Raw genomic sequence first — 131423 nt, forward strand, 5'->3', positions numbered from 1 at the left:
TTATACCATCTGACATCATCACCCACATGTTCCTGATTATACCATCTGACATCATCACCCACATGTTCCTGATCATCTGACATCATCACCCACATGTTCCTGATTATCTGACATCATCACCCACATGTTCCTGATTATACCATCTGACATCATCACCCACATGTTCCTGATTATACCATCTGACATCATCACCCACATGTTCCTGATTATATCATCTGACATCATCACCCACATGTTCCTGATTATACCATCTGACATCATCACCCACATGTTCCTTATTATACCATCTGACATCATCACCCACATGTTCCTGATTATACCATCTGACATCATCAACCACATGTTCCTGATTATCTCTGACATCATCACCCAAATGTTCCTGATTATACCATCTGACATCATCACCCACATGTTCCTGATTATACCATCTGACATCATCACCCACATGTACCTGATTATACCATCTGACATCATCACCCACATGTTCCTGGTTATACCATCTGACATCATCACCCACATGTTCCTGATTATACCATCTGACATCATCACCCACATGTTCCTGATTATACGATCTGACATCATCACCCACATGTTCCTGATTATACCATCTGACACCATCACCCACATGTTCCTGATCATCTGACATCATCACCCACATGTTCCTGATCATCTGACATCATCACCCACATGTTCCTGATTATCTGACATCATCACCCACATGTTCCTGATCATCTGACATCATCACCCACATGTTCCTGATTATACCATCTGACATCATCACCCACATGTTCCTGGTTATCTGACATCATCACCCACATGTTCCTGATTATACCATCTGACATCATCACCCACATGTTCCTGATTATACCATCTGACATCATCACCCACATGTTCCTGGTTATACCATCTGACATCATCACCCACATGTTCATGGTTATCTGACATCATCACCCACATGTTCCTGATTATACCATCTGACATCATCACCCACATGTTCCTGATTATACCATCTGACATCATCACCCACATGTTCCTGATTATACCATCTGACATCATCACCCACATGTTCCTGATTATCTGACACCATCACCCACATGTTCCTGATCATCTGACATCATCACCCACATGTTCCTGATCATCTGACATCATCACCCACATGTTCCTGATTATCTGACATCATCACCCACATGTTCCTGATCATCTGACATCATCACCCACATGTTCCTGATTATACCATCTGACATCATCACCCACATGTTCCTGATCATCTGACATCATCACCCACATGTTCCTGATTATCTGACATCATCACCCACATGTTCCTGATTATACCATCTGACATCATCACCCACATGTTCCTGGTTATCTGACATCATCACCCACATGTTCCTGATTATACCATCTGACATCATCACCCACATGTTCCTGATTATACCATCTGACATCATCACCCACATGTTCCTGATTATACCATCTGACATCATCACCCACATGTTCCTGATCATCTGACATCATCACCCACATGTTCCTGATTATCTGACATCATCACCCACATGTTCCTGATTATACCATCTGACATCATCACCCACATAATAATATAATAATATATGCCATTTAGCAGACGCTTTTATCCAAAGCGACTTACAGTCATGTGTGCATACATTCTACGTATGGGTGGTCCCGGGGATTGAACCCACTTCCCTGGCGTTACAAGCGCCATGCTCTACCAACTGAGCTACAGGACCGCTCACATGTTCCTGATTATACCATCTGACATCATCACCCACATGTTCCTGATTATATCATCTGACATCATCACCCACATGTTCCTGATTATACCATCTGACATCATCACCCACATGTTCCTTATTATACCATCTGACATCATCACCCACATGTTCCTGATTATACCATCTGACATCATCACCCACATGTTCCTGATTATACCATCTGACATCATCACCCACATGTTCCTGATTATACCATCTGACATCATCACCCACATGTTCCTGATTATACCATCTGACATCATCACCCACATGTACCAGATTATACCATCTGACATCATCACCCACATGTTCCTGATTATACCATCTGACATCATCACCCACATGTACCTGATTATACCATCTGACATCATCACCCACATGTTCCTGATTATACCATCTGACATCATCACCCACATGTTCCTGATTATACCATCTGACATAATCACCCACATGTTCCTGATCATACCATCTGCTCGACGGGAATTCAGTCTTGCCACTACCGTAAAGGCCTGAGTACTGCAGAGTTGGTTGTCCTTCTGGAAGGTTCTCCCATCTCCATAGAGGAACTCTGGAGCTCTGTCAGAGTGATCATCAGATTCACATTAAGTCTCCCCCGAATGCTCAGTTTGAACGGGTGGCCAGCTCTAGGAAGAGTCTTGGTGGTTCCAAACTTCTTCCATTTAAGAATGATGGAAAACACGGTGTTCTTGGGGCCCTTCAATGCTGCAGAATGATGGAGGCCACTGTGTTCTTGGGGACCTTCAATGCTGCAAAATGATGGAGGCCACTGTGTTCTTGGGGACCTTCAATGCTGCAGAATGATGGAGGCCACTGTGTTCTTGGAGACCTTCAATGCTGCAGAAATATGTTGGTGCTCTTCCCCAGATCTGTGCCTCAACACAAACTTCTTCCATTTAAGAATGATGGAGGCCACTGTGTTCTTGGGGACCTTCAATGCTGCAGAATGATGGAAAACACGGTGTTCTTGGGGACCTTCAATGCTGCAGAATGATGGAAAACACGGTGTTCTTGGGGACCTTCAATGCTGCAGAATGATGGAAAACACGGTGTTCTTGGGGCCCTTCAATGCTGCAGAATGATGGAGGCCACTGTGTTCTTGGGGACCTTTAATGCTGCAGAATGATGGAAAACACGGTGTTCTTGGGGACCTTCAATGCTGCAGAATGATGGAAAACACGGTGTTCTTGGGGACCTTCAATGCTGCAGAATGATGGAGGCCACTGTGTTCTTGGGGACCTTCAATGCTGCAGAATGATGGAGGCCACTGTGTTCTTGGGGACCTTCAATGCTGCAGAATGATGGAAAACACGGTGTTCTTGGGGACCTTCAATGCTGCAGAATGTTTCCGTTGGGGAGTTGCAGCGATGAGACAAGATCATAATTGCATCGCAATTGGATGTCACAAAATTGGGGAGGAAAAAGGTTTTACTTGCATGGCTTCATTTATTTCCACAATTAACAAATAATAACGTTGGCAGTTCATACGAATGATTATTTTATTTTTTTTACGAAGGATTGGTATTAAAAAAGAACATTTTTGGCAAACAATTATTATTTGTTGGCAAACAACTACTGTGATTCATCCAATACATTTCAGCATTACCCCATAGCAACAGATGTAGAATACATTCTATACTGTCTCTAACATCATTACCCCATAGCAACAGATGTAGAATACATTCTATACTGTCTCTAACATCATTACCCCATAGCAACAGATGTAGGATACATTCTATACTGTCCCTAACATCATTACCCCATAGCAACAGATGTAGGATACATTCTATACTGTCCCTAACATCATTACCCCATAGCAACAGATGTAGAATACATTCTATACTGTCCCTAACATAATTTCCCCATAGCAACAGATGTAGAATACATTCTATACTGTCCGTAACATCATTACCCCATAGCAACAGATGTAGAATACATTCTATACTGTCCCTAACATAATTTCCCCATAGCAACAGATGTAGAATACATTCTATACTGTCCCTAACATCATTACCCCATAGCAACAGATGTAGAATACATTCTATACTGTCCCTAACATCATTACCCCATAGCAACAGTTGTAGGACACACACACACTCACCACTCTTCTCCCACAAACAACGACAAGCTCAAATGTTCAACAGTTGCTCCATCCTGAGCCCATCCTGAGCCTCAACAGAAGACTTAATGTCTGAATGCATATACAGTTGTAGCCTTTTGAGAAGGTATGCAAAATTCAGCAAGAATGGGGAGATTTGATTAACCAATGTGAAGTCCTAGCTGATGGAGAACAGATACACCCCCTTCTCCAGAAACACACACAGTCACACTGGTCCCCCATTGTGACCATTTCCCACCAGGGCCACAATAATTTCCCCCCTCTCTGATTGTCAGAGTGTGACCCCCCTCCCCATAGGTTACTGCTGCCAGCACTGCCACTACCTGGAAGGGGGCAACCCACCGGAATTCACATTCCTACTGAAAAGTCTCAAACAACTGCGAAACTTCCAACTCAAACAAAAAAAAATGGGGAATAACAACTGCAAGGGGAGGTTTAACCAGCCGTCCAAGCGTTGGAAATATCAGGAGGAATTTACTAGTAACGAAGTGCATCATCCAAATCAAATCAATTTGTATTTGTCACATGTGCCGAAATAACAGGTGTAGACCTTGAAATGCTTACGTAAAAGCCCTTAACCAACAATGCTTTAATGCTTTAAGAAGTTTTAAGAAATAAAAGTGTTAATAAGTTTAAAAAATAGAAAAGTAACCAATAATTAAACGGCAGCAGTAAAATAACAAGTGAGGCTATATACAGGGTATTACGGTACAGAGTCAATGTGGAGGCTATATACAGGGTATTACGGTACAGAGTCAATGTGGAGGCTATATACAGGGTATTACGGTACAGAGTCAATGTGGAGGCTATATACAGGGTATTACGGTACAGAGTCAATGTGGAGGCTATATACAGGGTATTACGGTACAGAGTCAATGTGGAGGCTATATACAGGGTATTTCGGTACAGAGTCAATGTGGAGGCTATATACAGGGTATTACGGTACAGAGTCAATGTGGAGGCTATATACAGGGTATAACGGTACAGAGTCAATGTGGAGGCTATATACAGGGTATTACGGTACAGAGTCAATGTGGAGGCTATATACAGGGTATTAGGGTACAGAGTCAATGTGGAGGATATATACAGGGTATTACGGTACAGAGTCAATGTGGAGGCTATATACAGGGTATTACGGTACAGAGTCAATGTGGAGGCTATATACAGGGGGTACCAGTACAGAGTCAATGTGGAGGCTATATACAGGGGGTACCGGTACAGAGTCAATGTGGAGGCTATATACAGGGGGTACCGGTACAGAGTCAATGTGGAGGCTATATACAGGGGGTACCGGTACAGAGTCAATGTGGAGGCTATATACAGGGGGTACCGGTACAGAGTCAATGTGGAGGCTATATACAGGGGGTACCGGTACAGAGTCAATGTGGAGGTTATATACAGGGGGTACCGGTACAGAGTCAATGTGGAGGCTATATACAGGGGGTACTGGTACAGAGTCAATGTGGAGGCTATATACAGGGGGTACATGTTCCTGATCATCTGACATCATCACCCACATGTTCCTGATTATCTGACACCATCACCCACATGTTCCTGATCATCTGACATCATCACCCACATGTTCCTGATCATCTGACATCATCACCCACATGTTCCTGATTATCTGACATCATCACCCACATGTTCCTGATCATCTGACATCATCACCCACATGTTCCTGATTATACCATCTGACATCATCACCCACATGTTCCTGATCATCTGACATCATCACCCACATGTTCCTGATTATCTGACATCATCACCCACATGTTCCTGATTATACCATCTGACATCATCACCCACATGTTCCTGGTTATCTGACATCATCACCCACATGTTCCTGATTATACCATCTGACATCATCACCCACATGTTCCTGATTATACCATCTGACATCATCACCCACATGTTCCTGATTATACCATCTGACATCATCACCCACATGTTCCTGATTATACCATCTGACATCATCACCCACATGTTCCTGATTATCTGACATCATCACCCACATGTTCCTGATTATACCACCTGACATCATCACCCACATGTTCCTGATTATCTGACATCATCACCCACATGTTCCTGATCATCTGACATCATCACCCACATGTTCCTGATTATACCATCTGACATCATCACCCACATGTTCCTGATTATACCATCTGACATCATCAACCACATGTTCCTGGTTATCTGACATCATCACCCAAATGTTCCTGATTATACCATCTGACATCATCACCCACATGTTCCTGATTATACCATCTGACATCATCACCCACATGTACCTGATTATACCATCTGACATCATCACCCACATGTTCCTGGTTATACCATCTGACATCATCACCCACATGTTCCTGATTATACCATCTGACATCATCACCCACATGTTCCTGATTATACGATCTGACATCATCACCCACATGTTCCTGATTATACCATCTGACACCATCACCCACATGTTCCTGATCATCTGACATCATCACCCACATGTTCCTGATCATCTGACATCATCACCCACATGTTCCTGATTATCTGACATCATCACCCACATGTTCCTGATCATCTGACATCATCACCCACATGTTCCTGATTATACCATCTGACATCATCACCCACATGTTCCTGGTTATCTGACATCATCACCCACATGTTCCTGATTATACCATCTGACATCATCACCCACATGTTCCTGATTATACCATCTGACATCATCACCCACATGTTCCTGGTTATACCATCTGACATCATCACCCACATGTTCATGGTTATCTGACATCATCACCCACATGTTCCTGATTATACCATCTGACATCATCACCCACATGTTCCTGATTATACCATCTGACATCATCACCCACATGTTCCTGATTATACCATCTGACATCATCACCCACATGTTCCTGATTATCTGACACCATCACCCACATGTTCCTGATCATCTGACATCATCACCCACATGTTCCTGATCATCTGACATCATCACCCACATGTTCCTGATTATCTGACATCATCACCCACATGTTCCTGATCATCTGACATCATCACCCACATGTTCCTGATTATACCATCTGACATCATCACCCACATGTTCCTGATCATCTGACATCATCACCCACATGTTCCTGATTATCTGACATCATCACCCACATGTTCCTGATTATACCATCTGACATCATCACCCACATGTTCCTGGTTATCTGACATCATCACCCACATGTTCCTGATTATACCATCTGACATCATCACCCACATGTTCCTGATTATACCATCTGACATCATCACCCACATGTTCCTGATTATACCATCTGACATCATCACCCACATGTTCCTGATCATCTGACATCATCACCCACATGTTCCTGATTATCTGACATCATCACCCACATGTTCCTGATTATACCATCTGACATCATCACCCACATGTTCCTGATTATACCATCTGACATCATCACCCACATGTTCCTGATTATATCATCTGACATCATCACCCACATGTTCCTGATTATACCATCTGACATCATCACCCACATGTTCCTTATTATACCATCTGACATCATCACCCACATGTTCCTGATTATACCATCTGACATCATCACCCACATGTTCCTGATTATACCATCTGACATCATCACCCACATGTTCCTGATTATACCATCTGACATCATCACCCACATGTTCCTGATTATACCATCTGACATCATCACCCACATGTACCTGATTATACCATCTGACATCATCACCCACATGTTCCTGGTTATACCATCTGACATCATCACCCACATGTTCCTGATTATACCATCTGACATCATCACCCACATGTTCCTGATTATACGATCTGACATCATCACCCACATGTTCCTGATTATACCATCTGACACCATCACCCACATGTTCCTGATCATCTGACATCATCACCCACATGTTCCTGATCATCTGACATCATCACCCACATGTTCCTGATTATCTGACATCATCACCCACATGTTCCTGATCATCTGACATCATCACCCACATGTTCCTGATTATACCATCTGACATCATCACCCACATGTTCCTGGTTATCTGACATCATCACCCACATGTTCCTGATTATACCATCTGACATCATCACCCACATGTTCCTGATTATACCATCTGACATCATCACCCACATGTTCCTGGTTATACCATCTGACATCATCACCCACATGTTCATGGTTATCTGACATCATCACCCACATGTTCCTGATTATACCATCTGACATCATCACCCACATGTTCCTGATTATACCATCTGACATCATCACCCACATGTTCCTGATTATACCATCTGACATCATCACCCACATGTTCCTGATTATCTGACACCATCACCCACATGTTCCTGATCATCTGACATCATCACCCACATGTTCCTGATCATCTGACATCATCACCCACATGTTCCTGATTATCTGACATCATCACCCACATGTTCCTGATCATCTGACATCATCACCCACATGTTCCTGATTATACCATCTGACATCATCACCCACATGTTCCTGATCATCTGACATCATCACCCACATGTTCCTGATTATCTGACATCATCACCCACATGTTCCTGATTATACCATCTGACATCATCAACCACATGTTCCTGGTTATCTGACATCATCACCCACATGTTCCTGATTATACCATCTGACATCATCACCCACATGTTCCTGATTATACCATCTGACATCATCACCCACATGTTCCTGATTATACCATCTGACATCATCACCCACATGTTCCTGATCATCTGACATCATCACCCACATGTTCCTGATTATCTGACATCATCACCCACATGTTCCTGATTATACCATCTGACATCATCACCCACATGTTCCTGATTATACCATCTGACATCATCACCCACATGTTCCTGATTATATCATCTGACATCATCACCCACATGTTCCTGATTATACCATCTGACATCATCACCCACATGTTCCTTATTATACCATCTGACATCATCACCCACATGTTCCTGATTATACCATCTGACATCATCACCCACATGTTCCTGATTATACCATCTGACATCATCACCCACATGTTCCTGATTATACCATCTGACATCATCACCCACATGTTCCTGATTATACCATCTGACATCATCACCCACATGTACCAGATTATACCATCTGACATCATCACCCACATGTTCCTGATTATACGATCTGACATCATCACCCACATGTTCCTGATTATACCATCTGACACCATCACCCACATGTTCCTGATCATCTGACATCATCACCCACATGTTCCTGATCATCTGACATCATCACCCACATGTTCCTGATTATCTGACATCATCACCCACATGTTCCTGATCATCTGACATCATCACCCACATGTTCCTGATTATACCATCTGACATCATCACCCACATGTTCCTGGTTATCTGACATCATCACCCACATGTTCCTGATTATACCATCTGACATCATCACCCACATGTTCCTGATTATACCACCTGACATCATCACCCACATGTTCCTGGTTATACCATCTGACATCATCACCCACATGTTCATGGTTATCTGACATCATCACCCACATGTTCCTGATTATACCATCTGACATCATCACCCACATGTTCCTGATTATACCATCTGACATCATCACCCACATGTTCCTGATTATACCATCTGACATCATCACCCACATGTTCCTGATTATCTGACACCATCACCCACATGTTCCTGATCATCTGACATCATCACCCACATGTTCCTGATCATCTGACATCATCACCCACATGTTCCTGATTATCTGACATCATCACCCACATGTTCCTGATCATCTGACATCATCACCCACATGTTCCTGATTATACCATCTGACATCATCACCCACATGTTCCTGATCATCTGACATCATCACCCACATGTTCCTGATTATCTGACATCATCACCCACATGTTCCTGATTATACCATCTGACATCATCACCCACATGTTCCTGGTTATCTGACATCATCACCCACATGTTCCTGATTATACCATCTGACATCATCACCCACATGTTCCTGATTATACCATCTGACATCATCACCCACATGTTCCTGATTATACCATCTGACATCATCACCCACATGTTCCTGATCATCTGACATCATCACCCACATGTTCCTGATTATCTGACATCATCACCCACATGTTCCTGATTATACCATCTGACATCATCACCCACATGTTCCTGATTATACCATCTGACATCATCACCCACATGTTCCTGATTATATCATCTGACATCATCACCCACATGTTCCTGATTATACCATCTGACATCATCACCCACATGTTCCTTATTATACCATCTGACATCATCACCCACATGTTCCTGATTATACCATCTGACATCATCACCCACATGTTCCTGATTATACCATCTGACATCATCACCCACATGTTCCTGATTATACCATCTGACATCATCACCCACATGTTCCTGATTATACCATCTGACATCATCACCCACATGTACCTGATTATACCATCTGACATCATCACCCACATGTTCCTGGTTATACCATCTGACATCATCACCCACATGTTCCTGATTATACCATCTGACATCATCACCCACATGTTCCTGATTATACGATCTGACATCATCACCCACATGTTCCTGATTATACCATCTGACACCATCACCCACATGTTCCTGATCATCTGACATCATCACCCACATGTTCCTGATCATCTGACATCATCACCCACATGTTCCTGATTATCTGACATCATCACCCACATGTTCCTGATCATCTGACATCATCACCCACATGTTCCTGATTATACCATCTGACATCATCACCCACATGTTCCTGGTTATCTGACATCATCACCCACATGTTCCTGATTATACCATCTGACATCATCACCCACATGTTCCTGATTATACCATCTGACATCATCACCCACATGTTCCTGGTTATACCATCTGACATCATCACCCACATGTTCATGGTTATCTGACATCATCACCCACATGTTCCTGATTATACCATCTGACATCATCACCCACATGTTCCTGATTATACCATCTGACATCATCACCCACATGTTCCTGATTATACCATCTGACATCATCACCCACATGTTCCTGATTATCTGACACCATCACCCACATGTTCCTGATCATCTGACATCATCACCCACATGTTCCTGATCATCTGACATCATCACCCACATGTTCCTGATTATCTGACATCATCACCCACATGTTCCTGATCATCTGACATCATCACCCACATGTTCCTGATTATACCATCTGACATCATCACCCACATGTTCCTGATCATCTGACATCATCACCCACATGTTCCTGATTATCTGACATCATCACCCACATGTTCCTGATTATACCATCTGACATCATCACCCACATGTTCCTGGTTATCTGACATCATCACCCACATGTTCCTGATTATACCATCTGACATCATCACCCACATGTTCCTGATTATACCATCTGACATCATCACCCACATGTTCCTGATTATACCATCTGACATCATCACCCACATGTTCCTGATCATCTGACATCATCACCCACATGTTCCTGATTATCTGACATCATCACCCACATGTTCCTGATTATACCATCTGACATCATCACCCACATGTTCCTGATTATACCATCTGACATCATCACCCACATGTTCCTGATTATATCATCTGACATCATCACCCACATGTTCCTGATTATACCATCTGACATCATCACCCACATGTTCCTTATTATACCATCTGACATCATCACCCACATGTTCCTGATTATACCATCTGACATCATCACCCACATGTTCCTGATTATACCATCTGACATCATCACCCACATGTTCCTGATTATACCATCTGACATCATCACCCACATGTTCCTGATTATACCATCTGACATCATCACCCACATGTACCAGATTATACCATCTGACATCATCACCCACATGTTCCTGATTATACCATCTGACATCATCACCCACATGTACCTGATTATACCATCTGACATCATCACCCACATGTTCCTGATTATACCATCTGACATCATCACCCACATGTTCCTGATTATACCATCTGACATAATCACCCACATGTTCCTGGTTATACCATCTGACATCATCACCCACATGTTCCTGATTATACCATCTGACATCATCACCCACATGTTCCTGATTATACGATCTGACATCATCACCCACATGTTCCTGATTATACCATCTGACACCATCACCCACATGTTCCTGATCATCTGACATCATCACCCACATGTTCCTGATCATCTGACATCATCACCCACATGTTCCTGATTATCTGACATCATCACCCACATGTTCCTGATCATCTGACATCATCACCCACATGTTCCTGATTATACCATCTGACATCATCACCCACATGTTCCTGGTTATCTGACATCATCACCCACATGTTCCTGATTATACCATCTGACATCATCACCCACATGTTCCTGATTATACCATCTGACATCATCACCCACATGTTCCTGGTTATACCATCTGACATCATCACCCACATGTTCATGGTTATCTGACATCATCACCCACATGTTCCTGATTATACCATCTGACATCATCACCCACATGTTCCTGATTATACCATCTGACATCATCACCCACATGTTCCTGATTATACCATCTGACATCATCACCCACATGTTCCTGATTATCTGACACCATCACCCACATGTTCCTGATCATCTGACATCATCACCCACATGTTCCTGATCATCTGACATCATCACCCACATGTTCCTGATTATCTGACATCATCACCCACATGTTCCTGATCATCTGACATCATCACCCACATGTTCCTGATTATACCATCTGACATCATCACCCACATGTTCCTGATCATCTGACATCATCACCCACATGTTCCTGATTATCTGACATCATCACCCACATGTTCCTGATTATACCATCTGACATCATCACCCACATGTTCCTGGTTATCTGACATCATCACCCACATGTTCCTGATTATACCATCTGACATCATCACCCACATGTTCCTGATTATACCATCTGACATCATCACCCACATGTTCCTGATTATACCATCTGACATCATCACCCACATGTTCCTGATCATCTGACATCATCACCCACATGTTCCTGATTATCTGACATCATCACCCACATGTTCCTGATTATACCATCTGACATCATCACCCACATGTTCCTGATTATACCATCTGACATCATCACCCACATGTTCCTGATTATATCATCTGACATCATCACCCACATGTTCCTGATTATACCATCTGACATCATCACCCACATGTTCCTTATTATACCATCTGACATCATCACCCACATGTTCCTGATTATACCATCTGACATCATCACCCACATGTTCCTGATTATACCATCTGACATCATCACCCACATGTTCCTGATTATACCATCTGACATCATCACCCACATGTTCCTGATTATACCATCTGACATCATCACCCACATGTACCAGATTATACCATCTGACATCATCACCCACATGTTCCTGATTATACCATCTGACATCATCACCCACATGTACCTGATTATACCATCTGACATCATCACCCACATGTTCCTGATTATACCATCTGACATCATCACCCACATGTTCCTGATTATACCATCTGACATAATCACCCACATGTTCCTGATTATACCATCTGCTCGACGGGAATTCAGTCTTGCCACTACCGTAAAGGCCTGAGTACTGCAGAGTTGGTTGTCCTTCTGGAAGGTTCTCCCATCTCCATAGAGGAACTCTGGAGCTCTGTCAGAGTGATCATCAGATTCACATTAAGTCTCCCCGAATGCTCAGTTTGAACGGGTGGCCAGCTCTAGGAAGAGTCTTGGTGGTTCCAAACTTCTTCCATTTAAGAATGATGGAAAACACGGTGTTCTTGGGGCCCTTCAATGCTGCAGAATGATGGAGGCCACTGTGTTCTTGGGGACCTTCAATGCTGCAAAATGATGGAGGCCACTGTGTTCTTGGGGACCTTCAATGCTGCAGAATGATGGAGGCCACTGTGTTCTTGGAGACCTTCAATGCTGCAGAAATATGTTGGTGCTCTTCCCCAGATCTGTGCCTCAACACAAACTTCTTCCATTTAAGAATGATGGAGGCCACTGTGTTCTTGGGGACCTTCAATGCTGCAGAATGATGGAAAACACGGTGTTCTTGGGGACCTTCAATGCTGCAGAATGATGGAAAACACGGTGTTCTTGGGGACCTTCAATGCTGCAGAATGATGGAAAACACGGTGTTCTTGGGGCCCTTCAATGCTGCAGAATGATGGAGGCCACTGTGTTCTTGGGGACCTTTAATGCTGCAGAATGATGGAAAACACGGTGTTCTTGGGGACCTTCAATGCTGCAGAATGATGGAAAACACGGTGTTCTTGGGGACCTTCAATGCTGCAGAATGATGGAGGCCACTGTGTTCTTGGGGACCTTCAATGCTGCAGAATGATGGAGGCCACTGTGTTCTTGGGGACCTTCAATGCTGCAGAATGATGGAAAACACGGTGTTCTTGGGGACCTTCAATGCTGCAGAATGTTTCCGTTGGGGAGTTGCAGCGATGAGACAAGATCATAATTGCATCGCAATTGGATGTCACAAAATTGGGGAGGAAAAAGGTTTTACTTGCATGGCTTCATTTATTTCCACAATTAACAAATAATAACGTTGGCAGTTCATACGAATGATTATTTTATTTTTTTTACGAAGGATTGGTATTAAAAAAGAACATTTTTGGCAAACAATTATTATTTGTTGGCAAACAACTACTGTGATTCATCCAATACATTTCAGCATTACCCCATAGCAACAGATGTAGAATACATTCTATACTGTCTCTAACATCATTACCCCATAGCAACAACAGATGTAGAATACATTCTATACTGTCTCTAACATCATTACCCCATAGCAACAGATGTAGGATACATTCTATACTGTCCCTAACATCATTACCCCATAGCAACAGATGTAGGATACATTCTATACTGTCCCTAACATCATTACCCCATAGCAACAGATGTAGAATACATTCTATACTGTCCCTAACATAATTTCCCCATAGCAACAGATGTAGAATACATTCTATACTGTCCGTAACATCATTACCCCATAGCAACAGATGTAGAATACATTCTATACTGTCCCTAACATAATTTCCCCATAGCAACAGATGTAGAATACATTCTATACTGTCCCTAACATCATTACCCCATAGCAACAGATGTAGAATACATTCTATACTGTCCCTAACATCATTACCCCATAGCAACAGTTGTAGGACACACACACACTCACCACTCTTCTCCCACAAACAACGACAAGCTCAAATGTTCAACAGTTGCTCCATCCTGAGCCCATCCTGAGCCTCAACAGAAGACTTAATGTCTGAATGCATATACAGTTGTAGCCTTTTGAGAAGGTATGCAAAATTCAGCAAGAATGGGGAGATTTGATTAACCAATGTGAAGTCCTAGCTGATGGAGAACAGATACACCCCCTTCTCCAGAAACACACACAGTCACACTGGTCCCCCATTGTGACCATTTCCCACCAGGGCCACAATAATTTCCCCCTCTCTGATTGTCAGAGTGTGACCCCCTCCCCATAGGTTACTGCTGCCAGCACTGCCACTACCTGGAAGGGGCAACCCACCGGAATTCACATTCCTACTGAAAAGTCTCAAACAACTGCGAAACTTCCAACTCAAACAAAAAAAAATGGGGAATAACAACTGCAAGGGGAGGTTTAACCAGCCGTCCAAGCGTTGGAAATATCAGGAGGAATTTACTAGTAACGAAGTGCATCATCCAAATCAAATCAATTTGTATTTGTCACATGTGCCGAAATAACAGGTGTAGACCTTGAAATGCTTACGTAAAAGCCCTTAACCAACAATGCTTTAATGCTTTAAGAAGTTTTAAGAAATAAAAGTGTTAATAAGTTTAAAAAATAGAAAAGTAACCAATAATTAAACGGCAGCAGTAAAATAACAAGTGAGGCTATATACAGGGTATTACGGTACAGAGTCAATGTGGAGGCTATATACAGGGTATTACGGTACAGAGTCAATGTGGAGGCTATATACAGGGTATTACGGTACAGAGTCAATGTGGAGGCTATATACAGGGTATTACGGTACAGAGTCAATGTGGAGGCTATATACAGGGTATTACGGTACAGAGTCAATGTGGAGGCTATATACAGGGTATTTCGGTACAGAGTCAATGTGGAGGCTATATACAGGGTATTACGGTACAGAGTCAATGTGGAGGCTATATACAGGGTATAACGGTACAGAGTCAATGTGGAGGCTATATACAGGGTATTACGGTACAGAGTCAATGTGGAGGCTATATACAGGACAGGGTATAGGGTACAGAGTCAATGTGGAGGATATATACAGGGTATTACGGTACAGAGTCAATGTGGAGGCTATATACAGGGTATTACGGTACAGAGTCAATGTGGAGGCTATATACAGGGGGTACCAGTACAGAGTCAATGTGGAGGCTATATACAGGGGGTACCGGTACAGAGTCAATGTGGAGGCTATATACAGGGGGTACCGGTACAGAGTCAATGTGGAGGCTATATACAGGGGGTACCGGTACAGAGTCAATGTGGAGGCTATATACAGGGGTACCGGTACAGAGTCAATGTGGAGGCTATATACAGGGGGTACCGGTACAGAGTCAATGTGGAGGTTATATACAGGGGGTACCGGTACAGAGTCAATGTGGAGGCTATATACAGGGGGTACTGGTACAGAGTCAATGTGGAGGCTATATACAGGGGGTACCGGTTAGTCGAGGTAATATGTACTTGTAGGTAGAGTTAAAGTGACTATGCATAGAAAATAAATAAGAGAGTAGCAGTAGCGAAAAACAGTGAGATGTGGGGCAATGCAAAATGTCTGGGTAGCCCTTTGATTAGCTGTTCGGGAGTCTTATGGCTTGCTGGTCGAAGCTGTTAAGAAGCCTTTTGGACCTAGACTTGGCACTCCGGTACCGCTTGCTGTGCAGTAGTAGAGAGAACAGTCCATGACTAGGGTGGCTGGAGTCTTTGAAAATTCTTAGGGCCTTCCTCTGACACCGCTTGGTATAGAGGTCCTGGATGGCAGGAAGCTTGGCCCCAGTGATGTACTGGGCCATATGCACTACCCTCTGTAGTGCCTTGCGGTCGGAGGCCGGGCAGTTGCCATACCAGGCAGTGATGGAACTAGTCAGGATGCTCTCGATGGTGCAGTTGTAGAACCTTTTGAGGATCTGAGAACCCATGCCAAATCTTATCAGTCTCCTGAGGGGGAATAGGCTTTGTCATGCCCACTTCACTACTGTCTGGACCATAATAGTTTGTTGTTGATGTGGACACCAAGGAACTTGAAGCTCTCAACTTGCTCCACTGCAACCCCATTGATGAGAATGGGGCATGCTCAGTCTTCATGTTCTTGTTGTCCACAATCATCTCCTTTGTCTTGATCACGTTGAGGGACAGGTTGTTATCCTGGCACCACACGGCCAGGTTTCTGACCTCCTCCCTATAGGCTGTCTCATCTGGCACCACACGGCCAGGTCTCTGACCTCCTCCCTATAGGCTGTCTCATCTGGCACCACACGGCCAGGTTTCTGACCTCCTCCCTATAGGCTGTCTCATCTGGCACCACACGGCCAGGTCTCTGACCTCCTCCCTATAGGCTGTCTCATCTGGCACCACACGGCCAGGTTTCTGACCTCCTCCCTATAGGCTGTCTCATCTGGCACCACACGGCCAGGTCTCTGACCTCCTCCCTATAGGCTGTCTCATCTGGCACCACACGGCCAGGTCTCTGACCTCCTCCCTATAGGCTGTCTCATCTGGCACCACACGGCCAGGTCTCTGACCTCCTCCCTATAGGCTGTCTCATCTGGCACCACACGGCCAGGTCTCTGACCTCCTCCCTATAGGCTGTCTCATCTGGCACCACACGGCCAGGTCTCTGACCTCCTCCCTATAGGCTGTCTCATCTGGCACCACACGGCCAGGTCTCTGACCTCCTCCCTATAGGCTGTCTCATCTGGCACCACACGGCCAGGTTTCTGACCTCCTCCCTATAGGCTGTCTCATCTGGCACCACACGGCCAGGTTTCTGACCTCCTCCCTATAGGCTGTCTCATCTGGCACCACACGGCCAGGTTTCTGACCTCCTCCCTATAGGCTGTCTCATCTGGCACCACACGGCCAGGTTTCTGACCTCCTCCCTATAGGCTGTCTCATCTGGCACCACACGGCCAGGTTTCTGACCTCCTCCCTATAGGCTGTCTCATCTGGCACCACACGGCCAGGTTTCTGACCTCCTCCCTATAGGCTGTCTCATCTGGCACCACACGGCCAGGTTTCTGACCTCCTCCCTATAGGCTGTCTCATCTGGCACCACACGGCCAGGTTTCTGACCTCCTCCCTATAGGCTGTCTCATCTGGCACCACACGGCCAGGTTTCTGACCTCCTCCCTATAGGCTGTCTCATCTGGCACCACACGGCCAGGTTTCTGACCTCCTCCCTATAGGCTGTCTCATCTGGCACCACACGGCCAGGTCTCTGACCTCCTCCCTATAGGCTGTCTCATCTGGCACCACACGGCCAGGTCTCTGACCTCCTCCCTATAGGCTGTCTCATCTGGCACCACACGGCCAGGTCTCTGACCTCCTCCCTATAGGCTGTCTCATCTGGCACCACACGGCCAGGTCTCTGACCTCCTCCCTATAGGCTGTCTCATCTGGCACCACACGGCCAGGTCTCTGACCTCCTCCCTATAGGCTGTCTCATCTGGCACCACACGGCCAGGTCTCTGACCTCCTCCCTATAGGCTGTCTCATCTGGCACCACACGGCCAGGTCTCTGACCTCCTCCCTATTGGCTGTCTCATCGTTTTTGGTGCTCAGGCCTACCACTGTTTTGTTGTCGGCAAACTTGATGATGGTGTTGGAGTCGTGCCTGGCCATGCAGTCATGAGTGAACACGGAGTACAGGAGTGGACTGAGCACGCACCCCTTAGCAAAACAGTCATGTAGCTTAGCATCTGCTTCATCTGACCAATTTCTTGCTGACCGACTCACTCGTGCTTCAGTTTTTGCTTATAAGCAGGATTCAGGATGATAGAATTATGCTCAGATTTGCCAAATTGAGGGCGAGGGAGAGCTTTGTACATGTGTGGAGTAAAGGTGGTCTAGAGTTTTTTTTCCCTCTGGTTGCACCTTTAACATGCTGGTAGAAATCAGGTCAAAAGGATTTGAGTTTTCCTGCATTAAAGTCCCCGGCCACTAGGAGCGCTGCCTCTGGATGAGCGTTTTCCTGTTTGCTTATGGCCTCATTGAGTGCCAGCATTGGTTTGTGGTGGTATAGTGGCTTGCAAAAGTATTCACCCCTCTTGGCATTTTTCCTATTTTGTTGCCTTACAACCTGGAATTAAAATAGATTTTTGGGAGGTTTGTATCATTTGATTTATACAACATGCCTACCACTTTGAAGATGCAAAATATGTTTTATTGTGAAATAAACAAGAAATAAGACCCCAAAAAATGTAAACTTGAGCGTGCATAACTATTCACCCTCCCAAAGTCAGTATTCTGTAGAGCCATCTTATAAAGTATTGCAGCTGCAAGTCTCTTGGGAAATGTCTCTATAAGCTTGGTACATCTAATCACTGGGATTTTTGCTCATTATTCAAGGCAAAACTGATCCAGCTCCTTCAAGTTGGATGAGTTCCGCTGGTGTACAGCAATCTTTAAGTCATACCACAGATTCTTAATTGGACTGAGGTCTGGGCTTTTCCCAGTCCCTGCTAATGAAAAACATCCCCACAGCATGATGCTGTCCCCACCATACTTCACTGGGGATGGTTTTCTCGGGGTGATGGGAGGTGTTGGGTTTGCGCCTGACATGGCATTTTCCTTGATGGCCCAAAAGCAAAATTTTTGTCTCATCTGACCAACATTATTCCATATGTTTGGGGAGTCTCCCACATGCCTTTTGGCGAACACCAAATATGTTTGCGTGTTTTTTTCTATAAGCAATGGATTTTTTCTGGTCACACTTTTGTGAAGCCCAGCTCTGTGGAGTGTACAGCTTAAAGTGGTCCTATAGACAGATACTCCAATTTCTGCTGAGCAGCTTTGCAGCTCTTCTGTAGCTCAGTTGGTAGAGCATGGCGCTTGTAACGCCAGGGTAGTGGGTTCGATCCCCGCGACAACCCATACGTAGAATGTATGCACACATGACTGTAAGTCACTTTGGATATAAGCGTCTGCTAAATGGCATATATTATTATTATTATTATTTCAGGGTTGTCTTTGGTCTCTTTGTTGCCTCTCCGGTTAATGCCCTCCTTGCCTGGTCTGTGAGTTTTGGTCGGCAGCCCTCTCTTGGCAGGTTTGTTGTGGTGCCATATTCTTTCCATTTTTTAAATAATGGATTTAATGGTGCTCCATTGGGATTTTTTTATAACCCAACCCTGATCTGTACTTCTCCACAACTTTGTCCCTGACCTGTTTGGAGAGCTCCTTGGTCTTCATGATGCTGCTTGCTTGGTGGTGCCCCTTCCTTAGTGGTGTTGCAGACTCTGGGGCCTTTCAGAACAGCTATATATATACTGAGATCATGTGACAGATCATGTGACAATTAGATTGCACACAAGTGGACTTTATTTAAATAATTATGTGACTTCTGAAGGTAATTGGTTGCACCAGATCTATTTAGGGGCTTCATAGCAAAGGGAGTGAATACATATGTAAAGGGAGATAATACATATGTAAAGGGGGATAATACATATGTAAAGGGGGATAATACATATGTAAAGGGGATAATACATATGTAAAGGGAGATAATACATATGTAAAGGGGGATAATACATATGTAAAGGGGATAATACATATGTAAAGGGGATAATACATATGTAAAGGGTGATAATACATATGTAAAGGGGATAATACATATGTAAAGGGGGATAATACATATGTAAAGGGAGATAATACATATGTAAAGGGTGATAATACATATGTAAAGGGAGATAATACATATGTAAAGGGTGAGAATACATATGTAAAGGGTGAGAATACATATGTAAAGGGAGATAATACATATGTAAAGGGGAGATAATACATATGTAAAGGGAGATAATACATATGTAAAGGGAGATAATACATATGTAAAGGGGGATAATACATATGTAAAGGGGATAATACATATGTAAACATATGGGGATAATACATATGTAAAGGGGATAATACATATGTAAAGGGAGATAATACATATGTAAAGGGTGAGAATACATATGTAAAGGGGGATAATAATACATATGTAAAGGGTGAGAATACATATGTAAAGGGGAGAATACATATGTAAAGGGGATAATACATATGTAAAGGGGATAATACATATGTAAAGGGAGATAATACATATGTAAAGGAGATAATACATATGTAAAGGGGGATAATACATATGTAAAGGGAGATAATACATATGTAAAGGGAGATAATACATATGTAAAGGGGATAATACATATGTAATAGGGGGATAATAATACATATGTAAAGGGGATAATACATATGTAAAGGGGAGAATACATATGTAAAGGGGATAATACATATGTAAAGGGGATAATACATATGTAAAGGGTAATACATATGTAGAATACATATGTAAAGGAGATAATACATATGTAAAGGGGATAATACATATGTAAAGGGAGATAATACATATGTAAAGGGTGATAATACATATGTAAAGGGAGATAATACATATGTAAAGGGTGAGAATACATATGTAAAGGGTGAGAATACATATGTAAAGGGAGATAATACATATGTAAAGGGGGATAATACATATGTAAAGGGAGATAATACATATGTAAAGGGAGATAATACATATGTAAAGGGTGAGAATACATATGTAAAGGGTGATAATACATATGTAAAGGGAGATAATACATATGTAAAGGGTGATAATACATATGTAAAGGGTGATAATACATATGTAAAGGAGATAATACATATGTAAAGGAGATAATACATATGTAAAGGGGTAATAATACATATGTAATACATATGGGGATAATACATATGTAAAGGGGATAATACATATGGGTGATAATACATATGTAAAGGGGATAATACATATGTAAAGGGGGGATAATACATATGTAAAGGGTGATAATACATATGTAAAGGGATAATACATATGTAAAGGGAGATAATACATATGTAAAGGGGATAATACATATGTAAAGGGGATAATACATATGTAAAGGTAAAGGGAAGGGGGGATAATACATATGTAAAGGGGATAATACATATGTAAAGGGGATAATACATATGTAAAGGGGGATAATACATATGTAAAGGGGATAATACATATGTAAAGGGGATAATACATATGTAAAGGGGATAATACATATGTAAAGGGGGATAATACATATGTAAAGGGATAATACATATGTAAGATAATACATATGTAAAGGGGGATAATACATATGTAAATAATACATATGGGATAATACATATGTAAAGGGGGATAATACATATGTAAAGGGGATAATACATATGTAAAGGGGGATAATACATATGTAAAGGGGGATAATACATATGTAAAGGGGATAATACATATGTAAAGGGGATAATACATATGTAAAGGGGATAATACATATGTAATACATATGGGGATAATACATATGTAAAGGGGATAATACATATGTAAAGGGAGATAATACATATGTAAAGGGGATAATACATATGTAAAGGGAGATAATACATATGTAAAGGAGATAATACATATGTAACATATGTAAAGGGATAATACATATGTAAAGGGGAGATAATACATATGTAAAGGGGATAATACATATGTAAATACATATGGGGGATAATACATATGTAAAGGGGATAATACATATGTAAAGGGGATAATACATATGTAAACATATGGGAGATAATACATATGTAAAGGGGATATACATATGTAAAGGGGATAATACATATGTAAAGGGGATAATACATATGTAAAGGGAGATAATACATATGTAAAGGGGGATAATACATATGTAAAGGGGGGGGATAATACATATGTAAAGGGGATAATACATATGTAAAGGGGTAAAGGGGGATAATACATATGTAAAGGGGATAATACATATGTAAAGGGGATAATACATATGTAAAGGGGGATAATACATATGTAAAGGGAGATAATACATATGTAAGGGGATAATACATATGTAAAGGGGGATAATACATATGTAAAGGGTAAAGGGATAATACATATGTAAAGGGGATAATACATATGTAAAGGGAGATAATACATATGTAAAGGGAGATAATACATATGTAAAGGGAGATAATACATATGTAAAGGGGAGATAATACATATGTAAAGATAATACATATGGGGAGATAATACATATGTAAAGGGGGATAATACATATGTAAAGGGGGATAATACATATGTAAAGGGGATAATACATATGAAATACATATGTAAAGGGGATAATACATATGTAAAGGGGATAATACATATGTAAATAATACATATGGGAGATAATACATATGTAAAGGGGATAATACATATGTAAAGGGGATAATACATATGTAAAGGGGATAATACATATGTAAGGGGATAACATACATATGTAAAGGGGATAATACATATGTAAAGGGGATAATACATATGTAAAGGGGGAGATAATACATATGTAAAGGAGATAATACATATGTAAAGGGAGATAATACATATGTAAAGGGAGATAATACATATGTAAAGGGATAATACATATGTATAATACATATGTAAAGGGGATAATACATATGTAATAATACATATGTAAAGGGGAGATAATACATATGTAAAGGGGATAATACATATGTAAAGGGGATAATACATATGTAAAGGGAGATAATACATATGTAAAGGAGATAATACATATGTAAAGGGAGATAATACATATGTAAAGGGGATAATACATATGTAAAGGGGGATAATACATATGTAAAGGGTAAAGATAATACATATGTAAAGGGGATAATACATATGTAAAGGGGATAATACATATGTAAAGGGAGATAATACATATGTAAAGGGGATAATACATATGTAATACATATGTAAAGGAGATAATACATATGTAAAGGGGGATAATACATATGTAAAGGGGGATAATACATATGTAAAGGGAGATAATACATATGTAAAGGGGATAATACATATGTAAAGGGAGGAATACATATGTAAAGGGAGATAATACATATGTAAAGGGAGTTTTCTGTTTTTTATTTGTTATTTTTTCATTTCACTTCACCAATTTGGACTATTGTATATATGTCCATTACATAAAATCCAAATAAAAATCAATTTCAAATACTCTCGGCGAAGGATCCTTACAAGGCACCCGGATCTTCGTCCTCAATACCTCCGTCTCTTTCTCCTGCGAATGACGGGGATGAGGGGCTTGTCGGGCGCCTGAAGTAAATCCTTCCCATCCGACTCGATGAAGAAAGATTATTCCTTCTTCACGAGGTGAGTAATCGCTGTCCTCATATCTAGAAACTCTTTTCGGTCATAAGACACGGTGGCAGAAACATTATGTACAAAATAAGTTACAAATAATGCAAAACAACATACACAATAGCACAATATCGGGATTGTAAAATGGCTGCCATCTCCTTTGTCGCCATTCTCATTCAATGTGTTCTGGGCTCTGAAAGCAGAAACACCGACATCGCCGATGAATCAATAGACTTTTACCAGAGGAAGGAAGGAGAGCTGGAAGGCTGTGGGGCCAAAGGATAAACCACAAACCACAATCCCCACCAGAGCTGAAAAGGCATCCTATGAAGTTCAAGACCACAGTCCAAAAAGCCACATACAATGGGGAAAACCCTAATCAAGCCCGCTACAGTGGCCATGTATGGTGCTAAAATAGCCTGTGAGCTTAAACAGTCCTGCTGTATAATGACATTGTTGCTCAGTGTATTAATGACATGGCAAATCATTGACAGGTTGAAGGGAGGGAAACAACATGTTTGATGAGTCAGCTTTTATTTGACCTTTATTCATCAGATACAGTTTTGATGGACAACTTGACGAGGACATATGCTTTTTCGCGGAGATCCACAGATGATGCAATCTCTATTGCACTCCACGTTGCCCTTTCCCTCTTGGACAAAAGGAAAATCTACGTTAGAATGCTATTCATTGACTCCATTCAACACCATAGTGGCCTCAAAGCTCATCACTAAGCTAAGGACCCTGGGACTAAACACCTCCTTCTGCAACTGGATCCTGGACTTCCTGACGGTCCACCCCAAGGTGGTGATGGTAGGTATAACAACACATCTTCCATGCAGATCCTCAACACGGGGGGGCCCTCAGGGGTCCTTGCTCAGTCCACTCCTGTACTCCCTGTTCACCCATGACTGCATGGCCAGGCCCGACTCAAACACCATCAATACGTTTTCTGACGACACAACAGTGGTAGGCCTGATCACCGACAACGATGAGACAGCTTATAGGGAGGAGGTCAGAGATCTTACAGTGTGGTGCCAGGACAACGACCTCTCCCTCAACATGATCAAGACAAAGGAGATGATTGTGGACTACACACACCCCCAGCACACACCCATTCTCATCAATGGGGCTGTAGTGGAGCAGGATGAGAGCTTCAAGTTCCTTGGTGTCCACATCAACAACAAACTAGAATGGCCCAAACACATCAAGACAGTTGTGAAGAAGGCAAAACAAAGCCTATTCACCCTCAGGAAACTTAAACTTAAACGATTTGGCATGGGTCCTCTGATACTCAAAAAGTTTAACAGCTGCACCATCAAGAGAGTCCTGACTAGTTGCGTCACCGCCTGTTACGGCAACTGCTCGGCCTCCAACCGCAAGGCACTACAGAGGGTAGTGCATATGGCCCAGTACATCACTGGGGCAAAGCTTCCTGGCATCCAGGACCTCCATACCAGGCGGTGTCAGAGGAAGGCCCAAAAATTTGCCAAAGACTCCAGCCACCCTAGTCATAGACTGTGCTCTCTGCTGCAGCACGGCAAGCGGTACCGGAGCGCCAAGTCTAGGTCCAAGAGACTTCTAAACAGCTTCTGCCCCCGAGCCATAAGACTCATGAACAGCGAATCAGATGACTACCCAGACTATATGCATTGTCCCTCCCCCCTTTTTACACCACTGCTACTCTCTGTTTATTATCCATGTCACTTTACCTGTGTTCTACAGGTGTGTTCTACAGGTCTTTCTGATGGGAGGCATTAGACCATTCTCCTTGTATGACTGGTGAGGAGAGTCAGGTGTGTTCTACTGATGCTGAAAGACAAATTTCAGATTTCAGGTTAACTTGATGAGTCGTGTCATCATCTGGCGAAGCTGAGACTTTTGTTAAGACATGTAGCTTGCCAGCTAAACAATGAACCACAATCCCAATCCATAGAGTACTATCAGTACAAACCAAATGTTATAGCTAGCTAAAGTTAACCAAATAGGTTCAATGTTAGCTAGTTAGCCAGGGAGGGAGGGGCAGGGGCGGAGCTATGGAGAGTGGGCCAGGGAGGGAGGGGCAGGGGCGGAGCTATGGAGAGGGGGCCAGGGAGGGAGGGGCAGGGGCGGAGCCAGGGAGAGGGGGCCAGGGTGGGAGGGGCCAGGGGTGGGAGAGGCCAGGGAGGATAGAGAGGTGGGGTAGAAAGTTGTTGGGTAGAGAGAGGTAGAGAGATGTAGAGTTGGGGGTAGGTAGAGGTAGAGAGGTGGAGTAGAGAGAGGTAGAGCGAGAGGTGGTGTAGAGAGGTAGAGAGGTGGGTTGTGATAGAGAGGTAGAGAGAGAGAGGTGGGGCAGAGAGGTTGAAGTAGAGGAGAAGTAGAGGAGAAGTAGAGGTAGAGGTGAGGTAGAGGTAGAGGTGGGATAGAGGTAGAGAGAGGTGGGGCAGAGAGTGGTAGAGGTGAAGTAGAGGTAGAGGTGGCGCAGAGAGAGGTAGAGGTGAAGTAGAGGTAGAGGTGGGGCAGAGAGAGGTAGAGGTGGGATAGAGTTAGAGAGAGAGAGGTGGGGCAGAGAGAGGTAGAGGTGAAGTAGAGGTAGAGGTGGGGTAGATAGAGGTAGAGGTTAAGTAGAGGTAGGGTGGGGCAGAGAGAGGTAGAGGTTAAGTAGAGGTAGAGGTGGGGCAGAGAGAGGTAGAGCTGAAGTAGAGGTAGAGGTGGGGTAGAGAGAGGTAGAGGTGAAGTAGAGGAGGAGGTGGGGTAGAGAGAGGTAGAGGTTAAGTAGAGGTAGAGGTGGGGCAGAGAGAGATAGAGGTGGAGTAGAGGAGGAGGTGGGGTAGAGAGAGGTAGAGGTGAAGTAGAGGTAGAGGTGGGATAGGGGTAGAGGTAGAGGAGAGGGTGGGGTAGAGAGAGGTAGAGGTGAAGTAGAGGTAGGGTGGGATAGAGGTAGAGGTAGAGAGAGAGGTGGGGTAGAGAGAGGTAGAGGTGAAGTAGAGGTAGGGTGGGATAGAGGTAGAGGTAGAGAGAGAGGTGGGGTAGAGAGAGGTTGAGGTGAAGTAGAGGTAGAGGTGGGGTGGGATAGAGGTAGAGGTGAAGTAGAGGTAGCGGTGGGGTAGAGAGAGGTAGAGGTGAAGTAGAGGAGGAGGTGGGGTAGAGAGAGGTAGAGGTTAAGTAGAGGTAGAGGTGGGGCAGAGAGAGGTAGAGGTGAAGTAGAGGAGGAGGTGGGGTAGAGAGAGGTAGACGGGAAGTAGAGGTAGAGGTGGGGTAGAGAGAGGTAGAGGTGAAGTAGAGGTGGGGCAGAGAGAGGTAGAGGTGAAGTAGAGGTAGAGGTGGGGTAGATATAGGTAGAGGTTAAGTAGAGGTAGAGGTGGGGCAGAGAGAGGTAGAGGTTAAGTAGAGGTAGAGGTGGGGCAGAGAGAGGTAGAGCTGAAGTAGAGGTAGAGGTGGGGTAGAGAGAGGTAGAGGTGAAGTAGAGGAGGAGGTGGGGTAGAGAGAGGTAGAGGGGAAGTAGAGGTAGAGGTGGGGTAGAGAGAGGTAGAGGTGAAGTAGAGGTGGGGCAGAGAGGTAGAGGTGAAGTAGGGGTAGAGGTGGGGTAGAGAGAGGTAGAGGTGAAGTAGAGGTAGAGGTGGGATAGAGGTAGAGGTAGAGAGAGAGGTGGGGTAGAGAGAGGTAGAGGTGAAGTAGAGGTAGGGTGGGATAGAGGTAGAGGTAGAGAGAGAGGTGGGGTAGAGAGAGGTAGAGGTGAAGTAGAGGTAGAGGTGGGGTGGGATAGAGGTAGAGGTAGAGGTGGGGCAGAGAGAGGTAGAGGTGAAGTAGAGGTAGAGGTGGGGCAGAGAGAGGTAGAGGTGAAGTAGAGGTAGAGGTGGGGTAGAGGGAGGTAGAGGTGAAGTAGAGGTAGAGGTGGGGCAGAGAGAGGTAGAGGTGAAGTAGAGGTAGAGAGGTGGGGTAGAGAGGTAGAGGTAGAGAGGTGGGTAGAGAGAGGTAGGGAGGGGTATAGAGGTGGGTAGAGAGAGGTAGGGAGGGGTATAGAGGTGGAGGTAGAGAGGTGGGGTAGAGAGAAGTGGAGTTGTGGAGTAAAGAGAGGAGGGGGTAGAGGGAGGGAGAGGCAGAGAGGAGGGGGTAGAGGGAGGTAGAGGGAGGTAGAGAGAGGTAGAGAGGGGTATAGAGGTAGGGGTAGAGAGAGGTAGAGGTAGAGAGGGGTATAGAGGTAGGGGTAGAGAGAGGTAGAGGTAGAGAGAGGTAGAGTTAGAGAGATGTGTAGAGGTAGAAAGAGGTAGAGAGAGGTAGAGAGGGGTATAGAGGTAGGGGTAGAGAGAGGTAGAGGCAGAGAGATGTGTAGAGGTAGAAAGAGGTAGAGGCAGAGTGAGGTGTAGAGGCAGAGAGACGAGGGGAGGTAGAGAGAGTTAGAGTGGGCGTTTACAGCCAGTCTGTGTGGGAAGAAGGGTAATTGTCTCCTGGTGTCAAGTTTCTGCTCTTTGCCTGCTTCTCTAAATAATAGGCCCTTTTCCATTCCTCCGATCTGAGGGTGGCTGGAGTTCTTTCTAGAAGTATGTGTGGGTGTATGTGTGTGTGTGTAGCAGTTTAGCGTGGCGCTAAAGATGCTAATCAGATTCATCTTTCAGCTGCTGCTCTACCCCATCTCCACTCAGTCTCCCAGTCAGACAGCCCACTGAATGACTCAACTCTGGAGAATGTAGTTACCGCTAGGTTATTCTAACACAAGGCTAGCCTATCCCACTACTGCTACTGCTAGGTTACTGCTAACAAGGCTAGCCTATCACACTACTGCTACTGCTAGGTTACTGCTAACAAGGCTAGCCTATCACATTACTGGTACTGCTAGGTTATTGCTAACAAGGCTAGCCTATCACACTACTGCTACTGCTAGGTTACTGCTAACAAGGCTAGCCTATCACACTACTCCTACTGCTAGGTTACTGCTAACAAGGCTAGCCTATCACATTACTGGTACTGCTAGGTTATTGCTAACAAGGCTAGCCTATCACACTACTGCTACTGCTAGGTTACTGCTAACAAGGCTAGCCTATCACATTACTGCTACTGCTAGGTTACTGCTAACATGGCTAGCCTATCACAGTACCACTACTGCTATGTTACTGCTAACAAGGCTGGCCTATCACACTACTGCTACTGCTAGGTTACTGCTAACAAGGCTAGCCTATCACAGTACCACTACTGCTCTGTTACTGCTAACATGACTAGCCTATCACACTACTTACTGCTACTGCTAGGTTACTTTTATATTTATTTCACCTTTATTTAACCAGGTAGGCTAGTCGAGAACAAGTTCTTATTTTCAACTGCGACCTGGCCAAGATAAAGCAAAGCAGTGCGACACAAACAACAGAGTTACACATGGAATAAACTAACATACAGTCAATAATACAGGAGAAAAAGTCTATATACAGTGTGTGTTAATGAGGTAAGATAAGGGAGGTAAGGCAATAAATAGGCTATGGTGGCAATTTAATCACAATATACCAATTAAACACTGGAGTGATAGATGTGCAGAAGATGAATGTGCAAGTAGAGATACTGGGGTGCAAAGGAGCTAGATAAATAAATACATTATGGGGATGAGGTAGTTGGATGGACTATTTACAAATGGGCTGTGTACAGGTGCAGTGATCTGTGAGTTGCTCTGACAGCTGGTGTTTAAAGCTAGTGAGGGAAATATGAGTCTCCAGCTTCATTGATTTTTGCAGTTCGTTCCAGTCATTGGCAGCAGAGAACTGGAAGGAAAGGTGGCCAAATGAGGAATTGGCTTTGGGGGTGACCAGTGAAATATACCTGCTGAAGCGCGTGCTGCAGGTGGGTGCTGCTATGGTGACCAGTGAGCTGAGATAAGGCGGGGCTTTCCCTAGCAGGGTCTTGTAGATGACCTGGAGCCAGTGGAGTGGGTTTGACGACGACTATGAAGCGAGGGCCAGCCAACGACAGCATAGAGGTCGCAGTGGTGGGTAGTATATGGGGCTTTGGTGACAAAACAGATGGCACTGAATGACTGCATCCAATTTGTTGAGTAGAGTGTCTCCTCCTCTGAAGAGGGGGATGATCGTGGCAGCTTTCCAATCTTTAAGAATCTTAGATGATACGAAAGAGAGGAGGAACAGGCTAATAATAGGGGTTGCAACAATTTCGGCAGATAATTTTAGAAAGAGAGGGTCCAGATTGTCTAGCCCAGCTGATTTGTAGTTGTCCAGATTTTGCAGCTCTTCAAAACATCAGCTGTCTGGATTTGGGTGAAGGAAAAGCAGGGAGGGGGAGGGGGGGCTTGGGCCAGTTGCTGTGCGGGGTGCTGGGCTGTTGGCCGGGGTAGGGGTAGCCAGGTGGAAAGCATGACCAGCTGTAGAAAAATGCTTAATGAAATTCTCAATTTTAGTGGATTTATCGGTGGTGACAATGTTCCCTATCTTCAGTGCAGTGGGCAGCTGGGCGGAGGTGTTCTTATCCTCCATTGACTTTACAATGTCCCAGAACTTTTTTCAGTTTGTGCTACAGGATGCAAATTTAACCTTAACACTCCTAACTGCCTGTGTATATTGGTTCCTAACTTCCCTAAAAAGTTGCATATCATGGGGGCTATCCGGTGCTAATGGGATGTTTTTGTGCTGGTCAAGGGCAGGCAGGTCTGGAATGAACCAAGGGCTATATCTGTTCCTGGTTCTTAATTTTTTTGGTGAGGAAGGCACTTTTAAAGAATAACCAGGCATCATCTACTGACAGGATGAGGTCAATATCCTTCCAGGATACCTGGGCCAGGTCGATTAGAAAGGCCTGCTCGCTGAAGTGTTTTAGGGAGCGTTTGACAGTGATGAGGGGTGGTCGTTTGACCCCAGGACCCATTACGGATGCAGGCAATGAGGTAGTGATCGCTGAGATCATGGTTAAAAACAGCAGAGGTGTATTTGGACGGCATGTTAGTTAGGATGATATCTATGAGGGTGCCCGTGTTTAAAGATTTGGGGTTGTACCTGGTAGGATCATTGATAATTTGTGTGAGATGGAGGGCATCAAGCTTAGATTGTAGGATGGCTGGGGTGCTAAGCATTTCCCAGTTTAGGTCCCCTAGCAGCACAAGCTACTGCTAACAAGGCTAGCCTATCACACTACTGCTACTGCTAACAAGGCTAGCCTATCACAGTACTGCCACTGCTAGGTTAGTGCTATTAAGGCTAGCCTATCACAGTGCTACTACTGCTAGGTTAAGGCTAGCCTTAATAGCACATCACAGTACTGGTACTGCTAGGTTACTGCTAACAAGGCAAGCCTATCACAGTTCTGCTACTGCTAGGTTAGTGCTATTAAGGCTAGCCTATGACAGTGCTGCTACTGCTAGGTTACTGCTATTAAGGCTAGCCTATCACAATACTGCTACTGCTAGTTTAGTGCTATTAAGGCTAGCCTATGACAGTGCTGCTACTGCTAGGTTACTGCTATTAAGGCTAGCTTATCACAATACTGCTACTGCTAGTTTAGTGCTATTAAGGCTAGCCTATGACAGTGCTGCTACTGCTAGGTTACTGCTATTAAGGCTAGCCTATCACAATACTGCTACTGCTAGTTTAGTGCTATTAAGGCTAGCCTATGACAGTGCTGCTACTGCTAGGTTACTGCTATTAAGGCTAGCTTATCACACTACTGCTACTGCTAGTTTAGTGCTATTAAGGCTAGCCTATGACAGTGCTGCTACTGCTAGGTTACTGCTATTAAGGCTAGCCTAATACTTCTACTGCTAGGTTGATGGTATTACTCTGAGCAGACCAGTTGCTCCACAAGGTTATATTGTTGTGAGGGTAGCCTAGCGGTTAGAGCATTGGACTAGTAACCGGAAGGTTGCAAGTTCAAACCCCCGAGCTGAAAAGGCTCAAATCTGTCGTTCTGCCCCTGAACAGGCAGTTAAGCCATTGTTCCTAGGCCGTCATTGAAAATAAGAATTTGTTCTTAACTGACTTGCCTGGTAAAATAAAGGTAAAATAAAAACTTTCAAAAAAAGGGTTGGGTCAGGTCCAATGTAACATGTTACATCGGTCTAATGGAACAGGGAGGTTCTAAACTCTACTCTGAGTTGAGTCATAGTGGCTGTCTAATGGAACAGGGAGGTTCTAAACTCTACTCTGAGTTGAGTCATAGTGGCTGTCTAATGGAACAGGGAGGTTGTAAAGTCTACTCTGAGTTGAGTCATAGTGGCTGTCTAATGGAACAGGGAGGTTGTAAACTCTACTCTGAGTTGAGTCATAGTGGCTGTCTAATGGAACAGGGAGGTTGTAAAGTCTACTCTGAGTTGAGTCATAGTGGCTGTCTAATGGAACAGGGAGGTTGTAAACTCTACTCTGAGTTGAGTCATAGTGGCTGTCTAATGGAACAGGGAGGTTCTAAACTCTACTCTGAGTTGAGTCATAGTGGCTGTCTAATGGAACAGGGAGGTTCTAAACTCTACTCTGAGTTGAGTCATAGTGGCTGTCTAATGGAACAGGGAGGTTCTAAACTCTACTCTGAGTTGAGTCATAGTGGCTGTCCAATGGAACAGGGAGAATGTAAACTCTACTCTGAGTTGTGTTGCCATTTCACTATGTCACACTCTGTCCTGACATCACTACGTCTCCTGGCTGGATTAGACCGGACCGGCGAGGAAGAGGTGAAACACATTCAGTCACTGACTCCTCAGCATCTGGGCTGTGCAAATTAGACTGACAGACTGAAAAACAGTAATTACATAAAACTCTCTAAAGCCACAAGCAACTCAGAGCAAACTGAAGGAAACAGCACCGACATTCAACTTGTTGATGATTCCTGACTGACGGCCAGTGGGGATGCAATGTGCAAATCAAAGGAAACGGAAGAACAAAAATACAGGATACTGAGAGACTGAGTTCCCCAGAGAATAGGGTGTCATATGGGACGTACCCTTAGTTCCCCAAGGAACTGACCCCCCACCCCCTCTACTGACCCCCCACCCCCTTCACTGACCCCCCACCCACTCTACTGACCCCCCACCCCCTTCACTGACCCCCACCCCCTCTACTGACCCCCACCCCCTTCACTGACCCCCACCCCCTCTACTGACCCCCACCCCCTCTACTGACCCTCCCAGCCCCTACACTGATCCCCAGCCCCTCTACTGACCCCCCACCCCCTCTACTGACCCCCCAGCCCCTACACTGACCCCCACCCCCTCTACTGACCCCCACCTCCTACACTGACCACCCTAGCCCCTACACTGACCACCCTAGCCCCTACACTGACCACCCTAGCCCCTACACTGACCACCCTAGCCCCTCCACTGACCACCCTAGCCCCTACACTGACCACCCTAGCCCCTACATTGACCACCCCAGCCCCTCCACTGACCACCCTAGCCCCTACACTGACCACCCCAGCCCCTCCACTGACCACCCTAGCCCCTACACTGACCACCCTAGCCCCTCCACTGACCACCCTAGCCCCTACACTGACCACCCTAGCCCGTACACTGACCACCCCAGCCCCTACTCTGACCATCCTAGCCCCTACACTGACCATCCTAGCCCCTCCACTGACCACCCCAGCCCCTCCACTGAACCCCACCCCTCTACTGACCCCCCACCCCCTCACCCCCTCTACTGACCCCCCAGCCCCTCTACTGACCACCCCAGCCCCTCCACTGACCACCCTAGCCCCTGTACTGACCCCCCACCCCCTCTACAGACCCATACAGTCATGAGTGGAGGTAAACTGACTGTACTAAAGACAGGAGGCTGGTGGTATCTTAATAGAAAAGAATGGGCTCGTGGTAATGGAACAGAATAAGTGGAATAAGTGTGTTTATGTAAACACAAACAGAACACAACTAAAGAGATTTAGCTAGGCAATGTGTTTTTATGTAAACACAAACAGAACACAACTAAAGAGATTTATCTAGGTAATGTGTTTTTATGTAAACACAAACAGAACACAACTAAAGAGATTTATGTAAACATATCTCGTTTCTGATGCCCCTCTCATCCCTGAAAACATTTCACCTACTGTGTTGTATTACCATGTTGTTCAAAGCAAACTTTATCAGGAAATCATGCAGATATCTGTTGTCACCTGCTTAATTAAAAAATAAAATATGAATTTTAAACTAATTAGGCATGCATGAGCAGCAGTTCTGTCCTAAATGAATTTTCAATTTGACTAGCTATGATGCTGCGTCATGTGACGCTCATTAGAATCACTGTAGACCTAACGTTTGCGTGCCAATACAACGCTATTAAAAACAATCTTTCTATATATTTAACCTTAGCCTATAATATCACAAAGAAAAATAAAACTACCTAAATTAGAACATATAGGAATCTAATTGGTAAATAATACAATCGCGTGTCTCTCCCCCTCGCGCTACAAAAAAAAGAGTGTTTTCAATTATGCGCTCAATAAAAAAGCGTGACGTCATACAGCGGTCCAGTCCCGTCGAGTGGCTCTGAGACGCTGCAGAGGAGGACGCAAGGAAAGGAGAGAGCCACCAGAACTATGCAATCACAAAAACACACTCGTCTCTATGGACTGTAAAATGAAAATATCACACATCCTCAACTTGGATTGGAAGAAACAACACATGCGACTCTGATGACCAACACAATAACGGAATTCACTTTTTGGAGTTTGGGAGTTCACTCCGAAATAATCTTTTGGCGTTTCAAGCAACAGTTTGTGAATATCGCTGAGACAGAACGACTGTAAGTAGGAATGTATTTGTTTATCTCGAACATAAAACATTTTAATCTCCAACACGTAGCCTATAGCTATATACGAGCTATATACGAGTTGTGTCCGTTTTTCCTTCTCCCTCGCGCACCTTCAGCTGCATCTTCAGGTGTCTATGCAAACGTAGGTAGGTTGTTTTCAAAAGTCGAACTAGTATGTTACCGGCCACAATCAATTGACAACTGTTTAATGGTAGTTACCGCCTGTGTCGTGTTCCTGGTCAACGTCTATTTAATATGTCTGGATCTCACGGCAGAAAACCGTGCAGCTGAATCATAACTTGTTGCGCCTGTGCAGTGCCAGGAAAAGCTATTGCATTTTTACATTAGTTCAATATATTAATCTTTGTTTTTCCATGGACAAAAAAAACATAGATGAAATGTGGGCTTTGGAAAATGGGAATAACTGTTACCTGGGTTGATCGATTTGGGCAACTTTTTTCACTTTTTCTTTGATGAATCCTTGGTAGACTAATTATTCAGAATAAAACACCTGGGTCCTGTAATCCCCCAGAATCTATCCTGTCGTCCTGTAATCCCCCAGAATCTATCCTGTCGTCCTGTAATCCTCCAGGCTCTATGCTGTCGTCCTGTAATCCTCCAGGCTCTATGCTGTCGTCCTGTAATCCTCCAGGCTCTATGCTGTCGTCCTGTAATCCTCCAGGCTCTATGCTGTCGTCCTGTAATCCTCCAGGCTCTATGCTGTCGTCCTGTAATCCTCCAGGCTCTGTCCTGTCGTCCTGTAATCCCCCAGGCTCTGTCCTGTCGTCCTGTAATCCCCCAGGCTCTGTCCTGTCGTCCTGTAATCCCCCAGGCTCTGTCCTGTCGTCCTGTAATCCCCCAGGCTCTGTCCTGTCGTCCTGTAATCCCCCAGGCTCTGTCCTGTCGTCCTGTAATCCTCCAGGCTCTATGCTGTCGTCCTGTAATCCTCCAGGCTCTATGCTGTCGTCCTGTAATCCTCCAGGCTCTATGCTGTCCTGTCATCCTGTTATCCCCAGGCTCTCTCCTGTCGTCCTGTAATCCTCCAGGCTCTATGCTGTCCTGTCATCCTGTAATCCTCCAGGCTCTATGCTGTCCTGTCATCCTGTAATCCCCCAGGCTCTATGCTGTCCTGTCATCCTGTAATCCCCCAGGCTCTATCCTGTCCTGTAATCCTCCAGGCTCTATGCTGTCCTGTCATCCTGTAATCCTCCAGGCTCTATGCTGTCGTCCTGTAATCCTCCAGGCTCTATGCTGTCGTCCTGTAATCCTCCAGGCTCTATGCTGTCGTCCTGTAATCCTCCAGGCTCTATGCTGTCGTCCTGTAATCCTCCAGGCGCTATCCTGTCGTCCTGTAATCCTCCAGGCTCTATGCTGTCCTGTCATCCTGTAATCCCCCAGGCTCTATGCTGTCCTGTCATCCTGTAATCCCCCAGGCTCTATGCTGTCGTCCTGTAATCCTCCAGGCTCTATGCTGTCCTGTCATCCTGTTATCCCCAGGCTCTATCCTGTCGTCCTGTAATCCTCCAGGCTCTATGCTGTTGTCCTGTAATCCCCAGGCTCTATGCTGTCGTCCTGTAATCCCCAGGCTCTATGCTGTCGTCCTGTAATCCCCAGGCTCTATGCTGTTGTCCTTTAATCCTCCAGGCTCTATCCTGTCGTCCTGTAATTCTCCATGCTCTATGCTGGCCCGTCGTCCTGTAATCCTCCAGGCTCTATGTTGTCCCGTCGTCCTGTAATCCCCCAGGCTCTACACTGTCATCCTGTAATCCACCAGGCTCTATGCTGTCATCCTGTAATCCTCCAGGCTCTATGCTGTCGTCCTGTAATCCTCCAGGCTCTATGCTGCCGTCCTGTAATCCTCCAGGCTCTATGCTGTCGTCCTGTAATCCTCCAGGCTCTATCCTGTCGTCCTGTAATCCTCCAGGCTCTATCCTGTCGTCCTGTAATCCTCCAGGCTCTGCTGTCGTCCGGTAATCTTCCAGGCTATATGCTGTCGTCCGGTAATCCCCCAGGCTCTGTCCTGTCGTCCTGTAATCCTCCAGGCTCTATCCTGTCGTCCTGTAATCCTCCAGGCTCTATGCTGTCCTGTTGTCATGTAATCCTCCAGGCTCTATGCTGTCCTGTCGTCCTGTAATCCCCCAGGCTCTGTCCTGTCGTCCTGTAATCCCCCAGGCTCTGTCCTGTCGTCCTGTAATCCCCCAGGCTCTGTCCTGTCGTCCTGTAATCCCCCAGGCTCTATGCTGTCGTCCTGTAATCCTCCAGGCTCTATGCTGTCGTCCTGTAATCCTCCAGGCTCTATGCTGTCCTGTCATCCTGTAATCCTCCAGGCTCTATGCTGTCCTGTCATCCTGTAATCCTCCAGGCTCTATGCTGTCCTGTCATCCTGTAATCCCCCAGGCTCTATGCTGTCCTGTCATCCTGTAATCCCCCAGGCTCTATCCTGTCCTGTCATCCTGTAATCCTCCAGGCTCTATGCTGTCCTGTCATCCTGTAATCCTCCAGGCTCTATGCTGTCGTCCTGTAATCCTCCAGGCTCTATGCTGTTGTCCTGTAATCCTCCAGGCTCTATGCTGTCGTCCTGTAATCCTCCAGGCTCTATGCTGTCGTCCTGTAATCCTCCAGGCTCTGTCCTGTCGTCCTGTAATCCTCCAGGCTCTGTCCTGTCGTCCTGTAATCCTCCAGGCTCTATCCTGTCGTCCTGTAATCCTCCAGGCTCTATCCTGTCGTCCTGTAATCCTCCAGGCTCTATCCTGTCGTCCTGTAATCCTCCAGGCTCTATGCTGTCCTGTTGTCATCCTGTAATCCTCCAGGCTCTATGATGTCGTCCTGTAATCTCCCAGGCTCTATGCTGTCGTGTCATCCTGTAATCCCCCAGGCTCTATGCTGTCGTCCTGTAATCCTCCAGGCTCTATGCTGTCCTGTCATCCTGTTATCCCCAGTCTCTATCCTGTCGTCCTGTAATCCTCCAGGCTCTATGCTGTCCTGTCGTCCTGTAATCCTCCAGGCTCTATGCTGTCCTGTCGTCCTGTAATCCCCCAGGCTCTATGCTGTCGTCCTGTAATCCCCCAGGCTCTATGCTGTCGTCCTGTAATCCTCCAGGCTCTATGCTGTCGTCCTGTAATCCTCCAGGCTCTATGCTGTCGTCCTGTAATCCTCCAGGCTCTATGCTGTCGTCCTGTAATCCTCCAGGCTCTATGCCGTCGTCCTGTAATCCTCCAGGCTCTATGCCGTCGTCCTGTAATCCTCCAGGCTCTATGCTGTCGTCCTGTAATCCTCCAGGCTCTATGCTGTCGTCCTGTAATCCTCCAGGCTCTATGCTGTCGTCCTGTAATCCTCCAGGCTCTATGCTGTCGTCCTGTAATCCTCCAGGCTCTATGCTGTCGTCCGGTAATCCCCCAGGCTCTGTCCTGTCGTCCTGTAATCCCCCAGGCTCTGTCCTGTCGTCCTGTAATCCTCCAGGCTCTATCCTGTCGTCCTGTAATCCTCCAGGCTCTATCCTGTCGTCCTGTAATCCTCCAGGCTCTATGCTGTCCTGTTGTCATGTAATCCTCCAGGCTCTATGCTGTCGTCCTGTAATCTCCCAGGCTCTATGCTGTCCTGTCATCCTGTAATCCCCCAGGCTCTATGCTGTCGTCCTGTAATCCTCCAGGCTCTATGCTGTCCTGTCGTCCTGTAATCCCCCAGGCTCTATGCTGTCGTCCTGTAATCCCCCAGGCTCTATGCTGTCGTCCTGTAATCCCCCAGGCTCTATGCTGTCGTCCTGTAATCCTCCAGGCTCTATGCTGTCGTCCTGTAATCCTCCAGGCTCTATGCTGTCGTCCTGTAATCCTCCAGGCTCTATGCTGTCGTCCTGTAATCCTCCAGGCTCTATGCTGTCGTCCTGTAATCCTCCAGGCTCTATGCTGTCGTCCTGTAATCCTCCAGGCTCTATGCTGTCGTCCTGTAATCCTCCAGGCTCTATGCTGTCGTCCTGTAATCCTCCAGGCTCTATGCTGTCGTCCTGTAATCCTCCAGGCTCTATGCTGTCGTCCTGTAATCCTCCAGGCTCTATGCTGTCGTCCTGTAATCCTCCAGGCTCTATGCTGTCGTCCTGTAATCCTCCAGGCTCTATGCTGTCGTCCTGTAATCCTCCAGGCTCTATGCTGTCGTCCTGTAATCCTCCAGGCTCTATGCTGTCCTGTCGTCCTGTAATACTCCAGGCTCTATGCTGTCCTGTCGTCCTGTAATACTCCAGGCTCTATGCTGTCCTGTCATCCTGTAATCCTCCAGGCTCTATGCTGTCGTCCTGTAATCCTCCAGGCTCTATGCTGTCCCGTAGCTCTTACAGATTATTTCAGTCTTGTGCTTAAACATTGGCTAGGACAGATTGATAGTCATCAAACATTCCTGTTTGTTTTTGGCATGTCCCCAAAGTCTACGCCTTGGTGTCGTCTCTCTCTGGCTCTGAGAGGGCTGTGTTCAATGCTGGGTGCCGGTCTGAGGTCTCACTAACAATGGTTTGGACATTTGACAAAAGTAATCTGTTTTTTTCACTTTGTTTTGCTTTGAATCAGAACTACCTTTATTTGCCAATACATTAAGATGTACATGAATTTGATATGGTGCTGACAACGCCTTAAAATATAGAAAATATAATTTGTCAGATCCTGTCATCTAATACATGCTCGTTGAACATCACACTACTGCTAGGTTACTGCTAACAAGGCTAGCCTATCACACTACTGCTACTGCTAGGTTACTGCTAACAAGGCTAGCCTATCACACTACTGCTACTGCTAGGTTACTTTTATATTTATTTCACCTTTATTTAACCAGGTAGGCCAGTTGAGAACACCTTTATTTAAGCAGGTAGGCTAGTCGAGAACACCTTTATTTAAGCAGGTAGGCTAGTCGAGAACACCTTTATTTAACCAGGTAGGCTAGTCGAGAACACCTTTATTTAACCAGGTAGGCTAGTCGAGAACACCTTTATTTAACCAGGTAGGCTAGTCGAGAACACCTTTATTTAAGCAGGTAGGCTAGTCGAGAACACCTTTATTTAAGCAGGTAGGCTAGTCGAACACCTTTATTTAACCAGGTAGGCTAGTCGAGAACACCTTTATTTAACCAGGTAGGCTAGTCGAGAACACCTTTATTTAAGCAGGTAGGCTAGTCGAGAACACCTTTATTTAACCAGGTAGGCTAGTCGAGAACACCTTTATTTAACCAGGTAGGCTAGTCGAGAACACCGTTATTTAACCAGGTAGGCTAGTTGAGAACACCTTTATTTAACCAGGTAGGCTAGTTGAGAACAAGTTCTCATTTGCAATTGCGACTTGGCCAAGATAAAGCATAGCAGTGTGAACAGATAACACAGAGTTACACATGGAGTAAACAATTAACAAGTCAATAACACAGTAGAAAAAGGGGGAGTCTATATACAATGTGTGCAAAAGGCATGAGGTAGGCGAATAATTACAATTTTGCAGATTAGCACTGGAGTGATAAATGATCAGATGGTCATGTACAGGTAGAGATATTGGTGTGCAAAAGAGCAGAAAAGTAAATAAATAAAAACAGTATAAAAACAGTATGGGAATGAGGTAGGTGAAAATGGGTGGGCTATTTACCAATAGACTATGTACAGCAGCAGCGATAGGTTAGCTGCTCAGATAGCTGATGTTTGAAGTTGGTGAGGGAGATAAAAGTCTCCAACTTCAGCGATTTTTGCAATTCGTTCCAGTCACAGGCAGCAGAGTACTGGAACGAAAGGCGGCCAAATGAGGTGTTGGCTTTAGGGATGATCAGTGAGATACACCTGCTGGAGCGCGTGCTACGGATGGGTGTTGCCATCGTGACCAGTGAACTGAGATAAGGCGGAGCTTTACCTAGCATGGACTTGTAGATGACCTGGAGCCAGTGGGTCTGGCGACGAATATGTAGCGAGGGCCAGCCGACTAGAGCATACAAGTCGCAGTGGTGGGTAGTATAAGGTGCTTTAGTGACAAAACGGATGGCACTGTGATAAACTGCATCCAGTTTGCTGAGTAGAGTGTTGGAAGCAATTTTGTAGATGACATCGCCGAAGTCGAGGATCGGTAGGATAGTCAGTTTTACTAGGGTAAGCTTGGCGGCGTGAGTGAAGGAGGCTTTGTTGCGGAATAGAAAGCCGACTCTTGATTTGATTTTCGATTGGAGATGTTTGATATGAGTCTGGAAGGAGAGTTTGCAGTCGATCCAGACACCTAGGTACTTATAGATGTCCACATATTCAAGGTCGGAACCATCCAGGGTGGTGATGCTAGTCGGGCATGCGGGTGCAGGCAGCGATCGGTTGAAAAGCATGCATTTTGTTTTACTAGCGTTTAAGAGCAGTTGGAGGCCACGGAAGGAGTGTTGTATGGCATTGAAGCTCGTTTGGAGGTTAGATAGCACAGTGTCCAATGAAGGGCCGAAAGTATATAGTATGGTGTCGTCTGCGTAGAGGTGGATCAGGGAATCGCCCGCAGCAAGAGCAACATCATTGATATATACAGAGAAAAGAGTCGGCCTGAGAATTGAACCCTGTGGCACCCCCATAGAGACTGCCAGAGGACCGGACAGCATGCCCTCCGATTTGACACACTGAACTCTGTCTGCAAAGTAATTGGTGAACCAGGCAAGGCAGTCATCCGAAAAACCGAGGCTACTGAGTCTGCCGATAAGAATATGGTGATTGACAGAGTCGAAGGCCTTGGCAAGGTCGATGAAGACGCCTGCACAGTACTGTCTTTTATCGATGACGGTTATGATATCGTTTAATACCTTGAGTGTGGCTGAGGTGCACCCGTGACCGGCTCGGAAACCAGATTGCACAGCGGAGCAGGTACGGTGGGATTCGAGATGGTCGTGACCTGTTTGTTGACTTGGCTTTCGAAGACCTTAGATAGGCAGGGCAGGATGGATATAGGTCTGTAACAGTTTGGGTCCAGGGTGTCTCCCCCTTTGAAGAGGGGGATGACTGCAGCAGCTTTCCAATCCTTGGGGATCTCAGACGATATGAAAGAGAGGTTGAACAGGCTGGTAATAGGGGTTGCGACAATGGCGGCGGATAGTTTCAGAAATAGAGGGTCCAGATTGTCAAGCCCAGCTGATTTGTACGGGTCCAGGTTTTGCAGCTCTTTCAGAACATCTGCTATCTGGATTTGGGTAAAGGAGAACCTGGAGAGGCTTGGGCGAGGAGCTGCGGGGGGGGTGGAGCTGTTGGCTGAGGTTGGAGTAGCCAGGCGGAAGGCATGGCCAGCCGTTGAGAAATGATTATTGAAGTTTTCAATAATCATGGATTTATCGGTGACCGTGTTACCTAGCCTCAGTGCAGTGGGCAGCTGGGAGGAGGTGCTCTTGTTCTCCATGGACTTCACAGTGTCCCAGAACTTTTTGGAGTTGGAGCTACAGGATGCAAACTTCTGCCTGAAGTAGCTGGCCTTAGCTTTCCTGACTGACTGCGTGTATTGGTTCCTGACTTCCCTGAACAGTTGCATATCGCGGGGACTGTTCGATGCTATTGCAGTCCTCCACAGGATGTTTTTGTGCTGGTCGAGGGCAGTCAGGTCTGGAGTGAACCAAGGGCTGTATCTGTTCTTAGTTCTGCATTTTTTGAATGGAGCATGCTTATCTAAAATGGTGAGGAAGTTACTCTTAAAGAATGACCAGGCATCCTCAACTGACGGGATGAGGTCAATGTCCTTCCAGGATACCCGGGCCAGGTCGATTAGAAAGGCCTGCTCACAGTAGTGTTTTAGGGAGCGTTTGACAGTGATGAGGGGTGGTCGTTTGACTGCGGCACCGTAGCGGATACAGGCAATGAGGCAGTGATCGCTGAGATCCTGGTTGAAGACAGCGGAGGTGTATTTGGAGGGCCAGTTGGTCAGGATGACGTCTATGAGGGTACCCTTGTTTACGGAGTTAGGGTTGTACCTGGTGGGTTCCTTGATGATTTGTTTGAGATTGAGGGCATCTAGCTTAGATTGTAGGACTGCTGGGGTGTTAAGCATATCCCAGTTTAGGTCGCCTAACAGAACAAACTCTGAAGCTAGATGGGGGGCGATCAATTCACAAATGGTGTCCAGGGCACAGCTGGGAGCTGAGGGGGGTCGGTAGCAGGCGGCAACAGTGAGAGACTTATTTCTGGAGAGGGTAATTTTCAAAATTAGTAGTTCGAAATGTTTGGGTATGGACCTGGAAAGTATGACATTACTTTGCAGGCTACCTCTGCAGTAGACTGCATCTCCTCCCCCTTTGGCAGTTCTATCTTGACAGAAGATGTTATAGTTGGGAATGGAAATCTCTGAATTTTTGGTGGCCTTCCTGAGCCAGGATTCAGACACGGCAAGGACATCAGGGTTAGCAGAGTGTGTTAAAGCAGTGAGTAAAACAAACTTAGGGAGGAGGCTTCTGATGTTGACATGCATGAAACCAATGCTTTTTCGATCACAGATGTCAAGAAATGAGGGTGCCTGGGGACATGCAGGGCCTGGGTTTACCTCCACATCACCCGCGGAGCAGAGAAGGAGTAGTATGAGGGTGTGGCTGAAGGCTATCAAAACTGGTCGCCTAGAGCGTTGGGGACAGAGAATAAGAGGAGCAGGTTTCTGGGCATGGTAGAATATATTCAGGGCATAATGCGCAGACAGGGGTATGGTGGGGTGCGGGTACAGCGGAGGTAAGCCCAGGCACTTGGTGATGATGAGAGAGGTTGTATCTCTGGACATGCTGGTTGTAATGGGTGAGGTCACCGCATGTGTGGGAGGTGGGACGAAGGAGGTAACAGGGGTATGAAGAGTGGAACTAGGGGCTCCATTGTGAACTAAAACATCTCATTCTAAAATCATGGGCATTAATATGGACTTGCCCCCATCCCCCCCCTTTGCTGCTATAACAGCCTCCACTCTTCTGGGAAGGCGTTCCACTAGATGTTGGAACATTGCTGCTATAACAGCCTCCACTCTTCTGGGAAGCCTTTCCACTTGATGTTGGAACATTGCTGCTATAACAGACTCCACTCTTCTGGGAATGCGTTCCACTAGATGTTGGAACATTGCTGCTATAACAGCCTCCACACTTCTGGGAAGCCTTTCCACTTGATGTTGGAACATTGCTGCTATAACAGCCTCCACAAGCTTCTGATGGGAACATTGGCTTTCCACTCTTCTGGGAAGATGATGTGGAACATTGCTGCTATAACAGCCTCCACTCTTCTGGGAAGCCTTTCCACTTGATGTTTGAACATTGCTGCTATAACAGCCTCCACTCTTCTGGGAAGGCTTTCCACTAGATGATGGAACATTGCTGCTATAACAGCCTCCACTCTTCTGGGAAGGCTTTCCACTAGATGTAGGAACATTGCTGCGGGTCCAAGAGCTTTAGTGAGGTGGGGTACTGATGTTGAGTGATTAGGCCTGGCTCGCATTTCAATTCATCCCAAAGGTGTTGGATGGGGTTAAGGTTAGGGCTCTGTGCAATCCAGTCAAGTTTTTCCTCTTCGATCTCGACAAACAATTTCTGTTAGGACCTCGTTTTCCTGCACGGGGGAATTGTTGCCACACATTTGGAAGCACAGAATCGTCTAGAATGTCATTGTATGCTGTAGCATTTAAGATTTCCCTTCACTGGAACTAAGCACGAACCATGAAAAACAGCCCCAGGCCATTATTCCTCATCCACCAAACTTTACAGTTGGCACTACGCATAGTCTTCTCCTGCCATCCACCAAACCCAGATTTGTCCGTCGGACTGCCAGATGATGAAGCGTGATTCATCACTCCAGAGAACGTGTTTCCACTGCTCCAGATTCCAATGGCGGTGAGTTTTACACCTCCCCAGCTGTCTCGTGCGTGGCAGAACAGTTTTTAGGACAAACCGTTCCAGATGATTTTGTGTGAAGACTGTTTTTCGTGATGTCTCATGGTCTGTGCAGACACCGCTCTGTCATCTTTCACAGCAGATGCGAAAGTGCGTTACAGGCAGATGTGGTACACAGGCAGATGTGGTACACAGGCAGATGTGGTATACAGGCAGATGTGGTACACAGGCAGATGTGGTACACAGGCAGATGTGGTACACAGGCAGATGTGGTACACAGGCAGATGTGGTACACAGGCAGATGTGGTACACAGGCAGATGTGGTACACAGGCAGATGTGGTACACAGGCAGATGTGGTACACAGGCAGATGTGGTACACAGGCAGATGTGGTACACAGGCAGATGTGGTACACAGGCAGATGTGGTACAGATGTGGTACAGGCAGATGTGGTACACAGGCAGATGTGGTACACAGGCAGATGTGGTACAGGCAGATGTGGTACACAGGCAGATGTGGTACAGGCAGATGTGGTACACAGGCAGATGTGGTACACAGGCAGATGTGGTGTGGTACACAGGCAGATGTGGTACACAGGCAGATGTGGTACACAGGCAAATGATGTGGTACACAGGCAGATGTGGTACACAGGCAAATGTGGTACACAGGCAAATGTGGTACACAGGCAAATGTGGTACACAGGCAAATGTGGTACACAGGCAGATGTGGTAGATTGAGACATTTGTTTAGTATTATGCTATTTAGATTTACGTGGGGGCGTAGACATCGACCATAGCAGGTTAAGTGTTCAAATTTGCCTTCTGAAAATGTATCTGTAATCAGCTTTATAGCCGCTAGTCGAAAACACTGCATGGGTTTCACCATGTTAACACAGTGGACATCATAGTAAGAAGGCCCTGGTATGGGGTTTCACCACTTTAACACAGTGGGCATCATAGTAAGAAGGCCCTGGTATGGGGTTTCACCACTTTAACACAGTGGGCATCATAGTAAGAAGGCCCTGGTATGGGGTTTCACCACTTTAACACAGTGGGCATCATAGTAAGAAGGCCTTGGTATGGGTTTCACCACTTTAACACAGTGGGCATCATAGTAAGAAGACCTTGGTATGGGGTTTCACCACGTTAACACAGTGGGCATCATAGATGGCCCTAAGACCACTTTAGGCCCTGGTATGGGTTTCACCACTTTAACACAGTGGGCATCATATAAGAAGACCCTGGTATGGGTTTCACATAGTAAGAAGACCCTGGTATGGGTTTCACCATGTTAACACAGTGGGCATCATAGTAAGAAGACCTTGGTATGGGGTTTCACCACGTTAACACAGTGGGCATCATAGTAAGAAGGCCCTGGTATGGGGTTTCACCACTTTAACACAGTGGGCATCATAGTAAGAAGACCTTGGTATGGGTTTCACCATGTTAACACAGTGGGCATCATAGTAAGAAGACCCTGGTATGGGTTTCACCATTTAACACAGTGGGCATCATAGTAAGAAGGCCCTGGTATGGGTTTCACCACTTTAACACAGTGGGCATCATAGTAAGATGACCCTGGTATGGGGTTTCACCATGTTAACACAGTGGGCATCAGTATCACAGGGACGTGAGGCAGGAAGTAGATTAAAGGCACCTCAGTGGTTTTCTAAATGGCATGCCCTTTTATAGGGGTGTGGTCTAAAGTATTGTGCTATATAGGGCTCTGGTCTAAAGTAGTGTACTATATAGGGCTCTGGTCTATAATAGTGCACTATATATGGAATAGTTGCTCTGGTCTAAAGTAGTGCACTATATAGGGAATAGGCCCTGGTCTATAGTAGTGCACTATATAGGGAATAGGCCCTGGTCTAAAGTAGTGCACTATAGGGAATAGGGTGTAATTTGGGGCTGTCCCTGTGTTTTTGTGAATGTGACAAATGATGAGTGGTGATAGTGATTGTTGGTGCTGTCAAACCAACCAGATGGGAAGAGCCTGCACCGGCCGGTAGGTCAGACGGAATGCAGGTCAGTCACAGGAGAGACCTGCGTCCTGTCCCAGCCTCAACCCCAGCCCCTTCCTAAGCTCTCCCAGGGATGGCTTCATGTTCATTGGGCAAGTAATCATGTAATACCCCTCACTGTCTGGTGTATTATATACCCACGTCGGTCACACTCCGTGCCCAACTCGGAGGGAGAATAACACGTGGTTACTCTTTTTTTAAATTTTTTTTATTTTACCTTTATTTAACTAGGCAAGTCAGTTAAAAACAAATTCTTATTTTCAATGACTGCCTAGGAACAGTGGGTTAACTGCCTGTTCAGGGGCAGAACGACAGATTTGTACCTTGTCAGCTCGGGGATTTGAACTTGCAACCTTTCGGTTACTAGTCCAACGCTCTAACCACTGCCGCCCTCTGTAGTAGAGGTCAACCGATTAATCGGAATGGCCGATTTTCAAGTTTTCATAACAATGGGAAATCGGTATTTTTGGGCGCCAACTTTTATTTATTTATTTTTACACCTTGGTTATAGTAGTGGTAGTGACTGGTGGTAGTGACTGGTTATAGTAGTGGTAGTGACTGGTTATAGTAGTGGTAGTGACTGGTTATAGTAGTGGTAGTGACTGGTTATAGTAGTGGTAGTGACTGGTTATAGTAGTGGTAGTGACTGGTTATAGTAGTGGTAGTGACTGGTTATAGTAGTGGTAGTGACTGGTTATAGTAGTGGTAGTGACTGGTGGTAGTGACTGGTTATAGTAGTGGTAGTGTCTACAGTAGTAATGGTAGTGACTGGTTATAGTAGTGGTAGTGACTGGTTATAGTAGTGGTCGTGACTGGTTATAGTAGTGGTCGTGACTGGTTATAGTAGTGGTCGTGACTGGTTATAGTAGTGGTCGTGACTGGTTATAGTAGTGGTCGTGACTGGTTATAGTAGTGGTCGTGACTGGTTATAGTAGTGGTCGTGTCTACAGTAGTAGTGGTCGTGACTACAGTAGTAATGGTAGATATAGTAGTGGTAGTGACTGGTTATAGTTATAGTAGTGGTAGTGTCTACAGTAGTAGTGGTCGTGACTGGTTATAGTAGTGGTAGTGACTGGTTATAGTAGTGGTAGTGACTGGTTATAGTAGTGGTAGTGGTAGTGACTGGTTATAGTAGTGGTAGTGGTCGTGACTGGTTATAGTAGTGGTCGTGACTGGTTATAGTAGTGGTAGTGGTCGTGACTGGTTATAGTAGTGGTCGTGACTACAGTAGTAATGGTAGATATAGTAGTGGTAGTGACTGGTTATAGTTATAGTAGTGGTAGTGACTGGTTATAGTTATAGTAGTGGTAGTGACTGGTTATAGTTATAGTAGTGGTAGTGACTGGTTATAGTTATAGTAGTGGTCGTGACTGGTTATAGTAGTGGTCGTGACTGGTTATAGTAGTGGTCGTGTCTACAGTAGTAGTGGTCGTGACTACAGTAGTAATGGTAGATATAGTAGTGGTAGTGACTGGTTATAGTTATAGTAGTGGTAGTGTCTACAGTAGTAGTGGTCGTGACTGGTTATAGTAGTGGTCGTGACTGGTTATAGTAGTGGTCGTGACTGGTTATAGTAGTGGTAGTGACTGGTTATAGTAGTGGTAGTGACTGGTTATAGTAGTGGTAGTGACTGGTTATAGTAGTGGTAGTGACTGGTTATAGTAGTGGTAGTGACTGGTTATAGTAGTGGTAGTGACTGGTTATAGTAGTGGTAGTGGTCGTGACTGGTTATAGTAGTGGTCGTGACTACAGTAGTAATGGTAGTGACTGGTTATAGTAGTGGTCGTGACTGGTTATAGTAGTGGTAGTGGTCGTGACTGGTTATAGTAGTGGTCGTGACTACAGTAGTAATGGTAGATATAGTAGTGGTAGTGACTGGTTATAGTTATAGTAGTGGTAGTGACTGGTTATAGTTATAGTAGTGGTCGTGACTGGTTATAGTAGTGGTCGTGACTGGTTATAGTAGTGGTCGTGACTGGTTATAGTAGTGGTCGTGACTGGTTATAGTAGTGGTCGTGACTGGTTATAGTAGTGGTCGTGACTGGTTATAGTAGTGGTCGTGACTGGTTATAGTAGTGGTCGTGACTGGTTATAGTAGTGGTCGTGACTGGTTATAGTAGTGGTAGTGTCTACAGTAGTAGTGGTAGTGACTGGTTATAGTAGTGGTCGTGACTACAGTAGTAATGGTAGATATAGTAGTGGTAGTGACTGGTTATAGTTATAGTAGTGGTAGTGACTGGTTATAGTTATAGTAGTGGTAGTGACTGGTTATAGTAGTGGTAGTGGTCGTGACTGGTTATAGTAGTGGTCGTGACTGGTTATAGTAGTGGTCGTGACTGGTTATAGTAGTGGTCGTGACTGGTTATAGTAGTGGTCGTGACTGGTTATAGTAGTGGTCGTGACTGGTTATAGTAGTGGTCGTGACTGGTTATAGTAGTGGTCGTGACTGGTTATAGTAGTGGTCGTGACTGGTTATAGTAGTGGTCGTGACTGGTTATAGTAGTGGTCGTGACTGGTTATAGTAGTGGTCGTGACTGGTTATAGTAGTGGTCGTGACTGGTTATAGTTATAGTAGTGGTCGTGACTGGTTATAGTTATAGTAGTGGCCGTGACTGGTTATAGTTATAGTAGTGGCCGTGACTGGTTATAGTAGTGGTAGTGACTGGTTATAGTAGTGGTAGTGACTGGTTATAGTAGTGGTCGTGACTGGTTATAGTAGTGGTCGTGACTGGTTATAGTAGTGGTCGTGACTGGTTATAGTAGTGGTCGTGACTGGTTATAGTAGTGGTTACTGGTTATAGTAGTGGTCGTGACTGGTTATAGTAGTGGTCGTGACTGGTTATAGTAGTGGTCGTGACTGGTTATAGTAGTGGTCGTGACTGGTTATAGTAGTGGTCGTGACTGGTTATAGTAGTGGTAGTGACTGGTTATAGTAGTGGTAGTGACTGGTTATAGTAGTGGTAGTGACTGGTTATAGTAGTGGTCGTGACTGGTTATAGTAGTGGTAGTGGTAGTGACTGGTTATAGTAGTGGTGGTGACTGGTTATAGTAGTGGTCGTGACTGGTTATAGTAGTGGTCGTGACTGGTTATAGTAGTGGTCGTGACTGGTTATAGTAGTGGTCGTGACTGGTTATAGTAGTGGTAGTGACTGGTTATAGTAGTGGTCGTGACTGGTTATAGTAGTGGTCGTGACTGGTTATAGTAGTGGTCGTGACTGGTTATAGTAGTGGTCGTGACTGGTTATAGTAGTGGTCGTGACTGGTTATAGTAGTGGTCGTGACTGGTTATAGTAGTGGTCGTGACTGGTTATAGTAGTGGTCGTGACTGGTTATAGTAGTGGTCGTGACTGGTTATGGTTATAGTAGTGGTCGTGACTGGTTATAGTAGTGGTAGTGTCTACAGTAGTAGTGGTCGTGACTGGTTATAGTAGTGGTCGTGACTACAGTAGTAATGGTAGATATAGTAGTGGTAGTGACTGGTTATAGTTATAGTAGTGGTGGTGACTGGTTATAGTAGTGGTCGTGACTGGTTATAGTAGTGGTCGTGACTGGTTATAGTAGTGGTAGTGACTGGTTATAGTAGTGGTCGTGACTGGTTATAGTAGTGGTCGTGACTGGTTATAGTAGTGGTCGTGACTGGTTATAGTAGTGGTCGTGACTGGTTATAGTAGTGGTCGTGACTGGTTATAGTAGTGGTCGTGACTGGTTATAGTAGTGGTCGTGACTGGTTATAGTAGTGGTCGTGACTGGTTATAGTAGTGGTCGTGACTGGTTATAGTAGTGGTCGTGACTGGTTATGGTTATAGTAGTGGTCGTGACTGGTTATAGTAGTGGTAGTGTCTACAGTAGTAGTGGTCGTGACTGGTTATAGTAGTGGTCGTGACTACAGTAGTAATGGTAGATATAGTAGTGGTAGTGACTGGTTATAGTTATAGTAGTGGTGGTGACTGGTTATAGTAGTGGTAGTGTCTACAGTAGTAGTGGTAGTGTCTACAGTAGTAGTGGTAGTGTCTACAGTAGTAGTGGTCGTGACTGGTTATAGTAGTGGTCGTGACTACAGTAGTAATGGTAGATATAGTAGTGGTAGTGGTTATAGTGGTTATAGTGGTGGTGACTGGTTATAGTTATAGTGGTGGTGACTGGTTATAGTTATAGTAGTGGTCGTGACTGGTTATAGTAGTGGTCGTGACTGGTTATAGTAGTGGTCGTGACTGGTTATAGTAGTGGTCGTGACTGGTTATAGTAGTGGTCGTGACTGGTTATAGTAGTGGTCGTGACTGGTTATAGTAGTGGTCGTGACTGGTTATAGTAGTGGTCGTGACTGGTTATAGTAGTGGTCGTGACTGGTTATAGTAGTGGTCGTGACTGGTTATAGTAGTGGTCGTGACTGGTTATAGTAGTGGTAGTGTCTACAGTAGTAGTGGTAGATATAGTAGTGGTAGTGACTGGTTATAGTAGTGGTAGTGGTAGTGACTGGTTATAGTAGTGGTCGTGACTGGTTATAGTAGTGGTAGTGTCTACAGTAGTAATGGTAGATATAGTAGTGGTAGTGACTGGTTATAGTTATAGTAGTGGTAGTGACTGGTTATAGTTATAGTAGTGGTAGTGACTGGTTATAGTTATAGTAGTGGTAGTGACTGGTTATAGTAGTGGTAGTGACTACAGTAGTAATGGTAGATATAGTAGTGGTAGTGACTGGTTATAGTAGTGGTAGTGGTAGTGACTGGTTATAGTATTGGTAGTGACTGGTGGTAGTGACTGGTTATAGTTATAGTAGTGGTAGTGACTGGTTATAGTAGTGGTAGTGACTGGTTACAAGACCATGGTGCTTGCCTACGGAGCTGTGAGGGGAACGGCACCTCAGTACCTCCAGGCTCTGATCAGGCCCTACACCCAAACAAGGGCACTGCGTTCATCCACCTCTGGCCTGCTCGCCTCCCTACCACTGAGGAAGTACAGCTCCCTCTCAGCCCAGTCAAAACTGTTTGCTGCTCTGGCCCCCCAATGGTGGAACAAACTCCCTCACGACGCCAGGACAGCGGAGTCAATCACCACCTTCCGGAGACACCTGAAACCCCACCTCTTTAAGGAATACCTAGGATAGGATAAGTATTCCCTCTCACCCCCCCCTTTAAGATTTAGATGCACTTTTGTAAAGTGACTGTTCCACTGGATGTCATAAGGTGAATGCACCAATTTGTAAGTCGCTCTGGATAAGAGCGTCTGCTAAATGACTTAAATGTAATGTAAATGTAAATGGTTATAGTAGTGGTAGTGACTGGTTATAGTAGTGGTAGTGACTGGTTATAGTAGTGGTAGTGACTGGTGGTAGTGACTGGTTATAGTAGTGGTAGTGTCTACAGTAGTAATGGTAGTGACTGGTTATAGTAGTGGTCGTGACTGGTTATAGTAGTGGTAGTGACTGGTTATAGTAGTGGTGGTGACTGGTTATAGTAGTGGTGGTGACTGGTTATAGTAGTGGTGGTGACTGGTTATAGTAGTGGTAGTGACTGGTTATAGTAGTGGTAGTGACTGGTTATAGTAGTGGTAGTGACTGGTTATAGTAGTGGTAGTGACTGGTTATAGTAGTGGTAGTGACTGGTTATAGTAGTGGTAGTGACTGGTTATAGTAGTGGTAGTGACTGGTGGTAGTGACTGGTTATAGTAGTGGTAGTGAATTATGTCATGGCTTTAGAAGCTTCTGATAGGTGTACATGTGGATGTATTTCAAGGCCTACCTTCAAACTCGGTGCATCTTTGCTTGACATCATGGGAAAATCAAAATAAATAATCCAAGACCTCAGAAATCATTTGTAGAATTCAAAAAGTCTGGTTCATCCTTGGGAGCAATTTCCCAAACGCCTGAAGGTACCACGTTCATCTGTACAAACAATAGTACGTGAGTATAAACACCATGGGACCACGCAGCCGTCATTCCACTCAGGAAGGAGACGTGTTCTGTCTCCTCGATATGAACGTACTTTGTTGCGAAAAGTGCAAATCAATCCCAGAACAACAGTAAAGAACCTTGTGAAGATGCTGGAGGAAACAGGTACAAACGTATCTATATCCACAGTAAAACGAGTCCTAGATCGACATAACCTGAAAGGCCGCTCAGCAAGGAAGAAGCCACTGCTCAAAAAACGCCATAAAAAAGCCAGACTACGGTTTGCAACTGCACATGGGGACAAAGATTGTACTTTTTGGAGAAATGTCCTCTGGTCTGATGAAACAAAAATAGAACTGTTTAGCCATAATGACCATCGTTATGTTTGGAGGAAAAAGGGGGAGGCTTGCAAGCCGAAGAACATCATCCTAACCGTGAAGCATGGGGGTGGCAGCATCATGTTGTGGGGGTGCTGGTGCACTTCACAAAATAGATGGCATCATGAGGAGGGGGAAATGATGTGGATATATTGAAGCAACATCTCAAGACATCAGTCAGGAAGTTAAAGCTTGGTCGCAAATGGGTCTTCCAAATGGACAATGACCCCAAGCATACTTACAAAGTTGTGGCAAAATGGCTTCAGGACAACAATGTCAAGGTATTGGAGTGACCATCAAAGCTCTGACCACAATCCTATAGAAAATTTGTGTGCAGAACTGAAAAAGCACGTGCGAGCCAGAAGGCCTACAAACCTGACTCAGTTACACCAGCTCTGTCAGGAGGAATGGGCCAAAATTCACCCAACATATTGTGGTTAGCTCGTGGAAGGCTACCCAAAACATTTGACCCAAGTTAAACAGTTTTAAAGGCAATGCTACCAAATATGAATTGAGTGTAAGTAAACTTCTGACCCACTGGGAATGTGATGAAAGAAATAAAATCTGAAATAAATAATTCTCTCTACTATTATTCTGACATGTCACATTCTTAAAATAATGTGGTGATCCTAACTGACCTAAAACAGGGAATTTTTACTAGGATTAAATGTCAGGAATTGTGAAACTGAGTTTAAATGTATTTGGCTCAGGTGTATGTAACCTTCCAACAACTGTACCTTCTTTAGGCACTGTAGGTAAGTCAAAAGGAGATTTTGCTCATGAGGTGTTTGTGACAAAACAGACATTGTGACACAGTGTGACTAACAGATATCTCACTAGGTTGTATTACCACCCAGCAGTATTGAAAATGGGACTTTTCCGTCTTTTCTGAGTTTTCCTGCTTCAAAACTCAACAGAGGAACTCAGTCAGCAAAGCAATGCACTGGTTGAGTTAAACACAGGCTCTCTCACACACACACACACACACACACACACACACACACACACACACACACACACACACACATAGTGTATGTCCAGTGTATTCAGGCCAGAGCTCTAGAGTTGAATTGGCTGATTCTCTTCTCCCCCAACACCCTGGCAGGAAGTAATGGGCCTCTGGGCTGTGCCTTGAGCACGTGCACGTTTGTGAAAAAGCCTGGAGCCTCAGCGTGAGTCTTGTAATGGAATCCTTATCATTTAAGCAATGTGGATGTGTGTGGTCATCTTGTATGTTCACATTCCTTACAGTGTCTCTATAGCGTGCAGCGTGACACAACAATTCTTGAACTATACTGAAAAAATATATAAACTAACCCTGTTTTGACCCCAGGAAGAGTAGCTACTTTGGCAGCAGCTAATGTGGATCCTAATTAATAGTAAATAGACAAAAATTTGAATGCAACATGTAAAGTGTTAGTCCCTTGTTTCATGAGCTGAAATAAAAGATCCCAGAAATGTTCCATAGGCACAAAAAAACATATTTCTCTCAAATATGATGCATAAAATTGGTTTACATCCTTGTTAGTGAGCATTTCTCCTTTGCCAAGATAATCCATCCACCTGACAGGTGTGGCCTTACCAATAAGCTGATTAAACAGCACAATCATTACACAGATGCACCTTGTGCTGGGGGACACTAAAAGTCCACTCTAAAATGTGCAGTTTTGTCACACAACACAATGCCACAGATGTCTCAAGTTTTGAGGGAGCGTACAATTGGTATTCTGACTGCAGGAACGTCCACCAGAGCTGTTGCCAGATAATTTAACATTAAATTATCTACCATAAGCCACCTCCAACATTATTTTAGAGAATTTGGTAGTATGTCCAACTGGCCACACTACTGCAGACCACAAGTAACCACGGCAGCCCAGGACCTCCACATCTTCCTCCTTCACCTGCATGGTTAAGACCAGTCACCCGGACAGGAAACTGTTTTACACAATCTAATAATTTCTACACAAACTGTCAGAAACAGGCTCAGGGAAGCTCATTTTGTTCAGTATAGTCCTAAGCTATGTCAGGGGTTTGGTGGGGGTCTGTATAAGTTAGGGGTTGGGGGGGGGGGTCCTGTCTAAATACTATAAACTGTGGAATTCATGGGCTGTGCCTGAAATGGAGGACTTTGGGGGTTGGGTGTGTTAGCACAACTTAGTGTTATATCTGTCAGTATGTAAAACATTTCCATCTGTTCTGCTTTTATGAGTACGGCCTGACGCTATTTCAGATCCCCCTTCTTAACAGCTGTTTTATAAAATAATGATGTAAAATCTTCCAACCTTCTGCATGGCTCTTACTCAACACCGAAACAGCTGTGGTGGAAGTTATTAACAATCTGCTGTTGACTGCAGATTCTGGATCTCCCAGCATCCTCTTTTTGTTTGTTTATTTCTTGAGCGGATGGTCGGGGGGGCAGGAACATAATTACAAATCATTTGTAGACTGCAAATTGACCGCAAGAAGCCCAAACAAGTATGTTTGACTAAAACACAATCATTAGAAAATAACATTTCTATACGATCACGTGTCTCTATTACGCGTTGGAAAATATTTCTTAATTAAAATCACTTGGAGCTGATTTACTGTCGTTTTTACAGTCTATTGACCATCAATAACAAATAAATAAAACATTTGCTCAACTTTTGGGGGGATAAATAAAACGGCCCGTGGGCCACCAGTTGCGGAACCCTGCCATAGAAAACACCATCCTCCTGCGGCGTCTCGGAGAGCACATCCCCCTGCGGCGTCTCGGAGAGCACATCCCCCTGCGGCGTCTCGGAGAGCACATCCCCCTGCGGCGTCTCGGAGACCACATCCCCCTGCGGCGTCTCGGAGAGCACATCCCCCTCCCCATCCCCCTGCGGCGTCTCGGAGAGCACATCCCCTGCGGCGTCTCGGAGAGCACATCCCCCTGCTGCGTCTCGTCTCCCCCTGCGGCGTCTCGGAGAGCACATCCCCCTGCGGCGTCTCGGAGAGCACATCCCCCTGCGGCGTCTCGGAGAGCACATCCCCCTGCGGCGTCTCGGAGAGCACATCCCCCTGCGGCGTCTCGGAGAGCACACGGCTGTCTCTGGAACAATTGGTTCTCCTATCTCTCCAATGGGAAGCAATACATCATTGGAGAGTCCAGATCGGAAGAGTCTGCAGTCACATGCAATGTCCCACCATGATGTCCCACCATGATGTCCCACCGGGCTATGTTTGTGTCCGTCATTTACAAGCTCCCTCTCGGCCAAATCCTCAGATTCCGTAACATCAACTTCCACGGCTGTTAAGCTACGCTGACGATACCCAGGTATATATTACCATCTCAGCACTCAGCTGCCTCTCAGCTGCCTAGATGACGTCATCGTATGGATGAAATTACCTCCTCCAGCTGCAAGACTTGAGGCGATGCTTATTTGAGACACCCAAGCAGGTCAGCAGTGCTGGAAACATCTGCCCTACAATTGTTGGTCAAGACATCCATCTGTTCCCGGTCAGATCCAACCTGAGAGTCAAGTTTGATCCTTTTCTGTCCTTTTTAATGCTCATATTGAACATGTCTGCTAAAGATAATGTTTCCATCTGTGAAACTTATCCACGCCTTCATCTTCTCCCGGGTTGACTACGGCAGTACTCTGTTCGGAGGGAGGGAGGGGGTGGCTACCAGACAAATGACTTCAGAGGCTACATCTTCTCCAGAGTCCTGACCAGGAAGTCAGCCCACATCAACCCCATCCTTTCTGAACTCCAGTGAATACCAGTCAACTATGGGATTAACTTTTAAAAGCCTCAAAGTGTTGAAAGCCTTGAATGTATTGACTCTCATTTCTATCAATGAGCCACCTCACACTCCACTGCTTGTCTTACTGAATACTCAATAAATTAGCAGGAACACTTAAGAGCAGTCCCCATTTTTTTGGTGTGTGTGTGTGTGTGTTTAAAAGTGTTTCTTTCATCCACACGTCTGTCATTAATCAGGATACATCCCAAATTGCACCCTATTCCCTACTAGTGCTTTTTACCAGATACTATAGGGTGCAATTTGGGACTCTGTCTTGAGGGAGCATTGTGTGCGAGCGTTGCAAAATAAATTTACGTAAGCATGTTATTCAATCAATTCATCCTAACTGCTCACGCAATCCTGCAGGTGAAGAAGCTGAATGTGTTCCCATGGTTACACGTGGTCTGCGGTTGTGAGGCCGTTTGGACGAACTGACAAATTCTCTAAAATGACATTGGAGGCGGTTTATGGTACAAAAATACTCTTCCTGGGGTCCACACATGGGACCAACACTTTACATTTCAATAAACTTCTCATTTACAACTTCGACCTGGCCAAGATGAAGCAAAGCAGTGCGACACAAACAACAGAGTTACACATGGAGTAAACAAACATAGTCAATAAGCATAGAAAAGTCTATATGCAGTGTGTGCAGATGGAGTAAGGAGGTAAGGCAATAAATAGGCCAATAGTAGTGAAGTAAATGAACACTGGAGTGACAGATGAGCGGCTGGTGATGTGCAAGTAGAAATACTGGTGTGCAAAAGAGCAAAAAAGTCAAACAATATGGGGATAAAGTAGGTGGATTGGGTGGGCTATTTACAGATGGGCTGTGTAAAGCTGCAGCGATCGGTAAGCTGCTCAGATAGCTGATGCTTAAACTGAGTGAGGGAGATGGAGACTCCATCTTCAGCGATTTTTGAAATTCATTCCAGGCATTGGCAACATAGAGAACTGGAAGGAAAGGCGGCCAAAGGAAGTGTTGGCTTTGGGGATGAATATTGAGATATACCTGCTGGAGCACATGCTACGGGTGGGTGTTATGGTGACCAGTGAGCTGAGATAAGGCGGAGCTTACCTAGCAAAGACTTATAGATGACCTGGAGTCAGTGGGTCTGGCGACGAATAAGTAGCGAGGGCCAGCCGACAAGAGCATACAGGTCGCAGTGGTGGGTGGTAATGGGGCTTTGGTGACAAAATGGATGGCACTGTGATACACATCCAATTTGCTGAGTAGAGTGTTGGAGGCCATTTTGAAAATTACCGAGGATCGGTAGGATAGTCAGTTTTTTTACAAGGGTGTGTTTGGCGGCGTGAGTGAAGGTTGCTTTGCTGTGAAATAGGAAGCTGATTTCTAATTTTGGATTGGAGATGTTTTAATGAGTCAGGAAGGAGAGTTTACAGTCTAACCAGACACCTAGGTACTTGAAGTTGTCCACATATTCTAAGTCAGAACCGTTCAAAGTAGTGATACTAGTTGTGTGTGTGGTGAGGGCAGCAAACGGTTGAAAAGCATGCATTTGGTTTTTCTAGCGTTTTTAAGAGCAGTTGGAGGCCACGAAAGGAGTGTTGTATGGCATTGAAGCTTGTTTGGAGGTTAGTTAACAGTGTCCATAGAAGGGCCAGATGTATACAGAAGTGTGTTGTCTGCGTAGAGGTGGATCAGGGAACCACCAGCAGCAAGAGCGACATCATTGATATATACATAGAAAATAGTCCGCCTGAGAATTGAACCCTGTGGTACCCCATAGAGACTGCCAGAGGGCCGGTGAACAGGCCTTTCCAATTTGAAATCTATCTGAGATGTAGTTGGTGAACCAGACAAGGCAGTCATTTGAGAATCCAAGGCTGTTGAATTTGCCTATAAGATTACGGTGATTGACAGTCGAAAGCCTTGGCCAGGTCGACGAAGACTGCTGCGCAGTACTGTCTTTTATTGATGGTGGTTGTTATGATATTGTTTAATACCTTGAGCGTGGCCGAGGTGCTCCCGTGACCAGCTCGGAAACTGGATTGCACTGCGGAGAAGGTACGGTGGGATTCGAAATGGTTTGGTCGAAATCTGTTTAACTTGGCTTTCGAAGACTTTAGAAAGGAAGGGCAGGATGGATATAGGTCTGTAACAGTTTGGGTCTAGATTGTCACCTCCTTTGAAGAGGGGAATGACCGCGGCAGCTTTCCAATCTTTAGGAATCTCGGATGATATGAGAGGTTGAACAGACTAGTGATGGGGTTGCAACAATGGTGGCGGATAATTTTAGATGGAGAGGGTCCAGATTTTGTAGCCCAGCTAAATGGAGGTTTTGTAGCTCTTTCAGAACATTTGCTATCTGGATTTGGGTGAAGGAGAAGCTGGGGAGGCTTGGGCAAGTAGCTGCGTGGGGTGTGGCGCTTGTTGGCCAAGGTTGGGGTAGCCAGGAGGAAAGCATGGCCAGCTGTAGAGATGCTTGTTGAAATTCTTGATTATCGTGGATTTATCGGTGGTGGTAGTGTTTCCTAGCCTCAGTGCAGTGGGCAGCTGGGAGGAGGTGCTCTTATTCTCCATGGACTTTAGTGTCCCAGAACTTTTTTGAGTTAGAGCTGGAGATTTCTGTTAGGAAAGCAAAGGCTCGCTTTTAGAAACTGACTGTGTGTATTGGTTCCTTACTTCCCTGAAAAGTTGCATATTGCGGGGGCTATTCGATGCTAATGCAGTACGCCACAGGATGTTTTTGTGCTGGTCGAGGGCAGTCCGGTCTGGAGTGAACCAAGGGCTATATCTGTTCTTAGTTCTACATTTTTTGAACGGGGCATGCTTATTTAAGATGGTGAGGAAATTACTTTGAAAGAACAACCAGGCATCCTCTACTGACAGGATGAGGTCAATATCCTTCCAGGATACCTGGGCCAGATCGATTAGAAAGGCCTGCTCGCAGAAGCTCCCTATAACACGTTTGACAGTGATGAGGGGTGGTCATTTGACTGCTGACCCATTACAGATGCAGGCAATGAGGCAGTGATTGCTGAGATCCTGATTGAAAACTGCAGAGGTGTATTTAGAGGGCAAGTTGGTCAGGATAATATCTATGAGGGTGCCCATGTTTACAGATTTAGGGTTGTACCTGGTGGGTTCCTTGATCATTTGTGTGCGATTGAGGGCATCCAGCATAGATTGTAGGATGGCCGCGGTGTTAATAAGCATATCCCAGTTTAGGTCACCTAACAGTACAAACTCTGAAGATAAATGGGGGGCGATCAACTCACATATGATGGTGTCCAGGGCACAACTGGGGGCCGAGGGGGTCTATAACAAACGGCAACAGTGACTTATTTCTGGAGAGATTCATTTTTAAAACCAGAAGCTCGAACTGTTTGGGGACAGACCTGGAAAGTATGACAGAACTTTGCAAAGTTCTATCTCTGCAGTAGATTGCAACTCTTCCCCCTTTGGCAGTTCTATCGTGATGGAAAATGTTGTAGTTGGGTATGGAAATCTCAGAATTGTTGGTGGCCTTCCTAAGCCAGGATTCAGACATGGCTAGGACATCAGGGTTGGTGGAGTGTGCTAAAGCAGTGAGTATAACAGACTTTGGGAGGAGACTTCTGATGTTAACATCGCAAAACCAAGGCTTTTACGGTTACAGAAGTCAACAAAAAGTAGAGTGCCTGGGTACACACAGGGCCTGGGTTAACCTCTACATCACCTGAGGAACAGAGTATGATGAGGGTATGGCTAAAGACTATCAAAACTGGTCGTCTAGGGCGTTAGGGGCAGAGAAATAAAGGAGCCGATTTCTGGGCTTGGTAGAATAGATTCATGGCATAATGTACAGACGGGTATAAATTTACTAAGACTTCAGTATTTTTTCACGTGGGACCCCATGGCGAAATGAATAGAATTGCAGGACATTATAATTGCTTTTTTTAATCTTATGTTATAAAATTGCAAAGTTCTCTCTGCCCTCCGGAATTGCAGAAAACTTCCAGAAAACATTTTCCTTACGGCAAAATGTGTAGATTTGCAGGAAATTAAATGATCTTTCCACCGTGAAGATGTGGGCGACTAAAATGTTTTGTCGTGAGATGGGGGGCTAGGCCCTAGCCTTTTGCCCCCCCCCCCCTGTCTGTGAACCTTTTGATGGGACTGTGTTGAAGTGAAGGGAGGACAAAATGCTTCTATGCTTAACTGTGTGCAGACAGTCCACTCTCTCTCTCCATCAATGGGATAAAGAGACCAGGCGGTGTGCATCTCAAATGGCACTCCATTCCCTATATAATGCACTACTTCTCACCAGAAAAACATGGGCCATTTGGGACACGTCCATTTGTCTTCTCTTGTAGACAGGACCACCCTGGAGCACCCTGTGTCTAGTACTGATGAGGTCACAGCCTGCCTATTATCCTGTCGCTCCCAGAAGAGATAGAACAAAGGAACTCTTATCTGGTCGGGGATACAATTAAACACAGCCATTCCATCAGAATCAATGGAGGCGTTCCCAAATGGCTTTCTCTTCTGTATTTAGTGCACTACTTTAGACTGTCACTGGTACTAGAGTGCCATTTGGGACACAATACTTCCATCTGCCCAGCAGAAGGTAATACATGGATAATACATATGACTGGAGGAGGAGGTATGGCTGTATTACATATGACTGGAGGAGGAGAGGAGGTATGGCTGTATTACATATGACTGGAGGGAGAGGAGGAGGTATGGCTGTATTACATATGACTGGAGAGGAGAGGAGAGGAGAGGAGAGGAGGTATGGCTGTATTACATATGACTGGAGAGGAGAGGAGAGGAGGTATGGCTGTATTACATATGACTGGAGAGGATGAGGAGGTATGGCTGTAGACTGGAGAGGAGGTATGGCTGTTACATATGACTGGAGAGGAGAGGAGGTATGGCTGTATTACATATGACTGGAGAGGAGAGGAGAGGAGAGGAGGTATGGCTGTATTACATATGACTGGAGAGGAGAGGAGAGGAGGTATGGCTGTATTACATATGACTGGAGAGGAGAGGAGAGGAGGTATGGCTGTATTACATATGACTGGAGAGGAGAGGAGAGGAGGTATGGCTGTATTACAAATGACTGGAGAGGAGAGGAGGTATGGCTGTATTACATATGACTGGAGAGGAGAGGAGAGGAGAGGAGGTATGGCTTTATTATATATGACTGGAGAGGAGAGGAGAGGAGAGGAGAGGAGAGGAGAGGAGGTATGGCTGTATTACATATGACTGGAGAGGAGGAGAGGAGGTATGGCTGTATTACATATGACTGGAGAGGAGAGGAGGTATGGCTGTATTACATATGACTGGAGAGGAGAGGAGAGGAGGTATGGCTGTATTATATATGACTGGAGAGGAGAGGAGGTATGGCTGTATTACATATGACTGGAGAGGAGAGGAGAGTATGGCAGTATTACATATGACTGGAGAGGATTGGCTGTAATCCTTTCAGTACCAGTCTAAAGTTTGACAACTACTCATTCAATGGTTTTTCTTTTCTTTAATTGGACTATTTCCTACATTGCAGAATAACAGTGAAAACAAACTATTTAGTAACACATGGAATCATGTAATAACCAAAAGAGTGTTAATCAAATCAAAATATAGTTGAGATTTTTCAAAGTAGCCACCCTTTGCTTTGATGACAGCTTCACACACTCTTGGCATTCTCTCAACCAGTGTCACCATTCTCTCAACCAGCGTCACCATTCTCTCAACCAGCGTCACCATTCTCTCAACCAGCGTCACCATTCTCTCAACCAGCGTCACCATTCTCTCAACAAACTTAATGAAGAATGCTTTTCCAATGTTCTTGAAGGAGTTCCCAGATATGCTGAGCACTTGTTGGCTGCTTTTCCTTCACTCTGCGGTCCAACTGATCTCAAAACATCTCAGTTGGGTTGAGGTCGGGTGATTGTGGAGGCCAGGTCTTCTGATGCAGCACTCCATCACTCTCCTTCTTGGTCAAACAGCCCTTACACAGTCTAGAGGTGTGTTGGGTCATTGTCCTGTTGAAAAACAAATGATAGTCCCACTAAGCCCAAACCAGATGGGACGGCATATCGCTGCAGAATGCTGTGGTAGCCATGCTGGTTAAGTGTGCCTTCTAATTCTAAATTAATCACTGACCGTATCACCAGCAAAGCACCCCCACAACATCACACCTCCTCCTCACAACACATTCTGAGATCATCTGTTCACCTACTCTGCATCTCAAAGACAGGGCGGTTGGAATAAAAAATCTCACATTTGGACTCATCAGACTAAAGGACAGATTTCCACCTGTCTAATGTCCATTGCACCCGTTTCTTGGCCCAAGCAAGTCTCTTCTTATTGGTGTCCTTTTAATAGTGGTTTCTTTGCAGAAATTCAACCATGAAGGCCTGACTCTCACAATCTCTGAACAGTTGATGTTGAGATGTCTGTTACTTTAACTCTGTGGCCCATTTAATTGGGCTGCAATTTCTGAGGCTAATGAACTTATCCTCTGCAGCAGAGGTAACTCTGGGTCTTCCTTTCCTGTGGCGGTCCTCATGAGAGCCAGTTTCATCATAGCGCTTGATGGTTTTTGTGACTGCACTTGAAGAAACGTTGTTGAAAATGTTCATTGACTGACCTTCATGTCTTAAAGTAATAATGGACTTTTGTTGGTCTTTGCATATTTGAGCTGTTTTTGCCATAATATGGACTTTTACCAAATAGGGCTATCTTCTGTATACCATCTCTACTTTGTCCCAACACAACTGATTGGCTCAAACACATTAAGAAGGAAATTCCACAAATTCACGTTTAACAAGGCACATCTGTTAATTTAAACACATTCCAGGTGACTACCTCATGAAGCTGGTTGAGAGAATGCCATGATTGTGCAAAGCTGTCATCAAGGCAAAGGGTGGCTATTTGTGGAATCTAAAATAAAACATTTTGATTAGTTTAACACTTTTGGTTACTATGTGTTTCATAGTTTTGATGTCTTCACTATTTTTCTACAATGTAGAAAGTAGTAAAAATAAAGAAAAACCCCTTGAATGAGTAGGTTTGTCCAAACGTTTGACCGGTACTATATCAAACAAACAGTGCATTCAGAAATGATTCAGACCCCCTGACTTTTTCAGCATTTTGTTACTTTACAGCTTTTCTAAAATGGATTAAATAAATAAAAATCTTCATCAATTTACACAATATCCCATAATGACAAAGTAAAAACAGGTTTTAGAAATTTTTGCAAATGTATTGAAAATGACAAACAAATACCTTATTTACAAAAGCATTCAGACCCTTTGCTGCGAGACTCAAAATTGAGCTCCGGTGCATCTTATGTCCATTGATTGTCCTTGAGATGTTTCTACAACTTGATTGGAGTCCACCTGTGGTAAATTCAATTAGTAGGATATGATTTGTGAAGATGCACACCTGTCTAGATAAAGTCCCGAAGTTGACAAAGCATGTCAGCAAAAAAAAACAAGTAACAAGTAAAAACAATTTAATGAGGTAAAATGAATTGTCCGTAGCCCTCCAAGACCGTATTGTGTCGAGGCACACATCTGGGTGAGGGTACCAAAATATTTCTGCAGCATTGAAGTTCCCCGAGAACACAATGGTCTCCATTGTTAAATGGAAGATGTTCGGAATTATCAAGTCGCTTCCTTAGAGCTGGCCGCCCAGACAAGATGAGCAATCAGGGGAGAAGGTCCTTGGTCAGAGAGTTGGCTGCATAATTCCATATGAGTTATTTCATAGATTTGATGTGTTAACTATTATTCTGCAATGTAGTAAATGGTAAAAAATTAAGAAAAGCCCTTGAATGAGTAGGTGTCCCAAACGTTTGACTGGTACTGTACTCAGACCACTCTCTTTACCCTCAGACCACTCTCTTTACCCTCAGACCACTCTCTTTACCCTCAGACCCCTCTCTTTACCCTCAGACCCCTCTCTTTACCCTCAGACCACTCTCTTTACCCTCAGACCACTCTCTTTACCCTCAGACCCCTCTCTTTACCCTCAGACCCCTCTCTTTACCCTCAGACCACTCTCTTTACCCTCAGACCACTCTCTTTACCCTCAGACCACTCTCTTTACCCTCAGACCACTCTCTTTACCCTCAGACCACTCTCTTTACCCTCAGACCACTCTCTTTACCCTCAGACCACTCTCTTTACCCTCAGACCACTCTCTTTACCCTCAGACCACTCAGACCACTCTCTTTACCCTCAGACCACTCTCTTTACCCTCAGACCACTCTCTTTACCCTCAGACCACTCTCTTTACCCTCAGACCACTCTCTTTACCCTCAGACCACTCTCTTTACCCTCAGACCACTCTCTTTACCCTCAGACCACTCTCTTTACCCTCAGACCACTCTCTTTACCCTCAGACCACTCTCTTTACCCTCAGACCACTCTCTTTACCCTCAGACCACTCTCTTTACCCTCAGACCACTCACCCTCAGACCACTCTCTTTTACCCAGACCACTCAGACCCCACTCTCTTTACCCTCAGACCACTCTCTTTACCCTCAGACCACTCTCTTTACCCTCAGACCACTCTCTTTACCCTCAGACCACTCTCTTTACCCTCAGACCACTCTCTTTACCCTCAGACCTTTACCCTCAGACCACTCAGACCACTCTTTTACCCTCAGACTCAGACCACTCTCTTTACCCTCAGACCACTCTCTTTACCCTCAGACCACTCTCTTTACCCTCAGACCACTCTCTTTACCCTCAGACCACTCTCTTTACCCTCAGACCACTCTCTTTACCCTCAGACCACTCAGACCACTCTCTTTACCCTCAGACCACTCTCTTTACCCTCAGACCACTCTCTTTACCCTCAGACCACTCTCTTTACCCTCAGACCACTCTCTTTACCCTCAGACCACTCAGACCACTCTCTTTACCCTCAGACCACTCTCTTTACCCTCAGACCACTCTGACCACTCTCTTTACCCTCAGACCACTCTGACCACTCTCTTTACCCTCAGACCACTCTGACCACTCTCTTTACCCTCAGACCACTCAGACCACTCTCTTTACCCTCAGACCACTCTCTTTACCCTCAGACCAGACTCTCTTTTACCCTCAGCCACCACTCTCTTTACCCTCAGACCACCAGACCACTCTCTTTACCCTCAGACCACTCTCTTTACCCTCAGACCACTCTCTTTACCCTCAGACCACTCTCTTTACCCTCAGCCACTCTCTTTACCCTCAGACCACTCTCTTTACCCTCAGACCACTCTCTTTACCCTCAGACCACTCTCTTTACCCTCAGTCACTCAGACCACTCTCTTTACCCTCAGACCACTCAGACCACTCTCTTTACCCTCAGACCACTCAGACCCTCAGACCACTCTCTTTACCCTCAGACCACTCTCTTTACCCTCAGACCACTCAGACCACTCTCTTTACCCTCAGACCACTCAGACCACTCTCTTTACCCTCAGACCCCTCTCTTTACCCTCAGACCACTCTCTTTACCCTCAGACCACTCTCTTTACCCTCAGACCACTCTCTTTACCCTCAGACCACTCTCTTTACCCTCAGACCACTCAGACCACTCTCTTTACCCTCAGACCACTCTCTTTACCCTCAGACCACTCTCTTTACCCTCAGACCACTCTCTTTACCCTCAGACCACTCTCTTTACCCTCAGACCACTCTCTTTACCCTCAGACCACTCTCTTTACTCAGACCACTCAGACCACTCTCTTTACCCAGACCACTCAGACCACTCTCTTTCACCCTCAGACCACTCTCTTTACCCTCAGACCACTCTCTTTACCCTCAGACCACTCTCTTTACCCTCAGACCACTCTCTTTACCCTCAGACCACTCTCTTTACCCTCAGACCACTCTCTTTACCCTCAGACCACTCTCTTTACCCTCAGACCACTCTCTTTACCCTCAGACCACTCTCTTTACCCTCAGACCACTCTCTTTACCCTCAGACCACTCTCTTTACCCTCAGACCACTCTCTTTACCCTCAGACCACTCTCTTTACCCTCAGACCCAGACTCTCTTTACCCTCAGACCACTCTCTTTTACCCTCAGACCACTCACCCTCAGACCACTCTCTTTACCCTCAGACCACCCTCAGACCCTCTTTTACTTTACCCTCAGTCACTCAGACCACTCTCTTTACCCTCAGACCACTCTCTTTACCCTCAGACCACTCTCTTTACCCTCAGACCACTCTCTTTACCCTCAGACCACTCAGACCACTCAGACCACTCAGACCACTCAGACCACTCAGCCACTCAGACCACTCAGCCCTCAGACCACTCAGACCACTCTCTTTACCCTCAGACCACTCTCTTTACCCTCAGACCACTCTCTTTACCCTCAGACCACTCTCTTTACCCTCAGACCACTCTCTTTACCCTCAGACCACTACCCTCAGACCACTCTCTTTACCCTCAGACCCTCTCTTTACCCTCAGACCCCTCTCTTTTTACCCTCAGACCACTCTCTTTACCCTCAGACCACTCTCTTTACCCTCAGACCACTCTCTTTACCCTCAGTCACTCAGACCACTCTCTTTACCCTCAGACCACTCAGACCACTCAGAAAACTCAGACCCCTCTCTTTACCCTCAGACCCCTCTCTTTACCCTCAGACCCCTCGGACCACTCTCTTTACCCTCAGACCACTCTCTTTACCCTCAGACCACTCTCTTTACCCTCAGACCACTCTCTTTACCCTCAGACCACTCTCTTTACCCTCAGACCACTCAGACCCTCTTTACCCTCAGACCACTCAGACCACTCAGACCACTCAGACCACTCAGACCACTCAGAAAACTCAGACCCCTCTCTTTACCCTCAGACCCCTCTCTTTACCCTCAGACCACTCTCTTTACCCTCAGACCACTCTCTTTACCCTCAGACCACTCTCTTTACCCTCAGACCACTCTCTTTACCCTCAGACCACTCTCTTTACCCCCAGACCACTCTCTTTACCCCCAGACCACTCTCTTTACCCTCAGACCACTCTCTTTACCCTCAGACCACTCTCTTTACCCTCAGACCCCTCTCTTTTTACCCTCAGACCCTCTCTTTACCCTTTTTTACCCTCAGACCCCTCTCTTTACCTCAGACCACCCTCAGACCCCTCTCTTTTACCCTCAGACCCCTCTCTTTACCCTCAGACCACTCTCTTTACCCTCAGACCACCTCAGACCACTCTCTTTACCCTCAGACCCCTCTCTTTACCCTCAGACCACTCTCTTTACCCTCAGACCACTCTCTTTACCCTCAGACCCCTCTCTTTTACCCCCAGACCACTCTCTTTACCCTCAGACCACTCTCTTTACCCTCAGACCCCTCTTTACCCTCAGACCCCTCTTTTACCCTCAGACCCCTCAGACCACTCTCTTTACCCTCAGACCACCTCAGACCACTCTCTTTACCCTCAGACCACTCTCTTTACCCTCAGACCCCTCTCTTTACCCTCAGACCCATCTCTTTACCCACAGACCACTCTCTTTACCCCAGACCACTCTCTTTACCCTCAGGCCACTCTCTTTACCCTCAGGCCACTCTCTTTACCCCCAGACCACTCTCTTTACCCTCAGACCCTCTCTTTACCCTCAGACCCCTCTCTTTACCCTCAGACCCCTCTCTTTACCCTCAGACCCCTCTCTTTACACCCAGGCCACTCTCTTTACCCTCAGCACCTCAGACCACTCTCTTTACCCTCAGACCCCTCTCTTTACCCTCAGACCCCTCTCTTTACCCTCAGACCACTCTCTTTACCCTCAGACCCCTCTCTTTACACCCAGGCCACTCTCTTTACACCCAGGCCACTCTCTTTACCCTCAGACCCCTCTCTTTACCCTCAGACCCCTCTCTTTACCCACAGCCCCTCAGACCACTCTCTTTACCCTCAGCACCTCAGACCACTCTCTTTACCCTCAGACCACTCTCTTTACCCTCAGACCCATCTCTTTACCCACAGACCCCTCTCTTTACCCTCAGACCACTCTCTTTACCCTCAGCCCCTCAGACCACTCTCTTTACCCTCAGACCCCTCTCTTTACCCTCAGACCCATCTCTTTACCCACAGACCCCTCTCTTTACCCTCAGACCACTCTCTTTACCCTCAGCCCCTCAGACCCCTCTCTTTACCCTCAGACCCATCTCTTTACCCACAGACCCCTCTCTTTACCCTCAGGCCACTCTTTTTACCCTCAGCCCCTCAGACCCTCTCTTTACCCTCAGACCCATCTCTTTACCCTCAGACCCCTCTCTTTACCCTCAGACCACTCTCTTTACCCTCAGCCCCTCAGACCCCTCTCTTTACACTCAGACCACTCTCTTTACCCACAGACCCCTCTCTTTACCCTCAGGCCACTCTCTTTACCCTCAGCCCCTCAGACCCCTCTCTTTACCCTCAGACCCATCTCTTTACCCACAGACCCCTCTCTTTACCCTCAGGCCACTCTCTTTACCCTCAGGCCACTCTCTTTACCCTCAGGCCACTCTCTTTACCCTCAGGCCACTCTCTTTACCCTCAGGCCACTCTCTTGACCCTCAGCCCCTCAGACCACTCTCTTTACCCTCAGCCCCTCAGACCACTCTCTTTACCCTCAGCCCCTCAGACCACTCTCTTTACCCTCAGACCACTCTCTTTACCCTCAGACCACTCTCTTGACCCTCAGCCCCTCAGACCACTCTCTTGACCCTCAGCCCCTCAGACCACTCTCTTTACCCTCAGCCCCTCAGACCACTCTCTTTACCCTCAGCCCCTCAGACCCCTCTCTTTACACTCAGACCACTCTCTTTACCCACAGACCCCTCTCTTTACCCTCAGGCCACTCTCTTTACCCTCAGCCCCTCAGACCCCTCTCTTTACCCTCAGACCCATCTCTTTACCCACAGACCCCTCTCTTTACCCTCAGGCCACTCTCTTTACCCTCAGACCACTCTCTTTACCCTCAGCCACTCTCTTTACCCTCAGGCCACTCTCTTTACCCTCAGACCACTCTCTTTACCCTCAGCCCCTCAGACCCCTCTCTTTACCCTCAGGCCACTCTCTTTACCCTCAGGCCACTCTCTTTACCCTCAGGCCACTCTCTTTACCCTCAGGCCACTCTCTTTACCCTCAGGCCACTCTCTTTACCCTCAGGCCACTCAGACCACCTGTTTGGTTTCCATGTGCCCTATATATTTTTCAATTGTGCTGTGATGTTTTACATTTTTGTCAAAGATCAAAACCTTTACGAGTGTTTTTATAATTATTATATATATTTACTATCCGTTTCTTTCAGCCAATCCTCAGTCATTTTTGTCAGTGCTGAGCATGATGAGCCCTTTATTATTATACTATAAGCATTTTCTTTTGTAAATTAACTTTATTTAATCAAATACATTTTTTCCCAAAAGTTTACTAAGCACTGGTAACAGGCTGATTGATCGGCTGTTTGAAATATTAAAGGGTGATCTGCTATTCTTGGGTAGCTGAATGACCTTTGACTGCCTCCAGGTCTGAGGGCACACACAGTTTTCTAGGCCTAAATTGAAGATGTAGAAAACAAGTCTCAATGTATTCCTCTACCAATCTCAGTAATATACCATCCGAAAAGCCTTTTGACCATCTTGAATGGCCTTTTCTATTAACTTTGGAAGCGTTCAACTTTACATCCTAAATAATAAATGTAATAAAAATATTTATACAAATGTCCCGAAGCAAAAATATATATAGATTATCTGATGAAAGGAGCATAAGACGGGCTAGCAGAAATAATTTGACCCAACCCAAACGTTTACAGGTAAACAATCAAATAAAATGATTTACTCCTGATATACCTGACCAATACTGAAAACTCGATGTCCCCCTTGCTAGAAATATTTTCAGAATATTCTAAAATCTCTCAATTAAAAAATGTATGTGGAAAAAACAGAAATGATGGCAATAGGAAAAATGAAAAGAATAACTCACCATCTACAGCAATCCTTTAAATGGACCACAAAAATACTTAGAAGGCTTAAGGAAGGACCAAACCTGTTTTTTTCAATTTTTCCTAAAATGACACTCAAATCTAACTGCCTGTAGCTCAGGACCAGAAGGATATGCATATTCCTGATACCATTTAAAATGAAACACTTTGAAGTTTGTGGAAATGTGAAATTAATGTAGGAGAATATAATACATTAGCTCTGGTAAAAGATAATATAAAAATGTGTTCTATTTGTTTTTTTTGTTCCAAAGGACCATACATCGAGATTGGATTTTAGGTGTAATGTAAATGTTGTCCACAAGATGGCAGCATTGTGTGTGCAATGTTTCAGACTGATCCAGTGAAGAATTACATCACTACACAATATTTTGCATCAATTTTGCACAAATGTGCTGAATTGGTAAATTTATACAAATTTATAAATTTATACATTCTCAACTACATAGACTAACTATAGAAAACTTACAAACATGCTATGGTAATACATTTTAGTTTAGTTTACACATTCCCAGGAATGTCATACACTATGGATCATTAGCTTCCCTACAGAAAAGACACTAACCTTCACACATCTAGATGGCCGGGTGGGGTGGGTGTGGTGCCAGAGACAGCAGGGGTTCAAGCTGTAAAACCCAGTTCCTGCATTTTGAGTGTAAAAATAGACTTTTATCAAACAAAACTATGGAGCATTTTATCTCTGGGACCTTCAGGATGACAAATTAGAGCAAGATTACTGAATGTATCAAACCACTTGCTGTGATTTGTTATTTTTGCACTATCCTCAAACAATAGCTAGTTATTTTGTTTTTTTCTGTGAAATCTACTGTAAGGTGGACACTGCAGTTAGATTAACAAGAATTTAAGCTTTCTACCCATATAAGATATGTCAATGTCCCGGAAAGATGGCTGTTGTTTACAATCTCATTCTAGTCTCATTATCTCATATTAAGCAACAACTGTCCTGGTTGAGGGACACCAATCCCGTAGAGGTTAATAAGTGACAAATGTATAAAGATAACTTTATTCCATTTTACTCAACAATATGAAAGCAGATCTAATTAAATGGAACATTCTTCCCATAAATCTTAAAGGTAGAATAAACCTCTTGAACGGCATGGCAAGTTTTTAGATTTATTCTTGATAATACCGAAGACGTTTCTTTAAATAAAAAAAGTATACTCGGTCATAAGACTTTTTTTATATGGGCGAATCAAACTCATCGAATAAATAGGAACGTTTTATGTCTTCCAGAGTCTGTGGGTTTTAACCTTCTGGATTTGGAATTGAATCAACTCACCACCCAGGGACTTGTAACATCTAGTTAAATCACTAAAGAGGAACAACGGGTACATATTAAAGATGCACATGCTCATCCCCAGAATATGTTGTCTATTTTGAAAGGATAAAGCTGAGAACATTAACAAGTTCACTACAATATGGAGGAAAATGAAACCAATATCGCTCCCTACGAACACAACCCTATGGAATGATCCTTGGATAGATTTTCACAATTCACTGATACGTTGACCCACATGGAAGACTAAAGGCGTAGAAACCGTAAATGACTTGTTAACAGGAAATGCATATATTTCCATGACCGAATTAAAAATCAATTTTGGACTGACTAATGTGCTTTTCAGAAAGTATTCACACCCCTTGACTTTTTCCACATTGTGTTGTTACAGTCTGAATTTAAAATGGATTATATTGAGTTTTTTTGGTCACTGGCCTACATACAATACCCCATAATGTCAAAGTGGAATTATGTTTGTCAAAGTTTTACAAATTAATAAAAATTGAAAAGCTGAAATGTCTTGAGTCAATAAGTATTGAACCCCTTTTGTTATGGCAAGCCAAAATAAGTTCAGGGGTAAAAAATCTGCTTAACAAGTCACATACTAAGTTGCAAGGACTCTGTGTGTAATTATTGTGTTTAACATTCATTTTGAATGACTACTTGATCTCTGTAACCCACACATACTGTACCCCACAATTATCAACCACAAATACCAGGGAGGCTTCCCAATGCCTTGCAAAGAAGGTCACCTGTTGGTAGATGGGTAAAAAAAAGACATTGAATATCCCTTTGAGGTGAACGTATTAATAACACTTTGGGGGAATTGATACAATATCCAGTCACTACAAAGATTCAGGCGTCCTTCCTAACTCAGTTGCCGGAGAGGAAGGAAACCATTCAGGGATTTCACCATGAGGCCAATGGCGACTTTAAAACAGGTACAGTTTATTGGCTGTGAGGAGAAAACTGAGGATGGATCAAAAACATTGCAGTTACTCCACAATACTAACCTAATTGATAGAGTGAAAGGAAGGAAGCCTGTACAGGATAAAAAATATATTTCAAAACATGCATCCTGCGCTAAAGTAATACTGCAAAAAATGTGGGAAAGCAATTCACTTTTGTCATGCATACAAAGTGTTATGTTTAGGGCAATTCCAATACAACACGTTACTGAGTACCACTCCATATTTTCAAGCATAGTGCTGCCTGCATCATGTTATGGGTATGCTTGTAGTCATTAAGGACTGGGGAGTTTTTCAGGATAAAAAATTAACTGAATGGCGCTAAGCACATATTAAAATCCCAGAGGAAAACCTGGTTCAGTCTGCTTTCCACCAGACATGGAGAGATTAATTCACCTTTCAACAGGATAATAACCTAAAACACAAGGCCAAATCTACACTAGAGTTGCTTACCCACCTTGCAGCAAAATATTTTATTGCCCCCCCCCTCTTGACGGTGGCGAAAAATTACAATAGAGAAAATGTTGCAGTTTTAAAGGCCCAGTGCAGTCAAAAATGTGATTTTCTTTGTTTTATATACAGTGCATTCAGACAGTATTTAGACCCCTTTCCCAAATGTATTAAAAGTAAAAACATGAATACCTTATTTACATAAGTATTCAGACCCTTTGCTATGACATATACCATGCTAATATGATATCTGAGTGCCAGGTCAGGGCCCCTCCAGTTGTTATTTGTCCTAGATTACTACTAGCACCTGTCTCCCTAACAACCTACTGTGTCTCTCTAACCCCTTTCTCCTCTCCTCCAGACCCTAACAACCTACTGTGACTCCCTCGGATCCACTGTGACTCCCTCGGACCCACTGTGACTCCCTCGGACCCACTGTGACTCCCTCGGACCCACTGTGACTCCCTCGGACCCACTGTGACTCCCTCGGACCCACTGTGACTCCCTCGGACCCACTGTGACTCCCTCGGACCCACTGTGACTCCCTCGGACCCACTGTGACTCCCTCGGACCCACTGTGACTCCCTCTGACCCCTGTCTCCTCTCCTCCAGATCCCCTAGCCAGCCTTCAAGATGGAGGAGGAACAGTGCTTCTACAATGAGTCCATTGCCTTCTTCTACAACCACAGTGGAAAGTACCTGGCTACAGAGTGGAATACCGTCAGCAAGCTGGTGATGGGGCTGGGTATCACAGTATGCATCTTCATCATGCTGGCTAACTTGCTGGTCATGGTGGCTATATACGTCAACCGCCGCTTCCACTTCCCTATTTACTACCTGATGGCCAACCTGGCGGCCGCGGACTTCTTTGCCGGCCTGGCGTACTTCTACCTGATGTTCAACACGGGCCCGAACACGCGGCGCCTCACGGTCTCCACGTGGCTGCTCCGACAGGGTCTCATCGACACGTCCCTCACGGCGTCCGTTTGTAACCTCCTCGCCATCGCCATCGAGCGCCACATCACCGTTTTCCGCATGCAGCTGCACACGCGCATGTCCAACCGGCGTGTGGTGGTGGTGATTGTAGTCATCTGGACCTTGTCTATCGTCATGGGAGCCATCCCGTCGGTAGGGTGGAACTGTATCTGTGACATCGGCACGTGTTCTAGCATGGCTCCGCTCTACTGTAACTCCTACCTGGTGTTCTGGGCCGTATTCAACCTGGTCACCTTCCTGGTCATGGTGGTGCTGTACGCTCACATCTTTATGTACGTGAGACAGAGGACCATGAGGATGAGCAGACACAGCTCTGGGCCACGCAGGAACAGAGACACCATGATGAGTCTGCTGAAGACTGTCGTCATCGTATTGGGTAAGAACCTCCACTACCCTCACACCAGAAACTATATGTTAGATACTAGTACTGCGTAGGACCATGTAGGAACTGAGACATCATGATGAGCCTGCTGAAGACTGTCAGGATTGTACTGGGTAAGACCTTACCCTTGACATCCCATAATAACATAACACAGTATCCCTGTAAACTGAGGAACCTGGAGTAAGGATTAGGGATGTTGTCATGACCGTATTACCGCCATACTGGAAGTCGTCAGTCACGACCGCAGTAAAATTCTACGTGACTGTTGAGCCCAGGTAATCCCCTCTATTGTTCCTCCATCGGGTCCTAATGGCCTGGTACTCAGGGCTCTATTGTCCCTCCATCAGGTCCTAATGGCCTGGTACTCAGACTCTATGGCCTGGTACTCAGGGCTCTATTGTCCCTCCATCAGGTCCTAATGGCCTGGTACTCCATCAGGTCCTAATGGCCTGGTCCCTCCCCTCCATCAGGTCCTAATGGCCTGGTACTCGGGCTCTATTGTCCCTCCATCAGGTCCTAATGGCCTGGTACTCAGGGCTCTATTGCCTGGTACTCAGGGCTCTATTGCCCCTCCATCAGGTCCTAATGGCCTGGTACTCAGGGCTCTATTGTCCCTCCATCAGGTCCTAATGGCCTGGTACTCAGGGCTCTATTGCCCCTCCATCAGGTCCTAATGGCCTGGTACTCAGGGCTCTATTGCCCCTCCATCAGGTCCTAATGGCCTGGTACTCAGGGCTCTATTGTCCCTCCATCAGGTCCTAATGGCCTGGTACTCAGGGCTCTATGGCCTGGTACTCAGGGCTCTATTGTCCCTCCATCAGGTCCTAATGGCCTGGTACTCAGGGCTCTATGGCCTGGTACTCAGGGCTCTACTGTCCCTCCATCAGCTCCTAATGGCCTGGTACTCAGGGCTCTATGGCCTGGTACTCGGGCTCTATTGCCTGGTACTCAGGGCTCTATTGTCCCTCCATCAGGTCCTAATGGCCTGGTACTCAGGGCTCTATTGTCCCTCCATCAGGTCCTAATGGCCTGGTACTCAGGGCTCTATTGTCCCTCTTTCAGGTCCTAATGGCCTGGTACTCAGGGCTCTATTGTCCCTCTTTCAGGTCCTAATGGCCTGGTACTCAGGGCTCTACTGTCCCTCCATCAGGTTGTAATGGCCTGGTACTCAGGGCTCTACTGTCCCTCCATCAGGTTCTAATGGCCTGGTACTCAGTTTTTTTGGGCCCTCTAACCTAATCTGGAAAGCAATGAAATCGAAAATCGCAAACACTTATTATCAAAACATTATTGTGCTTTTAAAAGTCACCTCGCTTTGATCAATTTGAAGGAAGAAGGGCAATAGCGGGTTGATTTGTAAAACATGGTCGTTGGATGGATGTTGTTTCAAAGCCTAACACAAAGAAATGGACAGCGCTTTCTAAGGTGATGATTAATTCAAAACACCAATATTAGGGCTTATGTATAAGCCTATAAATGAGCCCACCCCCCCCCTCCAAAAATGAATTAAAATAATGATTGTGCCTTTATACAATACATAGCCTACTGCGTATCACACGTGGCAGATAAGCATTAACTACAACAAAAATAATGATTTAAAATATTTTTGTTTCATAATTGGTCTAGCCTAAATTAAACAAATTCAGATTTAGCTTACAATTTATAGCGCATTTTTTATTTAATTTTGTATAACCTAGTGAGAGGGCGTTGTTTCATATTTTCATATATAATTGGGTGACACATTTACCTCTAGCTCCAGAATCTCTCCACCATGTGTTTCCATCTCCTCCTCCCCTCTTCTTTATTCCTTTCTCCAGAACATCTCTCCACCATGTGTTTCCATCTCCTCCTCTCCTCTTCTTTATTCCTTTCTCCAGAACATCTCTCCACCATGTGTTTCATATCCTCCTCCCCTCTTCTTCATTCCTTCCTCCAGAACATCCCTCCACCATGTGTTTCCATCTCCTCCTCTCCTCTTCTTTATTCCTTTCTCCAGAACATCTCTCCACCATGTGTTCCATATCCTCCTCCCCTCTTCTTCATTCCTTTCTCCAGAACATCTCTCTACCATGTTTCCATCGCCTCCTCTTCTTCATTCCTTCCTCCAGAACATCTCTCCACCATGCGTTTCCATCTCCTCCTCTTCTTCATTCCTTCCTCCAGAACATCTCTCCCTCCACCATGTGTTTCCATCTCCTCCTCTCCTCTTCTTCATTCCTTCCTCCAGAACATCCCTCCACCATGTGTTTCCATCTCCTCCTCTCCTCTTCTTCATTCCTTCCTCCAGAACATCTCTCCACCATGTGTTTCCATCTCCTCCTCTTCTTCATTCCTTCCTCCAGAACATCTCTCCACCATGTGTTTCCATCTCCTCCTCTTCTTCATTCCTTCCTCCAGAACATCTCTCTACCATGCGTTTCCATCTCCTCCTCCCCTCTTCTTCATTCCTTCCTCCAGAACATCCCTCCACCATGTGTTTCCATCTCCTCCTCTCCTCTTCTTCATTCCTTCCTCCAGAACATCTCTCTACCATGCGTTTCCATCTCCTCCTCCCCTCTTCTTCATTCCTTCCTCCAGAACATCCCTCCACCATGTGTTTCCATCTCCTCCTCTCCTCTTCTTCATTCCTTCCTCCAGAACATCTCTCCACCATGTGTTTCCATCTCCTCCTCTTCTTCATTCCTTCCTCCAGAACATCTCTCCCTCCACCATGTGTTTCCATCTCCTCCTCCCCTCTTCTTCATTCCTTTCTCCAGAACATCTCTCTACCATGTTTCCATCGCCTCCTCTTCTTCATTCCTTCCTCCAGAACATCTCTCCACCATGCGTTTCCATCTCCTCCTCTTCTTCATTCCTTCCTCCAGAACATCTCTCCCTCCACCATGTGTTTCCATCTCCTCCTCTTCTTCATTCCTTCCTCCAGAACATCCCTCCACCATGTGTTTCCATCTCCTCCTCTCCTCTTCTTCATTCCTTCCTCCAGAACATCTCTCCACCATGTGTTTCCATCTCCTCCTCTTCTTCATTCCTTCCTCCAGAACATCTCTCCACCATGTGTTTCCATCTCCTCCTCTCCTCTTCTTCATTCCTTCCTCCAGAACATCTCTCCACCATGTGTTTCCATCTCCTCCTCCCCTCTTCTTCATTCCTTTCTCCAGAACACAGAGAAGGGCTGTCAACAGTTTCATGAAATATGTGTCCTTGTGAAAACATGTTACTATTGATGTTCCCGAACAGATTTCACTTGGTTTCCCACATTAATCACTGGGTAGCTGCATGAACAGGGTTGGTGAGCCCATGGAATCCAGAGTACTGGGTAGCTGCAGGAACAGGGTAGGAGAGCCCATGGTATACAGAGTACTGGGTAGCTGCAGGAACAGGGTTGGAGAGCCCATGGTATACAGAGTACTGGGTAGCTGCAGGAACAGGGTTGGAGAGCCCATGGTATACAGAGTACTGGGTAGCTGCAGGAACAGGGTTGGTGAGCCCATGGTATACAGAGTACTGTGTAGCTGCAGGAACAGGGTTGGAGAGCCCATGGTATACAGAGTACTGGGTAGCTGCATGAACAGGGTAGGATAGCCCATGGTATACAGAGTTCTGGGTAGCTGCATGAACAGGGTAGGATAGCCCATGGTATACAGAGTACTGGGTAGCTGCATGAACAGGGTAGGAGGAGCCCATGGCATCCAGAGTTTAGGTGGAATATCACCTGTTGCACAACAAAATAACCAGACTGGCCTACCCAGCATGAGGGAAACAAGGGGTTCTCCATTCCACTATACATACAGACAACATGCATTTCCCCCTGCGCCTGTTCCTGCCAATTTTGATAATGGGCCATTCTAAATTTAAACTGGGCAGAATAATTTGTTCTTAACGGACGTGCCTAGTTAAATAAAGGTTAAATAAATAACGTTTAATAAACAAGAGCTACGGACAACAAACACACTTGCAGTTTATCGATGGCAATTTGAATGCACAGAGATACCATAAAGAGATCCTGAGGCCCATTGTCGTTCCATTTATTCGCTGTCATCACTTCATGTGATGGGGTGGCAGGGTAGCCTAGTGGTTAGAGCATAGAGGCGGCAGGGTAGCCTAGTGGTTAGAGCGTTGGACTAGTAACCGGAAGGTTGCAAGTTCAAACCCCCGAGCTGACAAGGTACAAATCTGTCGTTCTGCCCCTGAACAGGCAGTTAACCCACTGTTCCTAGGCCGTCATTGAAAATAATAATTTGTTCTTAACTGACTTGCCTAGTTAAATAAAGGTAAAAATGTTTCAGCATGATAACGCACGGCCCCATGTTCGCAAGGATCTGGACACAATTCCTGGAAGCTGAAAATGTCCTGGTTCTTCCATGTCACCCATTGAGCATGTTTGGGATGCTCTGGATCAACGTGAATGACAGCTTTTTCCAGTTCCCGCCAATATCCAGTAATTTCACACTGTGGGACAACATTCCACAGGCCACAATCTGATCAACTCTATGTGAAGGAGATGTGTCACACTGCATGAGGCAAACGGTGGTCACACCAGATACTGACTGGTTTTCTGAGCCACGCCCCCCTACCTTTTCTTTAAGGTAACTGTGACCAAACGATGCATATCTGTATTCCCAGTCATGTGAAATCCATAGATTAGGGCCTAATTTATTTATTTCAATTGACTGATTTCCTCATATGAATTGTAACTCAGTAAAACCGTTGAAGTTGTTGCGTTTACATTGCGTTTTAGTCAGGTCCTAGCAAAGAGAGATGGACTCTTAAGCTTCCTGCTCAGTGGTTAATGTGTCAGGGTTGGAGTTGAACAATACAACTGATTGTCCGGGACAACTGCAGTGCCTGACACCATAGCAGCCCTGCTGCCAGACATGTCCCGGTGTCTGCAAAGCACGGCATAACGTCACATTGTTGAAGCACCAGAACCAGTCTTTACAGTAGTACAGGTCATAGGTCATAGCAAAAGCCAAGCCATGAACCCCAGTACGGTGGAGGAGGCTAGTGGTTTGTCAGACTTACCATTCCAGCATTATCTCAGTCCCTTTCTCATCGGACTGAAGACCATTTAAAGTCAAGCACATCCAATTGTTTTTTTTTCTGTCAGATCGCAATCAACTAACACTACAATTTGTTTTCTAAAATGACAGAGCTCTAAGTTAGATAAATTGACCACCAGGTGATAGTGATATCTATTGTATTTTGTAGAATGAGTTGTGAGGTTCTCAGTATCACAATATATCATGACTCAAAGCTATTGTTTGCTTCAGCTGCCTACCATTTACTAATGATGTGTATATTTCTGAGGAAGCACGGTGGGTGGATTTGGAAGTTCTCTCTCTTCAGCTGAAGTGAGTTTAGTTTAATAGTTGGAGGGAAACTTAACATATTTCCAAGTAACACATCTGGAAAGCAGATGAGGGCAGATTACAGCTTTCTGCTTAAAATATGTCCTGATTTCTCCTGGGAACATCTATCAGAGAAAAGAGCAGGATGCCCAACTAGCACCAACCCATCTGCCCATAAACACACCCCACATGATAACCTGTTCTGGGAATAGTGCACTACGTTTGACTAGGACTCTGAAGTGTAATACAAAGGTACGAAGATATAATACCCAGGAACATCCACATTCACCTGTCACTTCTTATTGGCTAAGGAAGACCAGTATCACTGTGATGAAGACCCACTCAGGTGTGAAACAAACAAGAGTTTTATTAGTACCAGGTGTGTTTCCCAGCAGCTCCTAAAGATGACAGAGATGGAGCTATGGGACCTGGGCTGGCTGACACGGACACTCACTAACACTCACTCACTCGCACTAACACTCACTCACTAGCACTAACACTCACTCACTCACACTAACACTCACTCACTCACACTAACACTCACTCACTCACACTAACACTCACTCACTCACACTAACACTCAATCACTCACACTAACACTCACTCACTCACACTAACACTCACTCACTCACACTAACACTCACTCACTCACACTAACACTCACTCACTCACTAACACTCACTCACTCACACTAACACTCACTCACTCACACTCACTCACTCACACTAACACTCACCACACTCACCACACGAACACTCACTCACACGAACACTCACTCACTCACTCACTCACTCACCACCACTCACTCAACACTCACTCACTCACTCACTCACTCACTCACACTCACTCACTCACTCACTCACACTCACTCACTCACACTAACACTCACTCACTCACACTAACACTCACTCTCACTCACTCACTCACTCACTCACTCACTCACTCACTCACTCACTCACTCACTCACACACTCACACTAACACTCACTCACACTAACACACACTCACACTAACACTCACTCACACTAACACTCACTCACTCACACTAACACTCACTCACTCACTCACACAAACACTCACTCACAACACTCACACCACCACCACACTCACTCACACTAACACTCACTCACTCACACTAACACTCACTCACTCACACTAACACTCAGTCACTCACACTAACACTCAGTCACTCACACTAACACTCAGTCACACTAACACTCACTCACTCACACTAACACTCACTCACGAACACTAACACTCACTCACTCACACTAACACTCACTCACTCACACTAACACTCACTCACTCACACTAACACTCACTCACTCACACTAACACTCACTCACTCACACTAACACTCACTCACTCACACTAACACTCACACACTCACACTAACACTCACTCACTCACACTAACACTCACACACTCACACTAACACTCACTCACTCACACTAACACTCACTCACACTAACACTCACTCACACTAACACTCACACACTCACACTAACACTCACTCACTCACACTAACACTCACTCACACTAACACTCACACACTCACACTAACACTAACACTCACTCACTCACACTAACACTCACTCACTCACACGAACACTCACTCACTCACACGAACACTCACTCACTCACACGAACACTCACTCACTCACTCGAACACTCACTCACTCACTCGAACACTCACTCACTCACTCGAACACTCACTCACTCACTCGAACACTCACTCACTCACTCACTCACTCGAACACTCACTCACTCACTCACTCTCACTCGAACACTCAGTCACTCACTCACTCGAACACTCAGTCACTCACTCACTCGAACACTCAGTCACTCACTCACTCGAACACTCAGTCACTCACACGAACACTCACTCACTCACACGAACACTCACTCACTCACACGAACACTCACTCACTCACTCACTCACTCACACGAACACTCACTCACTCACACGAACACTCACTCACTCACACGAACACTCACTCACTCACACGAACACTCACTCACTCACTCACTCGAACACTCACTCACTCACTCACTCACTCGAACACTCACTCACTCACTCGAACACTCACTCACTCGAACACTCACTCGAACACTCAGTCACTCACTCACTCGAACACTCAGTCACTCACTCACTCGAACACTCAGTCACTCACTCACTCGAACACTCAGTCACTCACTCGAACACTCAGTCACTCACTCACTCGAACACTCAGTCACTCACTCACTCGAACACTCAGTCACTCACTCACTCGAACACTCAGTCACTCACTCACTCGAACACTCACTCGAACACTCAGTCACTCACTCACTCGAACACTCACTCGAACACTCAGTCACTCACTCACTCGAACACTCAGTCACTCACTCACTCGAACACTCAGTCACTCACTCACTCACTCGAACACTCACTCACTCACTCACTCACTCGAACACTCACTCACTCACTCACTCACTCGAACACTCACTCACTCACTCACTCACTCAACACTCACTCACTCAACACTCACTCACTCGAACACTCACTCACCCGAACACTCACTCACTCGAACACTCACTCACTCGAACACTCACTCACTCGAACACTCACTCACTCGAACACTCACTCACTCGAACACTCACTCACTCAACACTCACTCACTCGAACACTCACTCACTCACTCACTCACTCGAACACTCACTCACTCACTCACTCGAACACTCACTCACTCACTCGAACACTCACTCACCACTCACTCGAACACTCACTCACTCACTCACTCGAACACTCACTCACTCACTCGAACACTCTCACTCACTCACTCGAACACTCACTCACTCACCACTCACCACCACCACTCACTCGAACACTCACTCACTCACTCGAACACTCAGTCACTCACTCGAACACTCAGTCACTCACTCGAACACTCAGTCACTCACTCACTCGAACACTCACTCACTCACTCGAACACTCACTCACTCACACGAACACTCACTCACTCACACGAACACTCACTCACTCACACGAACACTCACTCACTCACACGAACACTCACTCACTCACACGAACACTCACTCACTCACACGAACACTCACTCACTCACACGAACACTCACTCACTCACACGAACACTCACTCACTCACTCGAACACTCACTCACTCACTCACTCACTCGAACACTCACTCACTCACCGAACACTCACTCACTCACTCACTCAACACTCAGTCACTCACTCACTCCGAACACTCAGTCACTCACTCACTCAACACTCAGTCCTCTAACACTCACTCACTCGAACACTCAGTCACTCACTCACTCAACACTCAGTCACTCACTCACTCGAACACTCAGTCACTCACTCACTCGAACACTCAGTCACTCACTCACTCAACACTCACTCACTCAACACTCACTCACTCGAACACTCACTCACTCACTCACTCGAACACTCAGTCACTCGAACACTCACTCACTCGAACACTCAGTCACTCACTCACTCGAACACTCAGTCACTCACTCACTCGAACACTCAGTCACTCACTCACTCGAACACTCACTCACTCGAACACTCACTCACTCGAACACTCACTCACTCACTCACTCGAACACTCAGTCTCACTCGAACACTCAGTCACTCACTCGAACACTCAGTCACTCACTCACTCGAACACTCACTCACTCACTCGAACACTCACTCACTCACTCACTCACTCACACGAACACTCACTCACTCACACGAACACTCACTCACTCACACACTCACTCACTCACTCACACGAACACTCACTCACTCACACGAACACTCACTCACTCACACACTCACTCACTCACACGAACACTCACTCACTCACTCGAACACTCACTCACTCACTCACTCGAACACTCACTCACTCACTCACTCACTCGAACACTCACTCACTCGAACACTCACTCACTCGAACACTCAGTCACTCACTCACTCGAACACTCAGTCACTCACTCACTCGAACACTCAGTCACTCACTCACTCGAACACTCAGTCACTCACTCACTCGAACACTCACTCGAACACTCAGTCACTCACTCACTCGAACACTCAGTCACTCACTCACTCGAACACTCAGTCACTCACTCACTCGAACACTCAGTCACTCACTCACTCGAACACTCAGTCACTCACTCACTCAGTCACTCACTCACTCAGTCACTCACTCACTCACTCACTCACTCACTCACTCACTCGAACACTCACTCACTCGAACACTCACTCACTCGAACACCACTGAACACTCACTCACTCGAACACTCACTCACTCGAACACTCACTCACTCGAACACTCACTCACTCGAACACTCACTCACCCGAACACTCACTCACTCGAACACTCACTCACTCACTCACTCGAACACTCACTCACTCACTCACTCGAACACTCACTCACTCACTCACTCGAACACTCACTCACTCACTCGAACACTCACTCACTCACTCACTGGAACACTCACTCACTCACTCACTCGAACACTCACTCACTCACTCACTCGAACACTCAGTCACTCACTCGAACACTCAGTCACTCACTCGAACACTCAGTCACTCACTCGAACACTCAGTCACTCACTCGAACACTCAGTCACTCACTCGAACACTCACTCACTCGAACACTCACTCACTCGAACACTCACTCACTCGAACACTCACTCACTCGAACACTCAGTCACTCGAACACTCACTCGAACACTCAGTCACTCGAACACTCACTCACTCACTCAGTCGAACACTCACTCACTCACTCACTCGAACACTCACTCACTCACTCGAACACTCACTCACTCACTCACTCACTCACTCGAACACTCACTCACTCACTCACTCGAACACTCAGTCACTCACTCGAACACTCAGTCACTCACTCGAACACTCACTCACTCACTCGAACACTCACTCACTCACCACTCAACACTCACTCACTCACTCGAACACTCACTCAGTCACTCACTCAACACTCACTCAGTCACTCACTCCACTCAGTCACTCACCAACACTCAGTCACTCACTCAACACTCAGTCACTCACTCGTGTTCAGTCACTCACTCAACACTCAGTCACTCACACGAACACTCAGTCACTCACTCGAACACTCAGTCACTCGAACACTCACTCACTCGAACACTCACTCACTCGAACACTCAGTCACTCGAACACTCAGTCACTCACTCACTCGAACACTCACTCACTCACTCACTCGAACACTCACTCACTCACTCACTCGAACACTCACTCACTCACTCGAACACTCACTCACTCACTCACTCACTCGAACACTCACTCACTCACTCACTCGAACACTCAGGCACTCACTCGAACACTCACTCACTCACTCACTCGAACACTCACTCACTCACTCGAACACTCAGTCACTCACTCGAACACTCACTCAGTCACTCACTCGAACACTCAGTCACTCACTCGAACACTCAGTCACTCACTCGAACACTCAGTCACTCACTCGAACACTCACTCACTCACTCACTCGAACACTCAGTCACTCACTCGAACACTCACTCACTCACTCGAACACTCACTCAGTCACTCACTCGAACACTCAGTCACTCACTCGAACACTCAGTCACTCACTCGAACACTCAGTCACTCACTCGAACACTCAGTCACTCACTCGAACACTCAGTCACACTAACACTCAGTCACTCACACTAACACTCAGTCACACTAACACTCAGTCACTCACACTAACACTCAGTCACTCACACTAACACTCAGTCACTCACACTAACACTCAGTCACTCACACTAACACTCAGTCACTCACACTAACACTCAGTCACTCACTCACACGAACACTCACTCACTCACTCACACGAACACTCACTCACTCACTCACACGAACACTCACTCACTCACTCGAACACTCACTCACTCACTCGAACACTCACTCACTCACTCACTCGAACACTCACTCACTCACTCACTCACTCACTCACTCACTCGAACACTCACTCACTCACTCGAACACTCACTCACTCACTCGAACACTCAGTCACTCACTCGAACACTCAGTCACTCACTCGAACACTCAGTCACTCACTCGAACACTCAGTCACTCACACTAACACTCAGTCACTCGAACACTCAGTCACTCACACTAACACTCAGTCACACTAACACTCACTCACTCACACGAACACTCACTCACTCACTCACTCACTCACTCACTCACTCACTCAAACACTCACTCACTCGAACACTCACTCACTCGAACACTCACTCACACACTCACTCGAACACTCACTCACTCACTCACTCACTCACTCACTCACTCACTCACTCACTCACTCGAACACTCACTCACTCACTCACTCACTCACTCACTCACTCACTCACCCACTCGAACACTCACTCACTCACTCACTCGAACACTCACTCACTCACTCACTCGAACACTCACTCACTCACTCGAACACTCACTCACTCACTCACTCGAACACTCACTCACTCACTCACTCGAACACTCACACTCACTCACTCGAACACTCACTCACTCACTCACTCGAACACTCACTCACTCACTCACTCGAACACTCACTCACTCACTCACTCGAACACTCACTCACTCACTCACTCGAACACTCACTCACTCACTCGAACACTCACTCACTCACTCTCACTCACTCACTCGAACACTCACTCACTCACTCGAACACTCACTCACTCACTCGAACACTCACTCACTCACTCGAACACTCGAACACTCACTCACTCACTCGAACACTCACTCACTCACTCGAACACTCACTCACTCACTCGAACACTCACTCACTCACTCGAACACTCACTCACTCACTCGAACACTCACTCGAACACTCGAACACTCACTCACTCACTCGAACACTCACTCACTCACTCACTCACTCGAACACTCGAACACTCACTCACTCACTCGAACACTCACTCACTCACTCGAACACTCACTCGAACACTCACTCACTCACTCGAACACTCACTCACTCACTCGAACACTCACTCAACACTCACTCACTCACCGAACACTCACTCACTCACTCACTCACTCACTCACTCACTCGGGAACACTCACTCACTCACTCACTCACTCACTCGAACACTCGTCACTCACTCACTCGAACACTCACTCACTCACTGAACACTCACTCACTCACTCGAACACTCACTCACTCACTCACTCACTCCAGAACACTCCACTCACTCACTCACTCCGAACACTCACTCACTCACTCGAACACTCACTCGAACACTCACTCACTCGAACACTCACTCACTCACTCGAACACTCACTCACTCACTCGAACACTCACTCACTCACTCGAACACTCACTCACTCACTCACTCACTCACTCGAACACTCACTCACTCACACTAACACTCACTCACTCACACTAACACTCACTCACTCACACTAACACTCACTCACTCACACTAACACTCAGTCACTCACACTAACACTCAGTCACTCACACTAACACTCAGTCACTCACACTAACACTCAGTCACTCACACTAACACTCAGTCACTCACACTAACACTCAGTCACTCACACTAACACTCAGTCACACTAACACTCACTCACTCACTCACACAAACACTCACTCACGAACACTCACTCACACAAACACTCACTCACGAACCCGAACACTCACTCACGAACACGAACACTCACGCGAACACTCACTCACTCGAACACTCACTCACTCGAACACTCACTCACTCACTCGAACACTCACTCACTCGAACACTCACTCACTCACTCGAACACTCACTCACTCACTCGAACACTCACTCACACACTCGAACACTCACTCACACACTCACTCACTCACTCACACACTCACTCACTCACTCACTCACTCGAACACTCACTCACTCACTCGAACACTCACTCACTCACTCGAACACTCACTCACTCGAACACTCACTCACTCACAACCCAGGACTGTAACCTGAATCTGATTGATTGTCCTTGTTAACGAATCTCTGTAATGACACCAAATGTAAAGTTTCAGATTACTGAATAACCCTGTCTATTTCACTGTTATATCACTCTTTCACACGCGCACACAGAAGGAGAGAAGGAGAAAGACAATAATACTGTTCTAGATTCAGACAAACTGCCTTTGAAACAATGAGTTGTGTGTTTCTGCCCTGTGAATTCAGAACAAACGACCAGAGCCCTGGTCATAGGGCTCTGGTCAAGGGTAGTGCTCTATGTAGGAATTGGGTGCCATTTGGGGCACAGACACTAGCCAAGCCCTCCCATCTCTGGCCTGCCTGCCTTGAACCATGGGCCAAGCCCTCCCATCTCTTGCCTGCCTGCCTTAAACCATGGGCCATGTCCTCCCATCTCTGGCCTGCCTGCCTTAAACCATGGGCCAAGCCCTCCCATCTCTGGCCTGCCTGCCTTAAACCATGGGCCAAGCCCTCCCATCTCTGGCCTGCCTGCCTTGAACCTTGGGCCATGTCCTCCCATCGTGAACCATGGGCCATGTCCTCCCATCGTGAACCATGGGCCATGTCCTCCCATCGTGAACCATGGGCCATGTCCTCCCATCGTGAACCATGGGCCATGTCCTCCCATCGTGAACCATGGGCCATGTCCTCCCATCGTGAACCACGATGGGAGGACGGTCGATTCGACAGCTGTATACATTCTCCTGAGCACAACTCGTCCGCTTCATTCTGTCTTTCCATGTCTACACTTCTGCAGTCTGCCTAGTTCTGCAAAGCTGTGGATCCAACAACGTTGGTCAGTTATTTTTTTTATCCCAATAGCTGTTTCCTTAACGTCAGCTATTCTTCCGGGCTCCAACATATACATTACAAACATTGAACAAGTAGACGTTACAGAGAAAATACCTTGCATGTAATACTAAATCATATAAAATGTTAAGTGTATCTGTCCAGACATACGATCGATAGCGTTAGATGTTATTTTGTTGTTTTCTTGAAGGTGGATTTACTTTTAACCTTATTTTGTAAAGCATTCAATTTAGTGATGGCCTTGTATTAAAGTGGAGATTTGGTCTGAGGGGTGTCAGATTACCTGAACTTGCCTGTCTGGTTTGGTGGTTATGTTTATTGCTAGTAGACATTAATTGGTCTGAAATATATATATATATTTTTTTACATTCTTAAAAAAAATCAAGACTGGACACTAATTTGCTTTCATCAGGAAACCATGAGCAGTTCAGATGCATTGAGTTGAAGTTTTAGTGGAAGCCATGAGAGATTAAGATTCATTGGGTTGATGTTTATTCATATAGAGCGAGGAAGAGCTAGTCTGGCAGCCATGTTTTGAGAGTTGGAGCTTTTTCAGGTATTTGTTTTGCTGCAGATGATCATATGACTGGACACTACTCTAGGTGTGACAGAACCAGAGTTTGAATCACCTGATGCAGAGTGCTGGATGTTAGATAGTCAGAAGATTTTCTTGTTATGGAAATGTCCTTAGCAATTTGAATTACAACGTTATCTATATGTTCAGACCAGAATAGAGCTGCATTGGATGGGGCGGGGCGTTCAGTAGATTGGTCTTTTTAACTTGTTTTACAGCCAACCCATCCTTCGAAAAGTTTAATTGATGGTCACCAGTAAGCATATATCTTGGACCAAATACAATACATTTTGTTTTAGAAAAATATTCCATCACCAATGTGTTCAAATTAACCCACTCAGACACTGTTTTTAGTTCTCTGCTCAGTACATCTGTTAGTTCATTACATGTTGATGCAGCACTATACATTGTAGAGTCATCAGCATACTTAACCACTCTTGCTTCGTTCATTACTGAGGGTAAACCATTAGTAAAGATGGAGTAGAGGAGTGGTCCTAGGCAACTGCCTTGAGGAACACCATAAGATAAAGAGAATAGAGGATTGGTCCTAGGCAGCTGCCTTGAGGAACACAACACGCTAAAGATGGAGTATTTGTATTTTGTATTTATTATGGATCCCCATTTAGTTCCTGCCAAGGCAGCAGCAACTCTTCCTGGGGTTTATTATGTATCCCCATTAGTTCCTTCCAAGGCAGCAGCTACTCTTCCTGGGGTTTATTATGTAACACCATTTAGTTCCTGCCAAGGCAGCAGCTACTCTTCCTGGGGTTTATTATGTAGCCCCATTTAGTTCCTGCCAAGGCAGCAGCTACTCTTCCTGGGGTCCAAACAATTAAGGCACTTCACACACAACAAAAAGTAAAACAGTACAGTATATAGCATTATTACATCACTACATATCTACAATACAACATGTATAATACCACCAATGATACAATGCATGCGTGTCTGTTCCTGTCTCTCTTCACAGTCCCTGATGTTCCATAAGGTGTATTTTTAAGTTTTAAATCTGATTCTACTGCTTGCATCAGTTACCTGATGTGGAATAGAGTTCTATGTAGGCATGTGATACTGTGCGCCTCCCAGAGTCTGGTCTTGACTTGGGGATTGTGAAGAGACCTTTGGTGGCATGTCTTGTAGGGTAGGGATGCACCCATATGACATTTTTGGCTAATACCGATATCCCATATTTTCCATGCCCAAAAGATACCGATACCGATATTTGTCATTTTTGCGGCCTTTTAAGCATTCTAGTCGAGTTAAATAGTTAACACACACACATGGGCGCAGCGCTCTATGGCACTTCATCTCAGTGCAAGAGGCATCACTACAATCCCCGGTTTGAATCCAGGCTTTATCACATCCGGCTGTGATTGGGAGTCCCATAGGGCGGCGCACAATTTGCCCAGCATCGTCCGGGTTTGGCCGGGCTAAGCCGTCATTGTAAATAGGAATTTGACTTGCCTAGTTAAATTAAGGTTACACACACACGCCACACCACACTGACCAAAAATGTATTTTGTTGGCATTTACGTATGTCCCCATTACCAGAAAAACATCATCACAACCTGTTTCTTTCACTTACTTGCTGTTTTGTTGTTCATTTGGTCAGGATTTCATCATACATGTCAAGCAGTGAAGTTTCAGCTCTGTCTGTCCATGGCCTCTCTTCCTCGGTGCTCACTGTCACTGTGTCTGTTTCCATCTTGTCTAGCCATGTCTGTCCGTGGCCTCTCTTCCTCGGTGCTCACTGTCACTGTGGCTGTTTCCATCTTGTCCAGCCATGTCTGTCCGTGGCCTCTCTTCCTCGGTGCTCACTGTCACTGTGTCTGTTTCCATCTTGTCCAGCCATGTCTGTCCGTGGCCTCTCTTCCTCGGTGCTCACTGTCACTGTGTCTGTTTCCATCTTGTCCAGCCATGTCTGTCCGTGGCCTCTCTTCCTCGGTGCTCACTGTCACTGTGTCTGTTTCCATCTTGTCCAGCCATGTCTGTCCGTGGCCTCTCTTCCTCGGTGCTCACTGTCACTGCTCTGTCTGTCCGTGGTCTCTCTTCCTCGGTGCTCACTGTCACTGCTCTGTCTGTCCGTGGCCTCTCTTCCTCGGTGCTCACTGTCACTGTGTCCGTTTCCATCTTGTCCAGCCATGTCTGTCCCTGTCCTCTTCCTCGGTGCTCACTGTCACTGTGTCCGTTTCCATCTTGTCCAGCTCTGTCTGTCCGTGGCCTCTCTTCCTCGGTGCTCACTGTCACTGTGTCCGTTTCCATCTTGTCCAGCCATGTCTGTCCGTGGCCTCTCTTCCTCGGTGCTCACTGTCACTGTGTCCGTTTCCATCTTGTCCAGCCATGTCTGTCCCCTGTCCTCTTCCTCCATCTTGTAGCCACTGTCTGTCACTGTGTCCGTTTCCATCTTGTCCAGCTCTGTCTATCCGTGGCCTCTCTTCCTCGTGCCACTGTCACTGTCCGTTTCCATCTTGTCCAGCTCTGTCTATCTGTCACTGTCCGTTTCCATCTTGTCCAGCTCTGTCTGTCCGTGGCCTCTCTTCCTCGGTGCTCACTGTCACTGTGTCCGTTTCCATCTTGTCCAGCCATGTCTGTCCCTGTCCTCTTCCTCGGTACACACTGTCACTGTGTCCGTTTCCATCTTGTCCAGCCATGTCTGTCCCTGTCCTCTTCCTCGGTACACACTGTCACTGTGTCCGTTTCCATCTTGTCCAGCCATGTCTGTCCCTGTCCTCTTCCTCGGTACACACTGTCACTGTGTCCGTTTCCATCTTGTCCAGCCATGTCTGTCCCTGTCCTCTTCCTCGGTACACACTGTCACTGTGTCTGTTTCCATCTTGTCCAGCTCTGTCTGTAACATTTCACATAAACCCTGTTTCTTGTCTGCATCAAGGTACCGGTCCTTGTACCTAGCATCGATCATGGTGGAGACACAGTAAAGAGGCTCAGAGAGAATGCCACCTTTGTAACTCACAGCAGTGAAACTCACAGCAGTGAAACTCACAGCAGTGAAACTCACAGCAGTGAAGCTCACAGCAGTGAAGCTCACAGCAGTGACGCTCACAGCAGTGACGCTCACAGCAGTGACGCTCACAGCAGTGACGCTCACAGCAGTGAAGCTAATAGCAGTGAAGCTAATAGCAGTGAAGCTAATAGCAGTGAAGTTAATAGCAAGTAGCTTGTGGATGTACATTCCAAAAGTACTGTGTAACTCCGGTAGGGCAACATCTGAAAAATAGTGTGTACCGGGGCTCGACCAGTCGGCGAAAGCCAATATCATCCACGACAGAGGACGGTTGATCGTCACGGGCAATGAAATCTATTATCTTGGCGTTAATTGTCTCGCTGAAATGTTCTTACTCTTTCAAATGACTGCTCGACTTGTTTAGTTGTTGGAAGTGTGCGCTTAGTGTTTTTCTGCTTTTGTTCTGAGTAGCGGTGTATTTTTCAAGGCATCATTACGTCATCTACTTACGTTATACAGGTATGTAGGTCATCTACCTACGTTATACAGGTATGTAGGTCATCTACCTACGTTATACAGGTATGTAGGTCATCTACCTACGTTATACAGGTATGCAGGTCATCTACCTACGTTATACAGGTATGCAGGTCATCTACCTACGTTATATAGGTATGTAGGTCATCTACCTACGTTATACAGGTATGTAGGTCATCTACCTACGTTATACAGGTATGTAGGTCATCTACCTACGTTATACAGGTATGTAGGTCATCTACCTACGTTATACAGGTATGTAGGTCATCTACCTACGTTATACAGGTATGTAGGTCATCTACCTACGTTATACAGGTATGTAGGTCATCTACCTACGTTATACAGGTATGTAGGTCATCTACCTACGTTATACAGGTATGTAGGTCATCTACCTACGTTATACAGGTATGTAGGTCATCTACCTACGTTATACAGGTATGCAGGTCATCTACCTACGTTATACAGGTATGCAGGTCATCTACCTACGTTATACAGGTATGCAGGTCATCTACCTACGTTATACAGGTATGTAGGTCATCTACCTACGTTATATAGGTATGTAGGTCATCTACCTACGTTATATAGGTATGTAGGTCATCTACCTACGTTATACAGGTATGTAGGTCATCTACCTACGTTATATAGGTATGTAGGTCATCTACCTACGTTATATAGGTATGTAGGTCATCTACCTACGTTATACAGGTATGTAGGTCATCTACCTACGTTATACAGGTATGCACATCAGCTTTGCACATCGCCATTAAACTAGACATCGGGCCAATGTTGACATTTTCAGCCTATATCGTCCAATTCCGATACGTTCGCCAATATATCGTTCATCCCTACTTGTGGGATATGCATGGGTGTCCAAGCTGTGTGCTTGTAGTTTAAACACCTCTTCTGGATAGGACCCTATATACATAATTTCAAAAGGATTTTCTGATGAACAATTAGCCTTTTTAAAATGATTAACTTGGATTAGCTAACACAACGTGCCGTTGGAACACAGAAGTGATGGATGCTGAGAATTGGCCTCTATACACCTATGAAGATATTCTATTAAAAATCAGTTGTCTCCAGCTACAATAGTCATTTACAACATTAACAATGTCTACACAGTATTTCTTATCAATTTGATTAATTTTAATGGTAAGAAATGTGCTTTTCTTTCAAAAACAAGGACATTTCTAAGTGACCCCAAGTGTGTGTGTGTGTGTGTGTGTCTTTGCCATCATTAAAGGTGAAGACTTGTTATTTTATCAAATCAATTCTCTGTAATTATTATTACGTGATTAAACTAATCATGTAGATGTAATTAACTAGGAAGTCGGGGCACCAAGGAAAATCTTCAGATTACAAAGTTATAATTTTAATATCTGATCAATTAATGAGTTATTCTTCACCTCAAGTCAGTCTCATTTCAAACGCCGTATAATTCTTGATTATCTGCATGAACCCAGCCTAAACTATGAATCATCACCAATTGGCTTAATCATTTATCTACTAACTAACTAATCAAACAGTAGATATTGGTAACAATGATAGGGAAGATTCCCAAGTGGGCCGATATGACGGCTTGGTGGTTTATAATGATGGCTGACCTTCATGGGCTGATTTGTTGTGTAACTTGATATAGAATAATGAAACAACGTTGGTTACCTTTTGGAGTGAAGATTGTACAGAAACTGACCGGGTTAAGCAATGTTTTCCTGGACTGTGTTAGGGTATAACAACTGATTTTATCAAACAAAACTATGCTACATTTTATCTCTGAGACTCTCAGGATGACAAATCAGAGCCAGATTACTGAATGTAAGTACATTGTTTACCGTCAGATGTGAATGTATCAAACCAGTTGCCTTTAAGTGTTTTGTTGTGTCCTCAACCAATAGCTGTTTGTTTTGCTGTGACAGCTACAGTAGATTGGACCCTGCAGATTAACACACATTTTTAAAGCTTCTGATGATATAATGTCTATGTCCCGGAAAGTTGGCTATTGTTTACAATGCCGTTCTAGTCACATTATTGAGCAAAAACTGTCCCGATTTTGAGACGGTGATCTTGCAGAAGTTAAACTGGACACCTTGGTGCATTCAGCATGTCAATACTTCTTACAAAAACAAGTAGAAATGAAGTCAACCTCCTCCTCCACTTTGAGACATTATTAACGCTAGCTCTCAGTGTTCATTTAAAGGCTCTCTTTGTGCCACCTGACCACTACAGGAATGATGGAGTCCATCCAAATCATCTTGACTCCTGGACTCTGTCCACTCATTTCAAGGCTGCGTTGAAACAATGACTGGTAAATGATCCAGGAACAGCTCAGTTAATCCCTACCATTGACTGGTAAATGATCCAGGAACAGCTCAGTTAATCCCTACCATTGACTGGTAAATGATCCAGGAACAGCTCAGTTAATCCCTACCATTGACTGGTAAATGATCCAGGAACAGCTCAGTTAATCCCTACCAATGACTGGTAAATGATCCAGGAACAGCTCAGTTAATCCCTACCAATGACTGGTAAATGATCCAGGAACAGCTCAGTTAATCCCTACCATTGTGACAATGAGTCGTCATAATTCTGCATCAAATGCACATGATCCTAGGGGCATTGGCAAACACGATGTAAGTAATTTAATTTATGTACCCCCAATTGCACCGAATACATTTGTTTATCCTACAGCTATTGTAAGCAGTAATCGTGAGCCTATACACCAGAGTTATACTGTTAGCACTGAGGCGGTGTGCAATAGTAGGAAGTCCACTTTGTGCAGCTCACCCTGCACTATCAGCTCCAATGTAAATAACATGAGTAAGTCTACCTCTGATAAGCTTCCCACTAAAGCATTAAAAACAATCAAGCAACCCAGAAAGTGCTAAAAATAAATAGCCCATGAGTTCTCAATTTGCAGTACGTTTGCCAATCAGTTGTGCAGCCAGATTGATTTGCCATTCCTTTTGCCTCATCCCTCTCAAACATACAATGTTAAAAATCCTCATGAATTCATTTAGATTTAATTTTTTACAGTCATTCTTAATGAGCTTATTAGTAACTGGAATAAGCAATTTCATAAATGTCAAGTGCAGCGTCTGGTTGTTCCTCATTACTCACCACAGACCAGCAGCGTCTGGACCAGCAGCGTTGCTCCACACCACAGACCAGCAGCGTCATTACACACTACAGACCAGCAGCGTCTGGTTGCTCCTCATTACACACCACAGACCAGCAGCGTCTGGTTGCTCCTCATTACACACCACAGACCAGCAGCGTCTGGTTGCTCCTCATTACACACCACAGACCAGCAGCGTCTGGTTGCTCCTCATTACACACCACAGACCAGCAACTATTCTTTACATCAACAACATATTAATCACTATGAAACTTCATGTATGACCTCTTATACCCTGTATTAGGCCCAGCCTTTGGAACGTTGGTTTTCCTAGATTATTTTTTAGTTTTCCTAGGCTATTCCGATCACTACATCCTATGGATTTGGATACTGCTTAAAACAAAATTCTACAGCATTTGTAAAGATGTGATCAATACATGTTGATGGTTTATTTATTCCTGCTCTGTTGAATAATAATAATAATTATTATTATTAGTAGTATTTATTGAACCTTTTTATTTTTACTAGGCAAGTCAGTAATGAACACCATTTTGATTTACAATGACCACCTACCCTGGCCAAACCCTAACCCGTATGATCCTGGGCCAATTGTGCGCCGCCAACCTGGTTAAATAAAGGTGAAATAAATAAATAAAAAATAAACACAGCCTGGAGGTGTGTTTTGGGTCATTGTCCTGTTGAAAAACAAATGATAGCCTCATTAAGCGCAAACCAGATGGGATGACGTATCGCTGCAGAATGATGTGGTAGCAATGCTGATAAAGTGTGCCTTGAATTATAAATAAATCAGACACTGTCACCAACAAAGCTCCATCACACCTCCTCCTCCATGCTTCACCGTAGGAACAACACATGCAGGGATCATCCGGTCACTTACTCTGCATCTCACAAAGACACGGCGGTAGGAACAAAACATGAAACATTTGGACTCGTCAGAACAAAGGACATGATGTCCATTGCTCGTGTTTCTTGGCAAATGTCTGCTTATTGGACACTTAGTAGTGGTTTCTTTGCAACAATTTGACCATGAAGGTCTGATTCACGCAGTCTCCTCTGAACAGTTGATGTGAGGAAATTATTTTCCCTACAATCTGAGGCTGGTAACTCTAATGAACTTATCCTCAACAGCAGAGGTAACTCTGGGTCTTCCTTTCCTGTGACGGACCTCATGAGAGCCAGTTTCATCATAGCACTTGATGGTTTTTGTGACTGCCCTTTAAGAAACTTTCAAAGTTCTTGAAATGTTCCTGATTGACTGAGCTTCATGTCTTAAAGTAATGATGGACTGTCATTTCTATTTGCTTATGTAAACTGTTTTTGCCATAATATGGTTTTGGTCTTTTTCCAAATAGGGCTATCTTCTGTATACCACCCCTACCTTGTCACAACACAACTGATTGGCTCAAACGCATTAAGAAGGAAAGATATTACACAACTTTTAAAAAGGCACACCTGTTAGTTGAAATGCATTCCAGGTGACTCCCTCATGAAGCTGGTTGAGAGAATGCCAAGAGTGTGCAAAGCTGACATCAAGGAAAAGGGTGGCTACTTTGAAGAATGTCAAATATAAAATATGTATGCCTACTGTAGCACGTCCTACTGTACTGTAGCACGGCCTACTGTAGCACGGCCTACTGTACTGTAGCACGGCCTACTGTACTGTAGCACGGCCTACTGTACTGTAGCACGGCCTACTGTACTGTAGCACGGCCTACTGTACTGTAGCACGGCCTACTGTACTGTAGCACGGCCTACTGTAGCACGGCCTACTGTACCACGGCCTACTGTAGCACGGCCTACTGTAGCACGGCCTACTGTAGCACGGCCTACTGTAGCACGGCCGACTGTACCGATTTTTTTTTTCACCTTTATTTAACCAGGTAGGCTAGTTGATAACAAGTTCTCATTTGCAACTGCGACCTGGCCAAGATAAAGCATAGCAGTGTGAACAGACTACACAGAGTTACACATGGAATAAACAATTAACAAGTCAATAACACAGTAGAAAAAAAGGGGAGTCTATATACAATGTGTGCAAAAGGTATGAGGAGTTAGGCGAATAATTACAATATTGCAGATTAACACTGGAGTGATAAATGATCAGATGATCATGTACAGGTAGAGATATTGGTGTGCAAAAGAGCAGAAAAGTAAATAAATAAAAACTGTGGGGATGCTGTGGGGATGAGGTAGGTGAAAATGGGTGGGCTATTTACCGATGGACTATGTACAGCTGCAGCGATCGATTAGCTGCTCAGATAGCTGATGTTTGAAGTTGGTGAGGGAGATAAAAGTCTCCAACTTCAGCGATTTTTTTTTATTTTATTTTTTTTTTTTTTTTTTTTTTTTTTTTGCAATTCGTTCCAGTCACAGGCAGCAGAGTACTGAAACGAAAGGCGGCCGAATGAGGTGTTGGCTTTAGGGATGATCAGTGAGATACACCTGCTGGAGCACGTGCTACGGATGGGTGTTGCCATCGTGACCAGTGAACTGAGATAAGGCGGAGCTTTACCTAGCATGGCCTTATAGATGTCCTGGAGCCAGTGGGTCTGGCGACGAATATGTAGCGAGGGCCAGCCGACTAGAGCATACAAGTCGCAGTGGTGGGTAGTATAAGGTGCTTTAGTGACAAAACGAATGGCACTGTGATAAACTGCATCCAGTTTGCTGAGTAGAGTGTTGGAAGCGGTTTTGTAGATGACATCGCCGAAGTCGAGGATCGGTAGGATAGTCAGTTTTACTAGGGTAAGCTTGGCAGCGTGAGTGAAGGAGCCTTTGTTGCGGAATAGAAAGCCGACTCTTGATTTGATTTTCGATTGGAGATGTTTGATATGGGTCTGGAAGGAGAGTTTGCAGTCTAGCCAGACACCTAGGTACTTATAGGTGTCCACATATTCAAGGTCGGAACCATCCAGTGTGGTGATGCTAGTCGGGCATGCGGGTGCAGGCAGCGATCGGTTGAAAAGCATGCATTTGGTTTTACTAGCGTTTAAGAGCAGTTGGAGGCCACGGAAGGAGTGTTGTATGGCATTGAAGCTCGTTTGGAGGTTAGATAGCACAGTGTCCAATGACGGGCCGAAAGTATATAGAATGGTGTCGTCTGCGTAGAGGTGGATCAGGGAATCGCTCTCAGCAAGACCAACATCATTGATATATACAGAGAAAAGAGTCGGCCCGAGAATTGAACCCTGTGGCACCCCCACAGAGACTGCCAGAGGACCGGACAGCATGCCCTCCGATTTGACACACTGAACTCTGTCTGCAAAGTAATTGGTGAACCAGGCAAGGCAGTCATCCGAAAAACCGAGGCTACTGAGTCTGCCGATAAGAATATGGTGATTGACAGAGTCGAAGGCCTTGGCAAGGTCGATGAAGACGCCTGCACAGTACTGTCTTTTATCGATGGCGGTTATGATGTTGTTTAGTACCTTGAGTGTCGCTGAGGTGCACCCGTGACCGGCTCGGAAACCAGATTGCATAGCGGAGAAGGTACGGTGGGATTCGAGATGGTCAGAGACCTGTTTGTTGACTTAGCTTTCGAAGACCTTAGATAGGCAGGGCAGAATGGATATAGGTCTGTAACAGTTTGGGTTCAGGGTGTCTCCCCCTTTGAAGAGGGGGATGACTGCAGCAGCTTTCCAATCCTTGGGGATCTCAGACGATATGAAAGAGAGGTTGAACAGGCTGGTAAATAAGGGTTGCGACAATGGTGGCGGATAGTTTCAGAAATAGAGGGTCCAGATTGTCAAGCCCAGCTGATTTATACAGGTCCAGGTTTTGCAGCTCTTTCAGAACATCTGTCATCTGGATTTGGGTAAAGGAGAACCTGGAGAGGCTTGGGCGAGGAGCTGCGGGGGGGCCGGAGCTGTTGGCTGAGGTTGGAGTAGCCAGGCGGAAGGCATGGCCAGCAGTTGAGAAATGCTTGTTGAAGTTTTCGATAATCATGGATTTGTCGGTGGTGACCGTGTTCCCTAGCCTCAGTGCAGTGGGCAGCTGGGAGGAGGTGCTCTTGTTCTCCATGGACTTCAGTGTCCCAGAACTTTTTGGAGTTGGAGCTACAGGATGCAAACTTCTGCCTGAAGAAGCTGGCCTTAGCTTTCCTGACTGACTGCGTGTATTGGTTCCTGACTTCCCTGAACAGTTGCATATCGCGGGGACTGTTCGATGCTATTGCAGTCCTCCACAGGATGTTTTTGTGCTGGTCGAGGGCAGTCAGGTCTGGAGTGAACCAAGGGCTGTATCTGTTCTTAGTTCTGCATTTTTTGAACGGAGCATGCTTATCTAAAATGGTGAGGAAGTTACTCTTAAAGAATGACCAGGCATCCTCAACTGACGGGATGAGGTCAATGTCCTTCCAGGATACCCGGGCCAGGTCGATTAGAAAAGCCTGCTCACAGAAGTGTTTTAGGGAGCGTTTGACAGTGATGAGGGGTGGTCGTTTGACTGCGGGGTGTTAAGCATATCCCAGTTTAGGTCACCTAACAGAACAAACTCTGAAGCTAGATGGGGGGCAATCAATTCACAAATGGTGTCCAGGGCACAGCTGGGAGCTGAGGGGGGTCGGTAGCAGGCGGCAACAGTGAGAGACTTATTTCTGGAGAGTAATTTTCAGAATTAGTAGTTCGAACTGTTTGGGTATGGACCTGGAAAGTATGACATTACTTTGGAGTAGACTGCAACTCCTCCCCCTTTGACAGTTCTATCTTGACGGAAGATGTTATAGTTGGGTATGGAAATCTCTGAATTTTTGGTGGCCTTCCTGAGCCAGGATTCAGACACGGCAAGGACATCAGGGTTAGCAGAGTGTGCTAAAGCAGTGAGTAAAACAAACTTAGGGAGGAGGCTTCTGATGTTGACGTGCATGAAACCAAGGCTTTTTCGATCACAGAAGGCAACAAATGAGGGTGTCTGGGTTCATGCAGGGCCTGGGTTTACCTCCACATCACCCGTGGAACAGAGAAGGAGTAGTATGAGGGTGCGGCTAAAGGCTATCAAAACTGGTCGCCTAGAGCGTTGGGGACAGAGAATAAGAAGAGCAGGTTTCTGGGCATGGTAGAATATATTCAGGGCATAATGCGCAGACAGGGGTATGGTGGGGTGCGGGTACAGCCGAGGTAAGCCCAGGCACTGGGTGATGAGAGGTTTTATCTCTGGACATGCTGGTTGTAATGGGTGAGGTCAACACATATGTGGGAGGTGGGACAAAGGAGGTATCAGGGGTATGAGGAGTGGGACTAGGGGCTCCATTGTGAACTAAAACAATGATAACTAACCTGAGCAACAGTATACAGGGCATATTGACATTTGAGAGAGACATACAGCGAGGCATACAGTAATCACAGGTGTTGAATTGGGAAAGCTAGCTAAAACAATGGGTGAGACAACAGCTAATCAGCTAGCATAACAACAGCAGGTAAAATGGCATTGACTAGGCAACAGGGCCGACAGATAAAACAAACAAGCAGAATGGAGTACCATGATTAATGGACAGTCCAGCGTGCATCAGCTATGTAGCCAAGTGATCAGAGTCCAGGGGGCAGCGGTGGATGGGGCAGGGGGGCTGGATTGGCGAGTGTTATCCAGGTTTTAAAAAACTAACAATGACTAAATAGCTTGTAGCCGGTTAGCTTTTGGAGGTTCTTGAGTGTGTTCTAAAAATAAAAAATAATAGCGATTCCGTATCACATTGGGTGAGGCAGGTTTCCAGAAGGTATAAACAATTTTTAAAAATCGGGAAGAGATAGAAAGTACATATGGGCCACTGCGATGCAGACGGTTAGCAGGCCTGTGCTAACAAGCTAACCGATTAGCAGGCCGGGGTAAACAAGGTAGTAGTTAGCGGACCTGGGCTAAACAAGCTAGCAGTTAGCATTCCGAATTAGCAAGCAAGGAGATAGCGAGGGCTAGAGAGTTAGACTTTGGAGGACGTCGCGATGGGGTGAGTCTGTTTATTCCTCTTCATGCAGTGACATCGATAGACCAGTCGTGGATCCGGGTATAGAAGCCCAGGAGTATGCTAGGAACACAGGAGCTCTGGCCGGGCTAGCTTCAAGCTACGTGGGTGGAAACGCTAGCCTGGAGTAATTAACCAGGGTTGCGGTTTAGCTCGATAGCTAGTTGTGAAGATCCAGCTGAAAAAAAAATAAATGTTCCGTTTGCGGAGGGAATCCGGGGATAAAAAATAAATAGGTCCGTTATGCTCTGGTTAGCGTCGCGTTGTTCTAACTGGCGAGAGCTTTCCGAGCTAAAGGTGAGCTGATGACCGGTTAGCGGAAGACCGCTAGCATAGCTGGTGGTTAGCTGGCTAGCTTCAGTTGAGGGGTTCCGGTTCCGAAGTAAATATAAATACTTTAGGAAATGTAGCTACATTGGGTGAGGCGGATTGCAGGAGAGTATTTGGAAGCTTAGGTTTAGCAAAATGTTTTTAAAGATAAGCAAAGAAAAATATCTAAAACGAAAAAGAGACGATATTTACAGAGAGACGATACGACAGGACGACTTACTGCTACGCCATCTTTGATACTGTAGCACAGCCTACTGTAGCACAGCCTACTGTAGCACGGTCAACTGTACTGTAGCATGGCCTACTGTAGCACGGCCTACTGTACTGTAGCACGGCCTACTGTAGCACGGCCTACTGTACTGTAGCACGGCCTACTGTAGCACGGCCTACTGTACTGTAGCATGGCCTACTGTAGCATGGCCTACTGTAGCATGGCCTACTGTAGCATGGCCTACTGTACTGTAGCACGGCCTACTGTAGCAAGGCCTACTGTACTATAGCACGGCTTTCTGTAACACGGCCTACTGTAGCACGGCCTACTGTACTGTAGCATGGCCTACTGTAGCATGGCCTACTGTAGCATGGCCTACTGTACTGTAGCACGGCCTACTGTAGCAAGGCCTACTGTACTATAGCACGGCTTTCTGTAACACGGCCTACTGTAGCATGGACTACTGTACTGTAGCACGGTCTACTGTAGCACGGCCTACTGTAGCACGGTCTACTGTAGCACGGCCTACTGTAGCACGGCCTTCTGTAGACTGGCCTACTGTAGCACGGCCTACTGTAGCACGGCCTACTGTAGCACGGCCTACTGTACTGTAGCACAGCCTACTGTACTGTAACACGGCCTACTGTAGCACGGCCTACTGTAACACAGCCTACTGTAACATGGCCTACTGTAACACGTCCTACGGCCTACTGTAGCACGGCCTACTGTAGCACGGCCTACTGTAGCACGGCCTACTGTAGCACGGCTTTCTGTAGCACGGCCTACTGTAACACGGCCTACTGTACTGTAACACGGCCTACTGTAACACGGCCTACTGTAACACGGCCTACTGTAACACGGCCTACTGTAACACGGCCTACTGTAGCACGGCCTTCTGTAACACGGCCTACTGTACTGTAGCACGGCCTACTGTACTGTAGCACAGCCTACTGTACTGTAGCACAGCCTACTGTACTGTAGCACGGCCTACTGTAGCACGGCCTTCTGTAGCACGGCCTACGGTAGCACGGCCTACTGTAGCACGGCCTACTGTAGCACGGCCTACTGTAGCACGGCCTACTGTAGCACGGCCTACTGTAGCACGGCCTACTGTAGCACGGCCTACTGTAGCACGGCCTACTGTACTGTAGCACGGCCTACTGTACTGTAGCACGGCCTACTGTACTGTAGCACGGCCTACTGTACTGTAGCACGGCCTACTGTAGCACGGCTCAGCTCAGTCTTGGGTGAAAATTTGTGTTGACGTTTTAGCTTTTTATCTCAGCGAGACTGAAACAAACCTCCTCAGAGACGAATGTGTCCCAAATGGCTATGCAGAGAATAGGGTGCACGATGTAGAGAATAGGGTGCACGATGTAGAGAATAGGGTGCACGATGTAGAGAATAGGGTGCACGATGTAGAGAATAGGGTGCACGATGTAGAGAATAGGGTGCACGATGTAGAGAATAGGGTGCACGATGTAGAGAATAGGGTGCACGATGTAGAGAATAGGGTGCACGATGTAGAGAATAGGGTGCACGATGTAGAGAATAGGGTGCACGATGCAGAGAATAGGGTGCACGATGCAGAGAATAGGGTGCACGATGCAGAGAATAGGGTGCACGATGCAGAGAATAGGGTGCACGATGCAGAGAATAGGGTGCACGATGCAGAGAATAGGGCCCACGATGCAGAGAATAGGGTGCCATTTGGGACGTCGACATAAATATTAAAAACAACATCATAATGGCTTCCTGTAATAGAGAAATAGGACACTAATTCCTGCATTTACCCCCAGTGCCATTTTCAAACATAATTATTGAAAGTGCCTTTTAGATCAAATGAGTTCAGGAAATAGTTTCCATTTCTGCAGAAGAGGGTGACGATTTAGTCATTCAGAACCATTTCTATAAGAGATCTATGAGGAAGTGCTGCTGTTGATGAGAATGATGATGAGGTAGAGATTGTTCCTTTCAGCACATTGTATCATCTGTTTGTTATACGGGGCCTTTGTGATATACCCTAGTAGGACACCAGACCACAGAGTAGTGAATGGCCAATAGCGAGAGTACTATAGCAGCATACTAGAACAGCTTTCAGAGGACATGAGAGGAACAGATGTGTTATTTTAACTCTCCCAGTCTGACATCTGAAGAGAGTTAGACTGAGATATGATATGTTTGAAACCATGTGAATGTTCCCAACTGAATAGACAATGTGACTGTTCCTAACTGAATAGACAATGTGACTGTTCCTAACTGAAGAGACAGACAATGTGACTGTTCCTAACTGAAGAGACAGACAATGTGACTGTTCCTAACTGAAGAGACAGACAATGTGACTGTTCCTAACTGAAGAGACAGACAATGTGACTGTTCCTAACTGAAGAGACAGACAATGTGACTGTTCCTAACTGAAGAGACAGACAATGTGACTGTTCCTAACTGAAGAAGAGACTGTTCCTAACTGACAATGTGACTGTTCCTAACTGAAGAGACAGACAATGTGACTGTTCCTAACTGAAGAGACAGACAATGTGACTGTTCCTAACTGAAGAGACAGACAATGTGAATGTTCCTAACTGAATAGACAGACAATGTGAATGTTCCTAACTGAATAGACAGACAATGTGAATGTTAATTTTCTGTTTTTCTCTGGTTTGTGTTTTCTTTTCTCAGGGGTGTGTTAGGGTTGGGCTGTGTTGTGTTTTAGTCTCTGTTCATCCCTGCCATCTGGTATAAATTAGTCCTCATCATGTTCCCACAACTTCCCAGGTCTCAGTAACTAGGAGGGAGAAGTGTTCTCACACAGCCTCTCTCCCCTCTCATACAGCCTCTCTCCCCTTTCACACAGCCTCTCTCCCCTCTCACACAGCCTCTCTCCCCTTTCATACAGCCTCTCTCCCCTTTCACACAGCCTCTCTCCCCTTTCATACACCCTTTCTCCCCTTTCATACAGCCTCTCTCCCCTTTCATACACCCTTTCTCCCCTTTCATACAGCCTCTCTCCCCTTTCATACAGCCTCTCTCCCCTTTCATACAGCCTCTCTCCCCTTTCATACAGCCTCTCTCCCCTTTCATACACCCTTTCTCCCCTTTCATACAGCCTTTCTCCCCTTTCATACAGCCTCTCTCCCCTCTCATACATTCTCTCTCCCCTCTCATACAGCCTCTCTCTTACAGCCTCTTCCATACAGCATCTCTCCTCTCCCCCATTCACAACCTACAGCTGTATACTACACCGGCTCTGACGCTCGTCAGATGTGACAGGGCTTGAAACTATTATAAAACGTATATATAAAAAGAGAAAGCCAGACGCGAGTTGCCCAGTGATGCAAGCCTACCAGACGGGCTAAATGCCTTTTATGCTTGCTTCGATGCAAGCAACACTGAAGCATGCATGAGAGCACCAGCTGTTACGGACAATTGTCTGATCACGCTCTCCATAGCCGATGTGAGAAAGACCTTTTTAAAGAGGTCAACCTTCACAAGGGCGCAGGGCCAGTTGGATTACCAGGATGTGTACTCAGAGCATGCGCTAACCAACTGGCAAGTGAGTTCACTGACATTTTCAACCTCTCCCTGACCGAGTCTGTAATACCTACATGTTTTAAGCATACCACCATAGTCCCTATGTCTAAGAAAGCGAAGGTAACCTGCCTAAATGACTAACGTCCCGTAGCACTCATGGCAGTAGCCATGAAATGCTTTCTTAGGCTGCTCATGGCTCACATCAACACCATTATCCCTGAAACCCTAGACCCACTCCAATTCGCATACCGCCCCAACAGATCCACAGATAACACAATCTCAATCGTACTCCACTGCCCTTTCCCACCTGGACAAAAGGAACACCGATGTGAGAATGCTGTTAATTGACTACAGCTCAGCGTTCAACACCATAGTGCCCTCAAAGCTGATCACTAAGCTAAGGACCCTGTGACTAAACACCTTCTGCAACTGGAGCCTGGACTTCCTGACGGGTCGAGAGTTTCAAGTTCCTTGGTGTCCACATCACCAACGATCTATCATGGTCCAAACACACCGAGACAGTTGTGAAGAGGGCACAACAATGCCTTTTCCTTTGATATGGGTCCCCAGATCCTCAAAAAGTGATACAGCTGCACAATCGAGAACATCCTGACTGGTTGCATTACAACCTGGTACGGCAACTGCTCATCATCTTACTGTAAGGCGATACGAAGAGTAGTGTGTACGGCCCAGTACATTACTGGGGGCAAGCTTCCTGCCATCCAAGCTTCCTGCCATCCAAGCTTCCTGCCATCCAAGGCAGTCACCCCAGTCATAGACTGTTCTCTCTGCTACCGCACGACAAGCGGTACTGGAGCTCCAAAGGTCCAAAAGGCTCCTTAACAGCTTCTACCTCCAAGCCATAAGACTGATGAACAATTAATAAAATGGCCACCTGGACCTGCTATTGTCACTTCACACACACCTACCTATATGTACAAATTAACTACCCTACCTATATGTACAAATTAACTAATTAACTCAACTCTAATTCCTGAACTGTATTGTTGGTTAAGGGCTTGTAATTACGCATTTCATGGTATTTACCTGTTGAGCGCATGTTTTTAATTTAATTTGACCTTTATTTAACCAGGCAAGTCAGTTAAGAACATATTTGTATTTTCAACAGTGTGTTAACTGCCTGTTCAGGGGCAGAACGACAGATACCTTGTCAGCTCGGGGGTTTGAACTCGCAACCTTCCGGTTACTAGTCCAATGCTCTAACCACTAGGCTATGCTGCTGCCCATGTGACACATAACATAAAACTTGACAATGTCTCTCTCCTCATTCACAATTCACAGCTGTCAATTCAATTGGTTTTATTGGCATGGGAAATATACTGTATGTTTACATTGCCAAAGCAAGTGAAATAGATAATAAACAATATGAAATGCACAGTAAACATTACACTCAAAGTTCCCCCCCAAAAAGAGATATTTCAATGTCATTGTTTCTCTCTCATTCCATTCACAACCCACAGCTGTCTTCTCTGTCTCTCTCTCCCTCTCTGTCTCTCTCTCCCTCTCTGTCTCTCTCTCCCTCTCTGTCTCTCTCTCCCTCTCTCTCCCTCTCTGTCTCTCTCTCCCTCTCTGTCTCTGTCTCTCTCTCTCTCCCTCTCTCTCTCTGTCTCTCTCTCTCTCCCTCTCTCTCTCTGTCTCTCTCTCTCCCTCTCTCTCTCTCTGTCTCTCTCTGTCTCTCTCTCCCTCTCTCTCCCTCTCTGTCTCTCTCTCCCTCTCTGTCTCTGTCTCTCTCTCTCTCCCTCTCTCTCTCTGTCTCTCTCTCTCCCTCTCTCTCTCTCTGTCTCTCTCTGTCTCTCTCTCTCTCTGTCTCTCTCTCTCTCTGTCTCTCTCTCTCTCTGTCTCTCTCTCTCTCTGTCTCTGTCTCTCTGTCTCTCTCTCTCTCTGTCTCTCTCTCTCTCTCTCTCTGTCTCTCTGTTTCTCTCTCATTCCATTCACAACCCACAGCTGTCTTCTCTCTCCGTCTCCCTCTCCGTCTCCTGTCTCTCTGTCTCTCTGTCTCTCTGTCTCTCTCTCTCTCTCCCTTTCTCTCTCATTCCATTCACAACCCACAGCGGTCTTCTCTCTCTGTCTCTCTCTCTCTGTCTCTCTCTCTCTCTGTCTCTCTCTCTCTCTCTCTCTGTCTCTCTGTTTCTCTCTCATTCCATTCACAACCCACAGCTGTCTTCTCTCTCCGTCTCCCTCTCCGTCTCCCTCTCCGTCTCTCTGTCTCTCTGTCTCTCTGTCTCTCTGTCTCTCTGTCTCTCTGTCTCTCTGTCTCTCTGTCTCTCTGTCTCTCTGTCTCTCTGTCTCTCCCTCTCTCTCCCTTTCTCTCTCATTCCATTCACAACCCACAGCGGTCTTCTCTCTCTCTCTCTCTCTCCCTGTCTCTCTCTCTCTCTGTCCCTGTCCCTCCCTCCGTCTCTGTCCTGTCGGTTGGGAGAACCTAAATGTTATTTAGGGTTCCAGGTAGAACATGTGAGTCGGCTGCTCTTCTCTTACAGCTTGTTTAACTCTCTGAATATCTGAGACATGAGGTGTACAGCCAGACCCGCTGAGACCCGCTGAGCAGAACATAAAGCAGAGAGAAAAGCTTTAACAAAACATCTGCTCTCTTACAAAGTCTGAATATTGTTATTTTTTTAACAGAAATTTTCAGCTGAATGTTATCGTAGAGCGTAAATCTTCATGCATCTTTGTCTTTGGGTATAATCAGAATGTTATGTTGATAAAAGCAGAATTGTAGCTATACGTGTAAATGATGTTGCTGTGATGGTCAAGAACGTGTTGTCTTTAGTTGGAGATAAGAGGATGATCATTTTGTGTCAGAGGAACCAAGGAGAGGCCTTGTCCTTAACAGAGAACTACTCAGAGGAACCAAGGAGAGGCCTTGACCTTAACAGAGAACTACTAACTATATATGCGTCCTATTTGGGACACACGTACTCATCCCAGGGTTTTTTAAATGTATTTTTACTATTTTATACATTGTAGAATAATAGTGAAGACATCAAAACTATGAAATAACACATGGAACTATGTAGTAACCAAAAAAAGAGTTAAACAAATCATAATATATTTTAAATATGACATTCTTCAAAGTAGCCACCCTTTGCCTTGATGACAGCTTTTCATTCTCTCAACCAGCTTCATGAGGTAGTCAACTAGAATGCATTTTAATTAACAGGTGTGCCTTGTTAAAAGTTCATTTTTGGAATTTATTTCCTCCTTTAAAACTTCTTAAGGCTAGGGGGCAGTATTCAGAAGTTTGGATGACTGAGGTGCCCAAAGTAAACTGCCTGCTACTCAGGCACAGAAGCTAGGATATGCATATAATTGGTAGTAGTTTCTAAAACTGTGAAAATAATGTCTGTGAGTTTAACAGAACTGATATGGCAGGTGAAAACCCATGTTTCTTTTGTTGAGGTGTCTGCCCATTCAAATGCTTGTTTATGGGGAAATCAAAGGAATATATCCCAGATTGCAGTTCCTGGGGCTTCCACTAGATGTCAACAGTCTTTAAAAAGGGTTTCAGGCTTGTGTTTTGGAAAATGAACCAGAATTTGTAGTTTTTCAAGGTGGCTCTCGTTTTGACTGTAGTCTTGTGCCGGGCGTGGATGAGGGCGTGGATGAGGGCGGCCACTTCGTTATTTATCTTCGGTAATAAACATACTATTCTCATTCTTAAATTTGATCATTTATTTACATATTAGGGATACTATTCTCAGTCTTAAATTTGATCCTTTATTTACATATTAGGGATACTATTCTCAGTCTTAAATTTGATCATTTATTTACATATTAGGGATACTATTCTCAGTCTTAAATTTGATCATTTATTTACATATTAGGGATACTATTCTCAGTCTTAAATGTGATCCTTTATTTACATATTAAGGTACCTGAGGATTGATTAGAAACGTTGTGTGACTTGTTTGGATGAAGTTTATTGGTAACTTTTGGGATTCCTTTGTCTGCATTTTCAACGAGGGGAACCGGTGGATTGCTGAATCAAGTGCGCCAACTAAACTGAATTTTTTGGGATATAAAGAAGGACTTTATCGAACAAAACAACCATTTATGTAGCTGAGACCCTTTCCCAGCACCCCACCTTTCCCAAAGAGCTTAATGCGTTTGAGCTAATCAGTTGTGTTGTGACAAAGTAGGGGTTGTATAACAGGGCTCTACACTAACTTTCTCCCCAAGGAGTACATGTGCTCCTAAATAAAAAAATGTAGGCGCACAGTGAAAAATGCAACAGAGTTTATTAACAATTTATTACATGCACACACACACAGTATAAATATACATGTGTGTGTGTGTGTGCGTGCGAGTACTAAGGGACACACATCTGTGGAACAGCACATACCACCAAAATCACACATTGACCTATGACCTATGCCTACTAGACGCAAAAGATATCAGTTGTCCAGCTGGTTTTGTATGATGGCCGTCTGGCACGCTTAGAGGTCAGCCGTGGTCCACGGCAGGAGTGGGATCCAACTCCTCGACAGAAGGCCCCTCCAGGCTGATCCTCATCAGGTCTTCGTTGATGGAGATCACAAGGCAGCTTCTTGTCTAGTTCTTAATCCGGTTCTGCACAGAGAAGCCTCGCTGACACTGTGCGGCTGAAATGGGCAGAACCTGCATAAGCTGCACCAACTCCAGTGTGTTCTAGGGAAAAGATTATCTTTCAATTTCATTTAAACTCTTACCATTAACATATCAAACCAACCATAGGATAGCACTCAGGACTGTTAGTCGACCTTGTAATCGTGCCTGTAGGGATCCTTTGTCAACATGGTCTCCCACAGGCCACTGTAGGACTTGTCCTTGAAATTGTGGCTGACCAGGATTTTCAGCCCCTGCCACTCATCCTGGATTACAGCCATGTTGCACCCTGATCTGCAGGATTGAACAGAGCAAGTGAGTTTGCAAAATATGCTAACATAACATAACATAACATTGTCTCATATGGCAATGCAGTGTCAAATAAATTCTTACCTCTCTAGAGGCTCCTTGAAATGCCTCATCAGTTCTGCCACACAATCATCGTCGAAGGTGAGGAGGCTTGGCCTGGTCATGTGTCGGAGTTTAGCACTCTGAAATACTACACTGGGGTCTGGACACCCTCATCCTTTAGCAAACCACCAAACATGGTTTTGAGGTCATCCACGCCACCTTATGAATGGTCAGTAGTGCCAGCTCTAGTCTGTGAAAGTCAGAGCAGAATCTTCTCAAAAAATTCACCATCTCCCCCTGTCTCTTGTGCCAACAGAAAACAATAATTATGTGGGATTTAGCATTCCAGCACTTAGCGCATGCACACACTAAATCATAGAGAATTTATTAGTTACAAACCTATGTGGCATACAGTGGATTGGGATTATATGCCCCCCTGCGTCTCTCTGCAGGTGGGCAATCACTCCCCCACGGTGGCCCTATGTGGCATACAGTGGATTGGGATTATATGCCCCCCTGCGTCTCTCTGCAGGTGGGCAATCACTCCCCCACGGTGGCACATGTTCACGGAGACACGATCTGCCCCGAAGGAGATGCACCTCTTCATCCATGACCCTTCATCATCCTCCTCGGGGCAAACAGCACAAAATGTGTCCTTGGTGGCATCCAAAACGCCTCGAATGACAACACAAAAAAAACAATTAGACAAAAGTTTTTCTGACAAACTAAATTAAATGATCAGTACCCTTATATGAATAACGGTTAAACTTTACACAAGACTATAAAGAGGAACAGTTTACCAGAGAGCTCTGTTGTCCAACCATGTGATTGACTGGCTTCCCATCCTCCAACAAGCGCATGTAGACAATCTCTCGTTCGGTGTTGGATATATCAACAATCTCTCGTTCGGTGTTGGATATATCAGCACATGTAGACAATCTCTCGTTCGGTGTTGGATATATCACCAATCTCTCGTTCGGTGTTGGATATATCAGCACATGTAGACAATCTCTCGTTCGGTGTTGGATATATCAGCACATGTAGACAATCTCTCGTTCGGTGTTGGATATATCAACAATCTCTCGTTCGGTGTTGGATATATCAACAATCTCTCGTTCGGTGTTGGATATATCAGCACATGTTGACAATCTCTCGTTCGGTGTTGGGATATATCAACAATCTCTCGTTCGGTGTTGGATATACAGTGGGGCAAAAAAGTATTTAGTCAGCCACCAATTGTGCAAGTTCTCCCACTTAAAAAGATGAGAGAGGCCTGTAATTTTCATCATAGGTCCACTTCAACTATGACAGACAAAATGAGGAAAAAAATCCATAAAATCACATTGTAGGATTTTTAATGAATTTATTTTGCAATTTATGGTGGAAAATAAGTATGCATGTAAAAACAGATGCTGTTCTGTTGCAGCCTAGACCCTAATTTACATCCAGGTTGTTGTGTCGTGCCGCCATCGGTTGAGACACAGCTCTTGACTACAGGGTGGGTGTCATTTCAATCATAGAAACACAATTCATAGAATGGACCTATGCCTTCAGAACACTGTAATTTACCTGGTGCGCCATTGAAATTAGATAGAATGTCACCTTTGTAATTACTACCACGAAGATGGCGTCCTGTCCACCCACCATCAAATGCCAACTTGAGATGGTCATGTCCAATGTTCCCTCTAACGTTTTGGGGCAATGAGCAAATTGTAGGTTTTGTGACAGGAAACTTGAACGTTGTGAGAATTGTGTGAAACTTCCGGTGAGCGTTCCGGAGGCTGTACCCTTAGTTTCAGTAGCCAATAGGCTGTACCCTTATTTTCAGTAGCCAATAGGCTGTACCCTTAGTTTCAGTAGCCAATAGGTTATACCCTTAGTTTCAGTAGCCAATAGGTTATACCCTTAGTTTCAGTAGCCAATAGGCTGTACCCTTAGTTTCAGTAGCCAATAGGCTGTACCCTTAGTTTCAGTAGCCAATAGGTTATACCCTTAGTTTCAGTAGCCAATAGGCTATACCCTTACAGTTTCAGTAACCAATAGGTTATACCCTTAGTTTCAGTAGCCAATAGGTTATACCCTTAGTTTCAGTAGCCAATATGCTGTACCCTTAGTTTCAGTAGCCAATAGGCTGTACCCTTACAGTTTCAGTAGCCAATAGGTTATACCCTTACAGTTTCAGTAGCCAATAGGTTATACCCTTACAGTTTCAGTAGCCAATAGGTTATACCCTTAGTTTCAGTAGCCAATAGGTTATACCCTTAGTTTCAGTAGCCAATAGGTTATACCCTTAGTTTCAGTAGCCAATATGCTGTATGTACCCTTACAGTTTTAGACAGTAGCCAATAGGCTGAACCCTGACAGTTATAGACAGTAGCCAATAGGCTGAACCCTGACACTTATAGACAGTAGCCAATAGGCTGAACCCTGACAGTTATAGACAGTAGCCAATAGGCTGAACCCTGACAGTTATAGACAGTAGCCAATAGGCTGAACCCTGACAGTTATAGACAGTAGCCAATAGGCTGAACCCTGACAGTTTTAGACAGTAGCCAATAGGCTGAACCCTGACAGTTATAGACAGTAGCCAATAGGCTGTACCCTGACAGATTTAGACAGTAGCCAATAGGCTGAACCCTGACAGATTTAGACAGTAGCCAATAGGCTGAACCCTGACAGATTTAGACAGTAGCCAATAGGCTGTACCCTGACAGATTTAGACAGTAGCCAATAGGCTGAACCCTGACAGGTTTAGGCTGAACCCTGTTTAGCCAATAGGCTGTACCCTGACAGATTTAGACAGTAGCCAATAGGCTGAACCCTGACAGATTTAGACAGTAGCCAATAGGCTGAACCCTGACAGGTTTAGACAGTAGCCAATAGGCTGAACCCTGACAGGTTTAGACAGTAGCCAATAGGCTGAACCCTGACAGATTTAGACAGTAGCCAATAGGCTGAACCCTGACAGATTTAGACAGTAGCCAATAGGCTGAACCCTGACAGATTTAGACAGTAGCCAATAGGCTGAACCCTGACAGATTTAGACAGTAGCCAATAGGCTGAACCCTGACAGATTTAGACAGTAGCCAATAGGCTGAACCCTGACAGATTTAGACAGTAGCCAATAGGCTGAACCCTGACAGATTTAGACAGTAGCCAATAGGTTATTGTGGATATTGGAGCATAACATAGGCCTACCAACAAAACAAATGGAGTAAAGCACATAACATTTACACACGGAAACAGCTGTGGATTTCTATGATAGTCTATATGAGGTGTTCAGGTCTACAGTAGTCTATATGAGGTGTTCAGGCCTACAGTAGTCTATATGAGGTGTTCAGGCCTACAGTAGTCTATATGAGGTGTTCAGGCCTACAGTAGTCTATATGAGGTGTTCAGGCCTACAGTAGTCTATATGAGGTGTTCAGGCCTACAGTAGTCTATATGAGGTGTTCAGGCCTACAGTAGTCTATATGAGGTGTTCAGGCCTACAGTAGTCTATATGAGGTGTTCAGGCCTACAGTAGTCTATATGAGTTGTTGAAAACAGGCCAACAGTAGAGGTTTTTGTGCTCTTGTAGGAAACAGTAACTCCCCATCTATAATTGGGCTATTAACTTGCTAACTAGCAAAGAATATCAACAAATGTGCACGCTCGCGGCTCTGAATCATAACTGATCTGAAAAGCGTTTTCATTTTGCGGATGATTGAAAGCCCGTTGCGCTCTGGCTTTGCCTGCAACAAAATCATACTCAATCTAGCAAAGTTCCATTTGTTTTGGTTTGTTGCATTCAAATGGGGCTGATATAATGTTGTCATAGAAACAACGTGGATGTAATACACCACAAACTAATGGGGCGGACCGCATGCGCCTCCACGCGCCTCCACGCGCCTCCATGCGCCTCCATGCGCCTCCACGCGCCTCCATGCGCCTCCACACGCCTCCACACGCCTCCACGCGCCTCCATGCGCCTCCACGCGCCTCCACGCGCCTCCACGCGCCTCCACGCGCCTCCACGCGCCTCTATGCGCCCACGCGCCTCCACGCGCCTCCATGCGCCTCCACGCGCCTCCACGCGCCTCCACGCGCCTCCACGCGCCTCCATGCGCCCCGTTTCGAGGGCACATTGTTAGAATAAACATTATCTATGGGTTCAATGAGGTTTCCTAATTATAAGTATCATTTAAAACAAAATATATTCCATTCCCATTCAAGTCAACATTCTCTGTGTTGACCTTCAACTATTTTTTGTGGTACCGTTTTTAAGTTAATTTTAGTAACTGTCAGCCAAAATATGACCCCCCCCCTTATATTCAAGTACACGTTGTGCCTCAACTGATGGCACAGCACAAACACCTCTGATGTAAAATAAGGTCCAAGCTGCAACATATATGCAACACAACATTTAGATAGTTTTAACTTTTAAGGTTAAGAAATTAAATGTTTCTCAAGAAATTATAAAACAGTTTGATAATCCCTGTTTATAAACTTTTAAAAAGATATATCCATTTCAGTCGTTGATATTTTCCAGTGACGAAGACGAATGTTTCATGGTAAGGTATGTAGAAGAGGTCAACTTTGAGCACATCTCCTGAATGTTTTGCCATTCAGGTCCAAAAGTCACTTCCTGACCACTTCAATGGAAAAACGTGAATGGTTTCATTCAAATCAAAAGGGCTGCTGTCAAAATATACAATACTAGAATATATGGCTGCGTTTCAAATGTCATTTCTATATAGAAATCAACAATTGTAGGTTGAGACTAACTTCTGGCCACACTGAGCAGTCCCATTCTCTAACCAGTCATCTCCTTCTGGTGGTCAGATTAACTGAACAGTCCCATTCTCTAACCAGTCATCTCCTTCTGGTGATCAGATTAACTGAACAGTCCCATTCTCTAACCAGTCATCTCCTTCTGAACAGTCTCATTCTCTAACTGAATACTTTCTCACTTTTCTCTTCTCCTCCAGGTGCGTTCATCGTGTGCTGGACGCCAGGCCTGGTTCTCATCCTCCTCGATGTGTTCTGTGCCAACTGTAACGTCCTGGACTTTGAGAAGTTCTTCCTGCTCCTGGCTGAGTTTAACTCCGCCATGAACCCCATCATCTACAGCTACCGGGACAAGGAGATGAGCGCCACCTTCAAGCAGATCCTGTGCTGTCAGCGCCAGGAGAACGTTAACGGGACGGCAGCCGAGGGCTCTGACCGCTCAGCCTCCTCTATCAATCACACCGTGCTGAGTGGAGGGAAACAAAACAATGATCACTCAGTGGTGTGAGGAGAGGGGCTGGAGACAGAAGGAGCGGGGCTGGAGACAGGAGGAGAGGGACTGGGGCTGGAGACGAGAGGAGAGGGACTGGGGCTGGAGAGGAGAGGGACTGGGGCTGGAGAGGAGAGGGACTGGGGCTGGAGATGAGAGGAGAGGGACTGGGGCTGCAGAGAGGAGGAGAGGGACTGGGGATGGAGACGAGAGGAGAGGAGAGGGACTGGGGCTGGAGACGAGAGGAGAGGAGAGGGACTGTGGCTGGAGCTAGGGGGAGAGGAGAAGGACTGGGGCTGGAGACAGGAGGAGAGGAGAAGGGCCGGAGCTAGCAGAAGAGGAGCTGGAGACAGGAGGAGAGGACTGGGGCTAGAGACCAGAGGAGAGTGGGCTGCAGTGTGGAGCCCATCCCAGGGGTGGCCAGGAGATGAGTGGGGGGACGAGGGCAGGCTGGGGCCACGGAGGTGGGTGGCCAGGAGATGGACAATTGGACCTACTATAATTGACCAGGGTGTTGCCATGGAGACGGGTCGGAACAGAGGGCAGATTCATTGCAAGACTCTTATTGGTTGTTAGTTAATTGTTTTCTATTTTGTTAAAGTGTTGACACCACATGAACTATTTAAAGACTTTAATGTATGATGATGTGAAGGACTTACCTGCAGAAGCTCTCTGTATCCCCCCTCTCTCTGACTAAACTTCTTAACTATCATTATAAAAACATTACCATCACAATAGGAAGAAGGGTCTGACTAAACGGCTGAACAGCTGTTACCCAGGTCTTTTGGGCCTTCATTGTGACCACACGACTTAGATACTTGTTACTGTCTGTATTCTGTTGTTGAGCCAGACCAAAGGGGGCCAACCAAGTCGTTAGTCTGCCAAGACCTGGGCTGTGTCCCAAATTGGTCCTGGTCTAAAGTAGTGCACTACAAAGGGAATAGGGTTCCATTGGGTCCTGGTCTAAAGTAGTGCACTACAAAGGGAATAGGGTTCCATTGGGTCCTGGCCTAAAGTAGTGCACTACAAAGGGAATAGGGTTCCATTGGGGACATAGACCTGTTCATAATTTTAACTTTCTGTTGCCAAGTATGTTGATCCATTAACTGAAAGCTTGGTGACCTGTTTTACCCAACTCTCGTTTTGGCCAGATTCCACCCCAAAGTCTGTCGTTGTCAAACACGACTTATCATAAAGCGTGTACATTCCAGATGTTTTCATGTCAGACATTCAGGTTAACACACTCTGTCCTGGACAATGACCATAGGCAAGGGAGTGTCTCGATCTATCTACAGTTATGGTCTATAGATGGCCTGAATTGCTTACAGGAGGTGTATTGATGGCATTAATGCAAATGGGCACCTCTAATATAGCTGACCTGAGTGATATCACCTCTAATATAGCTGACCTGAGTGATATCACCTCTAATACAGCTGACCTGAGTGATATCACCTCTAATACAGCTGACCTGAGTGATATCATCTCTAATACAGCTGACCTGAGTGATATCACCTCTAATACAGCTAACCTGAGTGATATCACCTCTAATACAGCTAACCTGAGTGATATCACCTCTAATATAGCTGACCTGAGTGATATCACCTCTAATACAGCTGACCTGAGTGATATCACCTCTAATACAGCTGACCTGAGTGATATCACCTCTAATACAGCTAACCTGAGTGATATCACCTCTAATACAGCTGACCTGAGTGATATCACCTCTAATACAGCTAACCTGAGTGATATCACCTCTAATACAGCTGACCTGAGTGATATCACCTCTAATACAGCTGACCTGAGTGATATCACCTCTAATACAGCTGACCTGAGTGATATCACCTCTAATACAGCTGACCTGAGTGATATCACCTCTAATACAGCTGACCTGAGTGATATCACCTCTAATACAGCTAACCTGAGTGATATCACCTCTAATACAGCTGACCTGAGTGATATCACCTCTAATACAGCTGACCTGAGGACCAGTTTGTTGGTGCCGTCATGCAACTACCTTTCACTCATTGTCATGCCAAATACAGGGATCTGCCAAAATCTAGGAAAACCCAATATACAGGGTAGGTTGCACCAACATGGACGAACTCTTAAGCCTTCATTTAACCCAGTTTCATCTTCATCATGTTGCACCAAACTTTAAATCTATTTTTAAATTAATCCTAGTTAAAATGAATCCTTTCTCTAATCATAAGTTTTAGTTTTCACTTTAAACATTTACATTTAAGTCATTTAGCAGACGCTATTATCCAGAGCGACTTACAAATTGGTGCATTCACCTTATGACATCCTAGAGTAATTTTAAGCTTGAATATAAACTTGGATTGAAGATTAATTCTGAACTGCCATTTGATGTGGTTGAACTGATATAACGACAGGATATCGACTGTGGAGAGACCAGAACGACAGAGTTCCTCCGAGAACATTACGAGACGGGTTGTATCCTGTTGAGGTTTTTTATGATGAGTTTTCAAGGAGATGCCGCTTCTCCAAGGAATCTGTAATGCAACTGGAAAGAAAGATTGGACCAAGCGTGGGAACGAATGAGGATGTACCCCTACTATTTCAGCTCCTGGTGGCTCTACGGTTCTATGTAACTGGATGTTTCCAGATGGTAAATGGATGTGGACCTATCTGGACTCCACAAGTCAACCGTCTACAGAATTGTAGTCGGAGTGTCCAGTGCTTTTGCCGGCCTGAAGAATGAGTACATCAGGTTCAGTCCTACAGAGGAAACAGCAGCTGGATTTTTACAGGAAAGCTAGATTCCCAGGTGTACTATGGGCAATAGACTGGACACACATTCCTATACACAACCCTGGTAGTGAGAATGGAGAACTATTCCGTAATCAGAAAGATTACTCCTCCGTCAACGTGCAGGCTGTCTGTGTGGTCAAAGGTCAGCTCACCAACATCCTACTGCTCCATCAACCTGCAGGCTGTCTGTGTGGTCAAAGGTCAGCTCACCAACATCCTACTCCTCTGTCAACGTGCAGGCTGTCTGTGTGGTCAAAGGTCAGCTCACCAACATCCTAGCCAGACGGCCAGGATCCACCCAGGATCCGTCTGTGTGCAATGCTGGAAAGGGGAGCATATGAATGCCCCTTACTAGGTAACAATGGATATTCTTGTCATGGGAACCTTATGACTCCCCTTTTAAACCCCCAGACACCTGAAGAGAGACAATCCACCAAGTCATATCCTGACCATAGATCTCATAGAGAACACACCACCTCTCATATCCTGACCATAGATCTCATAGAGAACACACCACCTCTCATATCCTGACCATAGATCTCATAGAGAACACACCACCTCTCATATCCTGACCATAGATCTCATAGAGAACACACCACCTCTCATATCCTGACCATAGATCTCATAGAGAACACACCACCTCTCATATCCTGACCATAGATCTCATAGAGAACACACCACCTCTCATATCCTGACCATAGATCTCATAGAGAACACACCACCTCTCATATCCTGACCATAGATCTCATAGAGAACACACCACCTCTCATATCCTGACCATAGATCTCATAGAGAACACACCACCTCTCATATCCTGACCATAGATCTCATAGAGAACACACCACCTCTCATATCCTGACCATAGATCTCATAGAGAACACACCACCTCTCATATCCTGACCATAGATCTCATAGAGAACACACCACCTCTCATATCCTGACCATAGATCTCATAGAGAACACACCACCTCTCATATCCTGACCATAGATCTCATAGAGAACACACCACCTCTCATATCCTGACCATAGATCTCATAGAGAACACACCACCTCTCATATCCTGACCATAGATCTCATAGAGAACACACCACCTCTCATATCCTGACCATAGATCTCATAGAGAACACACCACCTCTCATATCCTGACCATAGATCTCATAGAGAACACACCACCTCTCATATCCTGACCATAGATCTCATAGAGAACACACCACCTCTCATATCCTGACCATAGATCTCATAGAGAACACACCACCTCTCATATCCTGACCATAGATCTCATAGAGAACACACCACCTCTCATATCCTGACCATAGATCTCATAGAGAGAGAACACACCACCTCTCATATCCTGACCATAGATCTCATAGAGAACACACCACCTCTCATATCCTGACCATAGATCTCATAGAGAACACACCACCTCTCATATCCTGACCATAGATCTCATAGAGAACACACCACCTCTCATATCCTGACCATAGATCTCATAGAGAACACACCACCTCTCATATCCTGACCATAGATCTCATAGAGAACACACCACCTCTCATATCCTGACCATAGATCTCATAGAGAACACACCACCTCTCATATCCTGACCATAGATCTCATAGAGAACACACCACCTCTCATATCCTGACCATAGATCTCATAGAGAACACACCACCTCTCATATCCTGACCATAGATCTCATAGAGAACACACCACCTCTCATATCCTGACCATAGATCTCATAGAGAACACACCACCTCTCATATCCTGACCATAGATCTCATAGAGAGAGTTTTTGTAGTATGGAAGATTCCCTCCCCTACAGGTGGTGCTCTGCATGAAGATGGACACTACACTGACAATCACTATTGCAGTGGCAGTTCTGTATAACTTCAGCAAGAGACAAGAAGATGAGCTACCTGAGGAGGATGAGGAGGACCTCCCTGAGGAGGACGAGGAGGACCTCCCTGAGGAGGATGAGGAGGACCTACCTGAGGAGGATGAGGAGGACCTCCCTGAGGAGGACCTACCTGAGGAGGATGAGGAGAACCTCCCTGAGGAGGATGAGGAGACCTCCCTGAGGAGGACCTCCCTGAGGAGGACGAGGAGAGCCTCCCTGAGGAGGATGAGGAGGACCTACCTGAGGAGGATGAGGAGGACCTCCCTGAGGAGGACGAGGAGAATGAAGATGGCCAGGTCCAACATGCTGTTGATGTGAATGCGGTGAGGAGGACCTCCCTGAGGAGGATGAGGAGAACCTCCCTGAGGAGGATGAGGAGGACCTCCCTGAGGAGGATGAGGAGAACCTCCCTGAGGAGGATGAGGAGAACCTCCCTGAGGAGGATGAGGAGGACCTCCCTGAGGAGGATGAGGAGAACCTCCCTGAGGAGGACGAGAAGGACCTACCTGAGGAGGATGAGGAGAACCTTGATTGAGAACCCTTTTTGCAGCCTAACGTGTGTGTGTGTGTAGTGTAACATGTAAAAAGCAACATTATATTTTGACTGACATGTGCAATTCTTAATAAGACTATCTGTATTAAAATGTATTATTAAGTCATTGTTATTCTCTATCATAAAGGGGGGAACTGGAAGCACCAGAACATGAGCGGGGGCTCCACTTTGCTTGGGAAAGCATTGTTTTAATAAATAACAAGATTAGTATTCTTTCCACATTTATTTCCCTGACGGCGTTTCTGTTTCTGAATTCGCAGTAGCTCTTTTTTTGTAAACTCAGAATCTCAGTCTGCGGAATATTTTTCTCTCCCTGCAGCGCCAAAACATCAATATGAGCTGTTTTCATCTCGGGTTCTGGGGGGCGTTTAATTGGCTAGTTCAAGATCCAGGCTTTGCTGTTTCTCCACGACAACAGGGTGTCAGCTCAACTAAGAGAATCAACTCATTATTAGAACTTACCTTCCCATTTTGTAATTGAATTAGAGCTCATGATACACCTTGGTAGAATGATGACGTTATGCAACATGCTGTAACTGGGCTGAGAACAGTAACGTTCTAGTGAAATACTATTAGCGTTAGTTTCAGTGGTGGAAAAAGTCATTTCATACTGTCGTAAAAGTGAAGATATCTTAATAGAAAATAACTCAAGTAAAAGTCAGCCAGTAAAATACTACTTGAGTAAAAAGTCAAAAGTATTTGGTTTTAAATGTTCTTAAGTATCAAAAACAAACATATGAATTATTTAATATTCCTTACATTAAGAAATCCAGATGGCACGGTTTTATTACATTGACAGTTTGCCAGTGTCACACTCCAACACTCAGACATCATTTACAAATCAAACATTTGTGTTTAGTGAGTCCTCCAGATCAGAGACAGTGGGGATCAGGGATGTTCTCTGTTTAGTGAGTCCTCCAGATCAGAGGCAGTAGGGATGACCAGGGATATTCTCTGTTTAGTGAGTCCTCCAGATCAGAGGCAGTGGGGATGACCAGGGATGTTCTCTGTTTAGTGAGTCCTCCAGATCAGAGACAGTAGAGATGACCAGGGGATGTTCTCTCGAGAAGTGCCCGAAATGGACCAGGTTCCTGTCCTGCTAAGTATTCAAGAAAATGTATGGAGTAAAACGTTTTTGTTTTTTAAAGTCTTTTCTTTAGGAATGTAGTGAAGTAAAAATAAAAGTTGTCCAATATATAAATAGTAAAGTACAGATACCCAAAAAACTGACTTAAGTAGTACTTTAATGTATTTTAACTTAAGTAGTACTTTAATGTATTTTAACTTAAGTACTTTACACCACTGGGTAGTTTTGACATGCATTGTCGTCAATGATGTTAACCAGTTATTTATGCTTACTAAATATTGGTGGGACTAGTTGTCCGTTGTCATCATAGGGTTAACTGTTCAGAGAGACTCTGGTCTAAAATATCTTCCGCCTCTCATCTGCTGCATTATTTGGCGTTCGCTTTGAAGTTTTTCCCAGCAGCCTTCATCTGATTTGTGTCCCTCTCCTCTTTCATGTCAATCATTTAAATCTGTCGCATAAAACAGCCCAGGTGTCGTCTTTCATCCTCCAGTACGTTACTAAATTCCTCCATCAGCTCAGTACGTTACTAAAAGTAAGTTTACATACACCTTAGCCAAATACATCTAAACTTAGTTTTTCACAATTCCTGACATTTAATCCTAGTAAAAATCACTTTATTTTAAGAACATGAAATGTCAGAATAATAGTAGAGATAATGTGGGTCAGAAGTTTACATACACTCAATTAGTATTTGGTAGCATTGCCTTTAAATTGTTTAACTTGGGTCAAATGTTTTGGTTAGCCTTCCACAAGCTTCCCACAATAAATTGGCTGGATTTTGGCCCATTCCTCCTGACAGAGCTGGTGTAACCGAGTCAGGTTTGCAAGGCCTCCTTGCTTGTACACTTTCAGCTCTGCCCACAAATGTTCTATAGGATTGAGGTCAGGGCTTTGTGATGGACACTCCAGGTCAGGGCTTTATGATGGACACTCCACTCCAGATCAGGGCTTTGTGGTGGACACTCCACTCCAGGTCAGGGCTTTGTGATGGACACTCCAGGTCAGGGCTTTGTGGTGGACACTCCACTCCAGATCAGGGCTTTGTGGTGGACACTCCACTTCAGATCAGGGCTTTGTGATGGACACTCCACTTCAGATCAGGGCTTTGTGGTGGACACTCCACTCCAGATCAGGGCTTTGTGATGGACACTCCACTCCAGGTCAGGGCTTTGTGATGGACAATCCAGGTCAGGGCTTTGTGATGGACACCACTCCAGGTCAGGGCTTTGTGGTGGACACTCCACTCCAGGTCAGGGCTTTGTGATGGACACTCCACTCCAGGTCAGGGCTTTGTGATGGACACTCCACTCCAGATCAGGGCTTTGTGATGGACACTCCAGGTCAGGGCTTTGTGGTGGACACTCCACTCCAGGTCAGGGCTTTGTGATGGACACTCCACTCCAGGTCAGGGCTTTGTGATGGACACTCCACTCCAGATCAGGGCTTTGTGATGGACACTCCAGGTCAGGGCTTTGTGATGGACACTCCAGGTCAGGGCTTTGTGATGGACACTCCAGATCAGGGCTTTGTGGTGGACACTCCACTCCAGATCAGGGCTTTGTGATGGACACTCCACTCCAGGTCAGGGCTTTGTGATGGACACTCCAGGTCAGGGCTTTGTGATGGACACTCCAGGTCAGGGCTTTATGATGGACACTCCACTCCAGATCAGGGCTTTGTGATGGACACTCCACTCCAGGTCAGGGCTTTGTGATGGACACTCCAGGTCAGGGCTTTGTGATGGACACTCCAGATCAGGGCTTTGTGATGGACACTCCAGATCAGGGCTTTGTGATGGACACTCCAGGTCAGGGCTTTGTGGTGGACACTCCAGGTCAGGGCTTTGTGATGGACACTCCAGATCAGGGCTTTGTGGTGGACACTCCACTCCAGGTCAGGGCTTTGTGATGGACACTCCACTCCAGATCAGGGCTTTGTGATGGACACTCCAGGTCAGGGCTTTGTGGTGGACACTCCACTCCAGGTCAGGGCTTTGTGATGGACACTCCACTCCAGGTCAGGGCTTTGTGATGGACACTCCACTCCAGATCAGGGCTTTGTGATGGACACTCCAGGTCAGGGCTTTGTGATGGACACTCCAGGTCAGGGCTTTGTGATGGACACTCCAGATCAGGGCTTTGTGGTGGACACTCCACTCCAGATCAGGGCTTTGTGATGGACACTCCACTCCAGGTCAGGGCTTTGTGATGGACACTCCAGGTCAGGGCTTTGTGATGGACACTCCAGGTCAGGGCTTTATGATGGACACTCCACTCCAGATCAGGGCTTTGTGATGGACACTCCACTCCAGGTCAGGGCTTTGTGATGGACACTCCAGGTCAGGGCTTTGTGATGGACACTCCAGATCAGGGCTTTGTGATGGACACTCCAGATCAGGGCTTTGTGATGGACACTCCAGGTCAGGGCTTTGTGGTGGACACTCCACACTCTGATGCCTATCAGAAGCTTTAAAAGCCATGACATCATTTTCTGAAATTTTCCAAGCTGTTTTAAAGGCACAGGCAACTTAGCGTATGTAAACTTCTGAGCCACTGGAATTGCGATACAGTGAATTATAATTGAAATAATCTGTTTGAAAACAATAGGACAAATTACTTGTCGTGCACAAAGTAGATGTCCTAACTGATTTACCAAAACTATAGTTTGTTAAGAAGGAATTTGTGGAGTGGTTGAAAAATAATTTTTATTGACTAAAACCTGTGTGTATGTAAACTTGTGACTTCAACTGTATATGCTGTGTATAGAGCCCCACATTGGAGGTGTGATAATACCCATACAACCTAGCGGTGAAACAGGGAAATGGTTCCAGTCTATTTTCCACCATTCAATCTTCCCATTGGGGATTGTTAGAAACACCTAAAATAAGGTTAAAGCTTAAAATAAGGTCTGTGTTTCATGTACGCTTACCCTGGCGTGACATTTTATTAACCAGAAAATCTCTCTTGGACAAGATGACTTTTATCAATATATTTGGCTCTATTTACTCTCAGATTTGAAAACACTAATTAGCATCAAAGTAGAGATCGTGAAAAACTACAAATACCCGCATGTTCCTGCACGTCATCTCTAGCCGACACCAGGTACATAACAGGTATTATGGAAATGTAAAACTTGCACAAGACCGTTCACAGAATTGCAGGAAATAAACTTTAAAACAGATGTTTTTTTTCTCTCCAAGGGGAGAGAGGGGGGGGGGCACTAAAATATTTTGCAGTGAGGTAGTGGGGCCCCCAAAAGGCTACTACCGGCCCTGGAGAGAGATCTGGATACAATGCAGCTAGATAATAAACTAACGAAGCAGCTGGAAGAAATACTGGCGGCCATGACAGAAACCAAACGTGAGTTGGCTTGGGGGTGTGGTTTGACGTCCTTGCCACCACCAAGACACACCCATCTGTCAGAACCTTGCCTGCAGCTGTTTCCTCCCCACTCATTCACAACAACAAACCTCCTGTAGATTCAGTTCAATAACTACAGGCAGATGTATGGTGAGATGCCAGAGGAAGCTTTGACTTGGTCAGTAGTCTACAGAGTAATATGAGAAGAATGCAATTGTTGAATTTATGTAGATATTCTAAACTAAGTGTTTTGATAACTTTCAATTGTAGTAACAGCTCCATGTAGAATAAACAAGCGTTTACATAAAACCATAGAAGAAGTGTTCTGGTTATATAACAATGTGCACCTTTCATTGTCATTCCCAGCCGATTCGGATGCAGCTTCCTGTCTGCTGGTAATGGGGTTACCATAGTAACATTTTTCTCCCTCCTCATATACTGACATCTGATCCTGGTTCAGAATACACAGGGTTTCTCCCTCCTCATATTGACTGATCCTGGTTCAGAATACACAGGGTTTCTCCCTCCTCATAGTGACTGATCCTGGTTCAGAATACACAGGGTTTCTCCCTCCTCATAGTGACTGATCCTGGTCCAGAATACACAGGGTTTCTCCCTCATATTGACTGATACCTGACCCTGGTCCAGAATACACAGGGTTTCTCCCTCCTCATATTGACTGATCCTGGTTCAGAATACACAGGGTTTCTCCCTCCTCATATTGACTGATACCTGATCCTGGTTCAGAATACACAGGGTTTCTCCCTCCACATATTGACTGATCCTGGTTCAGAATACACAGGGTTTCTCCCTCATATTGACTGATCCTGGTTCAGAATACACAGGGTTTCTCCCTCCCCATATTGACTGAACCTGGTTCAGAATACACAGGGTTTCTCCCTCCTCATATTGACTGATACCTGATCCTGGTCCAGAATACACAGGGTTTCTCCCTCCTCATATTGACTGATACCTGATCCTGGTCCAGAATACACAGGGTTTCTCCCTCCCATATTGACTGATACCTGATCCTGGTTCAGAATACACAGGGTTTCTCCCTCCCCATATTGACTGATCCTGGTTCAGAATACACAGGGTTTCTCCCTCATATTGACTGATACCTGACCCTGGTCCAGAATACACAGGGTTTCTCCCTCCCCATATTGACTGATGCTGGTTCAGAATACACAGGGTTTCTCCCTCCCCATATTGACTGAACCTGGTTCAGAATACACAGGGTTTCTCCCTCCTCATATTGACTGATACCTGATCCTGGTCCAGAATACACAGGGTTTCTCCCTCCTCATATTGACTGATACCTGATCCTGGTCCAGAATACACAGGGTTTCTCCCTCCTCATATTGACTGATCCTGGTCCAGAATACACAGGGTTTCTCCCTCCCATATTGACTGATACCTGATCCTGGTTCAGAATACACAGGGTTTCTCCCTCCCCATATTGACTGATCCTGGTTCAGAATACACAGGGTTTCTCCCTCATATTGACTGATACCTGACCCTGGTCCAGAATACACAGGGTTTCTCCCTCCCCATATTGACTGATGCTGGTTCAGAATACACAGGGTTTCTCCCTCCCCATATTGACTGAACCTGGTTCAGAATACACAGGGTTTCTCCCTCCTCATATTGACTGATACCTGATCCTGGTCCAGAATACACAGGGTTTCTCCCTCCTCATATTGACTGATACCTGATCCTGGTCCAGAATACACAGGGTTTCTCCCTCCCATATTGACTGATACCTGATCCTGGTTCAGAATACACAGGATTTCTCCCTCCCCATATTGACTGATCCTGGTTCAGAATACACAGGGTTTCTCCCTCATATTGACTGATACCTGACCCTGGTCCAGAATACACAGGGTTTCTCCCTCCCCATATTGACTGATCCTGGTTCAGAATACACTGGGTTTCTCCCTCCCCATATTGACTGATACCTGATCCTGGTTCAGAATACACAGGGGTTTCTCCCTCCCCATATTGACTGATACCTGATCCTGGTTCAGAATACACAGGGGTTTCTCCCTCCTCATATTGACTGATACCTGATCCTGGTTCAGAATACACAGGGGTTTCTCGCTCCTCATATTGACTGATACCTGATCCTGGTTCAGAATACACAGGGTTTCTCCCTCCCCATATTGACAAATAACATTCACTTGAATCATAAAAAAATACAAGGCAGGTCTCTGTCCATTCAGAGTGCCAGGTCTCTGTCCATTCAGAGTGCCAGGTCTCTGTCCATTCAGAGTGCCAGGTCTCTGTCCATTCAGAGTGCCAGGTCTCTGTCCATTCAGAGTGCCAGGTCTCTGTCCATTCAGAGTGCCAGGTCTCTGTCCATTCAGAGTGCCAGGTCTCTGTCCATTCAGAGTGCCAGGTCTCTGTCCATTCAGAGTGCCAGGTCTCTGTCCATTCAGAGTGCCAGGTCTCTGTCCATTCAGAGTGCCAGGTGTCACACACATCGCTGATGACCTTCTCAATGGTGGTTATGATTAGCATGATGGAACCAACCTGATCGCTGCTTTCACTTTCGTTCAGATATCATGACGTGTTGTGAAATAGAATGGTAAACGCAGCCACCAGGCTGGTTCCACCTGGCTATGTTATGAAGGTGAATTGGGACAAAACTCAAAACTGTTTTGATCTTTGACCAGGTCATACTGCTGTGAGAACTGCTATCTGTCCCGGGATCCTGACAGATTCCGTATAGGGGGAGAGACGCGAAAGACCAGCTAGTCTAGGTGGCTCGGCGATCTCATAATGAGGCCGCAATTGAACATTTCCAACGTTGCAGGAGATATGTTTACTTTGCTTTTTTCCAGGACAATGTGGACCGCGTTGATTTTCACTGTAGCAACTGAGGAGGACTACAGGAGTGAAGTGGCTCGTCTTAGCAAGTAGGTAGCAAACCTTCACAAGCTACTGGAGAACCGACGCCCGTCAACCTTTTTTTCTTCTTCTTCCTCCCCAGTAGCCAGACGCTGCTCTGGTCTGGAGGAAGTTTAGCGCCGTGTTGGCTCTCCACAGCCGACTGGCCGGTGCTCGGCAGGGTTCCATCCCCGAAGGGATCTCCCCTTCCCCCTTTCCTGGAGAACGGAGCTGATCTCGACCAGCCATGGAGATACTTCACTCGCAGCGGATGTCGGAGAAGGCGTCCCCTGGCAATGGGGTCTCCATGGAGATGTTGAGCCTGGAACTGGCACAGACCAGAAACAGCTTTGCCTCCATGGATCCAGAGGTTCCAATGCCTTCGTCCTTGGTGGCTTTCCAATCAAGATTGGATCCAGAGGTACCTGTGTCTTCGTCCTCAGCTCTGTCTCCCTCTCCGGTGGCTTCTACCTCGGTTCAGATCCTCAGAGCTCCCACCCTCACCAGACCGTGAGGCTGCCTGAGAGACCGGCCCATTCAACATCACCAGCTGTCATCATAGGCAGCTCTATGATGAGAAACATCTGCCTCACCTAAAGCCCATTTTTGTGGGAAGCTGCTATAGAAGTGCTAACAGTCAGTATCTGGATAATATGTGTGAAATGCTCGATAATGTTTGTGATATCAACAGAGAAGTATGTTTTCTGTATGATTTAAATATTGACTGGATATCATCAAGCTGCCCTCTCAGGAAACTTTAAACTGTAACCAGAGCCTGCAACCTAGATCAGGTTGTCAGTCACCCTAACAGGGTAGTTAGGCCTGGCCTGGAGGGAAGCTAAAGTCATTCCACTACCCAAGAATAGTAAAGCCCCCTTTACTGGCTCAATCAGCCTGTTACCAGACCTTAGTAAACTTCTGGAAAAAATAATGGTTTACCAGATACAATGATATGTTACAGTAAACAAATTGACAAATTGGAACAACGTATGTGTTATGGCTTTACACCCCCTGCTATAATGCTGATAAAGATTTACATGTCTAACAGAACATAGAAGGTGTTCTTTAACTTCTTAAGGTATAAGGGGCAGCATTTTCACTTTTGATTAAATAGCGTGCCCAATTTCAACTTCCTGCTACTCATGCCAAGAATATAAGATATGCATATTATTAGTAGATTTGCATAGGAAACACTTTGACGTTTCCAAAAGTGTTTGAATCATGTCTGTGAGTATAACATAGCTTATGTAGCAGGCAAAACCCAGAGGACTAACCGTTCAGAATTATTTTTATTGAGGTCTCTGTTCACTGAGTTCTCATTGGGAAACAATATTTCTTAGGAACTTGTGTTCAGTTCCTACCGCTTCCACTGGATGTCACCAGTCTTTGGAATTTGGTTGAGGTTATTCCTTTGTGCAATGAAGAAGTAAGGCCATCTAGGAACTGTATAACACTGTTGAGAGTTGCGTAAGACTTGAAAAGTAGCTTGGTTTGTTGTCTTCCTGTATTAAACACAGATAGACCCGTCTTCAATGTTATTAACGGTTAAAAATACCTAAAGTTGTATTACAAAAGTAGTTTGAAATATTTTGGCAAAGTTTACAGGCAACTTTTGAAATATTTTGTAGTGACGTTGCGTTTTTTGGAAGCTGTTTTTTTCTGGATCAAACGCATCAAATAAATTGACATTTTGGATATATATGGACGGAATTAATTGAACAAATGGACCAATTGTGATGTTTATGGGACATATTGGAGTGCCAACAAAAGAAGCTCATCAAAGGTAAGGCATGTTTTATATTTTATTTCTGCGTTTTGTGTAGCGCCTGCAGGGTTGAAATATGCTACTCTCTTTGTTTACTGTTGTGCTACCATCAGATAATAGCTTCTTATGCTTTCGCCAAAAAAGCCTTTTTAAAATCTGTCATGTTGGCTGGATTCACAACGAGTGTAGCTTTAATTTAGTATCTTGCATGTGTGATTTAATGAAAGTTAGATTTTTATATCATTTTATTTGAATTTGCCGCGCTGCATTTTCCCTGGCTTTTGGCCAAGTGGAACGCAAGCGTCCCCTATACCATAAGAAGTTAATAGAAACCTCTCAAACATAATCCAGTTAGAATCAGGAAATCCCCAGAGCAGCTGTCTAGGTCCCT

At 45.4% G+C, this 131423-nt stretch overlaps 1 protein-coding gene across 1 annotated transcript; it reads left to right on the forward strand.

Moving 5' to 3' along the window:
- Window positions 1-34938: 34938 nt before the first annotated feature.
- Window positions 34939-116777, forward strand: LOC124047991 (lysophosphatidic acid receptor 1-like). Its single transcript, XM_046368354.1, has 3 exons — window positions 34939-35200; window positions 74357-75116; window positions 116421-116777. The coding sequence occupies exons 2-3, from the start codon at window positions 74378-74380 to the stop codon at window positions 116726-116728; spliced, it is 1047 nt and encodes a 348-aa protein (XP_046224310.1). The 5' UTR covers window positions 34939-35200; window positions 74357-74377; the 3' UTR covers window positions 116729-116777.
- Window positions 116778-131423: the final 14646 nt, after the last annotated feature.

This window comes from Oncorhynchus gorbuscha, linkage group LG11 (genome assembly GCF_021184085.1).
Source record: "Oncorhynchus gorbuscha isolate QuinsamMale2020 ecotype Even-year linkage group LG11, OgorEven_v1.0, whole genome shotgun sequence".
NCBI classification, from domain to species: Eukaryota; Metazoa; Chordata; class Actinopteri; order Salmoniformes; family Salmonidae; genus Oncorhynchus; species Oncorhynchus gorbuscha.

What these genes read in the sequence shown, in the direction of transcription:
- LOC124047991 (XM_046368354.1), top strand. Translation starts at nt 74,378, where the DNA reads ATGGAGGAGGAACAGTGCTTCTACAATGAGTCCATTGCCTTCTTCTAC. An exon ending in GACTGTCGTCATCGTATTGG is followed by an intron (nt 75,117 to 116,420) that starts GTAAGAACCTCC and finishes CTTCTCCTCCAG; the next exon opens with GTGCGTTCATCGTGTGCTGG.